The sequence below is a fragment of the Erythrolamprus reginae genome, chromosome Z (genome assembly GCF_031021105.1).
Source record: "Erythrolamprus reginae isolate rEryReg1 chromosome Z, rEryReg1.hap1, whole genome shotgun sequence".
Taxonomy (NCBI): Eukaryota; Metazoa; Chordata; class Lepidosauria; order Squamata; family Dipsadidae; genus Erythrolamprus; species Erythrolamprus reginae.
The window spans coordinates 24912610-25056788 of record NC_091963.1 but is presented as its reverse complement, the minus strand read 5'-3'; the positions used below and the strand labels follow the sequence as shown (position 1 = coordinate 25056788).

The 144179-nt window shown below is 39.3% G+C and overlaps 3 protein-coding genes across 7 annotated transcripts; 1 reads left to right on the top strand and 2 right to left on the bottom strand.

The window, feature by feature from the left end:
• Positions 1-25633: 25633 nt before the first annotated feature.
• On the bottom strand, positions 25634-98695 carry PRTFDC1 (phosphoribosyl transferase domain containing 1). 2 transcript variants are annotated; one of them, XM_070728235.1, is made up of 9 exons: positions 98613-98695; positions 86983-87089; positions 82564-82747; positions 57732-57797; positions 35338-35355; positions 34916-34998; positions 32194-32240; positions 30358-30434; positions 25634-28333 (listed from the first exon to the last, which is right to left on the bottom strand). In XM_070728235.1, exons 1-9 carry the CDS (start codon positions 98676-98678, stop codon positions 28286-28288), a joined length of 696 nt encoding a protein of 231 aa, XP_070584336.1. In that variant the 5' UTR covers positions 98679-98695; the 3' UTR covers positions 25634-28285. The 2 variants fall into 2 exon arrangements, with proteins under 2 accessions (XP_070584336.1, XP_070584337.1); XM_070728236.1 differs by lacking the exons at positions 57732-57797; positions 82564-82747; positions 86983-87089; positions 98613-98695 and adding an exon at positions 36008-36342.
• A 14577-nt stretch (positions 98696-113272) lies between these two features.
• ENKUR (enkurin, TRPC channel interacting protein) lies at positions 113273-126396 on the bottom strand. 2 transcript variants are annotated; one of them, XM_070728233.1, is made up of 7 exons: positions 126274-126376; positions 125749-125790; positions 124602-124694; positions 117859-118004; positions 116900-117117; positions 115893-116039; positions 113273-113628 (listed from the first exon to the last, which is right to left on the bottom strand). In XM_070728233.1, the coding sequence occupies exons 2-7, from the start codon at positions 125763-125765 to the stop codon at positions 113455-113457; spliced, it is 795 nt and encodes a 264-aa protein (XP_070584334.1). In that variant the 5' UTR covers positions 125766-125790; positions 126274-126376; the 3' UTR covers positions 113273-113454. The 2 variants fall into 2 exon arrangements, with proteins under 2 accessions (XP_070584334.1, XP_070584335.1); XM_070728234.1 differs by lacking the exon at positions 125749-125790 and having other exon boundaries at positions 126274-126396.
• Positions 126397-126533: 137 nt separating this feature from the next.
• Positions 126534-139975, top strand: THNSL1 (threonine synthase like 1). Of its 3 annotated transcripts, none has more exons than XM_070729802.1 (4): positions 126534-126623; positions 134607-134660; positions 136644-136764; positions 137584-139975. In XM_070729802.1, the coding sequence occupies exon 4, from the start codon at positions 137627-137629 to the stop codon at positions 139835-139837; it is 2211 nt and encodes a 736-aa protein (XP_070585903.1). In that variant the 5' UTR covers positions 126534-126623; positions 134607-134660; positions 136644-136764; positions 137584-137626; the 3' UTR covers positions 139838-139975. The 3 variants fall into 3 exon arrangements, 2 of the variants coding, with proteins under 2 accessions (XP_070585903.1, XP_070585904.1); XM_070729803.1 differs by lacking the exon at positions 126534-126623 and adding an exon at positions 129484-129755; XR_011556974.1 differs by lacking the exons at positions 136644-136764; positions 137584-139975 and adding an exon at positions 134803-135031 and having other exon boundaries at positions 126537-126623.
• Positions 139976-144179: the final 4204 nt, after the last annotated feature.

Here is a 144179-nt window from a genome sequence, read left to right as displayed (position 1 = left end):
ATAACCAACACTTTGAATTGTGACCGGAAACTGATCGGCAACCAATGCAGGCTGCGGAGTGTTGGTGTAACATGGGCATATTTAGGAAAGCCCATGATAGCTCTCGCAGCTGCATTCTGCATGATCTGAAGTTTCTGAACACTTTTCAAAGGTAGCCCCATGTAGAGAGCATTACAGTAATGGAGCCTTTATTATCAATATATATACTATACATATAGACATGGACATACACACCTCTGTTTAGTAACATCTGGCTTTGGTGTAACAAAATCTTGCAATGTTTTTAAGGCTATTATATTTTGTTTTGTTTTTTGTGTCAGTTTTCATAATGAATATTACTTTGTTATGTAACAAGATTCTTTACTCTCAGCTGCTGCAGACAAGCATGGCTAACTCTTTGGAAATTACGGCATGCAGTTTTATGATTCAAAACAATTATACCATTGATTGTCTTAAAGGCTGATTTCTTTTTTGAAGTCATTTGTTCCCTGTTTATTTGCTTGTTTTGAAAATAATAATAATATAATAATAATATGATCTGAAATTAAGGGGTGTAGACCTTTCTCCTCTGTCATGGTCAGATCATTTCCTGCTGAGGTTAGACTTTGGGGCACCCTCCCCACCGCAGGGAGTTGGACCCGGTTAAGTGGTTCCATCCCACATGCTTAATGGTGGCTGAAGGGTTCCAGAAGGAACTTGGGGGGCTACCTGACTCCCTTGTTCACAATCCAGCCGAATCCCTGGTGGCTGCCTGGAATAAGGCAGCATCGGGTGCATTGGATTGGATTGTGTCTTTGTGACCTCTCCATGGCAGTAGATCCAGGAAAGGGAAGGGGGAAAGAGCCTTCTCTGTGGGGGGGCCAGCCCTCTGGAATCAGCTCCCCCTGGAGATTCGCACTGCCCCTACCCTCCTTGCCTTAGGAGTCACCTAGGTCACTAGGCTCGGGACAATTAGGTTTCAGCCTCCTGGCCAACGAAATGAGATATATGTTGTATGATTGAACTGAAATGATTGTTTTTAAATATTGAATTTTTAGATTGTATTTTTAAATTTAATTACATTTGTTGTTGTACTGTATTGAAGGGCGACATACAAATCAAATCAAATCAATCAATCAATCAATCAATCAATCTCCCCCGGGTTACTGAGGAGCTACGGAAGATGAAGTGCCAGAAGACACATCTACAGCAATGCTGGAAATCCAGTAACTCTGGATCTGACCGAACACTTTTAAGAGCCTTTATTAGGTCTTATTTAGTGGCGATACATGTGGCAAAACATTTGTGTTTTTCCGCACTTATCACATCCGCTGAGTCACGCCCAGCCACACTATTTAGGGTAACTCGTTCCTTCCTTGATGTACAGAGAGTGGAGGAGCCCTTACAGGATAGAGCTGGGGAGTTTGTTCAGTTCTTGTTGAATAAAGTCACTCAGATTCGGACAGGCATGGACACTGGGCAATTTTGACCGAGTTAACAGGGACAGGTCTTAGTCCTATTGTATGGGATCAATTTGAGCCTGTGACCCCTAAGGAAATTGACAAGGCAGTAGGAGCAATGAGTTCCTCCACTGGTTTGTTGGACCCCTGTGCCTCTCCTGGTGGCACAAGGCTGACTACAGGCTATAATTAACTCATCCTTAAGAGAGGGGTCTTTCCCACAACTATTAAGGGAAGCAATTATGAGATCCCTCCTCAAAAAGTCTTCTCTGGATCCAGCAGATTTAAAGAACTTTTGGCCAGTCTCCAACTTACTCTTTGTGGGAAAGTTTGTGGAGAAAGTAGTATCACTCCAGCTCCTGGATTACCTAGACCTATTTCAATCTGGCTTCAGAACTAGTTATAGCATAGAAACAAACTAACTAACTAACTAACTAACTAACTAACTAACTAACTAACTAACTAACTAACTAACTAACTTACTTACTTACTTACTTACTTACTTACTTACTTACTTGTTTATTCGACTTCTATGCCACCCAATCCCGAAGAGCATCTTTGGTCATGCTGCTGGATGATCTCTGGAGAGCCCGAGATGGGTGTTACTCCTCTGTCCTGGTGCTACTTGACCTCTCAGTGGCCTTCTTCACCATTGACCATGGTATCCTTCTTGGATGACTGAGGGGACTGAGGGTGGAAGGCACTGTGCTACGGTGGTTCTCCTCCTATCTCTCTGGCTGGTCAAAGTTCGTGTTGGCTGGAGGACAGTGGTTGACCACTAGATCCCTCATTTGTGGGGTCCCTCAGGGATCGGTGCTCTCTCCCATTCTATTTAACATCTACATGAAACTGCTGGGTGAGATCATCCGACGACATGGGGTGAGTTACCAACAATATGCTGATGATACCCAGTTGTATATCTCTACCGTGTCAATCCAGTGAAGCGGTGGACATGATGTGACAGTGCCTGGAGGCTGTGAGGGTCTGGATGGGAGGAAGCAGGCTCAGACTCAACGCTGACAATAAATAAGTAAGTAAGTAAGTAAGTAAGTAAGTAAGTAAGTAAGTAAGTAAGTAAGTAAGTAAGTAAGTAAGTAAATAAATAAATGCTAAACAGAGTGATGGCATTTGGGGAAAAGAACTGTCCTTTTGTCTAGTTGCTAAACAACTAATTCCCACAATACTGTCAAATAATTTACTAAGACTGTAATTTACTGAGAATGTATTACTATTATTCTTGTCATCCTTCCTAATATCTATCTCTTCCCACTTATGACTATAAACATGTTGCTTGCATCTTTCAATTTATATTGTGTTATTTGTTTCCTCGTACTATTTGATAGCTTATTAGTAACCTTGAGTATATTTTTATTCTTAATGAATATATTTTATTCTCCTTATGTATTCCCAGAGCTTATACACGAAAGACAAATTCCTTGTGTGTCTAATTTCTCTTCCCTTCCCTTCCCTTCCATTCTATTCTTCAAACTGAAATTTACAAAGTAAATTAGCTTTATATATGAGTTGACACAAATTGTCTATGGTGTTTCTTCCATGTTAAATTGTTTGTACTGTACACGCAAGTAGAAACATAGAAACATAGAAGTCTGACGGCAGAAAAAGACCTCATGGTCCATCTAGTCTGCCGTTATACTATTTTCTGTATTTTATCTTAGGATGGATATATGTTTATCCCAGGCATGTTTAAATTCAGTTACTGTGGATTTATCTACCACGTCTGCTGGAAGTTTGTTCCAAGGATCTACTACTCTTTCAGTAAAATAATATTTTCTCATGTTGCTTTTGATCTTTCCCCCAACTAACTTCAGATTGTGTCCCCTTGTCCTTGTGTTCACTTTCCTATTAAAAACACTTCCCTCCTGGACCTTATTTAACCCTTTAATATATTAAAATGTTTCAATCATGTCCCCCTTTTCCTTCTGTCCTCCAGACTATACAGATTGAGTTCATTAAGTCTTTCCTGATAAGTCTTTTCAAAGTAATTCTTTGAAAATGCTGGTCCTCTTATTTATTTTATTTTTATGTTTTATTTATTTATTTTTTTCAAGCACATATTATTATACATACCTACAAACATGATCTGAATGCATGAAAAGAATACGGATAAAAATAAAAGGGTATAATAAATAAATGAATCAATAAATATGCATATAAGCTTCATCCCTAAGGAAAACCCAGAATAACTTTTCATCAGTTAGAAAGCCACGTATGATTTTTTTTTCTCTTCAGAACCAAAACAACACATTTTAAGGCTTCCCTTGCCATTGGACAATACTGCATGTTGCCTTTAAAAATGCCGTAGGGATGTCATTTGGAAACAGGTTGCAGAGAGAAAGATTTGTTCTGTCAAGCAACTCCATCTCTGTAAGTTGCTGGTTGATTAGATGCAGCTGTAGGGTGGAGGACTTGTGGAAGCTCCAGTTTTGATTGCCAAATACAATGGAAGAAGGATGGTTTCCAGCTGATTGTTGATTTTAACGTGACTGAGGTTTTGCAATGTGAATAATTTAGAGACTTTAATGCTGGGTAAGGGAAGATAAAATAAAAAAATAAGCATGGGGGAAACCAATTTGAGACCATCGAAAGACTGGCAAAGATAACAACAAAATATAGATCACAAATTACTTCTAAATACTGCAAAAGTACCGACAAGGAATACAACAAAGGAGGGTGAATAGATGTTCATATAAATGAAGTTTACTGGAATGTAGTGAGCAAATGTTGTTTTTAAACTATCAGGCAAAAATTAAAGTACAACTAATAGCTTTAAAATATACAGGCTATGAAAACCACCAGTGCTACCAGGCTGCAAAAAATAATAGATGCAAAAAAAATTAGAATTTTGTTTCCTCTTATCTCATGGTGGTCAGAATGTTTGAAATCCAGATCTGGTAGCTCTAGCCAAATGTTGATATTATGTCTAAATATATTCATTCCATTGTAAAGCAATGTGGGAGGGCTGCTTCAAAAAAATCTGGTAGTAAGTCACTTTGATGTAGATTGAGGATGAGACCGACCATTCATATGCTGATAATGTATCTCCCAGCATCTCTTAGCATCGGTCTTCTTTGCTGCAGCTGTAGAGTTGAAGGTCACCAACATCTGGAGTGCAAGGGATGTATGGAGCTGGGCAGATAACTGTATTTCTCAGTCCCCATGCTAGAATCGCATTTTTTAAGGAGCTAAACCTCCACTGAATGGAGAAACACTGTTTTTAAAAAATTATCTACTAATTTTAGAATATCTTCCATATTCAACGGTTTCTATACTCCATGTCAGTAAAATGCGACCTTATTACAAGGGTAGCCCAGAAAGTAATTCACCACATTTTTTTCTTCAACAATTATTTATTGAACACAATGAAACTTACACACAAGAAAGTATGATGTTTCTTCTACACGCCTTATTTTTCCACGTAATCTCCATCCTGTTCTATGGCCTTCCTCCAACGAGATACAAGAACGTGTATGCCCTGTTGGTACTACTACTTGTTCTGGTCACGAAGCCATTTCTGCACTGTGCGGAATCACCTCTAATGTCCTCACCCTCTGTGCTCAGCGACTAACCGTACTTCTGTCGACTGCAGATTCTCAATAAACTGTACACAAACATTTGTGAATGTTCCCAACAGTTTCTTTCTCCACTTAACTTACATAGAAACATAGAAGTCTGACAGCAGAAAAAGACCTCCTGGTCCATCTAGTCTGCCCTTATACTATTTTCTGTATTTTATCTTAGGATGGATATATGTTTATCCCAGGCATGTTTAAATTCAGTTACTGTGGATTTATCTACCACATCTGCTGGAAGTTTGTTCCAAGGATCTACTACTCTTACAGTAAAATAATATTTTCTCATGTTGCTTTTGATCTTTCCCCCAACTAACTTCAGATTGTGTCCCCTTGTTCTTGTGTTCACTTTCCTATTAAAAACACTTCCCTCCTGAACCTTATTTAACCCTTTAACATATTTAAATGTTTCGATCATGTCCCCCATTTCCCTTCTGTCCTCCAGACTATACAGATTGAGTTCATTAAGTCTTTCCTGACATCAACAGCAAAAAAATATATTGGACATAAAAATAACACCATCATTGAACATGTATTAAAATAATAGTAAAAATACTAATCAAATGCAAGAATATTTACCGGTACCTGATTCCTGAATTCCTACAAACCAGTGGTTTCATAAGATAGATCAATCAGAATAGAGCTGGAGCTGTGAGATGTTCTAGTCTAGGGTAGGCAAAGTTGGCTCTTCTACGACATGTGGACTTCAATTCCCAGAATTCCTGAGCTAGCATGATTGGCTCAGGAATTCTGGGAGTTGAAGTCCACAAGTCATAGAAGAGCCAACTTTGCCTACCCTTGTATCTAGTCCAACTCCCTGCTCAAGCAGGAGACCAGGTACCATTTCAGATGGCTGTTCAGGTGGCTGTCCAGTGGTTTCTTAAAAACCTCCAGTGATGCAGCACCTACTAGTTCTGAAGGCAAGCTGGTCGACTGGTTAATTGTCCTCACTTTTAGGAAGTTTCTCCTTAATTCCAGTTTGCTTCTCTCCTTGATTAATTTTCATCTATTGTTTCTTGTATTGCTTTCTGGAGCTTTGGAAAATAGGTTGCCCCATCCTCTTTTTTGTGACAGCCTTTCAAATACTGGAATAACTGCTATCATGTCACCCATAGTCCTTCTTTTCCCTCGTCAGATAATACAGTAATACAATATTCTGCAGCATATTTTTTAACCACCTTCTATCCAGTTTATTTGATATTTTTATCTAGATTATTATACTGAAGTGCAGGAAAGGAACTAGAAAATCTAAAATCTGTAATAAGGAAAATTAAATTCTGCAAGTGGCGTATGTTATATATATATTATGCTGCATATGCAATTTCTATAATTTAGTATAAAACATGGTTATTATTGTGCAAACAGCAATAAAATCACACCTTTAGATTCTATTAATTAATGACTTTAATCAGTTTAAGACCCACCTCTGTAAATTTTATATTGCAGTGTTTGAGGTTTATGAGATCTAAAGCCTCTTTCTATTCATTTTTAACTCCTAAGAACTAGAAACATGCTGTTTTCCAAATGAATGCTGGGACTTCTACATTCTGTAGTTCCGTCGTGATTCTACAGCTAGCCAGTAGATTGCCTGCTTATCAAATTGTGCATGGTAGGCTCTGTACAAAAATGTAGATGCACAAAGTAATTCAAATCCTTATTTTGCTTTAGGGTAACTACTTTGTGCAAAACAAGGACCTTAAAAAGAAAAGGAATGCAGAGCGAGGGTGGGTGGGGAAACCCCTTTAAGGAGCACAAAATTCAGTCCAGGATGGCAAATGAATAAATACTGCACAAGAAACAGCAGGCAGCCACCACTCACTGCCAGCTTGAGTCTTGGGCAGAAAAAGCATAAAGAGCCTCTATTATTCTTTCTCATAGAAAACTATGTTCTATTAGCACCTGGCATAGTGTTTTTGTGTACTTACTTTTTTGTACATGTTCAGTCCAGGGCAATCAAATCAAAAAATTAATCAAGGAAAGAAAAAAAATCTGCATTTATGAAGGCCATGTACAAATCAGTTAAAGACAGATAATTTTCCAGAATCATTATAATTATGATTACAGTCACGATTATAATTCACAGTTGCCCTACTAGTATACCTGCATGCTTATTTGTAGCCTATTGTAAGCCATAATTTCCTTTCTAGACATCCAGCAGAACTTGGTTGGACTTGGCAAACAAGAAAAGGGAAGCAATTTGCAGGGGACACTTATCAAATAGGACAATAAATAAATGCATCTGAGTCATATGATGGTGGTGTTACATGCTAGTTGCTTATATGAAAAAGCCATCACAACAGTAGTTACAAGCCAAACTTCATTTTCTGATCTGGTATTGGGTTACAGACAATGCAAATGCATTTTGCTGCTCAGATTTTAGATTTGGCTTTCTGTTTTATTTTGCTCCAAGGTGCCTTTAAACAAAAATTCTGCTTTTAGTTATTCATGTTGATTCACGCTGATAAAGTTATAAATTTTCATAACCTAAAGAAAATTTTGCAACAATTTGAGAGTTCCACACCTCCAGCCAATGGATGATAGTATATTGCTTAATTTGGCTTCGTATTGGGGTTTTTGTACCTATTGCACCATCTCTGATTAAACTATAGCTCAGCCAATATAAAGATGGTTCCTCTTTTGTTCCTCTGCTCTCTGCTAAGCCTGGAATATACAGTATGTGCTTCCCTTCATACACACAAACACACACACATGCACGCACACACACACACACACACAAACAGACGCGCGTGTATCTCGGATACAAGCAGGCTTTGTGTTTTCAAAAGTTTGGAGTGAGGAATTACCCCCCAGCTTCTTTGTTCTAGAAAGCTAGGTGTAATCTGATACTTCTCACCATTGCATTCAAAGGTGTCAGTTTCGTTTTGAGACACCGCAGAAAGAAAGCCATGTGAGTTTATACTAGCCCAAAATCAGAAGGTGTTTAGTAGCACCTTTAAAGGTTTATTTATTATAAGGAATAAGATTTTGCCGCTTCGTGGCTGTAAGAAGCCAGATTCTTTTCTCTTCTTTCTCCGACTTTTATATACAGTACTTAAAATTCAAAAGTTGGCACACAATGTCAAAAAATTATATTGTTCAATTGCAAATGCTGTTTTTCCCCCTTCTCAAAACCCAGTTAGTTTTTCCTTTTTTTAAAAAAACCCCCAACAATCTAAAAAAGTAGTGAGCTGGAGACAAGGAGAAAACCACATTGGTTGCTTTGAAGTACTGGAAAAAATAGCTATGCATGTAAATAAATAAGAAATAACCTTCATGAGGCTTATAGTTGATGAACATGTTATCTGGGGACTTTCAAAAAGATAAATATACGAGTCTTAAAAAAAAAGAATGTCCTTTTTGTTCAAAAAAAAAAAAAGCAAGCATTTTAAAAATGAAATAGTTCGTTTTAACTGCTTTACCATTGGAAAAAAGACTCCAATAAGGCTGCACAATATCACCATACCTGTTGAGATTATACATTAAACACACCATAAGGGTTAGAAACCTGGAAGAACCATAAAGTGGTCAGAATTAGTAGAACAAATGTAAAAAATATGCAGGTAATATTAGTTAGGTTAAAGAAATTGAAGACTTTAAGAACGATTATTTTAAGATTTTTAAAGCAAAACAAGAGATTGAAAAAAGTGGGGATTCTTTATCAAAAATCTAAGATTACGTCAACTGGAAAGTTAGAATAATTTAAACTAAAGAGTGAGACAACAGAAGTAGTTGATAATTACAATTTTCTAGAGTTGAGATCTTATAAAGATCCTAACTGTTCAAATAATAGTCAGAGAAGGATACCGGAAAAGCGCGATATTCTTCTCTGACTATTATTTGAACAGTTAGAATCTTTATAAGATCTCAACTCTAGAAAATTGTAATTATCAACTACTTCTACTGGAAAAGCGCGAGATATTTTTGTGAAGACAAAAAAGTTGGAATAGGCAACTCACTGCTATTCACTCTATGATGTACGGATGCGCGAGATGGACAACTGCAACAGCAATGGGAAAAGAATGGATTCCTTTGAGCTACAAGGCTGGGAAAACGTTATGTTCCTTAGAGAGAAAGAGAGAGCCGATTGTTCGATATTAGAGGACATCAAGGCAGAATACTCAATAGAAACAAGGATATTGAAATAATATTTTGGACACACGAGAAGATTAATATGTCTATGGAAAAGATGATAATGCTGAGCAAAAGGTAAGGAAGATCTGGAAGAGTAGGTAGAAGAAAAACCGAAGTCTACAGAAATGCCCCTGCAAGATTTAAGAAATACAATGAAATTCAGGACATTTTGGAGAATTTTCATCCATAGGGAGTTGGTTGCAACTCAATGGAGCATAGCAACAACAAATAATAAATAAATTCCTTAATAGTGACTATTCAGTGAATCTCTCCACAACAATCCTAGGCTGTCAGGAAAAAGAAAGTTTGGTTTGTTTCTTTGATTTTCCAAGCTATCCTAAGTGTTACCTGATTTTTGCTTGAAACATACAGAAGCACATCTGCTTCCCTTATTTCCAGCAACTTTAGGGTTGAAAATGGTCATTTTTGTGTGTGTGTGATCTTGAAGCATAGAGCCCACAAGGTAAAATATTGTACATCACTTGCCCGAAGAAATACCTAAATCACACTCAGCAAGTACAGTTAACACTGTAAAATGAACATGCCAGAAAGTTTCAAATTCTTAAACATGCAAACAACAGAAGGACATCTCACAGTGACAAAAAGAAATTTCTGTGCAAGTTCTAGATGTGCTCTAGGGCAAGTACTGTTCAGTAGGATAACTTTTTATTCTAATAAAAGATATTGATAAAATTGAACGGGTCCAAAAATGGTGGAAGGTCTGAAGTATAAAACTTATAGGATTCAATCTGTATAGTCTGGAGAACAGAAGGGAAAGGCTGGGCATGATCGAAATACAGTATTTAAATATGTTAAAGGGTTAAATAAAGTTCAGCAGTGGTGTTTTTAATAGGAAAGTGAACACAAGAACAAAGGGGCACAATCTGAGTTGGGGGAAAGATCAGAAGCAAGGTGAGAAAATATTATTTCACTGAAAGAGTAGTAGATGCTTGAAACAAACTTCCAGCAGATGTGGTTGGTAAATCCACAATAACGGAATTTAAACATGCCTGGGATAAACATATATCCATCCTAAGATAAAATACAAGAAATAAAATAAGGGCTGACTAGATGGACCATGAGGTCTTTTTCTGTCGTCAATCTTCTATGCTTCTATGTTTCTAATCTGATGGTGTCATAACTAACAGAAGACATCTCCTGGTCCCTCATTCACATTATCCTTTCCTCCCACCCTTTTCCCTCTTTTTTTCTTCTCACCACTGAAAGATCACCATAAATAGTCCTCGACTTACAACAGTTTGTTTAGTGACTGTGCAAAGTTACAACAGCATTGAAAAAATTGACTTATGACTAGATTGTTTCACACTTACGACCATTGCAGCATCCTCATGGTCACATAATCAAAAGTCAGACCCTTGGCAACTGACTCGTATTTATGATCTTTGCAGTGTCCCAAGATCATGTAATCGTCTTTTGCAATTTTCTCACAAGCAAAGACAATGGGTAAGCTAGATTGACTCAACAACCATGTTACTAACTTAATAACCGCAGTGATCTATCCATCCGCTGTTGCAAGAAAGGTCATAAAACAGGGACGTCTTACTTAACAACAGTTGTAAGCCAAGGACTACCTGTATTTAGGAAATATCTGGAAAGATTCAATTCCTTTCTGCCTCTTAATGCCTCAGCACAGGTGGAACACTTCCCTGATATGAGATTTCTCTGGTGATTTCTTTAGCAGTTTGTGTTTAATTTACAAAGGGCTGTCATGAATCTACATGAAGAAGCAGCTCCTGTTGCGAAACCCAGATTTCTACAACTTGACCAGTAAGCATCATATTAGCATTTCAGCCTCTCTCAGGAGGAATGAAATTTTGCAGCTGCAGGTTTAGGAGCTATTCTGAGCTGACCCCGAATAAGGCCTGTTGTAGAAGAAACTGTTGATTGAAGGAGCTTTTTAATGTCATATAACTTGCAAGTTTTGCAGGGTTGCCCTTGTCTCCTCCACCCATAGCCACTAAGATGTGAACTACTACTAACATGCTTCTATCTGGTTCAAATGAACTGAGCCATGGATTCTGTATTGCTTTCGCTGGGAAATTAGTTCACAATCTTGTAGTTTTTTCTCTTGGAAATTTTATTTCCATTTATTTCTCCTCCAAATCCCTTTGTTTTGTTTCTATTCAGCTATAATTGAATATTGTTTGTTTGATTTACATGCCACCCCTCTCTGTCATTATTTCAACTGAATATTCCAGCTACTGTATTTCCTAACACCTCCAGTAGCTCCACCTGAGCTTGTTGATCAAAAAAGTTGGCAGTTCGGCAGTTCGAATCCCTAGTATAGATCTCCTGCATGAGCACGGGGTTGGACTGGATGATCTCCAAGCTCCCTTCCAACTCTGTTACTGTTAAGTTCTTCTGTTCAGTTCTTTAACGTATCAGCCCAGTTGGGTGTTCGTTATTTTCATTTTATATAACTGAATGACACGGAAGATCCTTTATTGGACAGGACCAGTGAAGGAATGCAGAATTTTACTCACATGCTACGCTAAGCCATTGTTGCGTTTTCAACATCATTTGTCTCAGTTTACACAATATACCATGTTACAAGCTGTGTCCTGAAGCCAGAGTTTCAAAACACAGTATGTAAACCATTATATGATGCAGTATGTTCAGTGAATTCAGCCCCAAAGTTTATTATTTGACCTGCAAACAAACCTAATCAGATGCTGGTGTACTGCAAGCATGGTATGTTTGTGTGTATGCTTGCTTTTAGGAATGGGGTTTTTAGTGTTTTTTAAATTATTAGATTTGTTCTTACATTGTCTTTGTTATTGTTGTGAGCCGCCCCGAGTCTACGGAGAGGGGCGGCATACAAATCTAATAAATAATAATAAAATAATAATGGGAGTTTGCCCTTTATTTCTGAATCCCATTGGGAAGGAATGAAGATTGGTGATTGTATTGTAAAATGGAAATTGAATCCATGTGGTTACATGGATTGGGAAAAAAGAAGAAAGCAAACACGAGCAATAAACTGACTACAGGATGTATCTTCACCTTTTATTACCTTGTCACACAATTTACCTGTGCAGCAAGTGAGTATATTTGGCTATAAATCTATAAATGGCTACTAGATGCTTTCTTAATCCTTCCATCAAACTCTGGATTTGTTTGTTAAGTGAATCTGGTCTATTGAAATGAGGATCACAAAAGATTATCACATAACAACATTATTGATGTGAGTCAGTTACCAAGTATCCAAATGTAAATCACAGTCTTAACTATAAAAAATGGCCATAAGTCACTTTTTTCAGTGCCGATATAACTTTGAAAGGTCACTAAGTCAACTGTTGTAGGTCAAGAACTACTTCTATAGATCACTCAAAGTAATGTTAAATTATTTTATTAGAAGTATTCTAATTCTAATTGAGCACAATCTATGTTCCTATAATGCTTACACTTTCCCAAATTACTGCCTTTCTTCATTAAAGAGCAATGTTTTTCTGTCCACTTAAATTATTTATCTTAAAATTTAGAATCTAGAATCTACTTCTGAGCACCAGTGGTCTATTCTCAATGAGTTGAGCAGGAACAGTTTCATACCCCAAATCTGTCTAAGGTTAAATCATCCATTGAGTTACTATCTATCAAGAATAGTAGTAGTAGAGGAACTTATTTCCATGACCATTCAGCTTCTAGCAAAGCAGTGTTGTGTTCTATATGCTTTGCTGAAATGGAGACCACCCAGAGGTGGGTTCCTCTAGGTTCTCACCAGTTCTGTAGAACTGGTAGCAAACTTCTGGTGATGTCATGGAACCGGTTCTATCAGTATCTGTCTGTGGATGCTGCCATCTTTTTTGAAGATATTTTTTGCCTAATTTTTCCTTCTGTGCATACGCAGAAGTTGAGTTTCCAGCACTGCGCATGCGCCATCTTGTTTTTGGCTTTTTGGGGGGAATTTGTAACAAATTTTCAGCACTGTGAATGCATGCACACTTCACAACCCCACGGTACACAATGCACCTGCAGCCATGCTGCATTGGACGAGGCAAACTGGTGGCGAGGTAAGTTAGAACCCACTCCTGAGATCACCATATGATAAAGCAGCAGTCCCCAAACTATGGCCAGCGGCCCGCATGCGGCCCGCTAAGGCCATTTATCCGGCCCGCGGGTGAGTGACACAAAAACACACACAAAAACAACCCCCGCGCAGTCTTTTCCAACTAATATCAATCATTTAAAAAGTTGCAAAAGTTTTTTTCCCTAATGTTGTCATCCAGGTACATACTTTTCTTTTAATTAAATTCCTTCCTTAATGTTCCTTCAATAAGTACAACATCAATTATATTTCTAACTTATTTCTAAGCCAAAGTGCTTCCTTCTTTATACATTTTTCTATAAACCAAGAAAACCTTGTATAGCTATCAGATGTTAACAAAAGAAAATTAAAAACAAAACATAAACATATATGAATTTCAGACTTCTTTCCCCCCTCTAAATAGTATGTTCCCATTTTGTTTTTTACTTTAAAATAAGGTATGTGCAGTGTGCATAGGGATTTGTTCATAGGTTTTTTTTATAGTCCGGCCCTCCAACAATCCGAGGGACAGTGAACTGGCCCCTCGTGTAAAAAGTTTGGGGACTCCTGTGATAAAGTATATAAAGAGAGTTTTCCAAGGATTTTTCAAGAATTGTGTTATCTTATGGAATTATGCAAAGCAGCTCATTACATCTGAACATCCATATCTCAAATGATAAACTTCAAATGTGGAGAAGGACACAGTTGGCCTTCACAATTCCTTTGGTGTTTGAAGTTGGAATGTTTCTCTTAATTTTAGAAATATAAAGTTGTAAGGATTTTTATAGCTTTTAGATTAACTTGTTATTGGTGGATTTAATGCTTCTCTTAGTTTGTGTTATAAAATTATTCTACACAAATAAAATCCCTTTTAGGTTGAGCTCATGTCCCAATGGTAAATGCACACATGCATGTATGTATGTACTTATCCTTTACTTTTTTCCAGTATGATTTTTAACTGCTTTCTCAAGCCTTGATTTCCCTTGGATGGTCCCCATCCAAGAATTAACCCCAATTGCCCTTTTTAGTTTTCTAAATCAATGTAAGGTTGACTAAGCCCTGACATATTTATTCATATATATGACACATACAGGTGATGAAATTACCTCCTGGTACAGTGAATATAAGTTTGCGGTTAGTGCATTTTCATTAAAGTCATTGTTGCTTTTCCTGTTATATATTCTAAAGCAGTGTTTTTCAACCAGTGTGCTGCGAGACACGGTCAGGTGTGCTGCGAAGAAGGAAGCTCAGGTTCTGGTCTCACAACTTTTTCCTGAGAGAGAGAGAGAAAGAGAGTGAGAAAGAGAAAAAAAGAGTGAGAGAAAGAGAGAAAGAAAGCAAGAAAGAGAAAAGAGAGAAAGAGTGAGAAAGAAAGAGAGAGAGAAAGAGAGAGAGAAATCAAGAGAGTGAGAAAGCAAGCAAGAGAGAGATAGAAAGAAAGCAAGAGAAAGAGAGAGAAAAGGAGAGGAAGGGAGAGAGAGAGAAAAATGAGCAAAGAGGGGAGGAAAAAAGAGAAATGAGGAAATGATTGAGACAGAGAATGAGAGGAAAGAGAGAGAAACAAGAGAGAGAGAGAGAGAGAGAGAAGTGACTCTTGATTTAAAACATATGATAAAAAGCACCCAAAAAATAAGAGAGAAAACCCCCCAGCCCTCACCTGTTTTTGGAAATGGTTCAAGAGTATGTATATATATATACACACACACACACACACAAGAGGGGGAGGAGACAGGGATGGAAAAAGAGAGGAGAGTGTCTTAGAGTGTCGTTTTGTGTCCTTTTGGTTGGTGGTGTGCCCCAGGATTTTGTAAATGTAAAAAATGTGCCGCGGCTCAAAAAAGGTTGAAAATCACTGTTCTAAAGGAACCATATGTAGGAAAGGGAACATAATACCACTCTTTCTAGAGAAATATTTACTTAATTGTCTCTACTTGCTTGTCCTGTGCTCTCTCACAAACTCCATTTCTCAAAAGTTTAAAGACTGACTTCACACACTAGCTATACTAAGGTATTGTATGATCTGGTGGATTTTGGCTTGGCACAATATAAAAAGGCCACTGAATAACTTTGAAAGTGTATTGAAGGTGCCACATTCCCCTCGACACTCTTGATTTAGATATTCTGGAGAACAGGTAATTAAAAAAAATATAACTGCCACATCTTGGAGAGATCACTAGTACTGCTTTTCATTTTGTTTCCATACACAAAATTGACTTCAAGAGAACAAGGGAATATATTTTTTGCACAGCTATACCAAGGTTGAAACTTTGCTGTCTGAAAACCATTTGATTATAGCTCAAGACTTTTTGTATTATTAATTTTTATCTCTATGTTAATTTTTTTTAATATTGTTTAGAAAGATTGCCTGAGTTTCTCTAGAATGGAAAGGCTGTTTCTAAATAAAACAAATAGCTTTAAGATTTTGTTTCTTTTTTATGATACTCCATCCTAGCTTCCTAAAATAGCTGCTTTGTTCAGTTTAATGATTAGACAAGCTAAAGTATGCTTCGGTTCTGCAAAATAGTAGGATCAGCTTTGACCTTAAACTGAATGATAGGGAAAGAAGCGAAAAAACAAGGATCAAAGCATTTTGAAGCAACGATAGCTGAAGTAAAACTCCCGTTTTTCCACCCCCCAAAAAACAGGTTATAACCGCCAGCTCATGCCCCAGTACTGAACAGGTGGCCTATTCTGGTGAAAAATTTCCAGAATCCTCTCTTCTTAATGCCTGAAATAATGACTTCTTTTTATCTCAATTTGGGGCGTTTTTGCCCAATATGAACTGGGTCCATGTTAGATCACTGTGATAATATTTCCATGATGTGTAGGATCTCATCAACTAATATCATGACATACCAACATTTCTGCTTTTTAGTGGAAACGTTCCTCGAACTCCTTTTTCAGAAATAATAGCAGCAAAGAAAACACACATTCTCAATCAAGTTTAGGAGATTGGCTGTCTTTCTTCATGAAAATAAAGCCAAGTGGTTGGTAAATCCACAGTAACTGAATTTAAACATGCCTGGGATAAACATATATCCATCCTAAGATAAAATACAGGAAATAGTATAAGGGCAGACTAGGTGGACATGAAGTCTTTTTCTGCGGTCAATCTTCTGTTTCTATGTTTCTCAGTGCCTGCTCCATATTTAGATAAGTCCAAAGTGACATGCCTAGATGTCACATTTGGTTTTGTTTAGGATATCGCTCCTTCACATTACAAAGACATGTCGTTGACATTGATGATCAATGGTACTGACACAGCAATACTTTCAGCACAGTGGGATGTTATTGCTTTTAGCAGAAAAATGTACAGATTAAGATAGGTGAATTCAGATTAATTCATTTGGGATGCCTAAATGGATTTTCTGACCATAGTCTGTGTGTATATTACCCAAGCATTTTACATAGAAGCTAGCCCAAATCTAATGATCCTATTTTAATAATATATGTCATTTCCACACTGAGGAAAAATTGGACATGTTTATGAGTGTAGGGAATTATTTGCTATCTGTTCATAAATACACCAAAACTTTCTGTTTTGATTAATCTGGAAACTTTCTTTTAATAAAGGTAATCTAATTGTTTGCATTCTCTCCTCCTTCAACGTGTTCAGTTGGGAGGAAAGCTGGGTACATTTTCTAGCTGAACAGCATAAAACAGTATAATTTGGAAAGATGCAGTTTACTTCTATCCAGTTATAAGGAAGGCATCAGCATATTATTCAGTACAATCGCCTTATCTTGAATCTCTTTTCTCCTTCAAAGTACAGGGGAAATTGTCCTGTTTTAATGGTCACATTAATCCTGGATTAAACCAAAATATTCATTCACTCAGGCTCACTAGGGCATTGCTTCCAAGCAAAAACCCTTGAATATGACAAGAAATTTTATCCAGGCAGTTGAAGCAGAATTTAAAAGATTTGTATTTATTTATTTATCAAAATGTGTACAAGATAATAGGTATGATATAAATATGAACAAAAGCAAGTAAGTATAGGTACATTTGGACAGTGACGGTAAGCACAATTATGTGTTTATCCACGCCCCTTACAAACCTCTTAGGAATGGGGTGAGGTGGACTATAGACAGTCTTAAGGTTAAAGTTTTTGGGGTTTGGGGAAGAAACCAGAGTCAGGTAGTGCATTCCATGCACTGATCACTCTGTTGCTGAAATCGTATTTTCTGTAGTTGAGTTTCAAGCGGTTCACATTGAGTTTGAATCTATTTTGTGCGCGCGTGTTGTTGCGGTTGAAGCCAAAGTATTCATTGACCGGTAGGACATTGTGGTAGATGATTTTATGAACTATATTTAGATCAGATCGAAGATGATGTAGCTCTAGGTTTTCTAAGCCCCAAATTTCAAATCTGGTGGAATATGGTATTCTGTTGCAAGGAGAGGAGGACTCTTCTTGTGAAATATTTCTGGACTCTCTCAATTGTATTAATGTCCATTATGCAGTGCGGGTTCCAGACGGGTGAGCTGTATTTGAGGATTGGTGTAGCAAACGTTTTGCATGCTCTGGTTAGCAGTTTAATATTGCCAGAGAAGTTACGTAAGATTAGATTAACAACTCTTAGTGCTTTTTTGCCAATGTTGTTACAATGGGCACTTAGGTCATTAGATACGAGTTCTCCAAGGTCCTTAAAAGAGTGAGGGTCATCTACAAGTTTGTATTTCGTGTTCTAATTATTATTATTTTTTATTTATACTTTTTATTTATTATATTATTTATACCTGTTAAGGAACATGGGAGTACTCATACCAAACATCAAAATTCTTCTATAATGTTTATTTAGATGGAACTATTGTAACGCGGATTGCTCCTAGTGTTAATTAAACACTTACTTTCTGCAGGTTCTTCCTTTTTCCATTAAAGCAGGACAATTGATTATTTGTTCTTGAGTAACCTTTCTTTACTTTTGTTTATTGCTGGCTTTTTTTAGGGATTATAATTGCTATTGTTCCACCATTATTTTGTCCTCTTATATAATGGGACAGCTTTATTTTTCAGTATTTTTTTTTTAAAGGAAAGTTGGAATGAGGACTTTTCCTTCCAGCTTTCTCTCCCTCTCCTTTGCACAAACAGAAAACGACATCCAGGGCCAATTATGAGAATACATCCAAGAGAGAATTAATAGCCTCTTCAAGGAATGATTCTTCTGTCATGCTAAACTGAAAGCCCGTGAAAGGCATATCCCGATGGCAGAAATTTTAATTAAAGGCACAGATCAAAATCCCTTTAGTACTAGAATGTTGGGCAAGCTAGTTTTACAACTGTACAGTTTTACAACAATGTTTTAAGGGTTTAGAAGGCAAACACTAGCAATTGTAAATAGAGGATCTCCAAAATGTATCATTATGGCAGCTTAATTCAAATTAATTAATTTGGAGCACCCAGAATCCTAGACTATCAGTCTATAGCAGTGTTTTTCCACCAGTGTGCCATGGCACACTAGTGTGCCGTAAGACATGGTCAGGTGTGCCGCGAAGAAGGAAGCTCAGGTTCCGGTCTTGCAACTTTTTGCAGAGAGAAAGAGAGTGAGAGAGAAAGAAAAAGAAAGCAAGAGACAGAGAGTGAGAGAGAGAAAAGAGAGAGAGAGAAAGCAAGTGTCAGAGAGAAAGAAAGCAAGAGAGAGAGAAAGAAAGCAAGAGAGAGAGAGAAAGCAAGAGAGAGAGAGAAAAAAGAGAGGAAGGGAGAGAGAGAGAGAAATGAGCAAAAAGGGGAGGGGAAAAAAGAGAAATGAGAAAATGATTGAGACAGAGAATGAGAGGAAAGAGAAAGAAACAAAAGAGAGAGAGAAGTGACTCTTGATTTAAAGGACATGATAAAAAGCACCCAAAGAATAAGAGAGAAACCCCCCCAGCCCTCATCTGTTTTTGGAAATGATTCAAAAGTGTGCATACAAACAGGGGGTGGGGAGGAGAGTGTGCCCCAGGATTTTAAAATGTAAAAAATGTGCCGCGGCTCAAAAAAGGTTGAAAACCACTGGTCTATAGTATACATGTATCTGTAATTTCCCAAGCTAGTTGGCTTCTAGGATAAATCTGGGAAGCTGGTTATCACCCGTACAGCTTTTAGGAACTGTATAGTTGCAGGATCAAATACTGGTTATTGAAATGGATGTCCAAGTGCCGCCTCTATGTTGGATGAGGCAGGCAGGATTCCCTTGAGTACCATTTTCTGGGGGTCAAGGGAAAGGGAGGGTCTTGCCTTCTCTTTCTACTCAAGATCCCCACGTGCAATTGATGGGCCACTGTGTGACACAGAATGCTGGACTCGATGGGCTTTGGCCTGATTCAGCAGGGCTCTTCTTATGTTCTTATGGCCACTGTCTTCAAGTAGTATCTATGATCCCAGTAAGATCTCCTTGTATGGACTTGCTCCATGAGCCTTTCCTTAAGGATTGCAATTTTCAGAAAGCATGAAAGGGAGTTTTTTCAACTACAGCCTCCTTTTAATGGTACATTCCCCTGGGAATTTTTTAGACTTTATAAAATCTTGTGTTTGAATTAAATAACCTAAGATGGTAAATACAGTGTATCTAATATCCTTTCCAGGTGTGGGTTCGAGCTGGAACGCTAAATTGGGCTCGCCATCGCGGCTCATGAGTGCTTGCAGGGCCAGCGCGATTTTGCTTCTGCGTGCATGGAGCTGCAGGTGCGCCTCTTTCGGCATGCGCGGAAGCAAAAACACGGGTGCACCTGCGGCTCAGTGTGCGATTTTACTATCTCCACAGGTGTAGAAGCAAAATCGTGCTGGCCCCGCAAGCACTCACAAGCTGCGGTGGTGAGCCCAATTTAGTGTTCTGGCTAGCAGCCCACCCACTCCTTTCCTCCCAACAACAAACCTGTGCAATGAATAGGGCTGAGGTAGAGTTGACTGGCCTAGGTAGCATTCAGGGAAGACAGGACTAGAAGCGAGTATTCTGAGCAGAGTCAGGTTACAAGCGGTGTGCCACAAGGGTCTGTTCTGGGTCCTATTCTTTTTAATATGTTTGTGAGTGACATAGGGGAAGGTTTGGTAGGGAAGGTTTGCCTATTTGCTGATGACTCTAAAGTGTGCAATAGGGTTGATATTCCTGGAGGCGTCTGTAATATGGTAAATGATTTAGCTTTACTAGATAAATGGTCAAAGCAATGGAAACTGCAGTTTAATGTTTCCAAATGTAAAATAATGCACTTGGGGAAAAGGAATCCTCAATCTGAGTATTGTATTGGCAGTTCTGTGTTAGCAAATACTTCAAAAGAAAAGGATTTAGGGGTAGTGATTTCTGACAGTCTCAAAATGGGTGAACAGTGCAGTCAGGCGGTAGGGAAAGCAAGTAGGATGCTTGGCTGCATAGCTAGAGGTATAACAAGCAGGAAGAGGGAGATTATGATCCCGCTATATAGAATGCTGGTGAGACCACATTTGGAATACTGTGTTCAGTTCTGGAGACCTCACCTACAAAAAGATATTGACAAAATTGAACGGGTCCAAAGACGGGCTACAAGAATGGTGGAAGGTCTTAAGCATAAAACGTATCAGGAAAGACTTAATGAACTCAATCTGTATAGTCTGGAGGACAGAAGGAAAAGGGGGGACATGATCGAAACATTTAAATATATTAAAGGGTTAAACAAGGTCCAGGAGGGAAGTGTTTTTAAAAGGAAAGTGAACACAAGAACAAGGGGACACAATCTGAAGTTAGTTGGGGGAAAGATCAAAAGCAACATGAGAAAATATTATTTTACTGAAAGAGTAGTAGATCCTTGGAACAAACTTCCAGCAGACGTTGTAGATAAATCCACAGTAACTGAATTTAAACATGCCTGGGATAAACATATATCCATCCTAAGATAAAATACAGAAAATAGTATAAGGGCAGACTAGATGGACCAGGAGGTCTTTTTCTGCCGTCAGACTTCTATGTTTCTATGTTTCTATCCACAATATCCTGGTTTTTAGCCTGGTGCCTTAACCACCAGACCAAGCTAGCTCTCAGATGTAGCCGGATGGAACTTTGCATTGAGAATATTCTTAAAAACATACCTGTTTTATTAATGTTGTGGGTCTCAGCAGAAATTGTTTTTGTTTAGTGACTATTTATTTATTTTTTTATTTATTGAATTTGTGTGCCGCCCCTCTCCGCAGACTCGGGGCGGCTAACAACAATGATAAAAAAACAGCATGTAGAAATCCAATTAATAAAACAACTAAAAACCCATATAATAAAACCAAACATACACACAAACATACCATGCATAACTTGTAATGGCCTAGGGGGAAGGAATATCTTAACTCCCCCATGCCTGGCAGCATAAATGAGTCTTGAGTAGTTTAATCTCCGGGGGGAGTTGGTTCCAGAGGGCCGGGGCCGCCACAGAGAAGGCTCTTCCCCTGGGGCCTGCCAAATGACATTGTTTAGTCGATGGGACCCGGAGAAGGTCAACTCTGTGGGACCTTATCGGTAGCTGGGATTCGTGCGGTAGCAGGCGGTTCCGTAGGTAATCTGGTCCCATGCCATATAGGGCTTTAAAGGTTCCAGGATCATCTTTCAATACTACAGCATATATTCCTATGTATTGCTATTTTTTTTAGGATTTCCAGTTCTTCTACCTCACTGTAATATGCATTGCTTGTTTTTACCCGATTTATGAAGATTCAAATATAGATTACATGGCTCAGAATTAGCTGCAATTGGAATTGTTTACAGTGGGAACCCAGTGAAATAAACAAAACATATTAAGCCAGACCATTTAAATACACATATCAGACCAGTAGTTCCTGGAGTGTAACACTGTTGGCACTGAATAGTAATGGGAGTTCAAGATTTCAGAGTAGAGTTTTTCTTGCTATATGGGGAGAAGCTGGCATTGAATCTGGACCTTCTACATTATGAGATGCCCAAGTGCCTTGCAAACATCACTGCAGCCACAGTTCAAAGGATGCAGTTTTGCTTTGGGGAAATTTCTAAGACAGTTATGTACTTTTGTTTAGCTGAAGATGCTATTTCAGCACAATAGAACAGTTGAGCAGGAAGTTTCTTATTCCTATTTTTCCTTCTTGGTAATAATATATCATATGCCACTGTATGCTTCCTCTACCATACTACTATCTATCATCTACCTTTCTCCTTGTTCATATCAATCTGTATATGATGGAAGCCTGAGAGCCCTTGATAAGGATTGCAGTAAATAAACAGCTGTATATAGGAGTTTATGATGTTCCTACTAGAAATGAGTTGCATCAGTAATAGCCAGTATCAGAGAAACTCCAGTGCTAGCATTAGCAATATGAAAGTAACAACACTTAAGTATTGTTATCTGAATTAGACTAAAGTACTTCTACTTAATTATTATTATTATTATTATTTATTAGATTTGCATGCCGCACCTCTCCGGAGACTCGGGGCGGCTCACAACAATAGTAAAAACAATATTATGGTGGAACAAATCTAATATTAAAAAGAAGCATATAAAAATCCTATCATGTTTAAAAAACCAAACAACACATACATACCAAATATAAATATAAAAAACCTGGGTTAAGGTGTCTTAACTCCCCCATGCCTGGGGGTAAAGGTGGGTCTTGAGTAATTTATGAAAGACAAGAAGGGTGGGGGCAGTTCTAATCTCTGGGGGGAGTTGGTTCCAGAGGGCCGGGGCCACCACAGAGAAGGCTCTTCCCCTGGGGCCCGCCAAGAACTTAATTTGTTCCGTGACCAGGTTCTTAAGTAGAAAAAAAATTCAAAACTTTAAGGCTTAAAAAAAAAGAGGGACTCTGAGGCGGCGAAGAGGAGCACATGCCTCCAACGCACCCAACGCGAGGTTGCCTCCCATACACTGGCTGCTGCTGCTGCTGCTACCTGCTACCTCTTCCTTCCCATGCTGAAAGGCTCCCCTCTCCTCTCGCTCGCTTTGTAGCCGGTGCCTTTTCTTCGCTGTGGTTACTCCTCGGTTGCCCAGAGTGACGGGAGCGTTTCTTTTCTCTGGGCGCTGGCAGAAGTTTATTCCCTGTCCAAGCGCCCAGAGAAAGGAAAATGCTTCATTCACTCTGGACTGTCAAAACCTCCTCAAGCACCACTTAAAGGCTCCTCTGGCAGCCCAGAAAAGCCCAAGATGGCCAGGTTTAAAGGGGGAATGGCAGGAAACTGGCTGGGCTTGGGTTCTTAAGTACAGGTGTTCTTAAGTAGAGGTACCACTGTATAAGTGTCATCTCCATATGTATCTTATTTGTGCCTTAATTTTTTTTATTGTTTAGTGGAAAATGCATCATCTAAAATATCTCATCATTAATATAGACAAGGAAACAACATCTCTATCCCCTGAAAAAGGAGACAAATTGTATGCATTTTTAAAAGACTAGACAATGGCAAACATTTTCAATTTCAATCTTGTGCCTTAAGGTAGGCAAAGGATTGGACTGTCTGAGCTTTCTCTCACTTTCAGGTGTGCCAATTTATTAAGTATAGAAAACTATCTACCAAAATGATGACAATTCATACACCCTTACAAAGTGATTCTGGATGGCTTACAAGTTATAAAATTTGACTTTAATTAGGCATATTCATTGGAAAAAATACTTATGCTCAAACTTTTGAACGTGTTTAGCGCATATGAGGGCGTTCATTACCCAGGCACAAACCTTTCTTTTTTTTACTCGTGATTGTGGCGAAGAGATTGTTTATGTGTTGAGAATATGTTTTGCATGCCTTCTGATACTAAAAGCGGCGAAAATATGTTTTGCATGCCTTTTGAGATTGAATGCTTTCTTTTTAACCACACTTCAGATAGAAAAGGCTGTGATGTCTGAAGTTCCAAGGCTAAATCAGAGGAGCCATAAGTTCCCATAACTTCAAAAGAGCTTTCTTCTTTTAAGAAACCCACCTGTTTTCAGCCTAAAAATGCATACCCAATCAACCCGAGATAGCAGTAGCATTTTGTGAAAATAACAAATGTATGAAAAACTGAAAAAACATCTGAAGTCCCATTATTATTATTATTTGCTTTATTCTATTTTTGTAGGAAGTAGAAATACTAGTTAATACTTAGATGCAGGAAATTTTAAACTAGCCAGGAGCAAAGATTTACACTGTTTTTGCCAAAAAGCATTTATTTACTTGAAGTGAGAGACTCAAGCCGTTTGCAAATCTAAGCTAAAAGAAAAGAGAAATTTAAAAAATTGCAATATAGTAAAATATCCTAACTGTTTATTAGTTTAGTGGAAACTCCAGTCTAACCATAATAGATCTCATGCAATTTAGAACAAAACACCTTTTGCTTGTAACGTTTTAATGTTTTTTAACCATTCCTGCCTCCAGGAAGCTTTTGAGAGCATTTGTATATAGTCTATGACCTTTCTTCTTTTACCTGCAGAGGTAAAAGTGCAAAATTCCCATGGGGGTGGTTGTGTAAAAACCAAGAAGCCCACTAAGGTAACTGTGCTTCAAATACAGTACTTTACACATCATTAAGTTTCATTTTAAAACGATTCCCCTTTTTTCAGAAGAAAGTACATTTAAACAGTAAAAATCCTAGCTGTTCCAATATGTATTCCCAATGATGGGTAGCCTGATTATGAAAAACAAGCACAAGAAAAGAAAATCAATTTTTTAAAAAATGAAATGCTTTTTAACAATATCTTTGGGTAGTTATTATGGAAATATTCATGCTTTGTAGTCTTTATGCATCTTCTTCTTCATTATTTATTAATAGATTTGTATCCCGCCCCTCTCGGGAGACTCGGAGTTTAAGTTAAGTCGGTGTGGATGGTGTACAACTTCTATCATGCCCAGTTAGAGATTATGGGCTAAGAAGTCCATTTGGAAAGAATAGCTGGAATGGTCTGGTATTATTCCAACTAAAAGATTGGAAGCCTGTTAATTTTGGATGTTATTACCTATGAGGATAAACTTGAAACCAAGCATCTCCAATCTTTTGACTTGCCTGGGCTCCACTGAGTGAAGAGGAATTGTCTCAAGCATCATATAAAATATAGTTAATATATATCAATTACAAATTTCCTTTATTTTTTAAAATATTTAATGATTTGGTGGGGTCACATTAATTGTCCGGGGCACATACAGACTGTGGTTTGGAGATACCAGCTTTAGCCCTATAACCCCCGAACCTATCTTTTCTGTGCTAAAACAAATTAAGTTAGAAATTATAATCCCCAATATAAAATAATGATGGGCTTGAATTTACAAGATCTGTTTTTTTAACTGTGTGAAGTGCACCAGCTAGAGTCAAATATAAATTAATAGTTCAGGAATTGGGATATGGAAGCATCGTCAGGCTACAAATTTGTTTTTAATATTAGAGACTTACAAACGAATATAGTCATATTTCTCTTCCTACCCTAAGCATTCTTACTAAGCATAGAAGAAGAAAAGGCTAGTTTTCAACCACTGAAAACGAGGGGAAAAAAGATTTACAGAAAACACAATTTTCCAGCATATTTAATCAAGCTCTACTGTATCAAATGATATTTTTAGTTCCATGGTAAGATCTGTTAAGAAAGTTACATTTCTGGCCTTACATACAGAGAAAATGCATGGGGAAAAAAACATTCACAAGAATGAGATGAAAGGAAAACAAGTTATCGCGTTGTAAGAGTTCAATACCCGTTAATGCCTAGTTTTTTAAATACAGTAAACTATTTGCTTTACAAAGGAATTATAGCTCAAAGGAAGGCACCAAGAGGCTTAACAATTGTATTAGAGTCACAACTGAACAATAGGCATGTCCCATCAGCCCAAATATTATAGGACCAATACTTTGACCATAAATTGATTGGGATGCTTTGAACTATAACTTAAATTAGGGTTATAAACGAAATAATCTGGACCAGAATTCAAAGATGACATAAATGATTATTATAGGATAGCTGAGGATTCGATACACTGCTTTCCTCTAATCTTACATCTCTAGATGTGTTAGCATGATTATTTATTTATTAAAATTATATCCTGCCCACCTGACTCTCAAGTAATTTTGGGGCAGCTTACAGTATCATAATAGCAATATAAAACAATTAGGTCAAAAGCTTAAAACTTTGAGCATTAAATGTTTAAAAATTTAATTAATTCAATCAATTAAGAACAAACTGGATAAAAAGGACTGATGTGTTAAATAGGATGGAGGTAGGATCTTCTCCTAATCTATCAGGCCCTTCCAGAACGCAATGGCCACATTGGAGTCTCCAGCAAATTGACAGAGCCTGGTTCTTCGAATTTCTGAGATGAATTCTGGGATTTGTAGTTTTATTTTATTTATTTTATTCATTCGATTTTTATGCCGCCCTTCTCCTTAGACTCAGGGCGGCTTACAACATGTTAGCAAGAGCACTTTTGAACAGAGCCAGCATATTGCTCCCACAATCCGGGTCCTCATTTTACCCACCTCGGAAGGAGGGAAGGCTGAGTCAACCTTGAGCCAGTGATGAGATTTGAACCGCTGCCCTACAGTTCAACAGTCAGCTTCAGTGGCCTGCAGTGCAACACTCTACCTGCTGCGCCACCCTGGCTCTCAATACAACACATCTGGATACTGCTTATTTAAAAAAGACTCGATATATAATTAGCCACTGCAGATATATTTTACAAAAGCAGTAACAATGCAATCAATTTTAACATTTATTGTATGCAAATTCTTATTTTCCATGATCTACTGTGCTAATACACTTGTTTATATTATTCCAATGATTTCAAAATAGTCCTTGTATCCCTGAACAGGAGTTGTAGCTCTAAACAAAGTGGCATTGGAACAAATTTTGTGAAGATGTAAGAAGCAGAAGACAAAGAAATGAAAAAGACAGCATGACACTAGGATCAGGCGAAGCGTGGGCAATTGTCCCTACCCTCTAGGTACTGAATTTTGATTCCCATCAACCTTAGAAACCAAGAAGCTGCTGAGACAAATAAAAGATGACAAATTGCCATCTTCTGAATTCCTCTAGGTCAGAATGTAAGACTAGGACTACTTTCATTTCAAATCCTAAATTAATTTTGAAGCATACTAGAGGGTTATAATATGGTGTACATAATACTGGATTCTGAAGAAGATGATTATGGTTTGCTTAATTATGGCACTTCCTCACTGCCATGGTATGGTTTAAAACTATGGTAGAAGCCATGGTATGGTTTAAAACTATGTTTCGCTAAACATCTATAGTGACATGGTGCACATATAATACTAAAACAAAAGCAATGATGTATAAAACTCAATGTTTAAACCACAATGCAGGCTCTGATTGTTTTATGAATTTTTTAATTTAAAATTGTAATTAGATTGGTGGGAATTGGATTTGTTACTATGTACTGTTTTTATTATTGTTGTGAGCCGCCCCGAGTTTGCGGAGAGGGGCGGCATATAAATCCAATAAATCTAATCTAATCTAATCTTTGTTTCTATGAATTCAAATATTGGCTAAAGCTATTCCTGACCAGCCTAATTTATCTCAAGGGTTCTACCATTGAGTTAAGAGAAAATAATTTAGAGGTCTTTGATTCTTCGAATGTTATGATTTTTATGACTGAATCATAAAAAGGAGATGGTAACAATTATGCATGTTAAAAGATGAGCTTAAGGCACTACAACCCTGCTTGAAAAAAAAAACAAAAAGAGAAGAGCTAACAAACTGCGCCATTAAAATGTAATAATTGTTATAATAGCTCCACAGAGCTTACTGATCATTGTGCAGTTGTGTTTAACACACATTTTTAAAGGCACTTGCTACACAGGGTAAGGAAACTTGATGGTTAAAAACAATGGAAGTTTAACTCCAACAAATCTGGCATAATGAGGTTGGGTAAAGCTGGGTGCAAAAAATTAAAAATCAAGTTTCCTTTTCACCTCTAATTTCTATTCTTTTGGATGCAGAATATTGTATGATGTCTGCCTTTGACTCATCCTGGTTACCCTAGGAAGTCTGAAGGAAATAAAGGAGTTCAACTGTGTCAAAGTCCAAGGTGGTCATTCCTGGGGATGCTGTTGTCATATATAGTCCAGTCTGAATGAGATGAGTTGGTCTGTTCTTATGGAGAGGATCAGGAGGACTACCAATGTTCCAGACAAAGACGATTAGTTATTCTTCAGATTCTGTATTTTGCTTTGCCTTGGTTATTGATAACACATAAGTGCTGAAACAATAGAAGTTTTAACATCATCATTCACTGAAGGCAAATGCTACTTATACAATAAACTCTGCACTACATTCCTTATAAAATGCAAAGTATAGGAAGTTAAATTTATTTTATTATTTTATTTATTTATTGGATTTGTATGCCGCCCCTCTCCTTAGATTCGGGGCAGCTAACAACAGTAACAAAAACAGCATGTAAATCCAATACTAAAACAACTAAAAAACCCTTATTGTAAAACCAAACATCCATACATACAAACATACCATACATGAATTGTAAAGGCCTAGGGGGAAAGAATATCTCAGTTCCCCCATGCCTGACGGCAGAGGTGGGTTTTAAGGAGCTTACAAAAGGCAAGGAGGGTGGGGGCAATTCTAATCTCCGGGGGGAGTTGGTTTCAGAGGGCCGGGGCCGCCACAGAGAAGGCTTTTCCTCTGGGCCCCGCCAAGTGACATTGTTTTGTTGACGGGACCCGGAGGAGGCCCACTCTGTGGGACCTAACCGGTCGCTGGGATTCGTGCGGCAGAAGACGGTCTCGTAGATACCCTGGTCCTGTGCCATGAAGAGCTTTATAGGTGATGACCATCACTTTGAATTGTGACCGGAAACTGATCGGCAACCAATGCAGACTGCGGAGTGTTGGCATTACATGGGCATTTTTGGGAAAGCCCATGATTACTCTCGCAGCTGCATTCTGCACGATCTGAAGTTTCCGAACACTTTTCAAAGGTAGCCCCATGTAAATGCAATTGGGTCACTGGCTTGCTTAGTGTATTATTGTTTACATTGGTGTGCATAGCTACTTTTTGCTTTTGAGTAGCATGCCTCAGACCCTTCTCTGATACCAAAAATTAGGTAAACCACTTATATATAGCTAAATAGAATAGAATAGAATAGAATAGAATTTTATTGGCCAAGTGTGATTGGACACACAAGGAATTTGTCTTGGTGCATATACTCTCAGCGTACATAAAAGAAAAAGATACATTTGTCAAGAATCATGTGGTGCAACACTTAATGATTGTCATAGGGGTCAACTAAGCAATGAAGAAACAATCAATATTAATACAAATCTTAGGATACAAGCAACAAGTTACAGTCATACAGCCCTAAGTGGGAAGAAAAGGATCATAGGAATGATGAGAAAAACTAGTAGAATAGAAGTGCAGATTTAGTAAAAAGTCTGACAGTGTTGAGAGAATTATTTGTTTAGTAGAGTGATGGCTTTTGGGAAAAAACTGTTCTTGTGTCTAGTTGCCTTGGTGTGCAGTGCTCTGTAGGGACATTTTGAGGGCAGGAGTTGAAACAGCTTATGTCCAGGATGTGAGGGGTCAGTAAATATTTCCCCCGCCCTCTTTTTGACTCGTGCAGTATACAGGTCCTCAATGGGAGGCAGGTTGGCAGCAACTGTTTTTTCTGCAGTTCTATAAATATGTTTACTCTTCAAGAATGTAATAATTTATTGTACTGCCACATTAAAAATTTACGGAGTTAAGAGTTTCTAGTGGCTATATTCAATTCTATATCCTCCAACTTATGACTGTATCACTGTAATGTGTTGCTTGTATCCTTAAGCTTTTCATTAATATTGTTTCCTCATTGCTTGTTTGATCCCTATGACAATCATTAAATGTTGCACCTCATGATTCTAGACAGATGTATCTTTTTCTTTTATGTACACTGAGAGCATATGCACCAAAGACAAATTCCTTGTGTGTGCAATCACACATGGGCAATAAAGAATTTTGTTCTGTTCTATTCTATTTAAGGCTTTGATAGGCCTCAATGAGTCCTGAATCTCATATTTGCATTGACTAGTACAAATTCTCTAGGATTTCAGATAGCAAATTTTGTCAATCTACTTGAAGATGTCAAAAACTGAATATTTGCAGTCAGACTATACATTCCACCAATACTAATTTGTCCCCTGCTCTTCTTACATCCCGTCAAAGAAGCACTTCGCAAATTACTATGCTTTTTAAAATAACTTATTTCAGGAATTTGAGAATGTTGAAACTTACATTCAAGTCTCTGAAGTACTCGTTGTAGTCTAAGGCATAACCCACCACAAATAAATCTGGAATTTCAAATCCATAATCTAACAGGAGGAAGAAAAAGAAAAAAGGATATATTGTTAAAATGATAAACTGAGGTTATTTTTCTTTCTTTCTTTAAATCATAGTCCAGTAACCTGAAAAACATCGTTATTAGTCAAATTCCAGCTATGTCTGGTGTAAGAAGGGTTGCAGGAGAATGCTTTACAGTGGATCCCTTAAAATGACAGTTGACTAGAAGTGTCCAATTAGATCACATAAGCTGTCCAAAAGTGATCCTTTTTTATTTTGACTTGGAAAAGGAAAGAAAATCTGAAATATTTTAAACTTTATGTTATCCAATCAGATTTCTTATTTTATACTTTTCTATTATCTTTTGGAAAACAGCAGCTAAAGCTTATGGGTATCCATTCTTAAGCATTTGTGAAATTGCCTGCTATGACATTGTAACATGAACTCAACCATTTCATACTTGCATCATGATATAGTTTGCATTACAAGTAGAGTTTTGCCACTTGTTAGAGAAATCAAATTCTATTACATTGTCCAGTTGGTTGTTTCTTAAGAGGCCTCCCGATTATGGTAATGTTTGACACCTCAAATCTGTTTCATGTACCTTGCCAAACCATTTTGTGATCTTGGTTTCTGATTTAGAGAACAAACTGTGCATTACTGTATTGCCAGCTAATTGCAATTTAACGAACTAGGGCTAAACAAACTATGGCTTTACGAGTATGTGATATGATTAATACACTGATGAACTATGAAGGTTAATGATGACAATTTTTTAATGCCTTATATAATATATGTCTAGAAAGTGGTAATGAACATGAATGAACATTTAATGGTCTTGGAAATGACAGACTGTGATGCTACTCTGTTTTCCCGAAAATAAGACGTACCCCGAAAGGCATGTCAGAGGTTTTGCAGAATTTGCTAATATAAGGCACCCCCCCGAAAATAAGGCGTAGTCAAGTTTACATATGGTACGGTGGAAAAACATACGGTACCATTCAAAGCTGTTCATAGCGGTACCGTAATAATGTGGCGTCCCCTGCTGGCCCCTTCCTTCGCTTTGTACCGTCCAGTACAGCAGACACAGTCTGCTGCTGTCTCACCGCCATTACAGTCTCCACTACAGTGCGTAGACTGTAGTTCCTCTGGTGGCTGGAAGTTGCAATAGCGGGAGTATACTGTTGTACCATATAAGTGCCGTCGTTTGTATGTGTGGGTGCCATACTGACAGGTACCGTACCATAATCAGTGTACCGTACGGTACACTTTCTTTGTGGGTGTCAGCTTTTCTGCCTGTGAATTTGTCTTATTTGAGAAATATAAGGCACCCCCCCGAAAATAAGATGTAGCACAACTTTTGGAGCAAAAATTAATATAAGACAGTGTCTTATTTTCGGGGAAACATGGTAGGCAATTCGAGACAAACAGGAACTATAGTTCACACATGCAGCTAAAGACAAAGCAGAAAGTTTTGATGGCTAAATCAAGAACAAGCAAGTACGCTTCCTCTTTCATAACTCTTGCTTTTTAGTTTCTGTCAACAGGTGCAGTTAAACTGACCAGGAAATTATTTCATATACATTAAAAAAAAATCTAATTAATTAGAGATGAACAAGTCAAGGATCGTAATACATGCAGAAAAAGGGGAAGAAACTATTTAAACTGAGTATAGGGCACTTAATGACATTTAGGAAGTGCATCCTAAAGTCTAGGTATCTTGTTTAGTTTGAGAACGGAAGTTTTCTTGAATATCCTTGAATATGAAGTAACTCATAGAAGGGGACTTACAGTCAGGCCTGAATCCATCTGGTAGAGCTGTTCTTTTCACCAACAAGCTGCAATTAAACGAAGAACAAAACGTTTCCATGATTTAAAAAAGTTTCAAATAATTTGCTCTATACAAGTAAAGATTCACTAAAGTGAACCATGGCACATATTATGAATGGCCACCCTGCCTTATTTCAAACTGAAGTATGGACATAATAATGTCTCTTTGAATGAGCAGTGACCCTCTTCAAATGCTAATTACCTCTTTGCACAGTTGGAACTTTGATCTTGTTTTCCCTTCCAGCTGAAGTTAGAATCACAGAAACAGAATAGGATAGGATACAATAGAATTCTTTATTGGCCAAGTGTGATTGGACATACAAGAAATGTGTTTGGTGCATATGCTCTCAGTGTACGTAAAAGGAAATATAAATTTGTCAAGAATCATGAGGTACAACACTTAATGATTATCATAGGGTTCAAATAAACAACGAAGAAACAATCAATATTAATAAAAATCTTAGGATACAAGCAACAAATTACAATTATACAGTCCTGAGTGGGAGGAAAAGGATGATAGGAATGATGAGAAAAAACTAGTAGAAATAGAAGTGCAGACTTAGTAAAAAGTTTGACAGTGTTGAGGGAATTATTTGTTTAGTAGAGTGATGGCGTTCGGGAAAAAACTGTTCTTGTGTCTAGTTGTCTTGGTGTGCAGTGCTCTGTAGCGACGTGTTGAGGGAAGGAGTTGAAACAGTTTGTGTCCAGGATGTGAGGGGTCAGTAAATATAAATACGAAGCTCTCTGTTCAGTGCAAAGATCCAAATTAAAATATCCCAAATAAATGTGTATTCAGCTTCTACATGAAGATAACCGCCAAAGAAAACGCACCATTTTCTGAATAATCTGCTTTGTCATGAAACTATTGTTAACATTGAAAAGTTTCCTCTAATGGTTGACTGGAATTTGCCTTCTTGTTACTAAAGGCTATTATTTTAGGCCCTGCATTCTGGGGTAAAAATGGCTTACTCTGTGTGATACCTTTTCAAGCAAGTGAAGAATATTATCATGTTTTCCCTTCTCCTACTTCCCTTGGTGTCTTCTTGAGAAATCTAGTTTCCAGCCCACTAATAGTTCTCCCAGCCTTACTCTGTTTTCATTCTACTGGACATTCTATATCTTGATATTTGAGATGCTGAAAAATTTAATCAAGACGAAATCTCAATCAATATTTTCTTTGTTTTACAAAGCATCAGAGACCATCATAGATATCTCATATTAAAAGTTGTTGGTGTTACACTTGTTCAAACCTGCTTCCAAAACTCCTTTAAAAATTGTGTAATGGAAAACAATAACCACCTGAAATTTAATCATGCAAGCTGCACCAACTTTATTTAATTTTAATTATATTCAAATGTAAAATTAAATCAAACTTAATCCAAGCCATAACAGTTTATTGCCTTGATTTCCATTTCTGGTTCTTAAAGTACACCACTGAGATGCCAAATATTCTTAAGATTCTTGTCCGGAAAAAAAATCTGCTTTACACGGAAATGCAGACATAGAAATTAATTATTTAACACTTACTTAGAATTGAGACTGATTAAAAATAATTTCACTTAGTTCTAAATAGACAAAAATATTGTATCCTTTCTCTTCACCTTCTAAATATAATCAATTTGATATTTTGTTTTCTTTCTAGTTTTGATTATATAAAATGACCCAAGTGTTGGTCTTTCAGTGCTAATAAAGAGCTTTAACTCACACACCATAATATTTTAATACAAGAGCGAAGAGAGAGACAAGCTATGCCTGCTTCCTTCTCCTAAACTCTAATATGGTTGTTCAACTTTTGGATTAGCACTAAAAGCTAAACAAATTTGTAGGGTTTCCTGCCTAAGCAAGGGGTTGGACTAGAAGACATCCAAGGTCCCTTCCAACTCTGTTATACTATTCTAATTAATGAACCAAAATTAATGGTGGCAAAATGGTTAATAAATTTATTTATTTATTTATTTATTTATTATTTAGATTTGTATACCGCCCCTCTCCGCGAACTCGGGGCGGCTCACAACAAAAAATATAAACAATCGTACAAATCCAAATAAATTCAATAAATTTAAGTATTTAAAATAGTTTTAAAAAGAACCCCACTATATTAACAAGCACACACACAAACATACCATACATAAATTGTACGTGGCCGGGGGAGGTGTTTCAGTTCCCCCATGCCTGACGACAAAGGTGGGTTTTAAGAGCTTTACGGAAGGCAGGGAGAGTAGGGGCAGTTCTAATCTCCGGGGGGCGTTGGTTCCAGAGGGCTGGGGCCGCCACAGAGAAGGTTCTTCCCCTGGGGCCCGCCAACCGACATTGTTTAGTTGACGGGACCCGGAGAAGGCCCACTCTGTGAGACCTAATCGGTCGCTGGGATTCGTGCGGCAGAAGGCGGTCTCGGAGATATTCTGGTCCGATGCCATGAAGGGCTTTAAAGGTCATAACCAACACTTTGAATTGTGACCGGAAATTGATCGGCAGCCAATGCAGACTGCGGAGTGATGGTGAAACATGGGCATACCTAGGTAAGCCCATGACTGCTCTCGCAGCTGCATTCTGCACGATCTGAAGTTTCCGAACACTTTTCAAATGAGATTGAATTTAGCAAAAAATTCGAAATTAAGGAAATTTTAACTTGGCACCAGATTGAATTATACGTGAACACATTCTTTCACAAATGGGCACTTACCTTGCTACCTTAACCATGCTGGGTTTGTATTTTTTAATACTGTCAAGGAGTGCTTTCATAGTCCTTCCAGTTCCAATGATATCCTTTGTAAAATGTACAAGGCATGTTAGCAAAACAGTATAAAACGCTGTATATTAATATTCTAAAAGTTAAATTACGTTAACATATTGTTAATTTAAAAAAAAATAATTCAGTGATATTTTGTTTATTATAAAAACAAAGACCCACTCTTCCAATACCTTTTTACATTCAGAATTTTAAATAGATTGACAAATATTCTACATGTACTTTGCTAAATCATCATTTTTGTTATTGTTTGGCATTTAGCCAGCCATTCAAAAATTACTGGTATTTCTCTAATTAAAATATAATAAGAAATCCATGCAAACTGTTCTTTGACATAGGCAAATATATGAACTTACTTCCACAATAAGCACATTCTGCAAAATAAGGGAAAAGAAACATTTAGTTAAAGTAATTGAGATTACAATTCATTTGTTTAGCATTTCAACCACATACCGTATTTTTCGCTCTATAAGACGCACCTGCTGATAAGACGCACCTAGATTTTAGAGGAGGAAAATAGAACAAAAATATTTTGAGCCAAAAAGTAGCTATCACACATGAGCAAGTTCTTGCATCCATAATTCTATCCTTGCTCATGTGTGATAGTTACTTTTTGGCTCAAAATATTTTTGTTCTATTTTCCTCCCTCCCACTTTCCTTTCTATCTCTCCCTCCCTCTTTTCTTTCTATCTTTCCCTCCCTCTTTCCTCCCTCCCTTTTTCCTTTCTATCTCTCCCTCCCTCTTTCCTTTCTATCTTTCTTTCCCCCTGCCTTTCTCCAAGCCCTTCCTTTTCCCTCTCCCTAACTACCCCCTTCTCCCTCCTTTCTATCTCTCCCTCCCCCTTTCTCTCTCCCTTCCTTCATCTTTCATTCCCCCTCTCTCCATCCCTCTTCCTTTCTCTCTTCCTTCCTCCCTCTTTTTTGTTCTTTCTCTCTCCCTCCTTCCCTCCCTCTATGTCTTTCCCTCCTCCTTCTTCCCCCCTCTCTTTCTCTTGCTTTCTTTCCCTGTCTTTCTCTCTTGCTTACTTTCTCGCTTTCTTTCTCATTCTTTCTCCCCTCCTTTCTCTCTCTCTCTCTTTCTCTCTCGTTCACCACGCCGGCAACAGAGAGAAAAAGAGAGAGAGAGAGAGGGAGAGAGAGTGGAGGGCGCCGTTGTCTTCGCCTCTTCCCGACAGCTCTGCAGCGAAGAGGAAACAGTCGCGCACCGCCCCCCGGGAGCCCAGCCGATTTTTGGAGCCTTTTTGTTTTCAGCTGGGCTCCCAGGAGGCAGAGCGTGGCCGGGTACCGTGTCTTCGCCTCCGCGCGCTGCATCCGCCCGGCCGAGAACAAAACGGCTCCAAAAGTCGGCCGGGCTCCCGGGAGGTGGTGCGCGACTGTTTCCTCTTCGCTGCAGAGCCACACGGAGGCGAAGACACGGTGCCCGGCCACGCTCCGCCTCCTGGGAGCCCAGCTGAAAAAAAATCGGCTCCAAAAATCGGCTGGGCTCCCGGGAGGCGGAGCGTGGCCGGGCACCGTGTCTTCGCCTCCGTGTGGCTCTGCAGCGAAGAGGAAACAGTCGCGCACCACCTCCCGGGAGCCCGGCCGACTTTTGGAGCCGTTTTGTTCTCGGCCGGGCGGAGGCAGCGCGCGGAGGCGAAGACACGGTACCCGGCCACGCTCTGCCTCCTGGGAGCCCAGCTGAAAACAAAACGGCTCCAAAAGTCGGCTGGGCTCCCGGGAGGGGGTGCGCGACTCTTCAGGGTTGGGAAGAGGAGAGGCGGCGACAGAGGCGGGACACTTTTGGTGAGTATATCGCCGCCCCCCCTCTGCTCCAGCGCCTCCCCCCCCCCTCCCTGCCTGCAGCTTCGCTCCATAAGACGCCGCTGATTTTTCATCCTACTTTGGGAGGAAAAAAACTGCGTCTTATGGAGCGAAAAATACGGTAATTGCTTTCTGGTTTTCTACCCTTTCATCATGGCTAGCCCTCTGTTTACAGCAATGCCTATTCTACTTCTAGCCCACTTTCTTTGCATACGAGTTATAAAACTCTGTAGAAACCTAAGATTGTGCAAAATATTAAAATGTTAACTAGATGATTATTTTACAGGTGGACAACAATGAAGATCAAATCAGCTAAACTCAATAGCAATTAATAAATAAGTTACTACATCACAGGATGCAAATGAAACTGTCATTGAGTTATTTTCTTAATAACGCTTTGTTATCATAAACTAATCTCCTAAAAATTGATAAAATTTTAATCAAAGCAGCTGAGGAAGACATTTACTTCTAATTTGATATGTGAATCAGGTATTTGAGAAGCTGAAGCTGATGAGCCTTTCTCCATTGTTAAACTGAAATGTTCTCTCCCTATCCTTGAATATAGAATATAGAAGTATTTACTGTCTTCTTAGCTTTTGATCCTTATCCTGATTCTTTTGCCTGTTTCAAGTTATTGTAACTGCTTGACTTCTATCCAAAGCCTAACAGGTTGCTTATATCTTGTCTGTCCCGACTGCACTGGAATAAGAGGGATAAGACTACTTCAATACCGCTATAGCTAAAGATAACTTAAGCCTCTCTTGTTGATAGTCTAGAGATGAGATAAAGAAGCATGGTTAAAAAAAGAAAGAATATTTTGCCATTGGATTTTTGTGCATTGATTAGGCACATAAGAGGAAAAAATGTCTGAAGATTTTATTAAAACAATTCAATCTGTTTTACATCCCATGTAAGCTTTCCCCACCCCCCAAACCAAAGGAGAAGAATTATTAATGGAAAAAAATGCTTGCTCCCTAGCCTCAAGAAAATAATTGAATAATACCATTCAGTAAACCAGCTCCAGAGTAACTTGTAGTTTACAGATTTCAAATCTATAACCTCTTGCAATGTAATGGCATCATTTCCACTAGCTAAGCTATCAGCCTACCTACAATTGTTTGTGCCCCTCGTTTTTGGAAGGAAAGGTCCAGGGGTGGGCTACAAGCCAGAACGCTAAATTGTACTCGCTGCCGTGACTCGTAAGTTCTTGCGGGACCACCGCAATTTTGCTGCTGCACCTGTGGAGGAAGCAAAATCGCGGACGGAACCGCAGGTGCGCCTGTTTTGGTGAGGTTTTTTGCTTCCGCGCATGCTGAAACACATGCGCACCTGCGGCTCCGTGCACGATTTTGCTTTCTCCACAGGTGCAGCAGCAAAATAGCGCTGGCCCCGCAAGATGTTACAAGCCGCGGCGGTGAGCGCAATTTAGCATTCTGGCTCATAGCCCACCGCTGGAAAGGTCCGAATACTAACCTATATCATTAGCAGAAATATCTCCATATCTCATTGTTATAGACATTCTGGAAATTAATCTCAAATTAATTTGGGATTGTCTGAAAAATACAGTGTACAAAATACAGCACAAATACATTTCATTGTTTAAAAAGAAGCTAATACAGTGACTAGAAAAAACTCCTTCCGTATCAGACAGCAAATTACCAAGAAGTTAAATATCTGTGGAGATTCTCGGTTATCCAGTTCATAGTTATCCCAAAGGTGCTTTTAAAAAAAGAATTTCTGGTTTTTCTTTAAAGATGTTTTGCTTCTTATCCAAGAAGTTTCTTCAGCTCTCAGTTCTGAAGAAGCTTCTTGGATAAGAAGCAAAATGTCTTCAAAACCAGAAAGTGTAGTTGCCTCTTGAAAAAACATCTTAAGAGGTTAAAGAGGTTAAATCAGCAGCATAATAAATACAGCAAGTAAGTAAGTAAGTAAGTAAGTAGGTAGGTAGGTAGGTAGGCAGGCAGGCAGGCAGGCAGGCAGGCAGGCAGGCAGGCAGGCAGGCAGGCAGGCAGGCAAGCAAGCAAGCAAGCAAGCAAGCAAGCAAGCAAGCAAGCAAGCAAGCAAGCAAGCAAGCAAGCAAGTAAATAATCCATTTTGAAAATCAATTTGCAGATCATATGCTGGCCATTTCTTTGAAGTAACTATGAGACATCACATTGTTGTTAAATCCTAACCCATGGCCAATGGCAGAGTTTTGTTTTTAAATAGGCCACTAGCAGCAAAATTCTATACCCTTTTTGCCAAGAAGAGCTCCAAATTTCAAACATTCTTACGGAGGTAAAAATCAATTTATTTATTTATTTGTCTGTTTATTGCCGTAATTGGATTTGTATGCCAACCCTCTCCGTGGACTCGGGGCGGCTCACAACAAACATAGAATACATAGTAAAACAATTTGATCCAATTAATTACGATTAAAAAGACTTAAAAAGATCCCAAAAAACTTAAAAGACATTCATTACAAAGAAAAAGAAAACTACAGTCAGTTTTCTCCTAGTTCAAAGCCACTTGTAAGGTCAGTATTTGTAAAGCTCTAGCAACAAAATCTCTGAAACTGGAACAGCCAGTCCAATTGTGACAGCACAATAGAACTTAGCAATTTACATGTTGCTAACAATGAGCAGAAAGTAGACCTTCCATTCTGAAGGTTGAGATGTGGATTCGGTTATGCACAAACCTATTTTTCCTTTTTCTAAAAGCCCCCACTTTTATTCTGCTTCAAAAATAAACTCAATCATCTTCTTTTCTAAACCAAAACGTGCAACTATGGGAATGGTATTGGCAAGCAAAGTAGCTGCTTGCTGAACATGGAACTGGGAATTTCAATACCAGCAGCGAATCATAGTTGCCAGCCTCTTTGTCTTGGAGAACTGTAAAGAAGCAGAAAAATTTGGGTTTTCTAACAAGTGTGTAAGTTGGCAGCTTTTCCGGGGTTTTTTTTGTTGAGGTTTAGATTGGAAGCTTCCCTTGCAAAGGGAAAGGACGTTTTGGCCAAGAAGTGATTTTTATCACTTGATCATTCATGTGTCCTTACTGCAATTATTCAGAAAAGCAGACTTTGTCCCTACTTTCCTGATTTCTTTGCAAAGAAAGTCAACAACTACACTTCAGGTAAGAAAACAGACTGAAGTTGGTGTTTACAATTCAGCAGAACTTGGATCTTCTTTGAAGAATCATTTCATGTCATTGTTGGACAAAGTGCCTAAATTAGTAGACCAGCCAAATGCTGTAGACATAGTGTATATTTAGATTTAAATAAAGCATTTTACAAAGTAGACCACAATCTATTTCTTGGTAAGTAGGAGTAGCTAGTACCTCCAGAATATAGGCTCAAGATCCAAGACCTAGAATTCTATTTAACAAAATGAAATTTAATATTGAGAAAAACAAGGTGACTCTAAAGTGTGCAATAGGGTTGATATTCCTGGAGGCGTCTGTAATATGGTAAATGATTTAGCTTTACTAGATAAATGGTCAAAGCAATGGAAACTGCAGTTTAATGTTTCCAAATGTAAAATAATGCACTTGGGGAAAAGGAATCCTCAATCTGAGTATTGTATTGGCAGTTCTGTGTTAGCAAATACTTCAGAAGAAAAGGATTTAGGGGTAGTGATTTCTGACAGTCTCAAAATGGGTGAACAGTGCAGTCAGGCGGTAGGGAAAGCAAGTAGGATGCTTGGCTGCATAGCTAGAGGTATAACAAGCAGGAAGAGGGAGATTGTGATCCCGCTATATAGAATGCTGGTGAGACCACATTTGGAATACTGTGTTCAGTTCTGGAGACCTCACCTACAAAAAAGATATTGACAAAATTGAACGGGTCCAAAGACGGGCTACAAGAATGGTGGAAGGTCTTAAGCATAAAACGTATCAGGAAAGACTTAATGAACTCAATCTGTATAGTCTGGAGGACAGAAGGAAAAGGGGGGACATGATCGAAACATTTAAATATATTAAAGGGTTAAATAAGGTCCAGGAGGGAAGTGTTTTTAATAGGAAAGTGAACACAAGAACAAGGGGACACAATCTGAAGTTAGTTGGGGGAAAGATCAAAAGCAACATGAGAAAATATTATTTTACTGAAAGAGTAGTAGATCCTTGGAACAAACTTCCAGCAGACGTGGTAGATAAATCCACAGTAACTGAATTTAAACATGCCTGGGATAAACATATATCCATCCTAAGATAAAATACAGAAAATAGTATAAGGGCAGACTAGATGGACCAAGAGGTCTTTTTCTGCCGTCAGACTTCTATGTTTCTATGTTTCTAAGGTTTTACACTTAGGGAAAACCAAAGGTACAAATACAGATTAGATAAAACATGGCTCAGAAACAGTAACTCTGAAAGTGACCTTGGAATCCTAGTGGACCACATTACATCAATACTCTGTGAGCTGCATTGGCTCCCAGTCAGTCAGTGTTGGTTATCACCTATAAAGCCTTACATGGCTTAGGTCCAGATTGTCTTTGGGACCGCCTCCTGCCACACAACTCCCAGAGACCAATAAGGACCCACAGGGTTGGCCTTCTCCCGTTGGCCAGATAGTGTCAGCTGGCAGGGCCACGGAGAAGAGCCTTCTCTGTGGCAGCTCCGGGTCTCTGTAATCAACAACCCCTGGAGATCCACCTTACTGGCCTTCCAGAAGTCCTTGAAGACCTGGCTTGGTCGGCAGGCCTGGGATGGCTGTTGTTAAACTTGATACCATCTTGATCCAGTCATTAAGGATTTAGATTATTTTATTCTGTTTTTATATCTTGTACGACACTCAGAATCTAGGAGGACTCGAGCAGCCTAGAAGTACAAACAAATAAACAAAATAATAACAACGACAACAACTTAAACATGAGCCAGCAACGTGTGGCAGCAGCCAATAAAGCTAATACAATCCTTGGTTGTATAAACAAAGGCATAGAATCAAAATCCCATGAAGTATTAATACCACTTTAATAAAGCCTTAGTAAGACAACACCTGGAATACTATATCCAGTTTTGGTCACCACATTACAAAAAAAATATTGAGACTTTGGAAAAAATGTTGCGAAGAGCAACTAGGATTAAAGGCCTTGAAACTAGTACATATTAAGAACGGTTTCAGGAAATGGTTATGGCCAATAGAGAAAAGAAGGACTAGGCCTTTTATTTTATGTATCCCTTCCCCTATTTATCTTCAATAAAGATTTTAAAAAGGAAGGAAAGAAAGGACTAGGAGTGACATGACAGCAGTATTCAAGTATTTTAGGGGCTGTCACAAAGAAGAGAGGGTCAACTTATTTTCCAAAGCACAAGAAGGCAAGACAAGAAACAATGGATGGAAACTAATCAAGTAGAGAAGCAATCTGGAATTAAGGAGAAACTTCCTACTGGTGAGAACAATTAACCAGTGGAACAGCTTTCCTTCAGAAGTTATAGTTGCTTTATCACTGGAGATTTTAAGAAGAGTCTGGGCAGTTACCTATCTGAAATAGGATATCCTGTTTGAGCAGGGGGTTGGACTAGAAGACCTCTAAGGTCCCTGCCAGTTCTATTCTGATTGAAACATCATATGTAAATATAAGGAGAGTTATGACCAATGGGACATGGCATATTGTTAGTATATATCACACAATGGCCAAGTAGATATATCTAGAAATCTCAGAAGTTAAAAGCAGCAGCCTGATTTTCCATGAACTGATAGACAATCTCTGGATATGTCTTGTCTCCCTTTAAATCCATTCATGTCTGATGGTAAAACAGCCCATAAGTGAGTCTAGTCTTGTGTAAAATACAATTTTGAGTAAAGTGTGTAAAGGAGACCCAAGTAAAAGCATTGCAAACAATAGGTCCAAAACCGAGACCATAAAATCTTTTTTCTGTGATGAACCATTGAATTTATTTTTATTTCTGTGTGAATTTAAGAGGACACTAATTTATAGTAAACTAGAAAACAATTTTAAAAATGTCCAGCAGCCAGACAAACACACATCACCTACAACAGAAAACAAAACTAATTGAGTATCTATGGAAATTTTCAATCATCCAGGTCATGGTTGTCCCAATGGTGCTTTTTTTCAAAAAGCAACTGGATTTTCTTGGGTTTTTTTCTTTGAAAATATTTTGCTTCTCCTCCAAGAAGATGTTTCTTCTGAACTAACTAACTGTGGTTCCACATTCTGCAATGGACCATGACCATGATCTCAAAGGACAAGAAGAAGAGCCATAGTCCAGGCAAACACCATGAAAAATGTATTTCACCTACAGAAGGTCAGAAACATTACAGAAAGGGTGTGCATACACACATACACACACACGGGCGCTCACCCATCCATACACAACAGTTTTCTGCAAAGTAAAAAGAAGGTAGAAACTCTTTCAGACTCCCAAGTTTTTGTTGCAATGAAGCTAATATAGGTCTGACATACTCTATACAAGGCCTGGAGAAAAGCCAATTTCCTAAAGATTTCTAGGACTTGGGTGGATGGGAGTTAGATAGATGGCAATACTTCCTGCAAAAGTCAACCATGGATAGAGGTAAAGGCAGGCGGAACTGAAGTCTAACCAGGATAGAGTTTGTCTCACTACCAGGTCTTTTAGCACCTTATGCTATTCTAGTTTCTCTCTGCTTTGTATTTATGTTTAGGCTACCCCATTGCTGTGAATGTAATGAAATCACAGCCATATACAACAAGACCAATGTCCCCACGCGGACTCCAAGATGCAGAATTTCCATTGTAATTTAAAGCTGTCACTAAATCCCAATTATTTTTGCTTTTATGAGGCAAACTTAACAGAAGGTTCCCACAGAGTTGGCCTTCTCAGGGTCCCGTCGACTAAACAATGTCATCTGGCGGGTCCCAGGGGAAGAGCCTTCTCTGTTGCGGCCCCGACTCTTTGGAACCAGTTCCCCCCTGAGATTAGAACTGCCCCACCCTTCTTGCCTTCCGTAAACTCCTTAAAAGTCATCTCTGCCGTCAGGCATGGGAGAATTGAGGAATTCCCTCCCCTTCCCCTCCGGGCCTATACAATTTATGTATGGTATGTCTGGTTTAATAATGGGATTTTTAAATGTTTTTTAAATCTATTAGATATATTCATGAATTGTTTTATTGTATGCTGTGAGCCGCCCAGAGTCTACGGAGAGGGGCGGCATACAAATCTAATAATTTTATTTATTTATTTATTTATTTATTTATTCATTCATTCATTCATTTGTCCAATACACAAATACATAGGAAGAAAAATAGACATGTAGTAATATATATAAGGGTAAAGTGAACTTAGAGGAGAGGATATATGAAACAAAGAAAATATATATGATAAGTGAGAGAAAGGAAAGACAATTGGACAGGGGACGAAAGGCACACCAGTGCACTTATGTACGCCCCTTACTGGCCTCTTAGGAACCTGGAGTGGTCAATCGTGGAGAATCTAAGGGAGAAATGTTGAGGGTTAGGGGTTGACACAATTGAGTCCGGCAATGAGTTCCACGCTTCAATAACTTGATTGTTGAAATCATATTTTTTACAGTCAAGTTTGGAGCGGTTCGTATTAAGTTTGAATCTGTTGCGTGCTCTTGTGCTGTTGCGGTTGAAGCTGAAGTAGTTATTGACCGGTAGGACGTTGCAGCATATGATCTTGTGGGAAATACTCAAATCGTGTTTTAGGCGCTGTAGTTCTAGGCTTTCTAGGACCAGGATTGTTAGTCTATTTTCGTAGGATATTCTGTTTCGAGTGGAGGAGTGAAGGGCTCTTCTGGTGAAATATCTTTGGACATTTTCAAGGGTGTTGATGTCTGAGATGTGGTATGGGTTCCAGACAGATGAGCAGTAGTCTAGGATGGGTCTGGCAAAAGTTTTGTAGGCTCTTGTGAGTAGTGTGAGATTGCCTGAGCAGAAGCTGCGTAGGATCAGGTTAACAACTCTAGAAGCGTTTTTGGCGATATTGTTGCAGTGGGCTTTAGCACTTAGGTCAATCTCTCTTGCGTGTGCATTCCGTTGCGAGATTTTGCTTTCTGTGCAGGCACAGAAAAATGTAAAGTTTGAAGTATTTTAGCAGTAATGCTTCAATTACTGTGCTTGATACAGAACATTTTTTCTACACACACACACACACACACACAGAATCAACTGTGGGGCTTGAGCCAATGCATGTCTTCAGGAGAATTTCTGAATGAAAACAGCACAGAAGAAAGGGCTTACCGTACATTCTTTTCCATTCCCATTTTCAAAGGCAAATTTGCACTTTGCTTCAGGTAAAGAAAAGAGACCTGTGCTGACCAGAGTGGATCAGAGATAAATGACTTTAATTGGTCTCCTAGGTTTTGGACAATAATGACAACCACACTGGGAGGGAAAATGATCCGAGATGGTTCAGATTGTGCCACATATAATGGCAGGGTCAGGATCTTCTGTTTTTAAAGAGGGAATTTCTAAAAAAACCAATTTTAGGCCCATTCAGGAATTTGTTTCTGAATTTCCTACCTAAAATGGCAGGAAGCTGCACTGCCTATTGTTTTGGGATTTGTTGGAGGGGCCTCCAGGGGCTGTAAAAGAAGAACTCAAGGGCCAAATACCTCAGGTTATACTTCTCTGAAGGTAGATAAAACTCATCAATAACATAACAATTTAAACATAACAACATAATGGAAGCTCATCTGTTTGGAACCCATATCGCATCTCAGACATTAACACCCTTGAAAATGTCCAAAGATACTTCACCAGAAGAGCCCTTCACTCCTCCACTCGAAATAGAATACCCTACGAGACTAGACTTTCAATCCTGGGCCTAGAAAGCTTAGAACTAAGACGCCTTAAACAAGATCTAAGTATTGCCCACAAGATCATATGCTGCAACGTCCTGCCTGTCGGTGACTACTTCAGCTTCAACCACAACAACACAAGAGCACACAACAGATTTAAACTTAATATTAACCGCTCCAAACTTGACTGTAAAAAATATGACTTCAGTAACCGAGTTGTCGAAGCGTGGAACTCATTACCGGACTCCATAGTGTCATCCCCAAACCCCCAACACTTTACCCTTGGATTATCTACGGATGACCTATCCAGATTCCTAAGAGGTCAGTAAGGGGCGAGTACAAGTGCACTAGAGTGCCTTCCATCCCCTGTCCTATTGCTCTCCTATATCTCCTATACCTTTCTTCTATTCCTGTATCTCTTCTTCTATTCTTTCATTGATATGTTCTATTACTATATCTTCTTTTCTATTCTTTCTTAGATATATTTTACTATGAGTATCTCCTCTATAACCTTCATCATGTATGTTACTATGTATATATAGATATATTCACACTAAAACCCTCATTGTGTACTGGACAAAATAAATAAATAAAAAATAAATAAATAGTGATAGGCCAAGATCCATTCCTGACCCACTTCTTCCACTATTTAATATCCTGCTATTTCATGAAAGCGATTTGCAAACTCAGGGGAAACAACGAAGAGTTTTCTTTCAGCACAATCTAAAAATGATATGTTTTTATTTATTTATTATTTAGATTTGTATGCCGTCCCTCTCCGCAGACTCGGCAGACTTTTACTTCCCTGTTCCCCCAAAAGTGGCTGTTGTAGTAAATAGCTCTGGAAAGTACTCAGAAGAGGAACATGGGGTTTGGTTTCCAAACCTGGTCTGCTTTGGATCTGAACCCTAACCACCAATTTGCAAAAAAAATGGTCTTGATTACCTTTGAAGGCTGAAGGATTGAAGGATAGCTTTTTTTTTTCTCCCATAAAATCAACCATTCAAGCATAAGGAGAGTTAATATTTAGTTTCTCTGTTTAATGCCTCTCAAAAAGTGGCACGCAAGCCTACTTCTGCAAAATAAAAATTTAAAAATGTACCCTGAAAAATGTGTACACATCTTCTAATCTTAAATAGCTTGATATGGACCATCTGCAAGAAGCCACAAAAGTAAAATATGTAGTGTTTATGGACCATTTTGTTTTTGACAGATAAGGCTGCTGTAGGCTTAACTGAAAATATTTATTGATTCACTTCTGTAATCTTCGTGAGGAATGCATAATATTATTAGAAGGGAAAGCAGAAGCCATAACATATTAGTGATAAAGGACAAATCCATCCCTGACCAATGAAAACACCTGGGTGTCTGGATGGTAAAATATTTACTGCTTTCCTATTTTTGTGCTGTTCGGTGGAATCTTATTTTGTGGTTTTGCACAAAAATGTACATGGATGCGCATCCTACAAAGTTACAGGATGAACCAAGGATGGTTTTCAAACTTTTATACAGCATATTTTTCCATTAAAATGTATTTTATAGCTTTGAGTTAATGTGCAGTTCCCCAGTCTATTTCAACAGGGCAGAGTGATTCAATTTTGTATGCCAACTTACAGGGGCCAATTCCTTATCCCAGTGAACACATTACAGAATTTTACTTTTTTGTTTTGCAAGATTTTCTCCCTTCAATTATCTGGTAAAAATTAGGCAGATAGGTGAAGAACAGTTGAGATATATATTTCTTAATTAGACTATGGAAAAGGCCTCAGATTTATGACCATGTTCATCACTCTTGACAATGAAACTCTGACCAGTCATTGACTTCAGATGAAAGAAAAATCAATTATTATTATTATTATTATTATTATTATTATTATTATTATTATTATTAATTAGATTTGTATGCCGCCCCTCTCCGTAGACTCGGGGCGGCTCACAACAGTGATAAAGAACAATATGTATTGAAAAATCTAATAATTTTAAATCTAAAATAGCAATTGTACATTTAAAAAATCTAAAAACAAGGAACCCCCAATATAAAAAAACATACATACAGTCATATCATGCACTAACACTACATAGGCAGGGGGAGATGTCTCAGTTCCCCCACGCTTGACGACAGAGGTGGTTTTTTTTCAATTAAACATGGAAATCTTGATTCTAGAATTAAATAAACAGATGCACAAATTCTTTCCCGTGATCAATTCTGAATTTAACCAATCAATATTTTTGATGAGAAAATTAATGACTTACACAGGATTATAGGTTTAAGGTGTGATTTTTACTTGGCAATAAGCACTATTAACTGCAAATGGAAGAAAAATGTTTAGGCTCGCTCTGTAAATCAGTTAAACTAATAAAAGATAGCAATCTTATATATTTATCAGTAGCCAACCTTCTGAACAAAATGTAATAGGTTGACACTCAAATAATGCACTTGTAAGACTGCAATTCTTTAAACACTTGTCTGAAAATAATAATAAAGCCAATTCTAAATGTAGAGGATCATGTAGTAATCAATGGTAAATGTATATCTGTTTTTAAAAGTCAGAAAAGAACATTTCAATCTCAATTTGCTTCTTGAATAGTCAATTAAGCTACTTAAAAATTGTTTTGGATATGTTAACAGAACAGAAAATATAAAAAAATTATATATAGACTTTTCTCTTATAGATAATTTTTAGTGGCAATTTCGGTGTACAAGATGCAACGGAGTATAAGACACACCTTAGTTTTGGGGGAGGAAAACAAGGAAAAATCTGCCTCTTCCTTCCAGTAATTTGCCAAACAGCAAACAGCACAGATGATATACACTGTTCGCTGTGTATTTCTATGCATATTTGCCTGACCCATAGAAATAACAAAGAATTGGAGAAATGTACATTATCTCGGTATATTAATCCCAGAAAGTTTTCTTAAATGTAATCACACTAACTCCTCCCAATTATTTAAAAAGACCTACCCCAAACATGGCTAAGTGAGGGTTTAACTCAGTGCCTTATCTTAATACACTGCTACATTTCAGATTATACAGTGGTACCTCTACTTAAGAACTAATTCGTTCCCCGAGCAGGTTATTAAGTAGAAAAGTTTGTAAGTAGAAGTAATTTTTCCCATAGGAATCAATGTAAAAGCAAATAATGCGTGCAAACCCATTAGGAAAGAAATAAAAGCTTGGAATTTGGGTGGGAGGAGGAGGAGGAAAATAGGAGGAGGACAGTCGCTGTCGAAGGAAGAAGGTGAGGTGAGTGGAATCAAAAAAATCCTAAGGCTTAAAAAAAAAAGAGACTCTGAGACGGCGAGAAGCACGTGCCTCCCATATACCCGGCGCGAGGCTGCCTCCCATACACTGCGCCAGAGTGAGAAACCCAGGGGGAATGGCAGGAAACTGGCCGGGCCTTCATGCCGCTCTCAAATTTCCTGGGAAATTTTTCCAGGCTCAGGTTCTTAAGAAGAAAATGGTTCTTAAGAAGAGGCAAAAAAATCTTTTACACCCGGTTCTTATCTAGAAAACTTCTTAAGTAGAGGTGTTCTTAAGTAGAGGTACCACTGTACTTTTATAGATTTTTAAAATTGATGTGACTTTCTGGAAGTATTCTCTGCTATTTAAAAGAAGATACAATAGCACTGGGCCTTTTCAGATCAAGCTTTTATTTTAAAAATCTTCTTAGAAACATAGAAACATAGAAGACTGATGGCAGAAAAAGACTTCATGATCCATCTAGTCTGCCCTTATACTATTTTTTGTATTTTATCTTAGGATGGATATATGTTTATCCCAGGCATGTTTAAATTCAGTTAGTGTGGATTTACCAACCATGTCTGCTGGAAGTTTGTTCCAAGGATCTACTACTCTTTCATTAAAATAATATTTTCTCATGTTGCTTTTCATCTTTCCCCCAACTAACTTCAGATTGTGTCCCCTTGTCCTTGTGTTCACTTTCCTATTAAAAACACTTCCCTCCCTTCTTCATTTTGTTAAGTTATTAATAACGTTTCAGTACAGTCTGATTCCTCCAGCAATTTGCCTCCATGCAGCTTTAGTTTCACTTTCATTTTAGCACTTATTGGCAACTTCAGACAATTAGCTGAGTGTGAGAGGCAGATAATAAGCTTGTGCTAAGCTGCTATTTGATGCAAGGGTGGAAGGCAGAGTGGGGGTGGTTGGATGGGGCTACCCAAGTTTTGGTGTATAAGACCACCCACGTTTTCACCCTCTTTTGGGGTGGTGGTGTAAAAGGGTGCATCTTATACTCCAAAAATACGGTAAATTATAAATTGGTCTCATATTTTCTTCAGTAATTAAACGTCTGAGTGATATTTTGGTGAAGGAAAATGAACTATAATGCAATCAATTATCTCATTAAAAGAAATTAAAATGAAATTAATTATTTAACCAGTTAAAAATCTTATCACAGAATAATTGTATTTTTGGGACAAATTATTTTTGCTATTACCTTTCTTAAATTTACTCTGAGGTTTGATGTGATCTGCCTTTATTATTTTTACTTTAACTTTAAGTGCAATTTATTTCCAGGCAACAAATGTACACAATAGTCTTTCCTTCTATTTTTGCCGTAACTACTACTCTGTGAGGTGGGTGTCCTGAGAGATAGCTTCTGGCCCAAAATCTTTCAGTCAGATTTCATGCTTCTGAAAGAATTTGAATTCATGGTCTCTTGGTAATTAGGCCAAAGTCACATATCCTAAGGGGAGGAGGACCCTAGAACTCACAGTCTCCTAGTTTCTAGCCTGATCTTTTAACCACTAGACCAAATTTGGTTATGATCCCAATATTCTGAGGCCTGGAATAAATCTTTCATTTTCTGAATGGTTTAGCACCGGAGCACATCTATAACAGAACATAAGGGTACACAAAATAACATGGTATATGATGGAATAGTTGCATCATCACATCTCCCATGGGAACATCTCAAACTTGTACTTTAACAAAGTTTCCATCCCCCACTCTACTCTCCACTGCCAAATCATTATATTCAAATATAGTGGAAAAAAGAAATGCAGCTTGTTTTCCAGGTGCCAGAAATGGAATTGTTATAATAACTAAAACCATTTAAAAGTTCTGTAGTTTACTGCCTATTTTAATGACTCAGAAAATCTAAAACAGTATCTATCTATCTATCTATCTATCTATCTATCTATCTATCTATCTATCTATCTATCTATCTATCTATTTGATTTTTATGCCGCCCTTCTCCTTAGAATCAGGGCAGCTTACAACATGTTAGCAATAGCACTTTTTAACAGAGCTAGGCTATTGCCCCCACAATCCGGGTCCTCATTTTACCCACCTCGGAAGGATGGAAGGCTGACTCAACCTTGAGCCGGTGATGAGATTTGAACCGCTGACCTTCAGATCTACAGTCAGCTTCAGTGGCCTGCAGTACAGCACTCTACCTGCTGTGCCACCCCAGCTCTTCCATTATTTATTATTTGGTTTAGCACAAAGCACAGAAGAGACTCAATGAATAAATTACGATTTTTTTTTAGTACAGTAATTCCTCGTTTTTCGCAGGGGATGCGTTCAAAGACCACCCGTGAAAAATGAATTTCCGTGAAGTAGAGGAAATATATTTTTTAATGTATTTAATGAGTATTTGGACTTTTAAAACCCACCCTTTGCATTAAACAGTCACTCTATAATGTTTCTCAGCTGGAACCACATGTGATATCCTACCAGTTTCTTTAATAGAGTACAGTAGTACTGTAGAAGAATTTTATGAATTTTAATGGATTTAAAATTTTTAATCGATTTAATGGATTCAAGCCCGCTTTGAAAACCCGTGAAGTAACGAATCCGCAAAAGATGAACCGTGAAGTAGCGAGGGATTACTGTAACTATTTTTTGAAATCATAGGTTGTTGATTAATTTCAATTTAAATTAAATTTAAGGCATTTATTATTACCTAAGAAGCCCTATAGGGCACATAGAGTCAGGTGACTTATGGAACCGGCTTTGCCCCATTGCATTAGCTTGTCCTACTCAATCAAGTAGGGAAAGCATGTTACAGACTTGTCAGTCAAAAAATTCAATTGGCAGAGTCAAGGAAGAAAGACATATCTGCTATTGTCTCTGGTTTGTGTAACATCTTGCTATCAGAAGTGAGGAAAGTTCCTGATCGATCGGCCTTCCGCAAAGGAGTCAAAACTTGGCTGTGAAGGCCTTGTGTGGAGGGCACATGAGAACCTAACCACCTGTATTAACAACTCAACTCCCAATTAATTAATTAATTAATTAATTAATTAATTAATTAATTAAATGCCGCCCATTCTAAGAGGGCTCAAGGCAGCTCCCAACAATCACAAATACTAAAACAATAAGAAGTACAACAGTAATAAAATAACAATACTGTAAATACATAAAAATCTAAAAAGCCATACATATATACAGACATTCCTAATTTCAGGCCTGCAAGAAAAGCCAGGTCTTAATGGCTTTCTGGAAGACCAGTAGGGTGGAGATGGTATGGATCTCTGGAGGCAGTTAATTCCAAAAGGTTGGAGTCACCACAAAGAAGGCTCTTCCCTGAGGCCCCGTTAGCCGACATTGTTTGGCGGACGGAACCCGGAAAAGACCGACCCCATTCCTATCTTGGAACTTTTGATTTTTTAAAATAATTTTTTTACTGTTGTTTTACGTTTTGATTTTTTAAAATCCTAACATATTTAATTTTAAATGTTTTATTATATTCATTAAATTGTATGTTTGCCCATAACCCCTCCAAGAGAGAAGTGTACAGTTAAGAAGTTTGATTGATTAATTAATTCTCTCTCTCCCCCACATCTCACACACACACACACATACTCAGTGTGTGTGTGTAGGTTGTTGAATTTGTTGAAGCCAATCTATAGATCTAGCAGACAGGAACAGTTCGAGATAGAAAACAAACTGGATATAGGCCACAAAAACCATGGCTACTTCCTCTCTAAGCCTGAGCTGGTAAATACATAGCCCTAAGCTATAAATCACAGTTTAGAAATTACAATGGCTGTATAGCCATGCCCCATTCATCCAACAACATGGGCTGTAGCTTAGCACAATGTATCAGCCCAGCAAGTTACTTTGGTTGTTGCTAACTTGTCCAACAAACCATCAGTTGGCAAGATGTGTAAAGGGAGAACTACTGCCAAGACCAACGTAATGATACATTGTGAAGCCCAAAAGACAATAGCTGCTTTCAGATATCACAATAAGTTATTGTTCATAATTACCGAGACAAGTTACACAAGGTTTAGGCTCGCGTGCATCCTTCTCCAATCATGTTCAAACAACTGTTTCCATTTCTGATAAACTGTAATTAATCATATTGTTGAAATCTGAAATTATATTTAGGCCCAGGAGATATGAAGCTAACTTGTTTTAGATAAAGCTAAACCATAGTTTAGCTACTTGAATGTCAGTATAAACCATAGTTAAGTTGCAGGGGGTCTATCTATGAGGCGGGGTGGCGCAGCAGGTAGAGTGCTGTACTGCAGGCCACTGAAGCTGACTTGTAGATCTGAAGGTCAGCGGTTCAAATCTCATCACCGGCTCAAGGTTGACTCAGCCTTCCATCCTTCCGAGGTAGGCAAAATGAGGACCCGGATTGTGGGGGAAATAGCCTGGCTCTGTTAAAAAGTGCTATTGCTAACATGTTGTAAGCCGCCCTGAGTCTAAGGAGAAGGGCAGCATAAAAATTGAATGAATGAATGAATAAATAAATAAATAAATGAATAAATAAATAAATAAATAAATGAAATCCTCAGCCTACCAGTTGGCTGAACTGTTCCTGAAACACATCTACCGCCTGCACAGAGTACCAAGAAAAATTATCTCAGAAAGAGGGGTCCAGTTCACGGTAAGTTCTAGAGGGAGTTCCTACTGTCCATTGGGTCTTCCCAAGACCTTAGCTTGGCCTTTCATCCAAGCACCAATGGGGGGACAGAGAGCTGAACGCCATGGTAGAGCAGTACCTGAGATGATATGTCAACTATCAGCAGTCCAATTGGGCGGACCTTCTGTCTTTCGCTGAGGTCACATATAATAATGCTGTTCATAGTAGCACAGGACTAACCCCTTTCAAGGTAGTGAGCGGCATGGACTACCCAAGGGAACCCCCTTCCTTAGTCAGCTTGACTGATTGGATGTTGACGCTGAAAACAATCTTGTAGAATGTCAAAAAGGCACTAGATAAAGCAGCACAAATGTATAAGCCCTTCATGGCATCGGACCAGAATACCTCCGGGACCGCCTTCTGCCGCACGAATCCCAGCGACCAGTTAGGTCCCACAGAGTTGGTCTTCTCCGGGTCCCGTCGACTAAACAATGTCGTTTGGCGGGACCCAGGAGAAGAGCCTTCTCTGTGGCGGCCCCGACCCTCTGGAACCAGCTCCCCCCAGAGATTAGAACTGCCCCCACCCTCCTTGCCTTTCATAAAGTTCTTAAGATCCATCTCTGCCGTCAGGCATGGGGGAACTGAGACATCTCCCCCGGGCCTATACAGTTTATACATGGTATGTTTGTGTGTATGTTTGCTTTTAATAATGGGGGTTTTAGTGTTTTTTTAATTATTAGATTTGTTCTTACATTATTTTTGTTATTGTTGTGAGCTGTCCCGTGTCTACGGAGAGGGGCAGCATACAAATCTAATAAATAATAATAATAATAATAATAATAATAATAATAATAATAAGAAGAAGAAGAAGAAGAAACAGGCAGGCAAACATCAATTCCAATGGGGAGAAAGTTTACATCTCCACAAAATATTTAAAGTTAAAACTCCCTAGCAAGAAACTGGGGACAAAGTTTATGGGACCCATCAGCTTGTACCCATCATAAGAATTCGGCCATCCCAAACATAGTGTCTTACAGCTTTTGGAATTTCCTGCCAGCGGAACAAAAGCAATTATGGAAACCAAGTTCAATACATCTGGTAGATTTACAGTATAGGGGAAAAAAAAATAAAATAATATATAATTTATCATGGCATTCAATCACACATATAATTGTATTTTTAGCTGGATTCATAGTGGATGTGCTATAGCAGAGGTCCCCAACCTTTTTTGCACCAGGGACCGGCTTTAAGCTAGACCAGTTTTCCATGGCCCGGTGGGGGAGGGGGGCTTTGGTCATATGGGGGTGGGGTTATGGAGGGGTGGAGCCAGGGCCACCATCAGGAATTTTGGGGCCCCATACAGCCTAAGTGTCTGGGGGCCCCCCTCCCCGCCATTTTAAAACTACTTTATTTTGCGACATACCAATTATGTATGAAATTTACCTTCTTTGGGGAGGGGTGAAAGGGGAGAGTAAGAGAGGAAGGAGTGAAAGAAGGGAATGAGGGAGGAAAGAAGGGAGGAAGGAAAAGGAAAGCAAGAAATGGAGGGAGGAAAGGAAGGAAAGAAAGAAAGAAAGAAAGAAAGGGGGAAGGGACAGGAACAGAGGAAGGAAGCAAGGAAACTTATGAAAGGGGAGAGTAAGAGAGGAAAGACTGAAGGAAGGGAGGGAGGGAAGAAGGTAGGAAGGAGAAAGAAAAGAAGAAATAGAGGAAGGGAAGGTAAAAGAGAGAAAGAAAAAGAGCAAGAAAGAAAGCAAGCAAGAAAGAAAGAGAATGAAAGAGAAATAAAAATAGAGAGGGGGAATGAAAGAAATGGAAGGAGGGAAGGAAGGAGAGAAAGCAAGAGAAAGAAAGAAAGCGAGAGAAAAAAGAATGAAAGAGAGCAAGAGAGCAAAAGAAAGAGAGAAAGAAAGAAAGAAAGAAAGAAAGGCAACTTCAAAGAAAGGCTCACTGAGCATCTCCCACTCTCTTTCTATCCCTCTTTCTTTCTCTCTCTTCCTTTCTATCTCCCTTCTTCCTTTATCTCCTCTCTCTCTCTCCCTCTCTCTTTCTCTCCCCCTCTCTCCCCCCTCTTTCCCCCTCTCCCTCTCTCTTTCTCTCTCCCTCTCTCTTTCTCCCTCTCTTTCTCCCTCTCCCCCCTCTCCATCTCTCTTTCTCCCTCTCCCTCTCTTTCTCTCTCTCTCCCCCCTCTCTCCCTCTCTCTTTCTCTCCCTCTCTTGCTATCTCTTTCTCTCCCCCCCCCTCTCTCTCCCTCTCTCTTTCTCTCTCTCCCTCTCTTGCTATCTCTTTCTCTCTCTTTCTCCCCCCCTCTCCCTCTCTCTTTCTCCCTCTCTTTCTCTTTCTCTCCCCCTCTCTCTTTCTCTCTCCCTCTCTTGCTATCTCTTTCTCTCCCCCCTCTCTCTCTCTTTCTCTCTCTCCCTCTCTTGCTATCTCTTTCTCCCCCTCTCTCTCTTTCTCCCTCTCCCTCTCTTTCTCTCTCTCTCCCCCCTCTCTCCCTCTCTCTTTCTCTCTCTCCCTCTCTTGCTATCTCTTTCTCTCCCCCCTCTCCCTATCTCTTTCTCTCTCTCTCCCTCTCTTGCTATCTCTTTCTCTCTCTTTCTCCCCCCTCTCTCCCTCTCTCTTTCTCCCTCTCCCTCCACTCACCCATCCCGGGGGTCTTTTTCGGACTTCCCAATCCAAGTCACGCAGCCTTGCGGAGCTCCTGGTGGTCTCTCATCCCCGAATCAGCCAGGTAAACACGGCCCCCTCTTCCCTGGCCCGAAACCAGCGAAGGTTGGGGGAATTTCTGCGCAACCCCGGCCACTTTCGGGGTTAAATTCCTCTCCCCGCCCTCTCCGCACCTCCGAAGGGAGCAGGGCAGCGTTGCTGGGCTGGCCAATTCTGGGCAGGGGGCGAATTCCTCCCGGGGGGGTGGAGGTGTGGATGTGTGCGTGCGCCCGGAAGGCGTCCGAACTTTGCCTGGCGGAGCTCTGCAAACACGAGGCAGGGAGGGAGGGAGGCCGTTGCCCGGCCAGCGGGCACCAAACAGGGCAGGGCTCCATGGGAGGGGAGGGGGCACCTCGCGGCTGGGGGCTGCCTGGCTTTGTGATTTTGGCTGGGGGGGGGGGAGTTAGGAAGGTCCTACTTCTCCCCCCCCCCAGCCAAAAACTCAAAGCCTATCTGCTGGATACGGGCGATGAGTGGGACAGAGCGGCGCGGAAGCCTCTTGCAGCAGCTGCCACAGCCACCGGCTTCGGCGCCGCTCGTCCCGCTCATCGCCCGTATCCAGCAGATAGGCTCTGAGTTTTTGGCTGGGGGGGGAGAAGTAGGACCTTCCTAACTCCCCCCCAGCCAAAATCACAAAGCCAAGCAGCCCCCAGCCGCCAAAGAAGCCTCCTGATTCTCCCCGCCCTTCCCGACGCCCCACCCTGTCCCGCATAATGTCCTCTGCCGGGAGGGCAGCGGCGCCGCGGACCGGCTGGAAAACCCCAACGGCCCGGTCCCGGTCCGCGGACCGGCGGTTGGGGACCTCTGTGCTATAGGAATGGTGGGTCTTGCAGGAATCTCAGGCTTTAGAAGGATATTTGACTTAGAGCACTACAAAACTGATCGAGTACCGGTAATTTTTTACAGATGTTTCTTGCTTAATGACAGCAATCGGGGACCAGCAATTCTTCTGAGTGATGCAAATCTAAAGTACAATGTCATGTGATGTATGATAGCTCCAATGGTGGTCCGGGAAAAACTTCTTATGATTATTAAGTACAATGTCACACTATTTGTGATCTCCTGCCAGCATCCTCATTGACTTGGCTTGTAGAAGCTGGTAGTGAAGACCAGAAATCATTATCATGTGACTGTGAGATGCTGAAAATGCCATGAATGCATGCTGGTTGCCATGTGCCTGAATTGTGATGATGTGGTTACAGGGATACTGCAATGTCCATAATTACAAGGAATGTCTATAAGTGTCCTCATTGTAATCTTGAATAGTCACCTAATGAATAGTCACTGAACAAAGATTATATACTACATTTATAAATAATCATGTATACATTCTTAAATTCATTACTGTGTTTCCCTAAAAATAAGGCCACTTCCAAAATAAGCCCTCCCCCTGAAAAATAAACCCTCCCCCATAAAATAAGCCCTCACCCCAAAATACTATTTCCCCTGGTATTTGTTAGGGAGACAGAGCTGGACATCAGGTAAGAGGTCAAGAGAAGCTCCATCTTGCTCTCCATGTGCCCCAAAATAATAAGACCTTCCTGAAAATAAGGCGAAGAGCTTATTTTGGGGTTCAAAAATATAACACAGGGTCTTATTTGGGGGGGGGGAATAAGGTATTAAATAAGCATTTTTTAAAAAAACCCAAAAGTCCTTTAAGATGTCTACAGACCTTTCCAGCCAGTTTTGAAAAGTCATCTCCTCCTATGATCCGAGTATCTTCCATAGATTGGTCATTCTGCAAAAACAGACATTATATAGCGGTTTTACTTTCAACATCAGTATGAACAAAAAAGAACTGGGATAGTAGAAATATATCTTGTGATTTGCTAGTTTGCACTGACCGCTTTATCAATTATTCTCTCTTTTTTATTATTTTGAAAAACTAAATGCAAAAATTATGTTTTATCATATTTAGCTTTCAACTACTTTAATACATTGGATGTAATCTAGAACTCATCAAATCTTTTTACTGAGAGATCCAAGGGAGCCATTTCCATGGAAAATGTTTAAGATCAGGAGGATAATTTTTTCATCCAATATTCATTCTTCCAGAAGATTGCAAATGAAGGAAGAATTATAAATGAATTGAAAAGTAACAGTATAGTCCTGTGCATATCCATTCTAAAATAGCCCCATAAATTCAGATAGGATAAATCAGTCAATCAAAGATAGCAAGAATTCAAATTCTCTCCCATAGAAATGGAGTTATAAAAGACTATGATTCTGTAAAACAGAAATCAAAGCTAGCTACTTTTGAACATTTTTAATTAGAATTTTTCAGCATAACAAAATATATAACGTTAAGAAAGATAAGAAACAAGAAATAAAAATAGAAGAATTTTTTAAAAATGAAATGAGATATATATATTTCATATATATATATTTGATTTATATGCCGCCCCCTCCAACTCGGACAAATTATGCCTCCTGATCTTCTCTATATTTCTATGACTGACATACGACAATTCCAATTTCTTCACGATATTTTCCCCAACTTGTTTGTCCCCTTACAAATACCAAATTCCAATTCATTTTCCTTTTTTGTTTACAAAGCTACATTTTATGAAAATCACTGACAAATCACATTTAAAAATAAAACTATTGATGCAAGTTTTATTCACTCAATGCAATAAAATCCAGTAGCCTTTTTGGGTAGCAATCAAAAAATGCAAGATGGTGGGATTGAATCTTTATCACTTTTGGATATGTCCTATGGCTGTACAAAAGAGGCAGGGCTTTGATTGGGATAGCGCATTATCATTTTGCAGATTTTGATATCCCTTTCTTGGTTCACAGGAAAATATAACCTGCTTAAATCAATTACATATTTTACACCCTACAAAAGTGATTTAGAGCAGTGTTTCCCAACCTTGGCAGCTTGAATATATTTGGACTTCAACTCCCAGAATTCCCCAGCCAGCGAATGCTGGCTGGGGAATTCTGGGAGTTGAAGTCCAGATATCTTCAAGTTGCCAAGGTTGGGAAACACTGATTTAGAGGACAACTTTAAATTATTTAAGCCTTGTTATTTCTCTAATTTCTCTTAAGCTTCTATTTCACCTCCCTTCTCAAAAAAACCCAACACCCCTCTCTTTAATGCTTAATAAAGAACAAGAGAGTGGTCATTCCGTTATGTTCCAAGGAGTAAAATAAACACGGAACTCTTTTTCCAAATTGCTGGACAGCTCATAGACATGTTTTCCTTTCAAAACGAGGTTGAGCAAGCAGCTTGTATCACTAATGTTATCTCTACTTCAGTCCATTATCCTCCTGATGCTCATTAAGTGTTACTTACTTTACCGGGCAATTTTCAAGACACTTAACAATCTTTGGATCCTGGATGCATCATATAGCTCAGTGATTTTCAACCTTTTTTGAGCCGCGGCACATTTTTTACATTTACGAAACCCTGGGGCACATTGAGCGGTGGGGAGGCGCTAAAAAAGTTTGGACAAAACAATTCTCTCTCTCTCTCTTCCTCCCCTTCACTCTATTTCTTTCTCCCTCCCTCTTCCTCTCCCTTCCCTCCTCTTTATCTGTCTATCTCTCTATCCCTCTTTCTTTCTCTTCCTTCCTTCCTCTCTTTTTTGCTCTCTTTCTCTCTCCCTCCCTACCTCCCTCTATGTCTTTCTCTCTCCTTCCCTCCCTCTCTTTCTCTTTCTCTCTCTTGCTTTCTTTCTCTCTCTTGCTCTCTCTCTCTTTCTTTCTCTTGTTTTTCTCTCTCTCTTGCTTTCTCTTTCTCTTGCTTTCTTTCTCTCTGAGCTTCGCAGCACACCTGACCATGTCTCGCGGCACACTAGTGTGCCATGGCACACTGGTTGAAAAACACTGATATAGCTCTCCACTACAAATCAAAAGACCTTACCATCAAAACCCATCTCTTAATCTGTACAGAAAACTTCAGAGAAGCTGCAGAGAACATAACTGCGAAGCGATTAAGTCCGACCTTGATGACAAGAGGAACTTGGGCAAAGGAACAGAGGAGCGAGTTCAAAGGCACTGATTATCTTTGAGCAGCCTGGGCTCACATAATCTGTGACTGATCAAGACACAGGAACAGGCAATTTCGGGGGGCCTACTGAACTTTAACCTCCATCAAACCAAACACTGTATCAAACAGCAAGACCTTGAATGTTCTATGCCATTTAAAAAATATATATCTAGAAACCACTAGGTTTCCTATCTTTGGAAGATACTTTAAAAATGTTGTCAGCTAGCAATCAATTCACAATGACCTTTAAGTATGTGAGATAAGAATGCCTAGCTTCCTGCCACTGCTAGCTAACAATTCTAAGAGTTTTATTTATTTTTCAATTGTATATCTTTTTTTTCCAGGAATACAAGAAATTAAGAGATGCGAGCTCCACGGTTCATCGCAAAGCAGCGTTTTGGAATTCAAATCCAAAAAACTGCATGGCTTATATGACAATCATAACAATACATCTTTCAACATTTCTCCTTGAATCTAGTAACTTATCCAGCTATAAAGACGGGCTGGAGTATCTCTCTCTCTCTCTCTTTCTTTCTCCTACTGAATTGAGTGGTTTAAGTTCCTAATATGTAAGCCATGATTCAAACTATAGTTTAAAACTTTTAACAGCTTGTTGGAAGAATGGCTAATATTACGTTTATCTTTCTTTGGTTTGAGATCTCTTTCCAATTACTTATTGGGGTTCTGTCTAGACCTTTATCAGGCTTTCTACCTGGATATTATTGTATGCACAATAATACAATATAGCAAAAGTGGTAGTGTTTGACGTATGACATAATTGGTACCAGAATTTCCACTGCTGAGCAATGTGGCTATTGAATCATACCTGACTTTACAAATTTTGCCATGATTGCCAAATGAATTACGGTACTGCTGTTGTTAAATGAATTACAAAGCCGTTAAGCAAATCCACCTTTCCTCATTGACTTCGTTGGAAGCCCCCTGGGAAGATTGCAAATGGCAATCATGTAATCCCCAAAACACTGTAACTGTTATAAATACATCCAGGTGCCAAGTGCCCAAATTCTGATCACAGGGCCCCAGGGGATACTGTGCATACTACAATTTGTCTTATTTAGTGCAGTGTATCTTCAAAGAGTTGCTAAAAGAATGGTTGTAAGCAGAGATGGGCTGCTGTCCGGAGCGGGGGGGGGGGGGGGGGACGACGACGGGGCGACGATGCACTGGGGTAGCAAAAATGGAGCTCCACCCTAGAGCACCCATTTTGCAGTGAAAGATGTTTAAAGAAAATGCATAAGCCATGCCCACAGTGTGGTAGTAAAAACTTTGGTAGCCCTTCACTGGTTGTAAGCCAAGGACTATGCCTCAGTCAGCGGTCTCTAACCTTTACAGCTTGGTGGCCTGATGGGAGAGAGAGGGGACCCAGCCCAGTAGAACATGCAACAGCTTAGTAGTGGACTGCAGGCTGGGCGGTGGGGGACCCTTGCTCTAAGAATAGAATAGAATAGAATTTTATTGGCCAAGTGTGATTGGACACACAAGGAATTTGTCTTGGTGCATATGTTCTCAGCGTATATAAAAGAAAAAGATACATTTGTCAAGAATCATGTGGTACAAGACTTAATGATTGTCATAGGGGTCAAATAAGCAACGAAGAAACAATAAATATTAATAAAAATCTTAGGATACAAGCAACAAATTACAGTCATACAGTCCTAAGTGAGAGGAAAAGGATGATAGGAATGATGAGAAAAAACTAGTAGAATAGAAGTGCAGATTTAGTAGAAAGTCTGACACTGTTGAGGGAATTATTTGTTTAGCAGAGTGATGGCGTTCGGGAAAAAACTGTTCTTGTGTCTAGTTGTCTTGGTGTGCAGTGCTGTGTAGCGACGTTTTGAGGGTAAGAGTTGAAGTTTGTGTCCAGGATGCGAAGGGTCAGTAAATATTTTCCCTGCCCCCTTTTTGACTTGTGCAGTATACAGGTCCTCAATGGAAGGCAGGCTGGCAGCAATAGAATAGAATAGAATAGATTTTTTTATTGGCCAAGTGTGACTGGACACACAAGGAATTTGCCTTGGTGCATATGCTCTCAGCGTACATAAAATAAAATATACATTTGTCAAGAATCATGTGGTACATGATTGTCATAGGGGTCAAATAAGCAATTGTTTTTTAAGTTGCCTACTTCCATCCTATATGAATCATCTCAATGTCAAAGGACATGAACAGCAGCATTGATAGTGTAAGTTGTTTGTCCCCGTGAAATAATTCCTCATACATAACTGCACATGCAAGATTTTTCTTTCTTGGCTTAGCATAGGCTTGCTTTTCCATGTATGATATTTTGAGTAGAGAAAAAAATTCTGCATCATGTTCCAAAATCCACAGCTGAACAATTAAGATCCTTCCAAAATGTCACTAGCGTTGCTCAACTGGTCCTTACAGACCAGTCTAACTTTTATCTGCAAATTATGATTCTGTAACCACTTGGTCAGGGTTTCTATAGCAACATTTAAGTTGCCAATTCTTCCAGTATTAGGTCATCTCCACTGAATTGGGTGGGGCAGCTATTATCTTTTTTTTTCTTTCTTTCTTTCCTGGAGACCAGAGGGATCTTGAATCCATCAGGCTAATGTGGGTGATCTCGAGAAAAGAAAGGGGCTCTTGTAACCAGGATTCCTGATGACAACATTGTAAAAAGCAGCACACATCTGTGGTTTTGGGTAGCTGAGCAGAAAATGGTCTCTTTTTAAAGTGTTCTGGCAGAACAAAAGCTACCTTATCATGATACAAACCAACAGCAATAAATTTCTAACCCTTTACCTCATTAAACTGTGATGGGCTTTTTATTGAAAGACTAAGGACATTTACTGAATGTCCTTTGGCTATCAGCTCAAGGCTTGGCACCTGCTTCGCTCTCTCTTTCTTCTCCCTTTTCCTTTTCTTTCCTTTTCTTCTTCCTTCCTTCCAGAAACAAACCCAAGCAAGACAGCTAATTAGAGTTCATAGAAAAAGCATAAGAGAAGTTTTAAAAATATCAGTGGTTCCAGGGTATTTGAAGAATCTGTCTTTTAATCATCTTGTTTCATTCAGGGTTACTGCTATCCTGAAGGCACCCACAGAGTTGGAACGCAAAATTCAATCAGTTCTCATTTTAACATAAACTGACCCAATTTTCACTTCCTAAGATAATATATAGACTGGCCTGCAGACATATTTTCATTTTTGCACACCTCCAATTTTTTCTTTTTGAGTTGCCTGATCAAGAAATGTTGCAAACATCACCTATATAAAATTTGCACACGAAAATTTAGATTGTTTGTACTTATGTAAAAAAAATAAGCATGACATTTTACACCTGTTTTAAATTTTCTGTTGCTTTATTCAATTTTATTTTGCATGCCAGGTTTTTTCTCCCCGCACTTCGACTCCCATAATCCCTCAAGCTGCTTAACCATGTTGACTAGGAACTTTGAAAATTAAAAGATGATACATTTTGGCTGGAACTCAACAAAGTTAAAAAGCTGTTGTCCCCTGCTTTGAGTGTGGCAGAATGAAAATACATTATTTTATTGATCATAAGCCTTCTGTATTTAGGGGGGCATTTTAACCTTAGGTAAGATTGCCAGTTGCCAATACAATTCATTCCAAAGCTTGGTCTCTAAATTCAAGAATGGTAAGAGTTATTTTTATTTCTTCCAGACCTGTAATCCCTGCCATTTTTTAAAAGATCTGTCACATTTAAAACCTACACACAGGTAATCCTTTACAGCATTTAAAACCTACATATAGCCAATGTTAAGTGAGTTGATTTTATGGCCATTTTGCCACCGTTGTTAGTGAATCACTTATAGTTGTTAAGTGATTTTTGCAGTCATTATGCAAATCTGGCTTTTCCCACCGACTTTGCCCATCAGAAGCCTGCTGGGAAAATTGCAGATGGTAATAATATGATCTGGGGAAATGCTGCAAACATTGTAAATACATGTCAGTGGCCAAAACCTGAATTTTGATCACACCATCATGGGGACGCTACTATTAATGTGAAGACCAATCATAAGTCACTTTTTAAAGTGCCACTATAACTTGAATGGTTGCTAAATGAATGGTTATAAATCGAGGACTACTTATAATGCAGAAAGCAAACCAAAAGAGAAAACTACATACACACTGTGTTTTAGCCCAAAATAAATCCTGGAAGTTATGAATTGTAACTTTGGAATTATCTGCACTATTTAGTGCAAATGTCCCATTCTTCAAATACTCATTTTTTTATGAGAAGGTTCATCGCCAACCATGGCATTGTTTAAATCATTTTAGGCTTATTTTATATAGTGATCATAGGATATTCTGCAGACGGATGGTGACTCATATTTATGACAGCAATACGCCCCATCTCTTGCCTGGTCTTGTAGAAAGCTCCGAAGCATATTTATTGTTCTCAAGAGCCTTAGAAATATTGATAAAAGTGTGAACACACTTTCTTCTATTTTTAACATGTTGGGAAGAATTTACTTCAAATTCCGGATATATATATTTATATATATTTATATATATAAATAAACATGGAACATGTATACTCATAATGCTTACAGCAGGAAATCTCTTTTCCTTGTATTAGTTCCTAAGAAAAGATCCAATATAATGGACAATATGCCATGATTAATTGGTGTTTTCAAAGGATACAGCTCTTTTTTTAATTTGGAAAGCACAACAATGAAACAGCAGTTCTCAGGATGCCCAGCAGAAACCTAAGTTCAACAGAACTCTAAAATTGTTTAATCTTTTGTCTGGCCTATATCTTGATGGTTTTATTGTTTCTAGATGCTTTATTTAATGAGGAATTAATTAATGGCCTTTAAACAATTTTATTCTACTACGTAAATTGGCCCATTGCAAATTGAAAGCCTGGATCTCGCGATATGTCACACGCTGGTCATCCCTACCTCTATTTTATCAAAGAGAAAAAAAGTTGTGATATACAATCACATAACAACAATGAGACAACGCAAGTTTGACACTCCTGTTATAGATTGTTCTTGCATAGCATCTTCAAACTTCAGTAGCAGTGGATCCACCAGTTTCTCTTCAGGAAATAAAAAATCAAATATTAACTATAATTTAAGATTGTCAATCTTAGAAGAGGAGTGCTAAGTAATCTGCAAAATCTATATCTTTGAATATTTAATAGGCTACTCCAAAATGATGGACAGACATTGCTTCTTTTCTTTCAAAGAGCAGAAATAGAATGTAGATATGAAAATAGCAGAGACACAATTACACATTAGGCAAAACTTCCAAACTGTAGGAGACGTAGACAACAAAGGAAGATGGGCTCTAGCTTAATGAGATGTTCAAGAAAAAGCAGGATAACCATTTCAAGGAAGGTGCAGTTGCAAAGATTTATTCATTGCGGTGACATTTGAACCGAGCAACTGCCAGTGCCTCTCTCCACCAATGACATTCTGTGCTTTACAGCAACTAGGAGAAGATTTATGCTATGTGACTGGAATGAGAATGAATATAACACAACCCTTCCCCCCACACACATGGCTCGCCAAACAGGACTAGCAAACCACAAATAGTTATGCACATCTTTTGGTTTATACGCCAACCTGGAGCCACAATGTAGTTCAGAATAATCCTCAATAAAAAGGCAGAAGAGTAAAATAGGACTGGTAAGCCTCTCAAATATATTTAAGTCTAGTTGTACCTGACTGAAAATAATCTGCCGAAAGATAATTGGAAGAAAAATTATATTGTCCCAGTTTATTTATAGTCAGTTTATTTAACTCAATGTCCTCTGGATCAGTGATTTTTAACCTTTTTTGAGTCATGGCACATTTTTTACATTTACAAAACCCTGGGGCACATTGAGGGGGGTGGGGGGGCTAAAAAAAGTTTGGACAATTTTTTTCTCTCTCTCTTCCTTCCTTTCGCTCTATTTCTCTCTCCCTCCCTCTTTCTCCCCCTTCTTCTTTTTTATCTCCATCCCTCTTTCTTTCTCTCTTCCTTCCTCTCTTTTTTGCTCTTTCTCCCTCCCTCCCTCTGTCTTTCTCTCTCCCACCATCCCTCCCTCTCTCTCTTTCTTTCTCTTTCTTTCTCTCTCTCTCTTGCTTTCTTTCTCTCTCTCTCTCTTTCTCTCTCTCTCTCTTGTTTTCTTTTTCTCTCTCTTGCTTTCTTTCCTTTTCTCTCTCTCTTGCTTTCTTTCTCTCTCTCTCTCTCTTGTTTTCTTTCTTGCTTGCTTTCTCTCTCTCTTTCTTTCTCTCTTTCTTTCTCTGAGCTTCGCGGCACACCTGACCATGTCTCACGGCACACTAGTGTGCCGTGGCACACTGGTTGAAAAACACTGCTCTAGATAATTCATATGACATGCATATAAATATTTTTATCACCCAATTCCCTTCTGAAAAAAACATAATCATGCAAAAAAGAATAAGAAAAAAATAAAAAAAATTAAGACAAGAAAGGGAAATTTATAGCTAAACATAGCTTATACCAATTTCTGCTGGACCTTTTTTGGTTTGAGTGCCAAAAGGGGGGACAAGGGAGCATGTGCATGCGTGACCACACCCATAATTCCATGCACCCTCCTGTGAATGTTCGTATGACCCTGCCACTCCCGGCACATGATCGCACACCTGTTCTCACTCTCCCTAGGCTTCACAACCTTTCTAGGAGTCTTGGGAGGGCAAAAACTGTGAGCCGCCCTAAGTTTTTGGAGAAGCTGGCATACAAATCTTAATAATAATAATAATAATAATAATAATAATAATAATAATAATAATAATAATAATAAAAGATGAAACAATCGATCACATACTCAGCTGCTGCAAAAAGTTCGCACAGACTGACTACAAGCATAGACATGATGCTGTGGCACAGATGATCCACTGGAACTTGTGCCGGAACTACCATTTACCAGTGGCAAAGAACTGGTGGGATCATAAGCCCGAAAAAGAGGTCAAAAATGAGCAAGCAAAACTACTGTGGGACTTTCGACTTCAGACTGACCGAATTCTGAAGCATAACACACCAGACATCCTGATTGTGGAGAAAAAGAAAGTATGGATCATTGACAATGCAATCCCAGGAGACAGCAGAATTGAGGAGAAGCAGCTAGAGAAATTAGTGAAATATGAAGATCTAAAAATCAAGCTGCAACGACTCTGGTATAAGCCAGTGAAAGTGGTCCCAGTGGTACTTGGCACGCTGAGCGCAGTACCAAAGGATCTCAGCGGACATTTGAAAACCATCAGAATTGACAAAATCTCCATCTGTCAATTTCAAAAGGCCGCTTTACTGGGATCGGCAAACATAATTCGCCGCTACATCACGCAGTCGTAGGTGCTTGGGAAGCGCCCGACTGGTGATAAAATATGAAATCTAGCATAGTGATCTCATTTGCTGTGTTGTACTGACATAATAATAATAATAATAACAACAATAATAATAACAATAATAAATAAATAAATAAATAAAGGCCTTTCCCCCACCTAGAGGCCTTCCAGAGGCAGAAAATAGCCTTATTTGCCAAGCTCCGGTTGAACTGGAAGGCCGGGTCACTCTCCCCAGGCTTCATAGCCTTTCTAGGAGCCTGGGGAATGTGAACACTCCTCCAGGGGGCCTCCTGTTTCAAAGGGGCCTTTTATGAATTGGGAAAAGCCATTTTCGCCCTTCCCAGTCTCCTAGAAAGGCTATGAAACCCGGGATAAACAAAAAAAATGGAACTTCTGGTTCAACTGGAAGTCAGCAAACGGAATGTATCCGGCCTCCGGAGGACTGGGGAAGGACATTTTCACCTAGGCTCCTAGAAAGGCTCTGGAATCTCTTTTAGTAATTTATGTTGTGATATGTAATTTGTGTTCACTCTAAAGGCCTCATATATTTCTCTTATTATTTCTTGCTTATCCCATTGCATTATTAGTGCTAGTAGTTCCACTATCTTTTCATCTACATTTTCATGTTCATATTTTGAAATCTTAAGTAACAGTAGGCCTTCTCTAATTCTTATAATGTAATAGAGTTCATTATTAATTAGAGTTCATTGTTAATTATTGTTAAATTTTGTTCTATAATTCCTACTTTTCCCCTGTCTATTTGATTTTTGTTTCAACTATTTTTATTTTACATTCATTTTCTATTATGGGGTGGGGTTTTCTTTTGGATTTTTCCAATCCTGTTATTCATATTTTTTATATCCCCTTTCATTTCACTCATCTCCATTTTAATTTCTTCATGATACGTTTTTGTTTCTTTATGATTATTTGTAATAGTCTCTTGTGTTTTTGTTATAAATTCTTGTGTTTGAGCAATGGTTTCTTGTATATTTTGTAACATTAGTTGCATACTTTGTATATTAATAATTGAACCTGTTTTTTCAGCTCCCAACATACTATCAATCGTTCTTTGCACAGAAGGAGTAGGAGAAGCTATAGTTGGATTTAATGCTATTTTCTTCTCTGCTTTTGTTGCATTATTTGTAGGCATCATTCTCAACTTTTGCACCATACTATCCATGTAACCAGTTTCTATAAGTTAATATCTTCTGTAATGTAGTAAATCAGTATTCAACTAGATATATAGCACAAATAAAACAATACAGTATATGCGAAAGAAAGGCAAGTCTAGTAAAGATATCTTACTTAATCAACTTATTTTAAAAGCCATGTTTTCTTTGACACCAATGTTTAATTTTGCAGTTTGACATATAATTATGATTTTTATATAGCTCTAAAATACTTCTTCCAGCATCCTCCCTGCTTTAGATTCATTCCAAATCACTGCACTACTTTTATTTTTAATTTGATTCATTCCACTGGAGCTTTAACCCCTTTAGCCTTAAATCCAAAACGTCTTTTTATTTTTACCAAAAATCATTCTACATTTTCTGTGCAGCTTTTAACTAGTCCTTGTGTTTTTTTATTACATTATTAGGCTATATTTTCTCTCTAGATATACCGTACAATATAGGAAAATTATGATACAATTCTAATACAGACACATGATGCAGTATATTTTTTATTGTTATGGTTTACACTATTTTCTTCTATGCTTTTTTCTCATTCAAAATCTTTGTTACTTTATATTCTGCCAGATTTTCTATTAAGGTAATGTCACATATGCTTACTCTAGTCTGTATTTTTTATCTTCCTATATATTCTTTTGATTCATTGTGCTCAGAAATTAATCTACCTTTTAATATTTTTATAAGATTCATATCATCTCTTCTTGTAGTCTTGTAGTTTACTTTCACTCAAGTTTCTTTTATTCTTTATTTTTCCTCCTATGGATCTTTTCTCTAAGATCCATCTTGACACTTTCAAAAAATGATCTGCCTGAAATTCATTACTTTTGCAGAATTAACCAATTTTCTCATTCTTCCCTCATAACGTTACTTATTTCACTAATTAAATAAGGGAAAGAAGCACCAAGCAACCTCTGATGTTAATTGTTATTCAGACTGTATGTGTGTGTGTATGTGTGCATGTATGTATGTAGGTATGTATGTATTCGATTTTTATGCCGCCCTTCTCCTTAGACTCAGGGCGGCTAACAACATGTTATCAATAGCACTTTTTAACAGAGCCAGCATATTGCCCCCACAATCCGCGTCCTCATTTTACCCACCTCGGAAGGACGGAAGGCTGAGTCAACCTTGAGCTGGTGGTGAGATTTGAACCACTTTTTGTAATTGTATTATATTATTTTGTAAGCCGCCCTGGGTCCTTCAGGATTGGGCGGCATAGAAGTAGAATGAATGAATGAATGAATGAATGAATGAATGAATGAGTGAATGAATGAATGAATGAACGAATGAATGAACAAACAAACAAACAAACAGACACACACACACAATATATCTGTATTGATCTTAAAAATAGTATACTAACATATTATTACTGAAATGCTTCTTCCAATGGTAATAACAAGTATCTTGTAAGTATAAATAACAAGTACATATGGAGAGATTAATGGCACATGTACATCAGTGGAGAGAGTTGCTCCTGGTTCAGACTGGTTCTTAGAATCGGTAGCGCTGGTGGTGGGGAGGCTCCGCTCAAGGCTTCTGCATGTGCAGAAGCATCGCATGAAAACCCAGCTAATACTAAACATTTTTGCCATCACACTAGGATACCCACACTGGGGTCTGGGTAACTACATTTAAAATGGCCTGCCACAAACTTCTGGAAACAAAGAAACAACACAATATATTCTGTTTCTCTTGTAGAAACATAGAAGACTGACGGCAGGAAAAGACCTCATGATCCATCTAATTTGCCCTTATACTATTTTTTGTATTTTATCTTAGGATGGATATATGTTTATCCCAGGCATGTTTAAATTCAGTTACTGTGGATTTACCAACCACGTCTGATGGAAGTTTGTTCCAAGGATCTACTACTCTTTCAGTAAAATAATATTTTCTCATGTTGCTTTTGATCTTTCCCCCAACTAACTTCAGATTGTGTCCCCTTGTTCTTGTGTTCACTTTCCTATTAAAAACACTTCCCTCCTGGACCTTATTTAACCCTTTGACATATTTAAATGTTTCGATCATATCCCTTCTGTCCTCCAGACTATACAGATTGAGTTCATTAAGTCTTTCCTGATATGTTTTATGCTTAAGATCTTCCACCATTCTTGTAGCCCGTCTTTGGACCCGTTCAATTTTGTCAATATCTTTTTGTAGGCGAGGTCTCCAGAACTGAACACAGTATTCCACTTATTAACCTTCGACCCACGGTGTCAATATATAGGCACTTAAAAATGGAGGAGTGAAGAAGAAAGACTACTTTAAATACCATTTAACCAGTAGCCAGGAAGACTTGACTTCCAAATTTAGTTAGATGAATGAAAAAAAAAAATCAGCAGGGGTAGCTGCCAGGAAAAACAAGCTCCTATCCCTATGCTGTGAACCATGCAGATCTAATAAATTAACACTCCCTGAAAAGTATCAACGTTTCTTAAGCTCTGGTCAATAAAACGATCGCTTTATACTGCAATAAAAATATATGAGGAACCTGTGCTGTTTATGAAAATATTTTCTGCTTCCTAACCATTCTACATATGGCTTTGGTCAGAGAGCATGCTTAATTCCACCAGACACTAATCTACTCATCTCTCTTTATTAAGAGGTTATGGCAGCATAGTGACAGTAGCTGGTCAAGAGCCATGCTTTGGAGCAATAAAATATCCCCCTCCCACTTCCAGTAATCTTATCTTGTATTCCATAAAATCTTTTTATAAAGAGAAGTCTAGCAAGGCTTCATTAATTTTTTTTTTTATAGGTCATACAGGATTTGGTGTGAAAACTACCCTACAGTTGAATGAGTTTTGATATTTGGAAGATTGGATGAGAATAGGCTGATCCAATATAACTACAGAGCTGTTTTAATTTTTATTTTTTTTAAAACTTTTTAATCTCACTGTTGACTAGGTTTTGGATGGTAAATGTTATTATTAGAGTTCAAAATAAAAACCATAAAAGACTATCTATAGATAGACTTCTATATTATATACATCATATATCCCAGAAAATTGTTAAGTGTATAAATCTGCTGGTATACCACCTTTTCTTGCGTACAGTGGTAGCTCTACCTTTTCTAGATAAGAACCAGGTGTTCAAGATTTTTTTGTCTTTTCTCAAGAACCATTTTCCACATACAAACCCAAGCCTCCAAAACTGTAACCGGAAAAGGCAGGGAGAAGTGTCCATGGGGCCTCTCTAGGAATCTCCTGGGAGGAAACAGGGCCGGAAAAGGTGGGGAGAAGCCTCTGTGGGGCCTCTCTAGGAATCTCCCAGGAGGAAATAGGGCTGGAAAAGGCAGAGAGAAGCCTCTGTGGAGCCTCTCTAGGAATCTCCTGGTAGGAAACACGGCCTCCACCTCCAATTTTCCCCAATTGCACACATTTTTTGCTTTTACATCGATTCCTGTGGGAAAAATTGCTTCTTCTTACAAACTTTTCTACTTAAGAACCTAATCACAGAACAAATTAAGTTTGTAAGTAGAGGTACCACTGTATTAGATGAGTCAAAATCTTTGACTCATAGTATGCATGAAACTGTTAGCTACTCTTGAGAAATGTAAACAATAAGAATGCAAAAATGCTGCCTGCTTTTATCCTCAAAAGAGATATAATCAATATTGAATGGACATATTAATAGAGAAGGCAGTGAAAGAGAATATGGATCAATATTTCTGCCTTTTCTAACTCATCCAAAGCCAATTTTATATAGGGATATTTTGATATCTAGTTAAAAATCCCACAATGGCACTAAAAGAATGTATTGTTAACACAATATATTCAGGTCACCTTTTCACTGAGTTAATTTTCTTATGTGAACCAGACCAAAGCATAAGAAATTAAATTGTTTATATTTTCTTAAGAAACCAGAGAGGTTATTGCAAAATTATTTTTAACATAGAAATGAAGACTAGACACTTCAGAGCACCTTATCTATCCTGGGGAAGAAAAATAAGTATTGAAATTATTAGCATTTACAATTATTAGTGTATTAGTGTAACAAGCAGGAAGAGGGAGATTGTGATCCCCTTATATAGAGCGCTGGTGAGACCACATTTGGAATACTGTGTTCAGTTCTGGAGACCTCACCTACAAAAAGATATTGACAAAATTGAACGGGTCCAAAGACTGGCTACAAGAATGGTGGAAGGTCTTAAGCATGAAATGTATCAGGAAAGACTTAATGAACTCAATCTGTATAGTCTGGAGGACAGAAGGAAAAGGGGGGACATGATCGAAACATTTAAATAGGGTTCAGGAGGGAAGTGTTTTTAATAGGAAAGTGAACACCAGAACAAGGGGACACAATCTGAAGTTAGTTGGGGGAAAGATCAAAGGCAACATGAGAAAATATTATTTCACTGAAAGAGTAGTAGATCCTTGGAACAAACTTCCAGCAGACGTGGTTGGTAAATCCACAGTAACCGAATTTAAACATGCCTGGGATAAACATATATCCATTGTAAGATAAAATACAGGAAATAGTACAAGGGCAGACTAGATGGACCATGAGGTCTTTTTCTGCCGTCAGACTTCTATGTTTCTATGTTTCTACTCTTTGCCTCTGAAGGAGCCCAAAGCAAGATAAAAAATAACAATAAACCAATCCTAAATAAAGATCAACAGATAAAGCATAGTGTAAAGTTTTATAGGCTTCTATAAAGTGGAATATAAAATAAAACTGTCCTTACACTTATGATTGTGCCGGCCTTTTTGGCTCTGATGCAAGCAGCTGGCAAGCAGGAAAATAAAGCCCTGCTATTGGTTCAAAGTTTGACAGCTCCACTATGAAAGGAACTGTCAAGCCACTTGTTTCCCTATTCTGCCTACTGGTCCTGAAATAAAGTTAGTTGTCATTAGTTACTTCTGAATCTGTCTCCATTCCTGTCAGCTGACCCACCAGTTCAACAAAAACATTCATTTTAAAAGGCAAACGTAACCTAGTGTAGTTATTATCTTTCAAATGTCCAAGCTAACATAGTTTCAGTTCTTTGAAACACAACAGTAGGAACACAACCCTCGCTACAAGAGGAGGTTCCATAACCAGAGGGGATCTCAGAATCCCAGAGGAGTTCCTACTCCTACCGCCACATTGCTAGCCAGACTCTGAATAATGCTTCCCCAGTTAATCTCAATGTATGTTACCAGCCCTGGGAGAAGTCTTTTAGGCACACAGGACGCCTGCCATTTAAGGCAATTTATTTATTTTTTTTTTTATTTATTTAATTTTGTCCAATACACAGTAATACACAATAAAGGTAGTAGGGGACACCTTCAAGGGGGAAAAAAGAAAAGAAAATTAGAGAAGGAATAGAAGAGAGAGTATAGGATAAATATATCAAAGAGAGAATACAGTGATACCTCGTCTTACAAACGCCTCGTCATGCAAACTTTTCGAGATACAAACCTGGGGCTTAAGATTTTTTTGCCTCTTCTTACAAACTATTTTCACCTTACAAACCCACCGCCACCGCTGGGATGCCCCGCCTCCGGACTTCCGTTGCCACCGAAGCACCCATTTTTGCGCTGCTGGGATTCCCCCGAGGCTCCCCTCCATGGGAAACCCCACCTCCGGACTTCCGTGTTTTTGTGATGCTGCAGGGAAATCCCAGCAGCGCAAAAATGGGCACTTCGCTGGCCACGGAAGTCCGGAGATGGGGTTTCCCAGCGAGGGGAGCCTCAGGGAAATCGCAGCATCGCAAAAACACAGAAGTCCGGATGTGGGGTTTCCCATGGAGGGGAGCCTCAGGGAAATCCCAGCAGTGCAAAAACAGGTGCTTCGGCTGGCAAAAGGGGTGAATTTTGGGCTTGCACACATTAATCGCTTTTCCATTGATTCCTATGGGAAACATTGTTTCGTCTTACAAACTTTTCACCTTAAGAACCTCGTCCTGGAACCAATTAAGTTTGTAAGACAAGGTATCACTGTAGAAGAAAGATATAGGGATAGAAGAGAAGACATATGGGATATAGGAGAGACAATAGGACAGGGGTCGGAAGGCACTCTAGTGCACTTATGCACGCCCCTTATTGACCTCTTAAGAATCTGAAGAGGTCAACCATGGACAGTCTAAGGGTAAAATGTTGGGAGTTAGGGGATGATACTACGGAGTCCGGTAACGAGTTCCACCCTTCAACAACTCTATTACTAAAGTCGTATTTTTGACAGTCAAGTTTGGAACGGTTAATATTAATAATTAATATGGAATAATTAATAATGGAATAAGGCTTGAGAGTAAGTATCCCTTAGCTACCTATGTACAAATCTTGATGACTATCTAGCATAGTCAAGGGTAGAGATTTCTGTAAGCGTAGGCGAGAGAAGATTTCATTTTCTGCGTGACTTTCTTTCTGCTCAAGGGTTGATAAATCTACCATGACCTTTCCTTGCAAGTGGTTTTGGGCTATAATTTCCAGCTATGTCTGGCAGGGAGCTTTAACTTGGAAACTGAAAACGACCCCAAAAACAAAGCAAAAACCAGTACTAAAATTCTGTTCCAGTATCAAAATATTTTTACTTGGTGTGTTAACCTTTAAGAATTAATTTTGCAAAAATGGCTTTAAAATATAAGGTCATATCTTGGGAATGGTCCACTTTCCAGGAATTCACAAATCACCACAAATAATTTCTGGAGTCAATAAAAAGCTATTGGAAAAACAAAGTTACCACACAATCACAATTCTTTTGCATGCACACACCCTTTCTGTTCTAAGATATCCAGATTGCCATAGCTTGCAGCTTACCCTCCAACTCGTTTTGCATAAACTATCTTACAGTGTAATCCTATCTGTTATTTTCTCAGAATCTCTACAGAATCAATGTGCATAGGATTGCATTCCATTAGGCTATACTAGAGGGAAAAGCAGGAATTAGAGCTATTCCCTCTACTCAGCTGAGCAAACATTAATTTTGATTTCCTCTTCTTTTTGAGCTGTTTCTATCCAACTAGTCCTCATAAGACCTCTGGCAACTTCTGGCTGCATTATACCTTCTCATTACAGTTATCTGTATTAGCATTAAGAACCAGCATTTTAAAATAACTCCTTCTTTCTCCACCCTCCCTTTGTTGTGTATGTTAGGTTATCTCTTTTCATCTTGCCAGACTGAGGATTGAAGGTAAGGCGATCAAGATTATAAATGTTATTCATTATTAAAAGTCTGCTAAACATTCTCTGGGAATTGGAAATTCTGAATACTCATAGCCATTCAGAAGGTGGTCCAGCTGTTTTCCATAACGTAATCTTCCAAACGGAAGCAGTTTGCGCTTCCCCGGAGTTCCGTAGACCGGTTTCTTTCTGGAACAGTAGGCTTTGCACATCTTCAGTATTGATCTATGTACAAATACTACATGTAGCCCAGAAAAGGCCAGAAAAGAGATGAAAATGGGATTCTTATGCAAACAAATTAAAGAACAATTATGAGAACCTGCAATAAAAGGCTAGGCTCAAATCGCAGATTTCAGCACCCTACTGTCAATCAGGAAACTTACATATTTGCCTTGAAAGTGTGTGTGTGTATATATAATACATACATACAAACATACATACATACAATAGAATAAAATATTACAACTTGCAGATGTTCTACTTTACCCTTAATCAGGAGATTCTATACCATCTGGACAAACGACTATCCAATCTCTTCTTAAAAGCCTCCAGTGATGGAGACCTACAACTTCTGGAGACAAGTACAGTGTTCCCTCGACTTTCGCGGGGCATGCGTTCCGAGACCTCCCGCGAAAGTCGAATTTCCGCAAAGTAGAGATGTGGAAGTAAATACACTATTTTTGGCTATGAACAGTATCTCAAGCCTTCCCTTAACACTTTAAACCCCTAAATTACAATTTCCCATTCCCTTAGCAACCATTTAGATTATTACTCACCATGTTTATTTATTAAAGTTTACTTAAAAATATTTATTAAAGGCGGATGAAAGTTTGGCGATGACATATGGCGTCATTGGGTGGGAAAAACCGTGGTATAGGAAAAAAACGCACGAAGTATTTTTTAATTAATATTTTTGAAAAACCGTGGTATAGACTTTTTGCAAAGTTCAAACCCGCGAAAATCGAGGGAACACTGTAGTTCCATTGATTAATTGTTCTGTCAGGAACTTAATTCTAGGTTGTATCTCTCCTTGATAGCTTTCTATCCATTACTCATTATCTTGCCTTCAAGTGCTCAATATTGGAGAACAGATTGAGCCCCTTTTCTTTGGTACAATATTGGAGAATGCTGTCACCTCTAGTTCTTTTCTTCATTAGACATAACCAGTTCCTGAAACCGTTCATCATATTTTTTCAGCTCTAGGCCTCTATAATCATCTTTGTTGCTCAACTGGTCTTGGAATATCCTTGGAATGCAATCCAATTTCATTTTTAACCAACATAAAACCTAGAAAATATGACATTCACAACTACAGGATAACACATCAGTGTGTTTAAAAAACTGTTAAGGATGGTAACTTTGGAGTTAAGAGAGCAAGAAACAAAAGATGTAAGCCTGCTGAAAACTCAGATCTGTGCTGTGCTATATAATATACTAAAAGAATAATATGAAAAAGCAAATGTTGAAAAATAGAGATTAATGAAAGTTATAACATTTTGCCAGAAGCTGTGTTGACACTGACTGTTTCTAGCTGGCAATTAAAATCTAGTGGTTTTTTTAGGCAACTGAACCATATCTAGCAACTTTAGACATTATTGGGCAGCTGAAATCAGAAATTACAACAAAAAGTAGATGTGAAGCTGATCAGGACATCTGATAACCTGGCAAGTGGAGAACAAGGGCCAAGGGCTCTAAATGAACAGAGTTTGCTGACCAACTCAGGGAAACAAAACATTTTGGGAAGAGTTGTTACGCATTCCTCAAAGCACAGTTGAGGAGACAATGTTAGAAACATAGAAACATAGAAGTCTGACGGCAGAAAAAGACCTCCTGGTCCATCTAGTCTGCCCTTATACTATTTTCTGTATTTTATCTTAGGATGGATATATGTTTATCCCAGGCATGTTTAAATTCAGTTACTGTGGATTTATCTACCACGTCTGCTGGAAGTTTGTTCCAAGGATCTACTACTCTTTCAGTAAAATAATATTTTCTCATGTTGCTTTTAATCTTTCCCCCAACTAACTTCAGATTGTGTCCCCTTGTTCTTGTGTTCACTTTCCTATTAAAAACACTTCCCTCCTGGACCTTATTTAACCCTTTAATATATTTAAATGTTTCGATCATCTCCCCCCTTTTCCTTCTGTTCTCCAGACTATACAGATTGAGTTCATTAAGTCTTTCCTGATACGTTTTATGCTTAAGACCTTCCACCATTCTTGTAGCCCGTCTTTGGACCCGTTCAATTTTGTCAATATCTTTTTGTAGGTGAGGTCTCCAGAACTGAACACAGTATTCCAAATGTGGTCTCACCAGCATTCTATATAGCGGGATCATAATCTCCCTCTTCCTGCTTGTTATACCTCTAGCTATGCAGCCAAGCATCCTACTTGCTTTCCCTACCGCCTGACTGCACTGTTCACCCATTTTTAGAATGTTGTGTTAGAATGAAAGCCCTTCTGTGCTTAGATGCTTATACTAGATAAAAATGCTGATCACAAGGTTACTGATAATCCTTAAAATCAATAAAATCAATATTTATTAGTTTTTAAATTATATTAAACAATATTAATTATGGACTGATTAAATTAACATATCAAATTTTATCAATCAATAACACTGTTTCAACTGATTGCTTTCTACATTGGTGTACTGCTTGTAGATAGTAGAAATTCTTGTTAGGTTTCATGTTTAAAACATGTACAACTGGTATTTTAGGAGTTAAGCATAAGTTATACTTTAATACGGACTTTCCTGCATCTGAATGGTGAAGAAATGAACTGAATTCATATACAGTGATCCCTCGTTTATCGCGGGTGTTACGTTCCAGGACCACCCATGATAAACGAAAATCCGCAAAGTAGGATTTTTCTTTCTCTCTCCCCCATACATTCTCCCTCACCCCCCCTCTCTTTACCTCTCGTCTCTCTGCCTCTGTGTCTCTCTCTCTCGGGGAATCCTTGCGAGGGGCTCCCGGAAGCTCTGCTCTGAACCCAGCAACAAAGCGTGACTTTGGCAGGGACAAGGCAGGCGTTCCGCTGAGTTAGCCAGTTCCAGCAGAGGCGGCAACTGCTGAGGTAGCTCCAGCAGCTTCCCTTCGAGGAGCAGCCGCGCTGGGAATATCACATCCACACCCCAGGCCGCTGTCACTGTCTCCGCCAGGACCGACTCAGCGGAGAGCCTGCCTTGTTCCTGCCAAAGTGACGCTTTGCTGCTGGGTGTAGAATGGAGCCTCCTAAACCCCTCGCGAGGATTCCCCGAGAGAGACAGATGGAGGCAGAGAGACGAGAGGTAAAGAGAGACAGTGGAAGTGAGGGACAATGTGTGCATGCGGGGAATCCTCCTCGCGAGGGGCTCCCAGATGCTCTGCTCCGCACCAGGTTAAGCCCAAGCAGCAACCCGCGATGCACTGAAGCCGCGAAAGGTGAACCACGAAGTGGTGAGGAATCACTGTATAGGACTTAATAGTTTAGTTATCTATGTTGTGGAATTGACAATACAGGCAGTAAATCGAATTTTAGAAATTTCAAGTTAATAGATTCTTTTTCAAATTAATATGTTGTACTGACATTATAAAGAATGATACAGAAAACAAACACTCACTTGTGTACAGCTAATAAACAAAAACTATATATTGGTACTAGAGTCTTGTAAGCTGGCAAATATTATATATTAATTTACAGCCTGGAATGGAAATATGAGGGAAACCAGCATGTGTAGAATCCACCACCATAAGGGACACTGGGTGTACTTAACCAGGGTGTATATGCTTCATTCCAAGAGCCAGTTTGATGTGGTGACTAAAGCAGAGGTCTTCAAACTGGCTGGCTGGAGAATTCTGGGAGTTGAAGTCCATAAATCTTAAAAGTTGCCAAGTTTGGGGACTCCTGGGTTAAAGCATGAGACTAACAACCAGGAAATTAAGAGTTCTCGTCCTGCTTTAGGCATAGATCCAGCTGGGTGACTTTAGCCTAGTTACTTTCTCTTAGTCTTAGGAAGCAAGCAACGGGAAACCGCTTCTAAATATCCTTGCCAAGAAAAGTGCAGGGATTTGTCCATGTAATTTCTGAAAATCGGACAGAACCGATTAGAAGAAAAAATGTGTGCTTCATTCAGACTCTATATTGTTCTACTTTTGGACGTATTATCCAAAGACTTAGCTGTCTGGAGAAAAATCTACGTTCCAATTCTGAGGAAAATTGAAAGAAAGAGCAGAAGACGACAACCAGCAGTAAGAGTTTTAACTATGGCAATGAGTATACTATTGGAAGACCTAAAACACCAAGAGAGGGACAGATTGTCATGCAAAAAATGTATGTAGTTGCTAGGACTTGACAAGGACTTGATGGCATGCAATGAAAAAATTGGTTGTCGTCTTCTGCTCTTTCTTTCAATTCAATCCAGAACTGAACACAGTATTCCAAATGTCGTCTCACCAGCGCTCTATATAAGGGGATCACAATCTCCCTCTTCCAAGGCTTGTGTTTCACCCTCCCGAGTCTCCAAAGGCTACCCTGGAGCTGGGTAAGAGTAAAACACCTTCCCCCATCACCCTGGAGTCTTTCTGGGAGACAAAAAACACCCTCCCAGAGCCTCTGTGAGAGCTAAAAATCAGCTGGCCAGCATACATATGTACATTACAGCTGAGCAAGGGCAATGGCTTGCATGCCAGCAGATATGGCTCCGCGTGCCACCTGTGACACCCATTCCATAGGTTCGGCATCACTGCACTAGGGATTCAAACCGCAGAACTGCTGATCTTCTGATCAACAGACTCAGTGTCTTAGCCACTGAGCTACTACGCCGCTTAATTTGCTTTAAAAGGACAGGTAATTTAAATTATTTTTTGGTTATCCACTTACTCTCCAGTTATTTATCCTCAATTTCTACTACCATATTAACAAATGTGTAACAACTTACAATACACACTTGGACTTCACCCAAGGTTTTCGAGGAATAGGTGTCAACTCAGTTTGTACACCTGAATGGTAAAATAGCACGCTTTTAAACAGTCCCAGTTTTTCTATTATTTTTCAGATACGAATTCAAGCGTACATTTTAATTTTTGTGATAATGTTTTCTGTGCTTCAGCTGAGAAGCCCCCTCCCCTTTTCCCCTTTCAATATTGTAGTGGGACAAACTAACCTTTTAGCCATGAATGCTGAGCATCGAGCAAAAACAACCATCAGAATCCCACTACTGTTTACAAGACTTGGACATGGTTCTTGGAGACAAATAGTTGGAGAAAGAAAAGAGCACAGCTGCATGAAATGAACAAAAAAACAGCAGGACCCCCTTAAGAAAGAGAAAGGGGAAACGGTTAGTAGAGGGATCCCGAGAAATAGAAAAATCAATCAAGTGAAGAATATTGCTCTCTGGATTAGGAAGGAAGAGTAAGATATTAAGAACCGAAAAGGGATAAATTTAAGAGGACATCTGAAACGATGAAAGTTAGAAAGCATGCGATCCACACTTGCAGAATTAAAGTATTAAAATCAAATGAATGTTTATTCACAAATTGCTTGTCGCGTCAGCTGCATACGTAAATGCTAGTGGTGCAAAAGTGGAATCCAAACACATGTGAACTGATCCAGAAGTGCAGATACTAATTTTTATAGGACAGGGATGAATTTGGTATGCAATATCTGCATCCCAGGTACTGTAGTTAGAAATGATCTGAAAACACAAGGTCAAGAAGGTCTACTGGACAACCCAACATCTTCAAAATATTCTTTGAACTCAACTCATGCCTGTAGGTCAAAGAGATGTGAACAACCTTGGCTACTGATAGTTCAGCTTCCTATTTCAGATATCATACATATTCATAACTCAAAGTGAAGGAAGTATCTACAGTAAACAATGGCAATCATCCAAAGAACTATTTGAATTCACTCCTGAGGCCTTGGGCAAGCAGAGAAGAATTTTTCGCTTTTTTTTCGCTTTCAACAGCTGTGTGACCACATGCCTTATTTAAAAAAAGTGCCTTTGGAATCCCCCCAGTTTCTATATTCCTTTGCTGTATCGCATTATGAGAAGGAGAGGTCACTGCAACTTGGGAAGGCAAAGTAAATTTTGGATCAATCCTAACTCCCCACACTTTAAAAAAAAAGAATGCGGGGTTGCTCAGTTTTGAATTTTAGCTAACTGATCTGAAACCCACTTTAAAACATATTTAAAGTATAACTTTAAGTAGGCATTGATGTAGGTTAAAATTTCTAAGTACCTCCAGGAAGCCTCCTGGCAGTAAATAAACCAACAAATGGATCAATGTCTCTTTTTTTACATCACCAAGAAAAAGGGGAAATCTGAAGCTAGCTGGGATAAAGAATTCATTATACTAGTAAAGTCAATGCAGGATCTTAAATTAAACATCTTTCCCAAAGATTCAGTATATTTTATTCAGGTAAGGGAAAAAAACCCTATTAAAATACAGTTTACTATATTGATATTGCCATATCAATCTACCCATAAACACACAACAGCATAAACTTAACTGTGAAACTTGCTTAAAAAAAGGATGAATTTTAACAGGACTGTTTCATTTTCTCGTTCCCAATGTAAGTCCCCAATTCAATTCCCCAAAACTTTTGGAGACTCTTTCAAACAAATTTAACATAAGAAAAAGTATAAGAAAAAGAGGGAACTAGTTATTTCAGTTCTGCTAAAGAAACTACGGTAATTCACCAATTTTGTCAATTGTGCACACAATCTTGTTTTAATTAAGCTTTGAATCTTTATTTATACAGTAACAATACCCAGAATTCTCAGCTAGCTTAGCAACAGACCATTTTAACTAGGAATTCCAGAAATTCTAGGCAAAATATGTCTGTGGAGCATTAGATGGAGAAAAACTGCAATAATCAAAACATATTCCATTAAAGATGTATTGATTTTGTTAAAAAAAATTACGTACTTGATAACTTTTCACTCTAACAAAGTCAACTTTCATGGAGATGAACCTTTCTGAATTTCTACTGAGATTCTTAATATGCTCCACAAGATCAGCACAGAATTTGTAGCCACCTTTAAGTACACAGAGAACCACGATGTCGTTGTATCCAATGTCTTGCATGATATCTTTGGCCAAACGTTCTATCCTAAAGTAAGAATTAAAAATAAATATAAGGCAAGATTTGATCTCTCTCCTGCTGGCTTGTCTTTTTGGTGCAACACAGTTATAATCAATTTCATACAGAATTACATTTATTTTTGATTCTCCTGCAGGGCATAAAAAGGGGCCATTTGCAGGACCATCTTTCCTTGAAGATATCTCCACCTGTTCCACTAGATCGCATAAAATAAGTGTACGCTAGGACTCTTCCCTTAAATGTTGCTATCTAATGGCACCCAGGAATTGTGCGTTTTCTGTGGCAGCCTCTACTCTGACGAACACCTTTTACTTTGTGATCCAGTAAGCCTCAACTCTGAACCTTTGTGAATGTTGTTAAGAGACATCTTTTCCCAAGTTCTAGGATAAGTGAAATCAGAATTTGAAGAGTTCTGTTGACTGAATCCAGGAAAACTGGCCGCAGTGTAAAATTTCTTTATTTTTTTTTAATTATTTTATGATTTGTATGGTCTTTGGTTTTATACAACTGTTGTGAGGCACTCAGCACTGTGATTAGCCATATGCATCAATCAATCAATCAATCAAATTTGGCTGCAGCGTAGTGCATTGTGCATTCAATGTTATGCAGTGGAAATTGTAATCATCAATATTTCTCTCTCTCTCTCTCTCTCTCACACACACACACACAAACACACACACACTGTTAATAGTGGACATCACTGGAGAAAGTGAACCAAAATGTTTACATTTCCAAGGGAATGGAAGATTTGGGGTTAGCTTTAATAGAAACAAGTATAATATGCTAGTTCTGGTGGTGTAATTCTAGGGGGTTTCCAACACCTTCCAAAATCTGGCCCATTTTGATAACTGAGCAAGATCAGATTTACCATTTAAACAGGAGATCTTTAAGAAACCTCTAGGGATGTAGGCTAGACTAGGAAATTAAAAGGAAAACATGAACGAATTAATTCTACATTAGGTTTTTAAAAAAATAGCATGGCAGTGCCTGTGAAATTACCAGGAGCACAGCTCAACTCAAAAGAGACTTCACCTTCAAAACATATAAACATATTTATATTTGGATGAGCACTACCTATCAAATTCTGGTGTAACTGCCTGATAACACTTTTACCCAAAAGAATCAGAATTTTTATATACATTATTACCACTCAGAAGCATACTTCATATGCAGCACAATTTAGGATTCTTTTGACAAGATGAAGCACAAATTTCATAGCTTATTACATCAAACCTTCAATGTACGTATGTTGAATATCCAGCAAGGAGCATAACAACCCTAAGTCAATGCTGTTTTAATATAGCAGAAGAATGTTACTTAAGAAAGTCTCTCTTTCCATCATTTTTCTCTGCACCTTGAGTTGCATCTTAGACATTTAGCCTCTAGGCTATTATTAACATTCAAAATGTCTCACACAATAAGAATTTATAGTATACTCTGGAGGATAAGTGATCAAGGCGTACTCCCCATTCACCAAGAACAAAAGTATATTTTGACAGAGTTTATTTTAAACTGTAAATTATTATTTGAAACAGGCAAATTTCCTAGCATCTCTCACCATCAACTATGTTGGCTAGAGTTGCTAAGAGTTGTGGCCCACCCATCTTAAGGCATGAAATATAAAACAGACATTTTCCCACTTAATTTTCTACTTGAAGGCAGCCATCTAGAATAGTGCCGAATGGATAGATCTGAAGATTTATAGTTTTAGTTTTCACATCCAAAATATAACATATAACATCACTGGATTTCCTTGAGTAAGAGCTGCTTTTCAAAATAAGAAATTTGAAATATTTCATAAATAAATATGTCACATTCAATTGATTCAAACATGCTAGTAAGTGTAACTAAGCTAGGTTTTGAATTAAAATTGGACCAAACTAAGCCACTGTAGTTCATTCCATCAATCATGGTTATATTCAAACATAGTTTGGAACAAGTTGTAAGTCTAATGCCTCTATTAATTGGCAAAAGGAAAAAACCTTGCCTGGAGCAAATTAATGTATCAGAAATTAAAAATACATCTGTTTTGAAATAGATATATAATCTACTTTATAATAACAACATTTAATGTGGTATCTGAATTTCTCTGGAAATTACTTAACCCTATAGGGAAAATATATCCTTACACTGGCATTGCTCCACTAAGATCAGGAGGAAGTAGCAGCAGATACTAAGAGAATGACCCTCGACATTCTATGAATGGACATATGCCCTAAGCCCGCTGACTCAGATCTATGACTTTTATGGCAAGAACAAACATTCTTGAGGGTACACAAGAACAAAATCAAATTAAGAGATGGAGGAAGGACACCACTGAACAAAGAATACTATTAAAGGAGAATATGGATGAAGGATGTGACCTCCGTTATATTACCCTGCAGTGGTGAGATTCAAATTTTTTTTACTACCAGTTCTGTAGGCGAGGATTGGTGGCAGGGGAATGGATATTGTAAAATCTCCATTTCCACCTCACCCCAGGGGAAGGATACTGCAAAATCCCCATTTCCTTCTGATCAGCTGGGACTCAGGAGCAGAGAATAGATGGGGACTGAAATACCAGTCAGAGGTGGTATTTACCAGTTCTCCAAACTACTCAAAATTCCAGCTACCAGTTCTTGAAAATTGGTCAGAACCTGTTGAATCCTACATGTGGGATAGGTTGATAGTTGAGTGCCTAAATATAAAGCTAATATTTATTTATTTATTTATTTAATTTTTATGCCGCCCTTCTCCTTAGACTCAGGGCGGCTTACAACATGTTAGCAATAGCACTTTTTAGCACAGCCAGCATATTGCCCCCACAATCCGGGTCCTCATTTTACCCAACTTGGAAGGATGGAAGGCTGAGTCAACCTTGAGCCGGTGATGAGATTTGAACTGCTGACCTTCAGATCTACAGTCAGCTTCAGTGGCCTGCAGTACAGCACTCTACCTGCTGCACCACCCCAGCTCATTAAATATACTCAAGGGGAAGCACTTAGCAGATAATATGACCCTTGAAGAGTGTTCGGAGACTGCAGATAGTCCAGAATGCAGCCGCATGAGCTATTATTTATTTATTTATTTATTTTTATTATTATTATTATTATTATTATTAATTATATTTGTATGCCGCCCTTCTCCGAAGACTTGGGGCGACTCACAGAATACAAATGTACCTCAGTATGCCATATAACACAACACTGTTCGCTGCACTGGCTAACGGTTAGTCTCCGGTCACTATTCAAGGTGTTGGTTATCACCTATAAAGCCCTACATGGCTTAGGGCAGAGGTCCTCAAACTTGGCCACTTTAAGACTTGTGGGCTTCAACCCCCAGAATTCTCCAGCCAGCTATGAATTCTGGGAGTTGAAGTCCACAAGTCTTAAAGTGACCAAGTTTGGGGACCCCTGGCTTAGGGCCTGATTATTTACAGGATTGTCTCCTGCCACATACCTCCCAGAGGCCTATTTGATCGCATAGAATCGGCCTCCTCCTCCAGGTCCCATCGACTAAACAATGTAGGTTGGTGGCCCCGCGGGAGAGGGCCTTTTTTGTTGCTTCCCCGGGTCTATGGAACCAGCTCCCTCCCGATGTTCGCACTGCTCCCATTTTACTGGCTTTTTGTAAAGCAGTTAAAACCTGACTTTGTTGACAGGCCTGGGGGCCGTGAATTTTAACACCAGACGTGCCCAAATTATGTTTGTTGGTATGGATGTTGTTAGATTGTTTTGGGGGAGGATTTATAATTTGGGTTTGTTACGGTTTGGGAGTTTTAATAATTGTTGTTCGACTTCATTTTTATTATTGTATTGTTTTTTATTTTAAGTCGCCCTGAATCCTATGGGATTGGGTGGCACAAAAGTGGAATACTGTAAATTAAATTAAATTACATTAAATATCATACTATGTAATTATGGAAAGACCAAAAGTCTGGCTGGCATATTGGCTACTACCTGAAACATGTATTGAAAATGACTTATTTTTGTCCAGCAACAAAGCCAAGAAGATGGCTTCATGTTGGGCAATTTAAAGTTTGAACTAGACATGGAAGAAGAAATTTCTCTGGAATTCAGTCACTCTTCTATGGAAATTCTGAATGATAGAAATGAAGAGAGACTGATAAAGATACTTCTTCAAAAAAGACAAATATGAAAATGGACAAGCAATACTAAACTTAAGATTAACTATTGAAGGACTGTATATGTAGAAAATATAAATCACAGGTTTTAAATCCACCAACGTTTTGTTTTATTTTTTACCTGTCAACAATGATCCCATGGGGTATGAGCACATAGTCAAGATCTCCGCAATAATGTTGTGGATAAGCAAACAGATCCAAGCTATATCCTGGCCAATCATCTGAAATCTGCAAGCAGATATAGGTTGGTTAAAATAAACATTTCTGTATCGTATTGCAAATGTGTTACCATATTTATCTAATATGGTAGATATTTCTTTGACATTGTTTTTACTATTGTTGTGAGCCGCCCCGAGTCTTCGGAGAGGGGCGGCATACAAATCTAATAAATAATAATAATAATAATAATAATAATAATTTTAAATTTGGAGAAAAAAGTAACGAGAATAGAAATTAACAAAAATCTTGCTGCTGGCATATTGGTTTTCACCTGCCAGTGAATTCACTGGTTAGAATTAATTTCTGGGAATTTGTGCAACTATTATGAGGTGACCAGGGCAGAGGAAATGTATCTAAATGGATTGATGAAAAAATCAAGCCACACAAGGAAAAATATGGGCTTCAAATTCTTGTACATCAAGAGATAAGGATGGCTTAGGTTGGTTTTATGTGGAAATCCAGTTGCTATGGCTTATTACTGGTAATAAGCTATACAAAAGAAATCATGGCTGAACACAATGATTGACAACAATTGTGCTAGCGTCTATTAAGACCTGCTCTCTTCTCACAAAATGGCCTCTATCTCCTCAAAATTTGATTCTAACTCATTTCGTAACTGTCAAATTGAACCAGACAGACAAATCTTACATAATTTTGGCATTCTTAGATTTTGATGATTCCAAAATTTTCAGAAGATGGTATCCAGGGTCAGAATATCTTGGCCTCATTTCAGTACAACATATTGGGATCACATTAGTCTTGATAGTTGATGATTCTTTAAATATTTCACAAAAATACCGAATACCATTTCTAACCTTCCGAGTGTTGATATGTGCCTAAAAGTATTGTAAACTATAACGGGGACTTCCAAACTTGGATAAATTTTCTCTGAACAGCTTTCATTAAAGATGTTGGCAAGAAACATCTTCCAGTCCATCTGGACAAGAATTCAAGGTTAGCATGCCACTTCGTCTGGAATTCTGAGAATGTGAAAAACAACCCACAAAAGTTTATGGCATAGTTTTTCATGATTCGCGGTTTTTTAGACAGCTCTCCAAATCAAAATCTTGGCTGGTCATATCTGCAAAGGATTGCAGCATATTGATAGTACAGCAACAAATGTGGCTAAAAAATCCCGTCCCCTGACACCATAAGATCACATTATGAATATATTGCTGGCAAAAGAGCCAATTTTCTGCATTTTTTTTTCAAAGTAGGTTTTAATGAGAATGGGAATATTAAGGCTTATGGAGTCAAATCATTTCCCTTCAAATAAAAAAATATGACTTCCATATAGGGGTTGGTTCCTCCCGATTCAGACCGGATCACCCAAACTGGTAGCGACCTGCTGGTGACATCACAAGTGTCAAAAATCTGGTACAGTCGGTGCTGATCCATGGGTGCCACCATCTTTTCAGGATAATTTTTTTCTGGAAGATTTTTCTTCTGCTGCTGCTTGAAAGGGTCCTCCTGCCTGCCCCTGGGTTTATACAGTAATACCTCATCTTACAAACTTAATTGGTTCCCGGAGGAGGTTCGTAAGGCGAAAAGTTCGTAAGACGAAACATTGTTTCCCATAGGAAACAATGTAAAATGAATTAATGCGTGCAAGAAAAAAACCCCGCAAAAAACGCCGCCGCCCGGCTGTCACCTTTTGAAACAGCCGGCGCTTCTCAGCGTTCTCCCAATGCCGAACCCAAAAGTTTGGCAAAGGTTCGGGTTTGGGTGGCCGCTGAGAAGCCCCGCCGTCTGGCTGTCACCTTTTGAAACAGCCGAGGGGCTTCTTGGCGCCCTCCCGAACCCGAACGCGAAACCCGAACTTTTGCCGAACTTCTGGCTTCAGCATTCGGGAGGCCACCGAGAAGCCCGGCCGCCTGGCTGTCGCCTTTTGAAACAGCCGGGGGGGGGGGCCTTCTCGGCAGCCTCCCGAACGCTGAACTCGGAAGTTTGGCAAAAGTTCGGGTTCGGGAGGACGCCGAGAAGCCCCCCGGCTGTTTCAAAAGGTGACAGCCAGGCGGCAGGGCTTCTCGGTGGCCATCCGAACCCGAACTTTTGCCGAACTTCCGGGTTCGGCATTCGGGCGTCGGGTTCGTAAGACGGAAAAAGTTCAGAAGAAGAGGCAAAAAATTTCCGAACCCTGGGTTCGTATCTTGGATTGTTCGTGTGGTGAGAGGTTCGTATCACAAGGTACCACTCTACTTACTTTTAATCCTTTGCCCGAAGTACAGCTGATCAGCTCCTCAGCTGTGTTTTGGGCTGATTACAGCTACTTAGCGCGCACAGAAGCAGAATTGCATGCAGGAATTGCATGCAGAATTACGCAAAATGTCGCAATGCGAACTGGTGGCGAAAGTCAGTGGAACGCACTGCTGCTTCCATGTCTAGCCTACAGATCACAGGTCTTTAATCAAAGTTTTATCTAGTCCTGGTCCAACCTTACCTAACCCAATGGTCAGTGGTTGAAATGTTACTGGATTAATCCCATCAGAAGTCTTACAGATGGTCTGAAAATTGCATTGTGATATCTGACCATTTGGGGCAATTTTTCAAAGAAGATTTCCGGGTGGAATGTAAGCATTTTGCTTCCCCCAGACCTCTATCATTAAATCTCAATCCTAAAAAGGAAGAATTCTGGTCCTCTTCCACTCGGAAAACTCCTACAACCTTTTACAAAGTCAATTGGCCTTGATCCTTCAAAACTGCCTACACTTTTTCTAAAGAAAGCCAGGCTTTACTGCTAAAAGAAGCACAGAGATAGCATTCCAAGTACAAGAAATTTTGCATCTTTATTAAGACAAGCTGTTTTTTTAAATGTTAACATTATGTGTAACATCCTGATTTAGTCATACTTAAATTTACTGATTTAATGAATCCATTCTAAATATGATTAATTCAAGAGTCAACCTTATATATTTTAATCCCCTTGTAATATTAATATAGGAGTGACATTCCTGTGTTTTCTTTTAGATTTCAGTATAAGGAGAACTTATATTCTTAAAGATGTTCATAGTATATTAAATACAGTACACACACACACACAAACACACACTGCTCAAAAAAATAAAGGGAACATTTAAACAACAGAATATAATTCCAAGTATTCAATGAGAATATTTCTTATTTCATTCGATCACATCCTAGATCTGAACGAATGAAATATTCTCATTGAATACTTGGAGTTATATTCTGTTGTTTAAATGTTCCCTTTATTTTTTTGAGCAGTGTGTGTTTGTGTGTGTGTGTGTGTATTTAATATACTATGAACATCTTTAAGAATATAAGTTCTCCTCATTTGAGTGTCCCTTTTACTTTTTTGAGCAGTATATATATATATATACTGCTATATATATATATTAAATTAGATTTTATTAGAATTCTTTATTGGCCAAGTGTGATTGGACACAAAAGTAATTTGTCTTGGTGCATATGCTCTCAGTTCCGATATGTGGCACAACACTTAATGATTGTCATAAAGGTCAAATAAGCAATGAAGAAACAATCAATATTAATTAAAATATTAGGATACAAGCAACAAGTTACAGTCATACAGTCCTAAGTGGGAGAAAAGGGTGATAGGAATGATGAGGAAAAAAAACTAGTAGAAATAGAAGTGCAGACTTAGTAAAAAGTTTGACAGTGTTGAGGGAATTATTTGTTTAGTAGAGTGCTGGCGTTCAGGAATCCCTGCGTGTAGCTGTCTTGGTGTGCAGTGCTCTGTAGCGACGTTTTGAGGGTAGGAGTTGATTTTACAGGTAGTCCTTGACTTACAACCATTTGTTTAGTGACCATTTGAAGTTACACCAGCACTGAAAAAAGTGACTTACAATAGTTTTTCACATTTAAAACCATTGTTGTTGTTGTTGTTGTTGTTATTATTATTATTATTATTTATTAGATTTGTATGCCGCCCCTCTCCGTAGTCACTCATGCCCTCATCACCTCGAGGTTCGACTATTGTAACGCTCTCTACATGGGGCTACCTTTGAAAAGTGTTCGGAAACTTCAGATCGTGCAGAATGCAGCTGCGAGAGCAATCATGGGCTTTCCTAAGTATGCCCATGTTACTCCAACACTCCGCAGTCTGCATTGGTTGCCGATCAGTTTCCAGTCACAATTCAAAGTGTTGGTTATGACCTATAAAGCCCTTCATGGCACCGGACCAGGATATCTGTGAGACCGCCTTCTGCTGCACGAATCCCAGCGGCCGGTTAGGTTCCACAGAATTGGCCTTCTCCAGGTCCCGTTGACTAAACAATGTCGTCTGGCGGGACACAGGGGAAGTCTTTTCTGTGGCGGCCCCGACTCTCTGGAACCAACTCCCCCCAGATATCAGAGTTGCCCCCCCCCTCCTTGTCTTTGGCAAGCTCCTTAAAACCCACCTCTGTCATCAGGCATGGGGGAATTGAAATTTTCCCTTTCCTCTAGGCTTATAGAATTTATACATGGTATGTTTGTATGTATGATTGGTTATTTAAATTGGGGGGTTTTAGATTATTTTTAATATTAGATTTGTTTACATTGTCTTTTTTATTGTTGTTAGCCACCCCGAGTCTTCGGAGAGGGGCGGCATACAAATCTAATAAATTAATAAATAAATTAAATAAATTAAAATCTAGAATAACAGTTTTACATTAAAAAGTCTAAAAAGAAAAAAAACCCCAATCGATAAAATACATACACACAGTCATATCATCCACAGAATTACATAGGCAAAGGGGGGATGTTTCAGTTCCCCCAAGCCTGACGATGGAGGTGGGTTTTAAGGAGTTTACGAAAGACAAGGAGGGTGGGGGCAGTCCTAATCTCTGGGGGGGAGTTGATTCCAGAGGGTCGGAGCCGCCACAGAGAAGGCTCTTCCCCTGGGTCCCGCTAGACGACATTGTTTAGTCGACGGGACCCGGAGAAAACCAACTCCGTGGGACCTAACCGGCCGCTGGGATTCGTGCGGCAGAAGGCGGTCTCGCAGATATCCTGTCCGGTGCCATGAAGGGCTTTATAGGTCATAACCAACACTTTGAATTGTGACCGGAAACTGATCGGCAACCAATGCAGTCTGTGGAGTGTTGGAGTAACATGGGCATACTTAGGAAAGCCCATGATTGCTCTCGCAGCTGCATTCTGCACGATCTGAAGTTTCCGAACATTTTTCAAAGGTAGCCCCATGTAGAGAGCGTTACAATAGTCGAACCTCGAGGTGATGAGGGCATGAGTGACTGTGAGCAGTGACCCCTGGTCCAGATAGGGCCGCAACTGGTGCACCAGGTGAACCTGGGCAACCCCCCCCCTCGCCACAGCTGAAAGATATTTCTCTAATGTGAGCTGTGGATCGAGGAGGACGCCCAAGTTGCAGAGGGGGTCAATAATTCCCCTCCCAGGGTAATGGACGGACAGATGGAATTGTCCTTGGGAGGCATTCCCTGTGGTCACATGATCAAAATTCAAATGCGTGGCAACTGGCATGCATTTATTACAGTTGCAATGTCATGTAATCTTCTGACAAACAAAATAAATTGGGAAGCCAGATTCACTTAACAGCTGTTTCTGTCTTAAGAATACTGCAGCTACTGGTACTATATATTCTCTAATAAATATAGATCATGTTATTTTTTTTAAAGATACTTTTGCTCTGGTATAGAAATCTATTATATAACTTACCATAAGAATATTCATTTATCTTACTAAGCTAAATATGCTTGAGAAAATTGTTAATGATGTGATCAGGGGAGTAACACAGAAAAATAATAGCCCTTATTTCCTAAATGAAATTCCTACAGCAATTAAAGAGATTTTTAGCTTGCTTCTGGAATGATTCCCTCGCTTTCTTCCTATTAGGTGATGTTCTCCTTAAAATTAATATACACCTGTGAATCAGAACATAAAAATTGAAGGTAGCTGCCCAAAATTAGAACCAACAGAACACAAACCGTAAGGAAATTCCACTGAGTTCCTACAAGTATGACAAGGTCTGAAGCTTGCAAGGCTACAATGCAAATAAACACAGATTATATTTCAAAGCAAACTACCTTGTGTTTAAATCATGGTTTATTTCATAAACCAGTCATAATTTTATCTTCTCAATATGGTGGCAAGAGCTGACATGCTTATCTATCCTCCTACCAAAGATGTGGACTAGAAATTTGTCAATATTTTTGGTGGGAAATTTTCCACTTTAAGTGTTTGTTTGTTTCCTAATTGGATGAATATGGCTTTCCAGATGATTGTTCTAAAAAAAAGAGAGAAGGAGCAATTTCATGATTTTTTTTCTGGTTGTTTCCAATCAACAGGCTAGAGAAGCTACAAAAAACTGAAACAAAGTGAGAAGTTGCTGGGTTAAAAGGTGTATCTACCTAAAGACACTAGTAAACATTGTAAATAGTCATCAACATACAATTATTCATTTGGTGACCAAAATTACAATGGCAGTTAAAACTATTGCAGTATCTTTGTGATCATACAATCGAATCAGATGATTGACAACTGTCATACATTTATGACAACTGCAGTGTCCTGGGGTCATGTAAATTATCTATTCTGACTAGCAATTTGGGAAGCCAGATTCACGAAATAATTGTGTTAGGAACTTAATAAGTGCAGTGATTTATTAAACAATCCTGGCCAAAAAAACCCCGATTGTAAAATGGGGCAAAATTAACAAATGTTTTACTTAGCAGTGGAAAGAAATTCTGGGCTCAATTGTGATTATAAATCAAGAATTATCTATATTTGAATCTGGGGCTTCCTAGTGCTATTACTATCCCCCCAGAATTACTAGACTACCAGAATTGCTAGAAGGCTACAACATACAGTACTTCTCAAGTGTATATTTTGAGAAAAAAACCCTTAGATTTAAAGACGAATTATCATCCTCTACCTTATATTTTAATGCCAGCAACAACATATTACCAAAGCTAATCTAGAGCAGGGGTGGCCAATTAATTTTGCCGTGGCGCCGCATGAGAAATTGGGATGGTTTTAGAGGGGCGGACTAATATAATTAACTCAGTTCTACCCAATACTGTAAAGACCCAGACCCTGGCCTGACCTAAACACCCAGACCCACTCTACAGACCCCTAATTGTTTGTTTTACGGCAACATGGTGCACCACAGTCACTGCGCTGGAGTGTTTGCGTGGTTTCTGTGCTCGGCCGCTCTAGGTAGGAGGTTGGGGTCTGTTCCAGTGTGAGGATGAAATAGCTCACCGCGTCTGCCGGGACTCCTCCGGTTCCTGCTTTCCTCACGATTCATCAGGAAAGCAGGAACCGTAGGAGTCCAGGCAGACACGATGAGCTCTTTCATCCTTGCACAGGAGCGGACCCCGACCTCTGCGGACCATTCACAGATAGTGGGCGGGCCGTTCACAGACAGCGGGTGGGCCAGATACAGCCTATGGGCCGCCCCTTGCCCAGGTCTGGTCTAGAGAATAGTCACCCAGAAGCGACTCCTGCTCTATACAGTGAGGCTTATTAAGAAGTGCACATACGTTGGATCTGTTCTGCCAACAAATCAGTCAGGCAATTAAAAATTTCAATCAAAATACAAGTATTTAATAAAAATTTTGTATAATGTAAGGTTAAAGTATATACACTTCATAGCAAGAGGTTTGCACAGCACAATTAGTCCTAAGCAGTATACACCGGACCAGAATATCTCCGGGACCGCCTTCTACCGCACGAATCCCAGCGACCAGTTAGGTCCCACAGAGTTGGCCTTCTCCGGGTCCCGTCAACTAAACAATGTCGTTTGGCAAGACCCAGGGGAAGCGCCTTCTCTGTGGCGGCCCCAACCCTTTGGAACCAATTCCCCCCGGATATCAGAGTTGCCCCCACCCTCCTAGCCTTTCGTAAGCTCCTTAAAACCCACCTCTGTCGTCAGGCATGGGGGAATTGATACTTTCCCTCCCCCTAGGCTTATAAAAATTTATGCATGGTATGCTAGTATGTATGATTGGTTTTAAAATTGGGGTTTTAAATTAACTTAAACTTAAATATTAGATTTGTTTACATTGTACTATTATTGCTGTGAGCCGCCCCGAGTCTGCGGAGAGGGGCGGCATACAAATCTGATAAATAAATAAATAGTCCTTGACTTACGATTACCATAATTAAGCCCAAAATTTCTGTTCTTAAGTGAGACAGTTGTTAAGTGAGTTTTGCCTCATTTTATGACCTTTACTGTCACTGTTAAGTGAATCACTGTAGGTTATATCTGACTAGCTTTGCAGGTCAGCAGCTCAAATATCATCGCCGAGTCAAGGTTGACTCAGTCTTCCATCCTTCCGAGGTGAGTAAAATGAGGACCCGGATTGTGGGAGCAATATGTTGGCTCTGTTAAAAAGTGCTATTGCTAAGAAGTTGTAAGGTGCCCTGAGTCTAAGGAGAAGGGCAGCATTAAAAAAAAAAAACACAAATAAAAATAAATAAATAAATAATTTGGTAACATGGTTGTTAAGGTTGGAAGGTTGCAAAAGATGATCAAATGACTCCATGACATGGCAACCATCATAAATAGTTGGTAAGCATTCAAATTTGTTCAGATGACCAAGGGAATACTGCAATGATTATAAATGTGAAAAACAATAAGTCACTAAGTTTTACTGCCTCTGTAACTTCAAACAATCACTAAATAAATGGCTGTAGGTAGAGGACTATCTGTATCTTAGAAGAGACTTTTTTTTTCAAAACAAAACAAGATTTTTCTGAAATAAAAAATCAGAATATTTTTCCCTTTTCTACAATTCTTCTCATCTTTGATGATTTAAATCACGTGACAGTGCAATTTCATACCTATTAGCCATATTAAAAGAAGTTCAATCCTTGAATTAGAATTTTGTCCATAATTTCCACTGCTAAGCAAGAGAGTTAAGTGAGTTGCACCTAATTTACAACCTTTCCCATGGTTGTTAAATGAATCATAGTTGTTAAGTGAGTCAAATGATTATGAAAATCTGGCTTCTCCTATTCATTTTGCTAGTTGGAAACAGGCTGGGAAGCTTTCAAACGGCTATTATTATTATTATTATTATTATTATTATTATTATTATTATTTATTAGATTTGTATGCCACCCCTCTCCGTAGACTCGGGGCGGCTCACAGCAATAATTAAAACAATGTACAACAAATCTAATATTTTAAAATATCTAAAAAACCCTTATTTAAAAAGCCAAACATACACACAAACATACCATGCATAAACTATATAGGCCTGGGGGAGAAGTCTCAATTCCCCATACCTGACGGCAAAGGTGGGTTTTAAGGAGTTTACGAAAGGCAAGGAGGGTGGGGGCAATCCTAATCTCCGGGGGGAGCTGGTTCCAGAGGGTTGGGGCCACCACAGAGAAGGCTCTTCCCCTGGGTCCCGCCAGATGACATTGTTTAGTCGACGAGATTCAGAGAAGGCCAACTCTGTGGGACCTAACTGGTCGCTGGGATTCGTGCGGCAGAAGGCGGTCCCGGAGATATTCTGGTCCGATGCCATGAAGGGCTTTATAGGTCATAACCAACACTTTGAATTGTGACTGGAAACTGATCGGCAACCAATGCAGACTGCGAAGTGTTGGTGTAACATGGGCATACCTAGGGAAGCCCATGATTGCTCTCGCAGCTGTATTCTGCACGATCAGAAGTTTCTGAACACTTTTCAAAGATAGCCCCATGTAGAGAGCGTTACCGTAGTCAAACCTCGAGGTGATGAGGGCAGGAGTGACTGTGAGCAATGACTCCCTGTCCAAGTAGGGCCGCAACTGGTGCATCAGGCGACCCTGGTCAAACGCCCCCCTCGCCACAGCTGAAAGATGTAATGTAAGCTGTCGATCGAGGAGGACGCCCAAGTTGCGGACCCTCTCTGAGGGGGTTAGTAATTCCCCCCCAGGGTAATGAACGGACAGATGGAATTGTCCTTGGGAGGCAAAACCCACAGCCACTCCATCTTATCAGGGTTGAGTTTGAGTCTGTTGACACCCATCCAGACCCTAACAGCCTCTAGACACCGGCACATCACTTCCACTTCCACATAACCTTGGGATCCTGCAAAATAACAAATGCATGCTGCTTGCTAAGTGCCCAAATTTTGATCACATGATCATGGCGATACAGATATAAATGCAAGGAGTGGTCACAAGTCACTTTTTTCAGGATGGCTGTAACTTCAAACAGTTGCTAAATGAATGACAATAAGACAAGGACTACATGTAAAGATATTATTTGAGTCAAATTTTACTTCTTCTGTCTACACTGCAGTTTTCTGAGCAGCATTATAAAAGTATATTATTTTAGGAAGTTTTTAAACAATTAATATCCCTTATATTCCTTGCTATTCTCTCCTCTAAATACAACCCAGCCCAAATCTGCATTGGTAATATGCTCCATTCATGTGGATGGACAAATAAGTGTTTATTTATAAACAAACACATATGCGATTTAGTGTGTTCAGGAGGCAGCCATACTTATTATTTAAGAAGTCAAAAGTATCGCTGAGTATTGACTATTGAAACACTTATGATACTAAAGCTATAATGCCCCCTTGTAAGCATCTTCTTAAGAACCTCCAAATCATCTCCCCAAAGAACAGTACAATCTTCCACCCACCTCTTCATAAGGATTGTTTTATTCAGGTCAAACAATGTAATGAATTAGTGAGCGGGGAAACACACCTAGGAATAGTTCCACCTCTTTTTTTTTTCATAAGCCTTTTACCAATTACGCAACAGGACAACACTGTACCACGTGTAACTTTCCCAGGCCATGGTGGTGGTGGGGTGGAAGGGAAGCTACTCTCTACCACAGGGGTGGGCAAAGTTGGCTCTTCTATGACATGTGGACTTCAACTCCCAGAATTCTTAAGCCAATCATGGTAGCTCAGGAATTCTGGGAGTTGAAGTCCACATGTCATAGAAGAGCCAACTTTGCCTACCCCTGCTCTACCAGAACTGATGCGATTAAAGTGATTTAGTGTGATGCATGAATGCAGATCCTGAATGGGTGGCTTTTAAGGGACGGAAGAAGGGAGGGGGCGGGTGGGTGACGTGTCTCTTGCTATCGTTGCATTCACTTATGGAGAGAATCGGCGAAAGATTTTCCCGCCTACGAGGCGATCGATTAGGAAGCTCGCTTCAGGCTGAACTGTGGCTAAAAGCCTGCAATCCCGGGCTACTTATATTTCTCCCGAGAAAGAAAAACAAACCCCATCGCCTTCCATTGCTTGGGTGGCGAGCAATGCAACGGTTAAAAACATGCCCCCGCTCGTGGCCAGGAACTTATTCCCTTTCTGTTCAAACGTGCTTTCATTCTGGGTATCCTAACGATGAAATACTGAAGGGGGGAAAAATATCCCCCGGGTCATCTAAACTACCGACCGAGGCGGGAGGCTGAAGGCGGGGAAAGGAGGGATGGGAGTGGGGGGTCAGGTGAGCGAAGCGTGGTCGGGTGCTGAAGGGACTGGGGGGGCGGGGGGGACCGGGTTGGCTATCGCGCCTGCAGCAGCTTATTGCGGCAGGCCGATCCGGGAGTAGGAGGAGAGGGGAGTTTTCATTTACCACGACCCCTCGGCCGCTGCTTCTCGGCGCCTCTGCCACGCTAGTCTTGCCGCTCAGCCCCGCCATCTTCACAAGGGGCTGGACAAAGCCTTGAGGAGGGAGAAGCGGCGGCGGCGAGGAGGAGGGTGGGGTGCGGGGAGGAAAACGTGAACGCTGAGCCCGGCCTCTTTTCTCGCCCCGATCGGATGTGGTGAGCCGGAGGAGGAGAAAGCAGCAGCTGCGCCGCGGTCAGGCTGAGGGAAGAAGAAGCTGCTGCTGCCGCCAAGCAAACTGACCCGGGGAGGGAAATCTGTGCAGCGGCTGCTAGTTGCATTTTCTGCCTCTTCTCGGACCCCGGGCCGAGGCCGGCCTTGGTTTGCCTCATCTTTCATCGGGGCCCTGAGGTAGAGGCAGGTTCGCTTCATCGGGGGCATGAGGTAAAGGCAGAGCCGGCTTCTGCGGGAAAGGTTTCTAATCACGTTTAAATTTAGCAATAGCAATATCATTTAGATTTATATACAGTGATGGGCTACCAAAATTTTTACTACCACACTGTGGGCGTGGCTTATGCATTTTGTTTCAACGTCTTTCAGTGCAAATTGGGTGCTCTGGGGTGGAGCTCCATTTTAGCTACCCCACTGCGTTCCCTACCATCTGGGCAGTAACCTACCCCTAATTATCTACTATATAAAGTGTATGTACGCACATGCACACACAGCTCTTCTAAAATTATAAACATTCAATCTCATTTACTACAATAGGAAAAACACCCAGAGCCCAGAAGGGAAAAAAAGAGAAAAAATCCACAAAATTTTGCTACCCGTACTGTGTACCTGACCATACCCGTAGGAGCCCATCACTGCTTATATACCGCTTCGCAGAGCTTTACAGCCCTCTAAGCGGTTTATAGAAAGTAAGCATATTGCCCCCAACAGGTGTGGGTTGGCCACTACCACCCACTGCTACTGGTGCAATATGCACACAACCTTTTCCTGCATGTGTGTGTCCCAGCAAGAGTTTGCATCTGTGCATGGGCAGGAAGAAAAATCTTGGGAAGGGACATGCGCATGAAAGATTTTGGCAAATTTTTTTGCTTCCGTGCAGCATGGAAACAACCCCCCCCCCACATACACACCAAAATCTCACATGAAAACGTCCCCGCGCAGGACTTTGTTTCCTGTGCAGGCACAGAAGCAAAACCTCGCTGGGACACACAGGAGAAGAGAAGCTCCGCTACCGGTGCGGTGTCCTTATCTGTAACTGGTAGCAACCCAGTACTTGCCCCCAACAATCTAGGTCCTCATTTTACCGGCCTTGGAAGAATGGAAGGCTGAGTCAACTTGAGCCTACTGAGATTCGATCTGCCAAACTGCTGGAAGCTGGTGATCAGCAGAAGTAGCTTGAAGTACTGTACTCTAACCACTGCGCCACAGAGGCATTAAATTTGCCTGGCTTCCTATTCCGCGGTCTGCCTTGTTCTTCTCGCCTTCCTAGAAATTGATTGGCATATGGAATGGCAAAGACTGGCTCATTGAATAAGCCACAGGTGGAATGGATCTTAGATCTGGTTATTGTACACCCAGCTTCACTGGACAAATTGCACTTCACTACAGGGTCAAGTTATAACATTGTTTAATTGGCTTTGACTTATAGCATATAGCAAGCCACAGTCTAGCTTTAGCCTAGCTCAGTGATGGTGAACCTATGGCACGTGAGCCATTGCCCTAGTACAGTTCCAACATGCAGGTGTGTGCTAGCTAGCTGATTTTTGACTCACACAGAGGCTCTGGGAGGGGGATTTTGGCTTCCAGAGAGCCTCCAGGGGGATGGGGGAGGGCGTTTTTACCCTTTCCTCCAGGGAAGCCTTTGGAGCTTGAGGAGGGTGAAATACAAGCCCACTAGACCCACCAAAAGTTGAGAAACAGGCATTTTCTGGCCACCTGCTGGTTGGGGGAAGCTGTTTTCACCCTCCTCAAGCATTGAAGTATGGGTATGGACACTTGCGCATGCGTGATAGCACACATAAACGCTCTTTTGGCACCTGAGGGGAAAAAGGTTTGCCATCACTGGCCTAGCGGCAGTTGTGATGGTGAACCTATGGCATGCATGCCACAGGTGGTACACAGAGCCATATCTGAGGGCAGATGAGGTGTTGCCCTATAGCAGTTCCAGCACGCACATGCGCACTGGCAAATTGATTTTCGGCTTTCTGGACGGCGAGGAACGCAGTTTTCACCTTCCCCAGTCTCAGGATGGCAAAAAACTGACCCAGTGGGCCAACTGGAAGTTCGGAGGTTTCAGTGAGGCCTGTCTGTATGTGTGAGTTAGGGTGGGGCCTGTGTGCGCATGTGGTGGGGGAAGGGCGTTACATTATGGGTGAGGGCAAGCGCTTGCACACTATTGCACATGCCCTTTTGGCACCCAAACAAAAAAAAAGGTTCGCCATCACTGTCCTAGAGCCTTACACTATTGGATTAGCTAGCATTGCTAATGGCCTGTCTTAAAGTGATATGAATCAAAATAAGCCAAACAAGAGAGGGCATTAAATTCTTAAAACTTTACAACTGTCTAGCATTAGGCATACAAATCTAATGAATAATAATAATTCCCTTAAAGAAAATAAAATATAAGACCCTCTGATGAGTCTCAAATAAAAGTTTACTCACTTTTATTCTCTTGCTACAATAATACAAATGAGCCAGTTCTAATCCCTGGCAGTTCTATACGTAAATATAAATGGAGTGACATTCTTTGAATTCTCATAATGTATTTTGTCCAACTTCCTGGAGAGGGAATTGAATAAGAATGTTTGCCTTGTGTCTGTAGCTCAAATGGTTTTCATTATGACATTTTTTTCCTCTATAATCAGCAATACTAATGACCTTCATGAAAGAATACACATCTGTTTTAAATGGAATGACAGCAGCTTTGATAGATGCTTCATTGTGCCTGAAATAGACAAAATAAGCCTTTGAAATTATAATCAATATAATAATCGATACAATAAAAGAAGGTATTCCATAAGAATGTATTGATGACTAAGTGCCATCAAATCAGTATCGACTCTCAGCAATCACATAGATTTTTTTTCAGAATGATCTCCCAATTTAGCCCTTCATATATTCCAACAATTTTACTGAGTCCATCTAGCTTGCTGCTAGCCGTTGCCTTTTTTAATCATTTCTCAGTATCATAGATTTTTCAAGAAAGTTAGCTTTTCACACAATGTGTCCAAAACATGATCATTTGAGCCTGGTTATATGTTCCTTGAATAAAACTCTGGATTGTTTTGTCCCAGGATCCATTGTACAGTGGTATCTCTACCTAAGAGCCACCCCGAGTTTTCAGAGAAGGGCGGCATACAAATCTAATAAATTGAAATTGAATTGAAGAATGCCTCTACTTATGAACTTTTCTAGATAAGAACCGGGTGTTCAATATTTTTTTTGCCTTTTCTCAAGAATGATTTTCCACTTACAAATCCGACCCTCTGAAACTAATGGGAAAAGGCAGGGAGAAGCCTCCGTGGGGCCTCTCTAGGAATCTCCTGGGAAGAAACAGGGCCAGAAAAGACATGGAGAAGCCTCTGTGGGGCCTCTCTAGGAATCTCCTGGGAGGAAACAGGGCCGGGAAAGGCAGGGAGAAGCCTCTGTGGGGTTTCTGTAGGAATCTCCTAGGAGGAAACAGGGCTGGGAAAGGCAGAGAGAAGCCTCCTCGGGGCCTCTCTAGGAATCTCCTGGGAGGAAACAGGGTCTCCACCTCCTTGTGGTTTCCTCAATCGCACACATTATGTGTTTTTACATTGATTCCTATGGGAAAAATGGCTTCTTACAAACTTTTCTACTTAACAACCTGGTCATGGAACAAATTAAGTTCATAAGTAGAGGTACCACTGTACTTTGATAGATTTCTGCTGTGCATTTCAAAGCCCTTTATGTAGAATTATTCAGATTCGTTTTTGATTCAGACTCACCATATCTGAAGCCGGTGATTGATGTACAGTGTTCCCTCAATTTTTGCGGGTTCAAACTTTGCGAATGGCCTATACCACGGTTTTTCAAAAAATATTAATTTTTAAAATACTATGCATTTTTTTTGAACACCACAGGTTTTCCCGATTTGCCCCTCCCCCAGGGGCGAGCACAGAAGCCAAGCCATGGCTTTTCTTTTCTTGGAGAAGCCTGGAAGCTTCAGAAGGAGAGGCAACAGTGGCGGGGGGGGGGGGGAGAGAGGAACCCCGAGCTGCCCTCCTCCACCTCCAAGCTGCAGCTTTTCAAACATGTTCTGCAACTCCTGCCGGAGGAAGGGACGTCCTGCAAGCCTCTTTCCAGCCGGGTAAAGGAGACCGGTTCTGGGGGCTGGTCTAGACGGGGCTGCCGAGCTCTTGAGAGGACCAGAGAAACAGAACCTCCTTCATGGGCCACAGTGGCTCAGCTGGCGGGAAGAGGAATGCGGTGTGGGGGGGAGCCGCTGGGATGGCTGCTGCCGCCCAGAGGCGAAGGGCAATAGCTGCTGTGCCTCTCGCTTCCCCGGACAGCTTCGGGTGGCCCTGGTCTGCGCGTGGCAAGCGGGGTCTTGCTCCTGCCTCCTCCTTGCCAGCCCCCACCTTTCTTCCTCTCCTCCCCCTCTTCCTCACCGCTCTTCTTCATGATCACTAGGTAGGTTGTTGTGTAGCAGAGCACGGCCATACTCATGAGTCCGGCCGCCAGGGGACAGGCTTGGCTTCGTCCTCCTGTGCCTCCTTCACCCAGGTCAGCTTCTGCCGGATGGCCCATGTCCTCTTAGGAGGGGGCGGCATTGGCGTCAGAACACACATTTCCCCTTCTCTCCTGGTTTAAGGCACAGGTTAAAATGGAGCGCTGGGCGAGGGGCAGGTGGTGGAGAGGCAAGCAACATCGGTGTATGTGGGGGGTGCTATGCTTTTTTATGTTTTTTAAAGTTATATTTATGTTGTAAATATAGCGTCTCTACTTCGGGGGGTTTCGTTTTTCATGGGTGGTCTTGGAACGCATCCCCCACAAAAAAACGAGAGATCACTGTACACACATGCTAGAATCCATAAATGTGTCTTCCATGACTTTAGTTTAGGTGAGTCTAGTCACCATAGTTTATAAACTTGGGTTTATGATAAAGTGACCAGATTATAAATTGGGTAAAGTGAGACACCATGGCCGGGGGGGGGGGGGGGCACACACTAAAAAATTTCTGCAGAAGTTTACCTCAGCGCTAGGTTTTGCAAAATGACATCTCACATTCAATCCTGCACGCTGTCCTGAATTCTTCCTTCTCCACCCCGAAACGATCTAACAGATTTGCTGGAATTGTTTCTCTCGAACCCCTCACCTACAGGGTAAAACCACCGTTTTCTCGGGGAGCGAAATCCACAGCACGGGTTGCTTTTCACACAAACCTCGATTGGCTAATTTCATATGTGTTTAGCTACATGCTGTGCGAATCTAGACCAGCTGGGGGTGGGGTGGGGTCGGTTGCTGCAAAAGTAAGGTGACCAGATTTGGCGAAGCGGAACACCATTAGCGGGAGGTGGGGAGCGTAGGCAGAGGAAATGGGAAAGGACCGCAATGTCCAGAGGCCCAGTGGGCAGTAGGTGTGTGCATGTGGAATATAGAAAGCCGGTGGGTGGGTGTGTAACTTCTCCAATGAATTAGGTGGTTTTTTTCAAATCTGAGCTGAGTGGGGAGTGAGGTGATCTGGGGCAGGGAGACCCCCCCATTCCCTCTGCCTTTGCACCCCTGGGACATGCAACCAATTGCACAGGGGGCAGGGGGGCAGTTTGATTCTTCCTTTCTCAGGGCTGCAGGATTTTTTATTCCTTGCAAGAAAGTCATTGGATTCGGGAAAAGGACAAAAGGCTGTCGCTTTGCGCGTGATCCGCAAAGATAATGCTGACGCGGGGTTTGGGGGCAGCTTGTCAGAAGTTTCAGCCTGCTGGAGTTCTGAAAGTTTCGTGCCACTTGTACTGGTGCAAAGAAAGGGAAGGATGAACCATCGCGCTCTCTCTAGGGCACATGCGCTGTTGGGCATGCACAAAGGGTCGATCAACGTCAATCAAAAAAATCGAGACTTTAAAAACAGCGCGGGATGCGGGACAAATAGGTCAAAAGCGGAGCTGTCCCGCCAAAAGCGGGATGTCTGGTCACCTTAGTTTATGATTGAATAGCTTGCATGAAACTGGCCAATTGAAGTTCACTGAACAAAATATGATTAAATAAAGGATGATCTTTCTCTCTCTCTCTCTCTATCTATCTATCTATCTATCTAACTACAGTATCTATAATCTCTACCTACCTACCTACCTACCTACCTATCTATCTATCTATCTATCTGATTTATATGCCACCCCTCTCTTCTTGATGGGGAATAAGAGTAGGCCACTGTGCTTTTTGTGTCTTCATTGTGGCCTTTCCAAAATGTTTCCTGCTTCTAGGGTGGCATCACATCGCCTCCATTGTCTAGGACAGTGATGGCGAACCTATGGCACAGGTGCCACAGGGGGCACACGGAGCCATATCTGCAGGCATGAGCTGTTGCCAGAGCTCAGCTCCAACATGCATGTGTGTGCTAGCCAACTGATTTTTGGCTTACATACAGGCTCGGGGGGGGGGGCATCTTTGGCTTCCAGAGAGCCTCTGGGGGGATAGGGGAGGGCATTTTTACCCTATCCCAGCTTCAGTGAAGCCTTTGGAGTCTGGGGAGGGTGAAACACGAGCCTACTGGGCCCACCAGAAGTTGAGAAACAGTCCGTTTCCTGGCTCCAGAGGGAGTCCGGGGGGAGGGGGGGGAGCTGCTTTCACCCTTCCCAGACTTTGGGTGTTGGCACTCATGCATGTGTGATAGCACATACACACGTTCTTTCGGCACCCAAGGAAAAAAAGGTTGGCCATCACTGGTCTAGGAGGAAGGCCTCATGGTGTAGCATGTGGAGTTGAAGTGGGAAAGGAGGCCCATGGCCTGGGGGGACCGAATGGAATGGGTAAATATGTTTATGTTTATGTTTATTTAGATTTGTATGCCGCCCCTCTCCGCAGACTCACCCATTGGTGGGTTGTAAATCCCATAGCTACTGATTCATGTGTGACTCTTCTGCACAGAATTGGGTAGACAGACCCTCCTGCCGCTGCTAGTTTACTGAACCAGGCCGAACTGGGAGCAATCCACCAATCTAAGGCCTGCAGCTAGGAGTGGGAAGCAGAGCATGGGATACCTCAGGAGGTAGGGGAGGCCTTGAGATGCCCCTGGCAAGCCATGTGTAAAGTGCAGTACAGGATTGGGCCTGTGCTAGGCATCCTAGGACCTCCCCCACACCTGAGGCATTCTGTGCTCTGCTTAACAACCCACAAAATGACTTAATGACTGCCTCGGGAAGAGTAGGGGTGGGGGCCATTAAGTAAGGCAATCATGAGCATCTCAATAACTATCAAACTTGTGACTATAATTGACAGACTTTGTTATGGTTGTAAGTATCTATTTGCATGTACTTTCTGGTGAGTAAAGGTTTAGAATGGAATGGAATAGAATAGAATAGAAGCTGGAAGGGACCTTGGAGAGGCCATTTTCATGACTCAGTTCTAAAAGTCACAAGACCTGGTCTGGGACTTTGGGATTCCTGGTCTAGAGCACTTCTCCTATGTGAAAATACAGCATTCAAAGTTTTGGGACACAATAGAGTTTTATGGAAGCAAGCGTGGCATATGAGATAATTTTATACTTTTCTCTGCAGCATTGGAAATTCGGAGACATGCAGTGACATTGAATGAGAACTAATAAAAGGAACTTATAGTTTAGAAATTGTCAAGGTTCCAAAGCATCTAAAATTAAATCAGAGTCCAAGGCAAATTCTTCCTCAGGTTTCCAATTTATTAACACAGCCATGGCACATCTGAGTGAATCCCGAATCTGAAGCGCTTTGGTGATCGCCCCCCAGTTGAAAGTTCAAACCCTGTCCCCACTCCCCCAAGTCCATCACTTTGACCAATGTCCAACTGGCAAATCCACCCATCTCCTTCCCTGGAAGTGTATGAGTACAAAGACAGAAGATGACCTTGACTTTATAGAAATAATTTGTTATGACTACATGCAGACAGCCCTTGTAAAAATCCCCCCTCCCAGATTCCCACAGTAAAACATGCATAATAAAATGGCATAAAGTGTGGCAGGTCAAAGACCCCAACTATATTGGCTTCAGCCTGATATTTATCATATTTCAACTTTTTTTGGAGGTGGGGGGGATCAAACCCAGTCAGGATACTACTGTATCCTATGTGAGTTATTTTATAAAATGCACATTTAATGTGCAAAATGTATTGATGTCGTCCTTTCCAAACTTCAAATATTAATACAGCAAAGCATTAATATTCAAGGGTAGTACCCGTAGCATATGCTTGCCTCAAAGACTCAGCTAAGCATATTTAAAAGCAAATGATTCATTAGATCAGTTATATTTCTGGGACTGAATCAGAGTTGTTACTCTGGAAGTAGTAGACCCAATGATCTATCCTAATAATGAACAAGAACTAGTACCGGTATATGAAACTGAAGCAACTTTTCAAAAGTAGTAATTAAATATTGTATTCTTGGAGTAACATATAATCTAAGAGCAGCCTTTGCTAGATTTCTGACAAATATACCAGACATTGACCTGAAAATAGTGCGATGCTTAATTCATGCTTAAACATGAATAATAGCATAATTTGATTTGGTTGCTGGTTTTATTGGCTTAAAAGTATAAAAATTCTAAATATTGAATGAATATTACGACTAGAACAGTGTTTCAGCATCAAAACATTATGCAATTATAAACCATTGGCCATTATGAAATTAAACATCTGACATTTATAGGCCAGTGTTGGTTATTAAATCGAAATTTGCTATGAAAGAACATTTGTTTATAAAGTCTGTGATATTGAATGAAACATTGACTGAAAATTGGGATTATATCAGTGTTTCAGCATCAAAACATGCAATTAGAAATCATTGGCTATTATGATATTAAAAACCTGACATTTCTAAACCAGTGTTGGTTATAAAATAAAAATTATCTGACACTTAAATTAGCATTTGCTATGAAAGAATATTTTATTTAAACCTGTTATTTTGAGTGAAACATTGACTGAAAATTGGGACTGAAGCAATGTTTCAGCATTAAAATATGTTGCAATTATAAATCATTGACCATTATGAAATTAAAAATCTGATATTTATAGGCTATTAAATTGTATTTAAAAATATATAAAATGTTGGTTATAAAATCCAACTTCTCTGCCGTTTAAATCATTCTTTAGGAAAGAATCTATTTGTAAAACCAATTTTAGTTTTAGTTTTAGATAGTTTTATCTAAAACATCATGCTATTTGGTAGACAACTCAGCCCACATAATGCTTCCTTTGGTGCTTTGGGACCAGGTGGCCATATGTTTGCTATCTGTTCTCTCCTTCTGCTCATCAATCAGGAGACAACAGGAGCCTTTCCTTGAACCATGGGGAACCATTGCTTGAATCTTTCCTGATTCGTCCATTGCTACTATTGCTACTATAAACAAACCCTAGATATGTCCAAGGACATTTTTCCCTACCAGAGAATTATTGCAGTGAAAACAGGATATTGCCAGAAAAATTTAGACGTGGTTATCTTAATTAAACTGTTGAATTACTTTGAAAGAAAACAGAACAAATTCGTGGAGATAAGCTATTGCTCTCAACCATGACAGCTGTATATCATCACCAGAATCAAAGGTTAGGTTAGGGTTGCCTTAAATAGAACAGGTAAATGGAAAATGTCCACTATGTCCTAATATCCATAGCTGCATTTCCTTTATTGCCCCTTTTTTCATTGTTTTGTAGGAACTTTTGATCTAGCTTTTATATGAATTGGTGACTATGAATTATAGTTATGTGTTATATTTGTAGTTACAGGAAGTCGAAGCTAATTTAGAAAATGCTTGTTCCCGAATTGTGATGAAGATGGTTTCCTCGGGATAAGGCTATTGCACGAATACAGTGGTCCCTCGATTTTCGCAGGTTCGAACTTCGCGGAAAGTCTATACCACGGTTTTTCAAAAATATTAATTAAAAAACACTTTGCGGGTTTTTTCCCTATACCATGGTTTTTCCCACCCGATGACATCATATGTCATCGCCAAACTTTCGTCTGCCTTTAATAAATATTTTTTTTAATAAACTTTAATAAATAAACATGGTGAGTAATAATCTGAATGGTTGCCAAGGGAATGGAAAATTGCAATTTAGGGGCTTAAAGTGTTACGGGAAGGCTTGTGATACTGTTCATAGCCAAAAATAGTGCATTTACTTCCGCATCTCTACTTCGCGGAAATTCAACTTTCGCGGGCGGTCTCGGAATGCATCCCCCGCGAAAAGCGAGGGAACACTGTAGATTGACCTTGCAGATTTCTCAAATGCAAGAAATCTGACTACGTAATTTGTAATTGAGTGAGTGGGTGGATTCAAGCTTTCAAGAAGTTTTGAGGTCTCTACTGTGGCCACTACATCCTGCAGACTTGATTTAAACGATTCCTGGCTCCTGTGTGGATCTATCAATGGCCTGATGAGTTAGATCAAGAAAAAGGTGAGAGGTGTAGACTTGAAGAAAGTTGCAGCATTCTTCCTCCTCAAGAAGCTGTTCTGGATCTGACCATATTGTATTGCTGTGTAACCAGCTCTATAACCTTCATTTTTGAGGCAAGTTCTTAAGGTAGTAGGAGTGGTTCTGTAGAGGAAATCTCACCACAGGGGGTCAATGCTTCCCAACATACTTTTTAATGTCAGTGTGAAAAACAATTTTAGGTGAAGATCATTGTGGAGAAAATTTGTGTCATCACTAAGAATCTAACCAACCAGAAGGTACACAATTAATGAAGTCACATTATAAATTCAGTGTCAGCGTTCCAAATAGCATCCAAAAATTAAATCAAAGTCCGAGGCATGGCCTTCCTCGAAGTTCTGAATTATTAACAGAGCCATGTTATCAGATCTTGGAAAAACCCAAATCTGAAGTCCCAGGGGTTTCTCTACCCACTTTAAAGTTCATCCCTTATTCCCTCTCCTACAAATTCATCACATGGTCCAGTCTGGTTCTGCCAATGTGTCCGATTGTTATCAGTTGCATAAATTGTTATCAGTGTAATGGGTTTCTGTTCAATTTCTAATTATATCATTAATAACCTTCCTTTTTTGAATTAACTGATATATATACTGTATATATATATCGCAACCCCTCTTTTCTTCTGATCTGCAAGTGGAATATATAATTTTCCTAATTCGGGGTTTTCTATTAGCCTTTGATTCTATTTGCTTATATGTAATTCTTGCAAAGCAATCAGGTTATTTTGTAGTTTATTTAATTTTGCAAATATTAATCTTTTGGGGGGATTGTTAAGTCTGTTTACATTGATTGATATTATTTTAATTCTTCTGACATTGTTATTTATGGTATCTTTTTTGATATTTTATTTCCCTTAATCTTTTTCCTTTTGTTCTTTCTTGTTTCTTGTTGCTTTCCTTTTGTCATTCTTTTTCTTCAATTGATTCTTCTTCCTCTTGGCTTGCTTCTTCCAGCTCCTCTTTGCTTCCTTTACTTTCTCTACTCATTTGTTCACAAGAATTTCTTGCTTGTTCCACAGAGTCTATTTACATTTTGGTTTTTTTTGCCATGTTACTATCATACTTTTTGGTGCCAGCCATTTAACCATAACATTCTATTTAATTAGAATCTTTGTTAAGAATTGATATTGTCTTCTATTTTTATCTATCTATCTATCTATCTATCTATCTATCTATCTATCTATCCATCCATCCATCCATCCATCCATCCATCTATCTATCTATCATCTATCTATCATCTATCTATCTACCTACCTACCTACCTACCTAGATAAAATATACTCTATATATCTATATATACTCCATCTTCTGTTCTACTCTCTCCATCTTATACTCTATTTTCTTGATGTTTTTGGCTCATTTTCTAATAGTGTTTGTTGAATATTAACAATTATATCATCAATTCCTTTAACCTTAGCATATACTTTACTTTGCCCATCTCTGTTTTTAGTTCTTCATGCCATTTTTTTAGCTTTTTCTCTATTGTTCTCTAATGCTATCAGCTCTTGCATCTGAAGTAGTGTTTCTTCAATAGAAACACTAGGCTCTTTTATATACACTAGGCTCTTTTTATATATATTGTCTTAGATATTTAGCTCTTTATTATTTGATTTGTTCGAAGGAAGATACAGAAGAAAAAATATATCTCAGTCCCAGAGCCCTAATTCAGTTTCTTTCTGCTTTCAAAAGTTTCCCCCACCCCCAGCACAGTCACTTCCTGTCAGAATCAACAATGGCGCTAATTTTTCTCTGTCTCTTAGCTTCACAATCTTTTACCAGTTCCTTGTCCCCTAAAAGTCTTTCAATGAATAGCTCACCTTTTTTCCCCCTGGAACAAGTCCGCTGGTTTCTTCAATTTCGTCTTATTATAACACTTTAATTTAAAAGGCTCACTGAGTATTCTTTCTCTCTTTTCTGCGCTATTATTGAATTCATGCTCAGTTTTGTGGGTCTCTGAACTTTCCATCTCTTCTCTGTTCGCATTAAAAGTAATATTTTTATATTCTAGTGGGACTCTCACCCTCCACTCAGCTCCTTGAAGCTCTTTTATCCAATTTCTTTTTTCCAATTTGCTTCTTTAAACACTCTTCTACTTTCTCTTTTGTGGCCATCCCTGCTTCGGCTGGCATGCTGGTTCTTCCTCCTGAAGTTACGGTTTATCTTTATCTTATAAGGCAGTGTCTGTCTGCCTCTAGGGTTTTGGAGTTTCCCCTATTCAAAAACTGGTCCCTCTAGGTCAGTCAAACTGTAAAACGGTTCTTCGAGATGGAAAAAGGAGGTTCGGGAGCAGAGCTCTACTCTCCTGCCTCCTGTCGCAGTCTCATTGCCACCGGAAGTCTGTAAAATTTTTAAATTTCTTATACAGTGGAACCTCGACATACGAGCAGCTCTACTTACGAGCTACTCGAGATAAGAGCTGGGAGGGGAGCGACATTTTTGTTCGCCTCCCGAGCTCACATTCGGGATACGAGCGCCAAGGAGCTGTCTCCTGAAGCCGAACACTAACTTCCGCTTTCGGCTTCAGGAGACAGCTCCTTGGCGCTCGTATCCCGCGTGTTTTAAAAGGTTGCAGCCGGCCTGGGGGGCTCAGGGGGGTGGTGGCAAGCCCCCCAGGCCGGCTGCAACCTTTTAAAACACGCGCGCCGCTTCGCAGCTCTCTGCTGAATCCGGAACGCTAACTTCCGCGTTCGGATTCAGCAGACAGCTGCGAAGCAGCGCGCGTGTTTTAAAACGTGGCAGCCGGCCTGGGGTGCTCGGGGGGAAGCTTCCCCCCGAGCCCCCCAGGCCGGCTGCCACGTTTTAAAACACGCGCGCTGCTTCGCAGCTGTCTCTGAACGCTAACTTCCGCGTTCGGCGGCAGCGGTTTTTTTGGTTGTTGCACGGATTAATTGACTTTACATTGTTTCCTATGGGAAACAATGTTTCGTCATACGAGCGTTCCGACTTACGAGCCTCCTTCCGGAACCAATTAGTCTCGTAAGTCGGGGTTCTACTGTAGTCCTATTATTTGCAATACAATCTCCCTATAGAAATCAGTTTGGTTTTATCATTGGCTCATTTCTGGATGCAAATAGAGTTCTTTATGAAAGCTTTAGGTGACAGATGGATAATATGGTTGTCTGGTGATCCTCCAGTTTCAGATAGTTACTAATATTCTGCTTGTACTTTCCATTAGATGTTTTAGTTTAATTATTTGATTTTTGGTTTACTATATTTTATTATATCTGTATTGTACATTTAACCCCCAAAATATGTTTCCAAAATACAGATAATATACACTCACATACACATTAAACTTGAGTAAATTTGGCCTTTTCTATTGCTATGCCAGTTCTGTAAGCCCTAGGATCTGTATTTTAAAAATTTAATAATTTTTGAAATTTTCATGGATGATTTTGATTTTTACAGGTAGTCTTCAGTTTAGAACAATTGGTACCAGAATTTTCAAGAGGATAGCTAAGGACTTGTGCCCAATTTTACAATCTTTTAGCCATTTTTGTTAAGAAAATATCTGCATTTGTTAACGTAACTTTTAAGTGAATTTGGCTTCCCCCTATTGATTTTTCTTATCAGAACCCAGCTGTGAAGATGGCAAATGGCAGTCACATGACTTCAAGATGCTACATAAACACTAGTTGCCTTGTCCCCAAATTTTAATCAAGTAACCATGCATGGGTTGCTGCAGTCAGTTTAAGGACTGACTACAAATAATTTTTTTGAATGCTGTTGTAACTTGCCAAACTAATGGTTATAAGTTGAGGACTGCTTATAATTTTAACTATTAATTTTACTTATTTTTAGTTTTGTAATTTGCAGTAAAAGCCAACACAAAAAATGAGTTTAGTAGTCTGCATACTAAGTTAAATAAAACAAATGCTAATGATTTGAAAACCAAATAACTCACCGAATAACTTGGCGCGTTAATGAATATTTATCACTATTAACTGTGTGGTAAATCATTCCTATCTCCTATTATTCTTCATCTCTGAATCATAAAAAGACTGGAAACCTTGAAAGACTTCAAAAATCGCATAGTTGGTCAAATACTCTGGAGAAAAATATGCCTTTATTGAAAATAAATAAATAATCATCTAAAAAGAAACAATGTAAAATATGATAAATTTTAACACAGATTTTAAAACCTCAAATATTTTTCTACTTATATATGCGATTTATATCTCTACTGAAAGTAAACTATCTCACAGAAAAATGAATCTCAAAAGGCATCCTCATTTGTTTGCTATGTAAATAACTTTGTGTTTCTCAATTATATGAATGTCATGTTCCAACTGTTTGATGTCTTCTTCCAGCTTTTCTTTGTAACGCTTCTTCGGTATTGTATCTAATTCTACTGAAAGGTTTTGGAATGCCTGATGCACCTCCTCCCAGTTTGTTTTGAGACCCTACATGGAAAAGAAGAAACGAAGAATTAGAATGCGCTAAAGCAGTATTTCTCATAATGGGCCACTTTAAAATATGTGGATTTTGACCCCTAAAATTCTGGGAGGGAAATCTTAAAATGGGCCATTTTGGGAAACACTGCAGTAAAGTCTCTAAAAATGCACAAAGGCTGGGAAGCCTGTACTATTCATTTCTCCGTTAAATGCTAAAAACAGCACCTTTTCCCAGGTTTCCATGTGCTCTGAAAAAAAGAGTTTGGTAATGTTCTGTCTGGGTGCCCCCAGACTTCAACACCAACTGGAAAAATCAGCCAGACACGCTGGTAAAAGCAAAAGCACTTTATAGTTTGAAAAATAAACACAGAGAAAAACCTGTTCTTCCCAACAGGCAGGCTATGAGACTTCACAGCAGAGTCCTGATGGCCAGACAATACAGCAGACTTCTTGCTGGCACACCCACCACTGTAGAGAATAAGACCCACACCTTTCCCCCCCAAGGTTTCAGTATTCAAAGTCACAAACCAGAATTCCAAGACGCCAAAGATCACAGCCAGGTCCCAGGACTCCCAAAGATAATACTCCACAAGCCAGGAAGGGTGGGTCTGCCTTTTCAGCCTTTCCAGAGAGCACCACACCCAAACCCAGCTGTTGCCTCTTTAGTGCTGAAAGTACCTGGCTAATTGTCCCCTTCGTTGTGTTGTTCTTCTCTGCCGGAGATCGATTATTGCTTGTGCATTTTCATCTAAGGAATCCAGGCTGCTTGCTGGGGAGAGCTCCCTCTCGGGGGACTCTGGCTGTCCTCCCTCTCCCTCAGCCTGAGATTCCTCCTCCCCGTCTGCCTGAACCTCCTGTTCCTCATCCTCCCCCTCTGAGCAGGAAGCCGGCAGAGGATCAGCCGTTCCCTGAGAGGCCTCAGACGGAATCACAACAGGTAATAAGAGTTGTATTAATGCAGTGTTTCCGAACCTTGGCAACTTTAAGATACATGGACCTCAACTCTCAGAATTCCCCTGCCAGCAGGGGAAAATCATTCCTGATTGAGGAATTCAGGAATTGAAGTCTACTATCTTAAAGTTGCCAAGTTGGGAGGCATTGCATTAATAAAAAAAGAAAGAAAAATCTTAACGAAGTTGTACATTTTTTTACAGAAGCCTAAATACAGCCTACTTTAATAAGTAGCACAGAAATACAGTGATACCTTGTCTTACGAACTTAATTGGTTCCGGGAGGAGGTTCATAAGGTGAAAAGTTCGTAAGACGAAACAATGTTTCCCATAGGAATCAATGGAAAACCGATTAATGCGTGCAAGCCCAAAATTTACCCCTTTTTCAAGCCAAAACGCCCGTTTTTGTGCTGATGGGATCACAAAAATGGGCGCTCTGCTGGGTGCCGCCGCCCGGCTGTCACCTTCCAAAATAGCCAAGGGCTTCTTGGCGTTCTCCCAAACGCCAAATCCAAAAAGTTAGGCAAAAGTTCAAGTTCGGGAGAACGCCGAGAAGCGCCGCCGCCTGGCTGTCACCTACCCAGAAGAGCCGTGGAACTATCGGCTGGTTGGGAGGTGCAAACGGAGGTGGGGAATCCCAATAGGGAATTCCAGGGGCGGAGCTTTAACGTCATGGTGACGTCCTTCCTGGAGTCCCTGTTTCGGCCAGCCAGGAATTCCCTATTGTCTCAGGGGCTGCCACAAAGGAGAGTCAAACTATTATCTAAAGCACTTGAGGGTAGAACAAGAAGCAATGGGTGGAAACTAATCAAGGAGAGAAGCAACCTAAAATTAAGGAGAAATTTCCTGACAGTTAGAACAATTAATCAGTGGAACAACTTGCCTCCAGAAGTTGTGAATGCTCCAACACTGGACATTTTTAAGATGATGTTGCATCACCATTTGTCTGAAATAGTGTAGGATTTCTTGCCTAAGCAGGGGTTTGGACTAGAAGACCTCCAAGATCCCTTCTAATTCTGTTGTTGTTATTGGTTTTTTAAAAATTATTATTATTATTATTATTATTATTATTATTATTATTATTAAATGATTTTTAAAAAAATAGATTGCTGATTATTTGTAAAATTGTGCAAAACCAGCAGCCTACAAAATGTGCATAAAATGAATAGTAGTTTAAAGGCAAACTCTTCCTTTTTCCAAATTGACATGGTAATAGTCTTACCTGCTTGGCATTTATCAGAACCTAACAAACAAAAACAATTCTAGAGCTCCATCTAGCGAAACTGTACCCATCTCAGTTGCAGTATTTCTCAAGTCATGTACCTCTAAAAGACTTTCTCTCTCTTCCTCTGTGAGCCGTTTCATGGCGTTTTGTCTGAGAGTCTCCCTGACATAGTGATCATATTGTTCCTGAGCTTTTCTTGTATCTTCAGTTCTCTTTATTACATATTTTGGAATCACCCCATAATCCTATAAGAAAAGTATGTTTTTACAATTGTTCATAGAAAGCAGGGTTTTCATATGTTAAACTCTTCCATTTTAAACTAAGAATGCCAATTCTATCCATTTCAGTAAACATGTGAACATCAAACTTAAGCTTTCAAAACTACATAAGCCTATGTAGTCAGAATAGTAGAGTGGGCATTCCCTAAAAACAATTCAGTTAACATTATTTATATCGGACTAGTTGGTCATGATAGAAATCAAAATAATTTCAGTGGTTCCTGGTGAATTGCACAGTGCAATCCTCTGCATACTTGTTGAGAAGTTATTTATTTATTTATTCAATTTTTATGCCGCCCTTCTCCTTAGACTCAGGGCAGCTTACAACATGTTAGCAATAGCACTTTTTAACAGAGCCAGCTTATTGCCCCCACAATCTGGGTCCTCATTTTACCCACCTCGGAAGGATGGAAGGCTGACTCAACCTTGAGCCGGTTAACTGATTTCATCAAGTTTCAGAATAAACATGGAGAAAATTTCACAGTCAAAATCCATTTCAGGGTATACCAACATATCATCTATACAGGTAGTCCTTGATTTACCACAATAGGGACTAGAATTGTTATTATTAACTAAGGCAAGAATTAATTGAATCATGTCTGATTTAACATCTGTTTTTGCCAGTTACCAAATGGATCACTACAATTTGGATCATCTGACTCTGGGAATGATGTGATAATCCTAAATGCATGGCCCAGTTGGAAGTCACTTTTTTTCAGTGCTGTTGTAAACTTCAAATGGTCACTACACCAATTATTGTAAGTTGAGGACTACCTGTATTTTTCAGCTCCATTTTATTTTTTGATAACTGTATCTGACAAACCTACCTTTTTCTTGAGATATTTTGGAACAAGACCTGAAGTTTCCAGAAGAAATCTGTCTCCTTTACTTCTGTCTACATAAACTGGCAATGGTTTCTTGGGTACTGCCACGATAGCATTACTTGCATTTGTGTTTATGAAATTTCTTGTACACTGAACGCCCATTATCGGATGATCTGTTCTTTTGGGCACACCTAGTTCCACTTTTTTATTGCGCTTTTTTTCTTTTCAGGAAAAATAACAACCCACAAAATTAAATTTAGACATTTTCCAATATTATATATATATTTTTAAATTTTCCATTTAAAAAGACTAATTAAAATGAAACTTATAAATTTGAATATTAATAAATGGCACATAAATGTTCTAAGTATGTCTTTTTTAATCTACAATGCTATTTTCCTCTGCTGCTCCTTATTTTGCAACCATGTACAGTATATTTCTTTGAAAAGGAGTCCAGTTGCTCAGAAACACAAGGAAACAGTCATTTCATTTTTTCGGTCTTTTGTAACTGGTCACACCCATTATGGCAGCTATATTTTTCTTACAAAACACAACAACCTTCAGAATTGATCCCGGCATTCTAAATTTTACTGAAAAAGGCTGCTTACTCTTGACATGGTACAATACCTCTAGAATTGAATTTTCACTTCTAACATATTATAAGACAAGGCTTTTGGAATTTTTCCTGGAAAGCATTTAGAGGAGATTGCTTATTTTCCCCTTTTCCACTTTGTGAAGAAGACTGGCTGACTACTACACCACATTGTTTTGATGTCCAAACTGTGCTTCAGAATAAACTGGAATGTGAATACAGCAGCTGTTTGGAACATACACTACATTACTGTAGTCATATCATTAGCTTACAGATTTTCCCTTCAATATTCATAAGAAATGGAACACACCTGTCCTACATATTAAATGATAAAACACAAAATTCAAATATTCTTATGAAGAGAACATACTTGCTGGTATCTTTTGTTCTTTTGAATGTTTCTGAAGGAAGTTTTTAGGACAGGGCACTTGGACTTTTGGGGGTCCAATTGTTTTCCATGGTGATTTACTTTGCGCAACTGCACGTTTCACATATGGTCTAAATCCTGATATAAAACTTTAGAGACAGAGAAAATGGACAAAAATGTTAAAGTCAGCAGAAAATAGAGATTCCATTATTCCATAGATAACTGTATTGCTGAATATTGCACTTTTAAATATCTATATTCTTAAAACCAAATTTTAAAGGTTTAAATTGTTTCCAATAAACAATGTGGTTCTGAATTTATTTTTGTTTAAAAACAATGATTATGAATTTTATAATTCACATATATTAAATGGCAGAGGAAAAATAAGAAAAATGGGCATTGATTTGTTTTATTAATCTCAATTTTTATTTATAACTAATTTCTCTCCCAGTTTGCAATACCCTTAATCAGATTCAAGAAGTGGAGAGGTCATTAATTAGTTTTTAATATTGATTTCCCTTTAATAAAAAAACACACCCAACAGGTAGTTTACTCTCAGTAACCTTAGAAACCTCATCTACCTTCAGGATTCCAGAGTCACATCAACACTATAGGAATTATTGCCTATCCCTCCTTTTTAACAAATTCCAGCATCACAATTTTATAAAACAGAAATACTACTCTCTTGGGACAGAAATTGAATCCATATATTTAAACACAGCCTACTACAGCTGGCTGAATTCATATCTATAATTTGCTAAGATATAAAATATGGTTTACAAACAATAACTGGGTTAAATATCACAGTCATATTGCCTATGGAAAGAAGTTCCAGTAACTTGGTTGGCTTGATGTATGCCCAAGCCAAGCAAATCACATTACGCTACATATATACAGTCTTTATATCAGAGGTGTCAAATTCGATTTCATTAAGACTGCATCAAAGTTGTATATGACCTTGGGGGCTGGGGTGGTTGTGGCCAGGGAGGTTGTGCCTTGATATCACACATGTTGGAGGCACTTATGGACGGTGGCCCAAGTGCTTGACCAGCAAAAATGGACTGCCAAGCTCAGTTTTCACTTGCGGAGGGTTGAAGGAGGCTGTCGCAGCTGGAAACAGCCTGGGAGGGTTGTGTACTGTCTTCCTGAGCTCCATTTTCACTGGCAGAGGCACTCCAGTCCAGACTGGTCCTTTCCTGTTTCCATGGTGGCCTCATGGGCTTAATCCTTTAGTTTGACATCCCTGCTCTATATTCTCTGTTATTATAAATTATCCAGAGAACATCACTCACTGGAGATACTTATTTACTTATTTAGTGTATGGCATAGAACATAGTTCTCCAAAAGGGGACAGGGGAAGGGGATGGTTCTGTACGAGTGATGGCAAGCATGTGAACAAGTGCAACTATTTGCATGAAGGGCACGTACACATACTTGCCTCTCATACAAATGGAGCATGCATGACTGCTTGCCTGCTATTTGCACAAGCGCATTCACACATACACGCCCACCATTGCCACGGCTCAATTGCAAACAGCTCACAGTTCAATAGTGGGCTGCAGCCCAGATGTTGGGGACCCTAGTACACAGCACATGAACAACAATATTAAAATTATATAGAAGGAGTACATAATGCTATAGTAGGCATGTGATGGAGATATGTAATCAATTTTGTAAGCTTTAAGGAAATTTTATATATATACATGTATGTGCCGCTAGGTCTTAATGGCTTTCCTGAAGACTGGTAAGGTGTAGATAGTGCGGATCTCTATAAACACACACACACACACACACAATTTTCAAATTCAGCAAAATCAATAAATATTACAGCAGCACGAAGCTTACAACTTCAGCCTGATGATGGTGAATGTGATTTCACCGAAACATTGCATAGACATGCAAAATATTACACGGGGCAAAACCCGAACTCAGAACAATCTACATATATATATATCTCCTAATTCCAGGCCTGCTGGAAAAACTAGGTCTTAACGGCTTTCCTGAAGACTGGTAAGGTGTAGATAGTGCAGATCTCTATACATACACATACACATAAACACAAACACACACACAATTTTCAAATTCAGCAAAATCAAGTGACGTAAATGTATATGTACACACACACACACACACACATATATACAGTAATACCTTGTCTTACGAACCTAATTGGTTCCCGGGGGAGGTTCGTAAGACGAAATGTTCGTAAGACGAAACATTTTTTCCCATAGGAAACAATGTAAGATCAATTAATCCGTGCAACAACCCCCCCCCCCCCGCAAAAAACCAACGATGCCCGGCTGTCACCTTTTGAAACAGCCGGGGGACTTCTCAGCGTCCTCCTGAACCCAAACGCCAAACCCGAACTTCCGGGTTCGGCATTCGGGAGGCCGCCGAGAAGCTCCACAGCTATTTTAAAAGGTGACAGCTGGGCTTCTTAGCAGCCTCCCGAACCTGAACTTTTGCCGAACATCCGGGTTCGGTATTTGGGAGGCAGCGGAGAAGCCCCACCGCCCGGCTGTCGTCAGGGGGCTTCTCAGCGGCCTCCCGAATGCCAAACCCAGAAGTTCAGGTTTGGCATTCAGGTTCAGGAGGACACTGAGAACCCCCCCGGCTGTTTCAAAAAGCGACAGCTGGGCGGCAGGGCTTCTCGGCAGCGGCGGGTTCGTAAGAAGGAAAAAGTTCGTAAGAAGAGGCAAAAAATTTCTGAACCCCGGGTTCATATCTCGGGTTGTTCGTAAGACGAGGGGTTCGTATCATGAGGTACCACTGTATATCACCCCTAATCCTCAATCATTAACTAATCAGCATACCTCAGTTAAATCAACGACCCCAGGTGTTACCCCACTGACTCACCAGGAAGTTTCTACACAGCAGGAAATTGCTGAGCCATCAAACCAAACCCGGCTACCAGTATTTATAGAAGGAAGGCAGCTCAGGTCTCGCTGTGTTCGCCCTATAACAAGGACAGAAGCACCAGCCTGAAGATGACGAGTGGGACCTCGTCGAAACATCGCCAGAAATTTCTAAATCCTGCACGGGAAGAAACCCGAATATATCAAGACCGTCATATATATGTGTATATATATATGTCATATATATATATGTCACATGATTTTGCTGAATTTGAAAATTGTGTGTGTGTTTGTGTTTGTGTGTGTATATAGAGATCCGCACTATCTACACCTTACCAGTCTTCAGGAAAGCCATTAAGACCTAGCTTTTCCAGCAGGCCTGGAAGTAGGATTGACTCTCCGAGTCTGCGGAGAGGGGCGGCATACAAATAAAATCAATCAATCAATCAATCAATCAATCAATCAATAAATAAATAAATAAATAAGACTGCAAGTTTGTATGGTTTTTTACGATATCATTGTATTTTATTGCATTGTTGATTTTATTATTATATTTTTATTGCTTTTTTATTGCTGTTGCATTTATGATTACTGTTAGCCGCTCTGAGTTCCTTTTAGAGTGAGCAGCATATAAGTGCTATACACATACAACACACTACAAACTTCAGAAGAGAAGGATTTAGGGGTAGTGATTTCTGACAGTCTCAAAATGGGTGAGCAGTGTGGTCGGGCGGTAGGAAAGGCAAGTAGGATGCTTGGCTGCATAGCTAGAGGTATAACAAGCAGGAAGAGGGAGATTGTGATCCCCTTATATAGAGCGCTGGTGAGACCACATTTGGAGTACTGTGTTCAGTTCTGGAGACCTCACCTACAAAAAGATATTGACAAAATTGAACGGGTCCAAAGACGGGCTACAAGAATGGTGGAAGGTCTTAAGTATAAAGCGTATCAGGAAAGACTTAATGAACTCAATCTGTATAGTCTGGAAGACAGAAGGAAAAGGGGGGACATGATCGAAACATTTAAATATGTTAAAGGGTTAAATAGGGTTCAGGAGGGAAGTGTTTTTAATAGGAAAGTGAACACAAGAACAAGGGAACACAATCTGAAGTTAGTTGGAAAGATCAAAGGCAACATGAGAAAATATTATTTTACTGAAAGAGTAGTAGATCCTTGGAACAAACTTCCAGCAGACGTGGTTGGTAAATCCACAGTAACCGAATTTAAACATGCCTGGGATAAACATATATCCATTGTAAGATAAAATACAGGAAATAGTATAAGGGCAGACTAGATGGACCATGAGGTCTTTTTCTGCCGTCAGTCTTCTATGTTTCTATGTTTCTATAGGTTACATTTTAAAATAAGTTGGTTCATAAGAATAGAAGTATTCAATATATTAATATTTAGGCCACTTATCTGATTAAGCACAGTATCTGTCAATTGGAGAAAGACTGCTTTTCTGCCTGTATAAGATCTCAAATGGCAACTAGTCACCATATGATCCAGTATTTGTGGGGAGCAACACATTCAGGGGAAGATATTCTGCCCCTATTAAACAGAAAGTCTTGGCAGATGCTGTGCAGGTGTGGATCCTACTCAGATTTCCCAGCATTTTCCACTAATTTTTGTATTGGGTCAAATATATTTCTTCTGGAAGATATGGGTACATATAGAAAAATGATTTTCCTTCATTGGCCAATTGGCTCTTTATATACAGAGGCAGTCTGATCTAGTAATCAAGACACCAGGCTAGAAAATGTAAGTCAGTGAATTCAAATCCTGCCTTAGCCATGAAAGCCAGTGGAGTAACTTTGGGCCAGTCACTCTCTTTCAGCTCAACCCACCTCACAGGATTATAGAAACATAGAAGACTGATGGCAGAAAAAGACCTCATGTTCTATCGAGTCTGCCCTTATACTATTTTCTGTATTTTATCTTAGGATGGATATATGTTTATCCCAGACATGTTTAAATTCAGTTACTGTGGATTTATCTACCACGTCTTCTGGAAGTTTGTTCCAAGAATCTACTACTCTTTCAGTAAAATAATATTTTCTCATGTTGCTTTTGATCTTTCCCCCAACCAACTTCAGATTGTGTTAGTTTGGGGAACGATCAAAAGCAACATGAGAAAATATTATTTTACTGAAAGAGTAGTAGATCCTTGGAACAGGATTGTTGAATATAGGAGTAAGAAGGTGTGTTGGATATATTTGCCACCCTGTGTTAATTGTAAATATAGTAAACGTGGGGTACAGTGTTGAGATATAAATGACACTGCTAGTTCATGTTCTCTTTATGGCAACCACAATAATGTCTGATTTATAATACCCTTGCCATTTACCTAATTCAAGCTGATGGTCAGTAAATGGCTATAGGAGTAACAGGAAATTGCCACTCATGTTTCTTGAAGCTATTTATAATTCCTACCATTGTTTGTTGCCTATAACCCCCTGATGGTATGTTGAAAGCTTTATCCCACTCATAACAGAACATGGAATCAGAATTGTTGCTATCCCTTCTATTGTTTCCAACTGTCCATTTGTCTTCAGAATTAGTACTGCCAGGGTAGAGAAACTTGATCTGACTCCGAGATTCATCACATGAGAGATCAACCAGTTTCATCATTAGCAGTACAGCAGAAGCTTGTAGAAAAATCAAATTGAATGACACATTGACAGGAATTCTCCATATCTGGAGCAATACTTGCTCAAGCTGCTGACAGAACTATTTAGTATAAGAGACCTGATAGACAGGTTGACTCCTGGAATTTATTCCTGAAGAAAACCAAAAGGAAACAAAATAGCACAGCTTTTTATGAAAGTTGCAATCTGCTGGAGTTGTTTATTACTTCACAGTAACATTGCAAAATAAATATTGTATTAAACCCATATTACCAAATTTCAGATCTCTATGAAATAGAGAAACAAGAGGAAAAAAATGCTGAAATCTGCATATTGTATAAACATAATGCCTACATGGCATTGGACCAGAGTACCTCTGGAACCGCCTGCTACCACACGAATCCCAGCGACCGATAAGGTCCCACAGAGTTGGCCTTCTCCGGATCCCGTCGACTAAACAATGTCGTTTGGCGGGCCCCAGGGGAAGAGCCTTCTCTGTGGCGGCCCCGGCTCTCTGGAATCAACTCCCCCCGGAGATTAGAACTACCCCCACCCTCCTTGTCTTTCGTAAATTACTCAAGACCCACATATATTGCCAGGCATGGGGGAATTGAGACACCTCCCCCAGGCTTTTATATTTTATGTTTGGTATGTATGTGTTGTTTGGTTTTAAATGATGGGGTTTTATATGTTTTTTTTTCTCTCTTAATATTAGATTTGTTCCACTGTAACATTGTTTTTATTATTGTTGTGAGCGGCGCTGAGTCTTCAGGGAGGGGCTGCATACAAATATAATAATAATAATAATAATAATAATAATTATTATTATTATTAATTATTTTTGAATCTGGAAGTAAGCACTCCAAAAGGTGTCTGAAGAATAATAATAATAATAATAATAATAATAATAATAATAATTCTTCAGACACCTTTTGGAGTGCTTATTTCCAGATTCAAAAATAATTTATTTGAAGTGTACAAACAGTAGCCATGCTCTATTTTCCCCCAATAAGTATATAAAATTGATTTAAAAGGGGAAGGTGAAAACGGTCTTCCTACTTTTGCAGATAAAAGAGACACGTACCGGTAGGTATTGGTAAATTACCAGTACTAATCTATTAAGTGGTGAAATGTTTTATATTCAGTTTCTTCCCATATAAAAAGTAATACTTAACCCATGTTTTAAAAAAAGAAGCATACCAGTGATTGTTAAATGCAAAACGTATCAGAACAGCAGCCAAGGGAAAGATTTTAGTTTCCATACCTAGGTTTCTCTCTTCTCTGTGTCTTCTCCACAATCTGAGGTAGAAGATTATAAATGCTCTCTTCCATGACCGTAGCTGTCATCGTAACAGGCCTACAAATAAATTATTTAAATTGCTTAGCTATTAAGGAAACTACCTGTCATATTTTCTCTCATACTCATGTCATTCTTTATTACTCTCCCCATGCATACTCAAACATTCTGACTTTCCTTCAGATTTTCTCTTTCGTATTTTTCATTTTCTGTCCTTCACCATCATGCACGTTTTTCCTAGTCAGCAGAAAATCACAATCACTTTAAATCACCTCAAGCTTAATATTACATATAATTTGTATATGAATATATACATACGTTTTGCCAACCAATGGCTCTCCATATAGTTAAATAGTTGTGACAGCTTACTAAGTTATTAAACAGAAAGCCATACTCTTGATACTGTTTGAGAAGTGTAAGGAAGATTTATTTTATTTTTATTTTATTTATTAGATTTGCATGCTGCCCCTTTCCGTAGACTCGGGGCGGCTCACAACACAATAAAACAGTTCATGGCAAATCTACTAATTTACAATTTAAAATTTACAATAGTTAAGAAACCCCATTTTAAGCAGACATACCTACAAACATACCATACATAAATTATATAGGCCCGGGGGAGATATCTCAATTCCCCCATGCCTGGCAACAAAGGTGGGTTTTGAGGAGTTTACGAAAGGCAAGGAGGGTAGGGGCAGTTCTAATCTCTGGGGGTGAGCTGGTTCCAGAGAGTCAGGGCCGCCACAGAGAAGGCTCTTCCCCTGGGGCCCGCCAACTGACATTGTTTAGTTGACGGGACCCGGAGAAGGCCAACTCTGTGGGACCTAATCGGTCGCTGGGATTCGTGCAGCAGAAGGCGGTCTCGGAGATATTTACCCAGCATACCCAAGATGAAACCTCTTTGGGATACATTTGACTAACTATATTATCTTGCCAAGTATCAAACTTCATTTTTCTATACATCTGATGCAAAACATTCAGTTTATATTCATGAATAAGGATCACCTGAATAAGCACTAAAAATCTATGGAGGTGGAGGGACACAAACCAATGGTTTCTAGTTCAAAGTATCTCAAGACCTCTCTTAGGTCCAAGGTTTTGGAAAGCTACTCACCAGTTCCAAACACACATCCCAAGATACTGTCGTCTGAGTCTACTAGAATAATGTTTTATATATTCAAATCAAGAAAAGGCGGCAATGTTGCATTCAAATTATACTACTGAACTGAGGCAGGAGTCTGAGGTTATGGCTATGAAATTCAGAGAGGATCTTAGAAAAATCATTCCCAGCATTCATATACCATGTTAAGATGTGGTTCTTTCTTTGAACCAAAGCAGTTTGTGTTTTAATCACAACTGGCTAGCTTCACTTCACTTCACACCAGGTAGCATGGTTTAACAAACCATGATTAGATAAATAAGATACAACCCAAAACAACCAATCATTTAATGGCATGTTATATGAATCCAGCTATGCCCTCTCTCATCTTTACAAGATTGTTAGGGTAGAAAAGAAGCGGGAGAGGAAAGGTAGAAATCTCACTACACCATCTGAAGGAAAGCTTAAGCACGAAGATGTAATAAATTAATTCCAAAAATTAATACAAGCTGCTTCACTACTTCCAGATTACCTGCTTACCTGTTCCAAAAATATTTTTCTCCAATCTAATTCCCCCCACCTCTCTTCCCACCAGCCTCTTCTAAGGCTTTTCTCCGAAGGTATTCGAATTCTCAGCAACGAGACCACTGTTTGGTTGCCCCTAGAAACAACTGCTTGGTAACATTTGTATAGAAGGGGGACCGGCTTTATGTCATCACTTCCGGAATCATAAAGAACAATGGGTAGCCGAATGGGGCGGAGAGCGGAGCTCGATGGAACGGTGCGCAAGCGCGATAAGAGGGTTAGAGGGAAGAACGCCTACGATAATAGATAGGAAGCAGTTCGGTGGATCGGACGAGGTCGGAGTGGAAGTGTGCGCATGCGCGATAGTACGTATCTTTATTTGAGTTGGTTCTTGCAGGGGAGGGCAGAGTGTTCATGGAAAAATTCTGCATTGGAAAATATTCTGGCTTTCTGAATTTGGGAGACATGCAGATCTTTCCTTGTTCGTGTGTAGAATTCATAGCCATTTGACCGAGTGGGAATCCTGCAGGGAAAAACGCTTTGGCGGCCCTTTAGAATAGATGGTGCGAAAATTCATTTCCCAACAGCTTCAGCCACATTAGAGAATAGGGAGGGATGCTGGGAGTTGTAGTTCAAAAATAAATGGAGATTGGCGAGTTTCGTGTGTGGAAACATGCATGAAAGAAGAAATCTTTTTTTTTTGGTTTGATTTCTAATCTACTATATAAAATTGGATTGGTCCGAATTTGTAAAGTACCAGCAGGGAAGTTAGTATATTACAACAGCCAAAGAGCTGTCTGAATGCTTCAAAAGGATCATAAGAAATTGTCCATCAGATAGACGTTCCTAAAATCAAATAACTCCAGCAAATATGCTAATGGTTAAAGATGACGGGAATTATAATCAGAATATTCTTAAAATCACAGTTTCTTCATCTCCTACTTAAGGAATCTAGTACTTTAAACTTGTGAGAAATCATTCTATTGTAGAGATTGAATCCTAATTCTAGATGCTCATCGTTTGCCTATAAATGAATTATTCTAGAACAAAATGCATCAGAATTGTATTTGGAATTTCTACCCTCATTAATATTTATGTTGCCATGTCCTTTACTGAAACTTGCTTATTTTGCAGTTTGGAAAAACTTTGGAGTGATATCCTATATTATTGTCTACCAAACGGGGAAATTACTATAAAGCCACCAATAGGTACAGATTGGATTGATATATTTCTAAGCCATAATGTTGTTTGCTTGGATTAGTACATTCAATTCACATGATTTTTTCATTTATTACTTCCTTGTTTAAGCCTTCAAGTTTAGCACATTTATGGTAAAGATCTCATAAATAGGCTTTCTACTTAGGTGGTTATAGATAAGCTTCCCTTCCCTTCTGAGCAATCATTTTTAATTTATAATTGAAAACCCAATTTGGGAGATTATTACTTTGCCCAATCAAAGGAAATCTATCAATATTATCTGTGTCTAGCTTGGATGTTATGTATATACCAATATATCTACCTTTATAAAGACATTTGGTGAAATTAGATTTATTGTTTTATTTTATATCAGTGGGATTATATCAGAGAATTCTCTCTCTCTCTTTCTCTCTCTCTCTCTCTCTCTCTCTCTCTCTCTCTGTGTGTGTGTGTGTGTGTGTGTGTGTGTGTGTGTGTGTGTAGGGGATTTAAAGTCCTTGTGCATGCATAGCGGAGGTGGATGTACACACATTTGCCAACCGGCAGGGAAAGTAAGTGAATACCATCCCTGAGTAAAGAATTTATATATTAGGCTTATACAATATGATACTATAAATGTTGGATCCATTGTAATCTGAACATATTGTAACTAAGAGGGTTGCATTCCAAAAAGAGGCGAAATTGGATCTTCCCTAACTTCCATGGTTATGTTAATCAAATGGGAAATTGCCAATAGTTGCTTGCAAGAGAAGGCAAATTCATCCCATAGTTTCTATTGTACATAAATTCAGACATCATTTATAAAATACTAACATTTATACTGCTTTTAGTTTTAACCTTGAGGATTAATAATAATAATAATAATAATAATAATAATAATAATAATAATAATTTATTAGATTTGTATGCCGCCTCTCTCCGAAGACTCGGGGCGGCTCACAACAAGCGATAAAACAATATTGTACAGGCACAAATCTAATATTAAGAAAAAACTAAAAACCCTATCAATTTAAAAAACAAACAGCACATACATACCAAACATAAATTATAATAAGCCTGGGGGAAAGGTGTCTCAAATCCCCCATGCCTGGTGGTATAGATGGGTCTTAAGTAGTTTACGGAAGACAAGGAGGGTGGGAGCAGTTCTAATCTCCGGGGGGAGTTGATTCCAGAGGGCCGGGGCCGCCACAGAGAAGGCTCTTCCCCTGGGGCCCGCCAGACGACATTGTTTAGTCGACGGGACCCGGAGAAGGCCAACTCTGTGGGACCTTATCGGCCGTTGGGATTCGTGCGGTAGTAGGCGGTTCCGGAGGTATTAAACTAGATGAAGAGTTTCCTTCACTATCTACTATATTTTTCGGTGGCGTATAAGACACGTTTTTCCTCCCTAAAAGAGGCTGATAAAGAGGCTCCAAATTATCAGTGTCTTATACTCTGAATGTAGCTTCCCCCCCACCCCGCTAGCCCTAACTAGCTGCTAACTATCTTCCCAGCTCTTACCTTGTACGCTCTTTCATTGTTTCTGAGAAGAATGTTTTCCAAGCCCTGTCTTTGCAGGGTTTTATCCATTACTCTAACTTGCTCTGATAAGTTTCTTTCCAGCCCTAACCAGGTGCTAACGATGTTCCTAGCTCTTATGGGCTTGTAAGCTCTTTCATTGTTACTCTCTGCGAAGAATGTTTTCCAAACCCCTGTCTTTAATTTTTTTTCCCATTCTCTATTTCCTCCAAATGTTTCCAGCCCTAACCAGGTGCTAACAATGTTCCCAGTTTTTACCGGCTTGCAAGCTCTTTCATTGTTACTCTCTGCCAAGAATGTATTACAAACCCTGTCTTTGTAGGGTTTTTTTTTCATTGCTTTACTTGCTCCAGATGTTTCTTTCCCGCCCTAACCAGGTGCTATTAATGTACCCGAGCTTTTTCATTGTTATTCTCTGTGAAGAATGTTTCCCAAGCCCTAAGTCTTTGCAGATTTTTTATCTCCATGGGTCTAACTTGCTCCAAATGTTTCTTTCCAGCCCATACCAGGTGCTAATGATGTTCCCAGCCCTTACCTGCTTGTAAGCTCTTTCATTGTTACTCTCTACAAAGAAGAATGTTTTCCAAGCCCTAAGTCTTTGCAGGGTTTTTTCCATTGCTCTACTTGCTGTTTCTTTCCAGGTGCTAATGATGTTCCCACCTCTTACTGGCTTGCAAGCTCTTTCATTGTTACCTGAATAATTTTTTTTAAGCCCTTAACCAGGGGATAAAATAATGTGCTGAAGCTGACCAGACTAAGGACGTTAGCCAGCTTAATACCTGGTAAGCTGATCCCCCCCCCAAATTTTCCTCCCCAAAAACTATTTTCCTCCCCCCAAAACATAGTATTTCAGTTAATCAAGGCATCTGAAATAAAATATCTATTCTTTATTTAGGTATGTATTATTATTCAAAAAGCTGCTTATGACTTAAAATAATGTAAAGCTGTTCTTTTTTTAATGGTATTAAATTCCAATCTAATTTTGTACACCCAATAAATTTGAGATTTTTTTATTGCTATCACACACATTGTTAGAGAATCTAAATTACAAATGGGTTAAGCAGTAGAAATGACATTAAGAAATAAATAGCAATGTCATTTACACATATACTACTACTACTACTACTACTACTACTACTACTACTACTACTACTACTACAATCAGGCGGGGTTTCCTCTCAGAGCCTCTGTGTGAACCAAAAATCAGCTGGCTGGCACACTGAGCAATCATTTTTAATTTATAAATGAAAACCCAATTTGGGAGATTATTACTTTGCCCAATCAAAGGAAGTCTATCAATATTATCTGTGTCTAGCTGGATGTTATGTATATACCAATATATCTACCTTTATCTCCATGGGTCTAACTTGCTCCAAATGTTTCTTTCCAGCCCTAACCAGATGCTAATGATGTTCCCAGCCCTTACCTGCTTGTAAGCTGTTTCATTGTTACTCTCTACAAAGAAGAATGTTTTCCAAGCCCTAAGTCTTTGCAGGGTTTTTTCCAGTGCTCTACTTGCTGTTTCTTTCCAGGTGCTAGTGATGTTCCCACCTCTTACTGGCTTGCAAGCTCTTTCACGTTGGAGCTGAGCTAGGGCAAAGGCTTGCATGCCAGTAGATATGGCTCCGCGTGCCATCTGTAGCACCTGTGCCATAGGTTCGTTATCACTGGTATATTCTAACCATTGCTCCACCATGGTTCTTGGTGAATCTAAAATGGGGTAATCAAATTACGATGTCACCGTAGCATCACATGACATATTGCAACTTTCCCCCCCCTTTCACTAAACCAGGTGTGGGTGCGGCCAATGCATAATACATCTGGCTCGCAGGCTGTGAGTTTGACACCCCTGATCTAAAGTTATAATTATAATACTTTATATACATTATATATCACATATATTATATACATTACATAATACATTATAATTCAAATGCGATGTTGTAATTCTTGGATAGAAGATCACTAGAAAATCTTGCGCTATTGGAAAATGTTCTGTCAGGCTCTCTGGTAGACTCCTCCCAAAAATTCATAGGTACAAATTTCAGGCACACCCACGTTTGAAAATTCAAAACAATGTTCTTTATAATGAAAATTCGCTTAACCTAAGCCCTCTTTTGGTATAGCAAAGAGCACTGGTCTCCAAACAAACTGGTAATTTGTACAAGTCCCTTATCAGTTCTGTGATACTTAGCTTGCAGCTGTGAGGCAATTCACAGTCATTCTTCTTTCACAAAGTGAAACACACTTTGCTCTGGTTTAGTTTCAAAGCGGGGGAAAATCAGCACACAAAAGGTCAAAGTCAGTAAAGCAGTCATGAAACACAATGATCAGATAATCCTCCACAATGGCCAAACCCACAGGCTGCTATTTATAGCAGCCTCACTAATTCCCACAGCCCCACCCAACCACAGGTGGCCTCATTTTCTTTGATAATAATCTCTCAGTTGTTGCCTATGCATTGCTCTCCGCATGCGTGGCTGTATCATTAACTCTTGTTCTGAATCCAAGGAGGAGCTAGATAATTGATCTCCTTCTGAGCTGTCTGCCACACTCTCCTCCTCCCTGTCACTCATGTCTTCTTGGTCAGAGGAGCCTTCCTCAGCAGATTCCACCAGGGGCAATACAGGCCTGCAGCATGTGGATATCTCCCCCACATCCACAGTCCTTGGGGCAGGAGCTGGGCCAGAGCTAACCACAACAGAAAAGCTGAGAAATAAAAAAACCATCCCAGAAGAAAACAGTAGCAATCACTTCTACATTTGTATTGTATATCATCAAATTGGAGTGCAACTGAGAAAAAATATATGTTATTCCCTCACATCCCATTACTATGGAATGAAATCATTTTAGTAACCACTTTGACCAAAATATCCTCCAAATGTCATTTCCATTCGTGACGTTAGCTTAAAATCATCTTCAATTGTTCCAAATGAAAACAGTGCTTTCCCTCTTCTGACACAAATCCTTGCAGTGTGAACAACTTATGACATTTTGGTAATGAAGGTGATAATATAGTATGGATTGGGAGTTTCCCTGCTACCGTGATTACCTACATTTTCTATAGGCACACTGTCTTCTATTACGGTTCTATTCATTTTGACTAGGGGTGTAAGAGAAACCACACACCTAGCTTGTGAAGTTCTTTGTTTTGGCAAATGAATATGTCTCCTGGAAGATAATCAGAGGTGGTGTTCAGCTGGTTTGATCTACCCCACCCACCCACCTGGCGTTATACTATCCTATTTAGGCACGTTTTGAAACCACGAATGTGCTGAAGAGTACATGCATGGCTCTATGTTGGTTGAGGCAAACAGGATTCCCTTGGGTACCATTTGTTGAGGGTCAAGGGAAAGGGAGGCTTTGCCTTCTCTTTCTCTCAAGATCTCCATGTACAATTGGTGGGCCACTGTTTGGCACAGAATGCTGGACTCGATGGGCTTTGGCCTGATTCAGCATGGCTCTTCTTATGTTCTTATGTTCATGCATGGAATGGGTGCGTGTGAGCAAAGAGCTCACATTTGCGCTGCCATTTGTAAACTAGTAGGGTAAGTAAATGGATACTATCTCTGAAGACAATGCTTCCTACATACCTTTGGGTTTTCCAAAGATTAATATATCCAAGTCAATTAAAAAAATCAAATTTGACAGATCGTAAAGATTAGGAGGGGCACTACATGAAGAAAGAAGCAATTCTGATCTAAGCCTCCTTTTTCTTCCCTCAGGTGTAATGATGTGTTGGAAGACAGATTTCTTTCCAAAAAATTATACACACATAAAAATATTGATCCATCTCCTGAGTCAACAGAGAGTTTGAACACTTGACTAGTGAAGATTAGACCTTATAATTGTTGGGATGGATTTAAAATAGGACTCCGGCAGGCAGGAACCAAAGTGAAAACAAAGTTTATTTTATAAACACAGATAAGTACATTGTGCCAACAGCACTTTATCAAGCAACTTCTAACGGAACATGGCTGCAAGCACAGAAGAGAGTTAGATTAGAATGTGCCTGCTCACACAGGCAGGCGGATATGACATGTAGAAAAGGATAAGGATAAGGATTGTGGGAGTGATGTAAGAGGGGGTGTGATCAGAGAAAAGAGAAAAAAACATTAACTCTGTAACTAAGGAAAGTCTCTGTTGGCTGGCAATTCTCAGCGTGACAATAATTAGGATCTGATGTGATCTTGCCGTAAGACTATCATCACTGCACTGGTGAATCTGGTGACAAAATTCTTGACTTGCTGATTGGGAAGAATATAAGAGAAATGGAAGGGAATGATGTTGAATCACATTCAAATTACATTTGAATTAATAGCTTCTTTTTTGTTGTTGTTAGTTTTACCATAGGACTATTGATCCCAAAGAATGAATCAAGAACAAATACATTTTGCAGATGTTAGCTGGTGTGAGATATGAGGGGAAGAGTGTGAAGGAGTTTTACCTGTATATATTTTTGTACAGAAATACAGTGTCCTTGGAATATCAGTAATTCTGAAGCAAAAGGAAAAAAAATCTGGTTGGTTGGTTGGTTGGTGGGACATATATATTCAGCAATCATTGATCATCATAGTGATTGAGTTATGCCAAGCTAAAATCAAAGTAGCTTGCTACATTATGGGCTAGTGAAATGGACAAGCTTGATTAGGATAAAAATATGAGATAGAAACTATTTTCTATAACAAGTTAAACCTTTATTTTAGTGGGGTTATTGAAAAGACTAGTACAGTGATACCCTGTCTTACCAACTTAATTGGTTCCGGGACGAGGTTTGTAAGGTGAAAAGTTCATAAGATGAAACAATGTTTCCCATAGGAATCAATAGAAAAATGATTAATGCGTGCAAACCCAAAATTCACCCCTTTGGCCAGCCGAAGCGCCCGTTTTTGTGCTGCTGGGATTCCCCTGAGGCTCCCCTCCATGGGAAACTCCCACCCTCCTCGCCTTTCATAAGCTCCTTAAAACCCACCTTTATCATCAGGCATGAGGGAACTGAGATATTTCCTTCCCCCTAGGCCTATACAATTTATGCATGGCATGCTTGTGTGTATGTTTGGTTTTCTAAATAAGGGTTTTTAAAATTATTTTAAATATTAGATTTGTTACATGTTGTTTCATTATTGTTGTTAGCCGCCCTGAGTCTACAGAGAGGGGCGGCATACAAATCTAATCAATAAATAAATAAAATAAACACTCCAGGACTTCAGGTCGCTTCCCTGAAGGCTCCGGAGTGTGAAAAACAACACAACTGGCACACTGGAAGTCCATTTTTCTTAACTTTTGGTTTGCCCATTTGGCTGTTTTTTCACTGTCCCAGGCTTCAATGAAGCCTATGCATATGTGCAGGGGGGGGATTGTGGGTATGCGCAGAAGCAGAGGGATGTGCGCATCCATGGGGAGAGGGAACGAGTATGGGCAAGTGTGTGTGTGTGCTGTAGATGCTATTGATTTTATCAGGAACCTAATTTTGCATGTATATACCCTTTGTAATGTCAGAATGGGCATTAAATTACATGGAGGTTTGATCTGACTTATACTTAATAATTTGTCCATGATTTCTGAAGCAGTAAATAATTTCAAAACACTTTCATGAAGAAACTAATTTTTTTTTCTTTCTCTTTTTATTTCAGTGACTTTTACAGTGCGAAAAAAATCCCTACCCAGTACAGGGGGAAATTCTAATGGTAATGGTGTTGAAGAATCCATAAACCTATTTTAGTTTTATGTAACAGGGAAGTGTAGCATGTTCAACTGTTTTATTGTTTATTTTTTAGGAAAGTGCTTCCCCTAGATTTTAAAGGGATGGTGTTTTTCTGTTCCTTCCAGAACTGGTGCAGATCGACTGCTGGTGGAAAGCAGATGGCTCGCCACAAGATGCCTCTGTCTCTCCACAACTAATACCGGTGTGAGAAAAGTCACTGCTGTAAATATTTCTCTGGTGGCTGAGAAGGAAAAACTGAGATTGCATCTTCCCTTTCAAATATTTCTCTCTCCTTGTCCTTCGGAAAGAAAAAGTGATCAATCCAGCGCAAAAATAAATTTTATCAAATTTTAAGATCTGTAACCTTCTCATTGTATTTACTGCAAAAACCAGCATGCTTTCCTCTCAAGAAACAATGTCTATATATGCTCGGGGGTCTCTTTAAGACTTGTGGACTTCAACTCCCAGAATTCTCCACTGAGCAATGCTTAGAATATCAGTAAATTCTGAAGCAGCAGAAAAAAAAATCTGGTTGGTTGGTTGGTGGGACATACATATTCAGCAATAAACCATCATTAATAATCATAGTGATTGAGCTATGCTAGCTGGAGAATTCTAGCAGTTGAAGTTTACAAGATATACACCTTGCAGATTATTTATTTATTTATTTATTTAGTTAGTTAGTTAGTTAGTTAGTTAGTTAGTTAGTTAGTTAGTTAGTTAGTTAGTCAGTCAGTTAGTTAGTTAGTTAGAAACATAGAAACATAGAAGACTGACGGCAGAAAAAGACCTCATGGTCCATCTAGTCTGCCCTTATACTATTTATTTATTATTTATTTATTATTTAGATTTGTATGCCGCCCCTCTCCGCAGACTCGGGGCGGCTCACAACAAAGTGAAACAATTTACAACAAATCTAAAATACAGTTTAAAAATATTTTTAAAAACCCTATTTTTATTTATTTATTATTTAGATTTATTTCCTGTATTTTATCTTACAATGGATATATGTTTATCCCAGGCATGTTTAAATTCAGTTACTGTGGATTTACCAACCACGTCTGCTGGAAGTTTGTTCCAAGGATCTACTACTCTTTCAGTAAAATAATTTTTTCTCATGTTGCCTTTGATCATTCCCCCAACTAACTTCAGATTGTGTCCCTTTGTTCTTGTGTTCACTTTCCTATTAAAAACACTTCCCTCCTGAACCTTATTTAACCCTTTAACATATTTAAATGTTTCGATCATGTCCCCCCTTTTCCTTTTGTCCTCCAGACTATACAGATTGAGTTCATTAAGTCTTTCCTGATACGTTTTATGCTTAAGACCTTCCACCATTCTTGTAGCCCATCTTTGGACCCGTTCAATTTTGTCAATATCTTTTTGTAGTTAGTTAGTTAGTTAGTTAGTCCAATACATAATACACATTGAAGAGAATAGATATGTAGTAATATAAATAAAGAAAAGAATAGAAGAAAAGATATAAAGGTATAGGTGAACATATTTGAAAGGAAGAAAAGATAAATGAGATAAGGAGAGACAATTGGACAGGGGACGGAAGGCACACTGGTGCACTTATGCACGCCCCTTACTGACCTCTAAGGAACCTGGAGAGGTCAATCGTGGATAGTCTAAGGGGAAAATGTTGGGGGTTAGGGGTTCAACAGAATTGCAGAGTCATGTTTTTAAAAAGGTAGCAAGGTGTTATTCCTAAATTTATTCCCTTTAATTTTGAAAACAAAGAAAGTAATATGAGGTTATTTAACTTCCTGAATGTTGCTTAATAGCCTGTGCTGTTTGTTTTGCAATTCATGCTGATGCAGTTGTTGATTTCCCTGAGCAAACAAACGAATGCACTCTTGGCAACACAGACATTTATCAGAGCTAGAAAGACCTGCTCCATGTTTGTTAATTCATGCTCTCTGGAGAGCAGTTGCTGATGTGGCATTTATTCTGGTTCATCTAGATGAAGTGTGAAGCAGTCAACAGGTAACTGGTTCCTGCATAAAAAGCAATTCACAGATACCAGTTGGGGGTGTGTGAGATTGCCATCTATCTACAAAGAAGATTACTAGAAAAACCCAGTGGTAAGTTGGGGCGACGCAGTCATTTAAGCAAAATTATTCTTTGCCTTGCAGATTAATTTTAAAACTTAAAAATTATATGAAGGGAGTTTGTATTAATATATCAAGTGCATTCTACTTTCACTAGAATCACTGAAATATTAAGTGCAACATTCCGTGAAAGTGGGATTTGATTTTGGGGGGTTTTGTTTTAAAGAAAAATGTTTCTATATAATTCTTTCTTTATTGTGATTGATGGTGCTGTTATATAGGTTTGCCAATCTATGACAGTTAACTTTTAAGTTGACCTTTCCCTATGTTCAAGAGCAATAGTTTACTGTGCCATATAGGTGATGGTATATAATACAGTTTCTAAAAGTTAGCTCGCAGAGCTGGCTTAGAAGTCACTGGGGAATTTTTATTATTTTGAGAACATTATTTACTGATGTCAGTATTGCTTTTGAACATTCATCCTAACACTTAAAATATTACTGCTAGTTTTGTTCTGTTCTGCTGGTAGATTTTAGCCAAGGTAGTAGTTAAACTATGCCACATATACACATTTTTACAAAGTTCTTTTTATTTGAGACTGTCATAAGTGGCATTTCAAAGTAGAAATGTTGCAGCATATGAATGTTTGTCTTGTTGGGCAGATTTCAAAAGAGAAAGCTGTCAACTGATTGACCTCTTTGTCATTCCAATGAAATTTGAACTGATCATGTTTCAAACTATGTGTGATCTTGTTCAAAATCAGGATTTTCTAAAGTAGGAAGTGAGCTGTCAGAAATGTCTAGCAATCATTTTAAATGTAACTCAAGTATGTGTTTATTCTTTCCTTTAAAGCATCCTCCCCCCCTTTTGGTGGAATTAGAACTTGAAAAAAAAGATGTTACGTCTAAGTTGGAACAATCATCCAAAGTTACTATGTCACTGCATGGTTTCTGATCTGTATTTGAAGTTGTTTCTCTCAAGAAGCTTCACCATGACGTGGAAAGCATGGGCCACCATGCAGTCTCTTGTTGGAAATAAGAATATTGTCTTGATGGGGCCTCCAGGTGCTGGAAAAACAACTGTAGGAAAAATACTGGGTCAGAAGCTGGACTCTTGTTTCATAGATGTGGACGATGATGTTCTTGAACCAACCTGGAATATGACTGTGGCAGAAAAATTGAAGAGCCTTGGGAACGAACGGTTTATAGAAGAAGAGGGGAAAGCCCTGCTAAACTTTTCAACATCTGGGAGCGTGGTGTCCCTTTCCGGATCTAACCCAATGAATGCTGCTAGCATGGAGCATGTGAAGAAAAATGGAATAGTGGTGTATCTGGATGTACCCGCAAAAAGCATAATGGGTCGTTTGACGTCAATGAAGGTAGATCGTATTGTGGGACAGGGTCAAGAGGCATCGTTAGGAGACATTATTAACTTCAGGAAGCAATTTTATAAAAAGTGGTACGATGTCCGCGTTCTCTGCGAAAATGGGATTACAGCAGAGAATGTCGCCGACAAAGTGCTTCACGCTGTTAAGAGGCATCAGAATTCTCAGCTGGAATGCTTCATCTCCACCCGTGCCATTAAGGAAGACAAGTCAAGGAGTTTTGTAAAATATTTCAGCGACGTTCTTATTGAAGGCCTGGCTCCAGACGGCGGGCTCTTTGTTCCTGAATTGGGACTCCCAAAATTCACCGGCGGAGAATGGCAACATTTATTAGGAGCAACTTACACCGAAAGAGCTCAGGTTATACTAGAAAGGTGTATACATCCTGATGATATTCCTGCTTCCAAATTGTGGGAAATGATTCAGATGGCATATGGACAAAATTTCATGTGTTCTAAAATCGCCCCAGTTAGACATCTGCAAGGGAATCAGTTTCTTTTGGAGCTGTTTCATGGGCCAACGGCTTCATTTAAAGACTTGGCTTTACAGCTACTGCCCCATCTGTTTGCATACTGCATCCCCCAAAGCTGCAATTACTTGGTCTTGGTAGCAACTTCTGGTGACACAGGAAGTGCAGTTCTAAATGGTTTTGGTCAACTTAAAGAGTCTGATAAGCAAAGAATTGCCGTGATCACATTCTTTCCTGATGATGGAGTTAGCCAGATACAGAAACTCCACATGGTCAGCTGCCAAGAAGTCAATGCAAAAGCCGTAGGGGTCCAGGCTGATTTCGATTTTTGCCAGTCTGCCATCAAACAAATGTTTACCAATTCAGATTTTACTGGCTTTCTCACAGTGGAATATGGAACAACATTAAGTGCTGCGAATTCTATCAACTGGGCACGCTTGCTTCCCCAAGTAGTTTATCATGCATCGGCTTATCTGAGCCTTATTGAACAAGGCGTCATTTCATTTGGGAGCCCCATAGATGTCTCCATCCCCACAGGCAACTTCGGCAACATACTAGCTGCCATATATGCAAAAAACATGGGGATCCCTATACGGAAATGTATCTGTGCTTCCAATCAAAACAATGCCTTGACTTCCTTTTTAAAAACCGGCGTGTACGATTTACAAGGGAGGCAATTAATGCCAAGCTTGTCACCAGCGATAGACATTCTGAAGTCTTCCAACCTTGAACGTTATTTACACCTGATTGCTAATGGTGATGGACAGCTAGTGACACAGTTGCTTCTCAGCCTAGAAAACCAGCAGCGCTTTCAGTTGCCAGAAAATCTCCTGCAAAAGCTTCAACAGGACTTGGTGGCTGATTGGTGTTCCGAGGAAGACTGCCTGGGTGCCATACACTCTGTGTTCAACACCGCAGGGTACATTCTGGACCCACACACAGCTGTTGCCAAAGTGGTTGCAGATCGGCTTCAAGACAAAACCTGCCCCGTTATCATTTCCTCCACTGCTAATTATTCTAAGTTTGCACCTGCTATTCTGCAGGCACTGAGGATTGGGGAAATAAAGCAGACTCCATTAAGCCAGCTTCAGTTGTTAAACTCATATAACCCTTTACCTCCAGTCCATGGGGGCCTATTAGAGATGCTGAGAAAGAATGAAAAACCGAAGTATGAGGTTTGTGCTGCTAACGTCAATGTCCTTATGGAACAGGTGGAAGGCTTAATACAAAATCACTTCCTGAAGGTTTTCTAACAGTACGGTGCTGACCAAGTGTCCTGTTTTTTAAAATTAAAACCACTCTCTATGTTTTAATAAATGCTTAGTAGACAGAGTTAACTTTAGTGAATATTTACAGAGACAAATGCCAAATACAATAGAAAAAAACAAGTACCGTATATACTCGAGTATAAGCCGAGTTTTTTAGCCCCAAAAATGGGCTGAAAAACACAGCCTCGGCTTATACTCGGGTCATTGACAAAGTCACCACACGAGGGCGCCATTGCTTGAGCCAGAGCGAGGAGGCACCAGCTTTTGTCCCCTCTAGCACGCCGTAGTTCCTCTCCCTAGCTCAAGCAAAGAAGGCAGCCATTTGCAATGGTGAGTCGGATTAAAAAGGCCCCCTGCTGTCAGATTCTCCTCCCCCTCCTTTGAAAGGATTTAAACTGTTTAAAAAATGGTATTTTGTGGTAGTTGCTGTCCTTGCTTGGATAGGATCTAATAATGTGTTATGAGGCAGAGCTAGACAGGAATTCTTTTTCTATCTGTCTATCTTTCTATCTATTTTTCTATCTATCTATTTTTCTATCTATCTATCTATCTATCTGTATCTATTTCTTTCTATCTATCTATCTATCTATCTATCTATCTATCTATCTATCTATCTATCTATCTATTTTTCTATCGGTCTGTCTATCTTTCTATCTATATCTATCTGTCTATCTATCTATCTATCATCTATCTATCTATCTGTATCTATTTCTATCTATCTATTTTTCTATCTAACTATTTTTCTTTCTATCTATCTATCTATCTGTATCTATTTCTATCTATCTATCTATCTGTATCTATTTCTATCTATCTATCTATCTATCTATCTATCTATCTATCTATCTATCTATCTATCTATCTATCTATTTTTGTATCTGTCTGTCTGTCTGTCTATCTATCTTTCTATCTATCTATATCTATCTATCTATCTATTTCTATCTATCTATCTATCTATCTATCTATCTATCTATTTTTCTGTCTGTCTGTCTATCTATCTTTCTATCTATATCTATCTATCTATCTATCTATCTATCTATCTATCTATCTATCTATCTATCTATTTGGTTTTCTATGCTGATAACCTCACAGCAGCTAATGCTGAAGCTCTTCTTTGGATACACTTATTTATTTGTTTGTTTGTTTGTTTATTTATTTAATTGGATTTGTATGCAATCCCTCTCCAAGGACTCAGGGTGGCTCACAGCATATATAAAAACAGAACAATAATGTAAATCCAATTAATGATGAGAAGGAATCCAGTTTTGAAGGATTTTAACTCTTAGGTTTTAGCTTTGTTCCTGATCGAGCTACTTTTTTTACTTTTTAATTTATTGTTAATATTGTTAATTTGTTTACCCTCTTTTAAATTTACAGAGCTAGTTTACTGGTTTTCTTTAAAATAAATATTCTAAAACATGTCTCAATTAATGTAATTTTATTGTTTTCCATTTTTATAAGTTACCAGTAGCCACTGCATTTTCTAACCTCGGCTTATACTCGGGTCAATACGTTTTCCCAGTTTTTGTGGCAAAAATTGGTGCCTCGGCTTATACTCGGGTCGGCTTATACTCGAGTATATACGGTATAACTAAAAAAGAGAGAGAGAGAGAAGACGTCATACTCCCAAAGGAAAAACTGTTAAGAAGAAAATGAAATCTGAATGGAAAATATTGTTCAGGGCCTGCCGAGAGGATTACTACATAGAACACATTTGAGAATTATGAAGGGGAGTTGGGTGATTAATAATAGAGGATGATAGAGTCATAACTACTTTCTCTTGGTTACCATGTCATCTTTCAGGTCTTAGCATGGATATTTCACCATTGTACCTCTACATCTGTAGCATAGCGTTTTTGAATCTTAACAAGTTTTAAGACAAATGGACAGCATTCCCTAGAATTCCTAGCCAGCATGCTGACTGGGAAATTCTGGGAATTGAAGTCCATCCAAATTAAAGTTGATGAGGTTGAGAAATACTGCTGGGTTCATGGATTGCATTTTGCCATACTTTGTTTTAGATTAGATTAGATTAGATTTATTGGATTTATATGCTGCCCCTCTCCGCAGACTCGGGGCAGCTCACAACAATGGCAAAAAAAATACATAGTGACAAATCTAATATTTACCAATCTAATTACAGTTTGAGGTTAAAAAATTCATAAAAGCAACCCCAATAAATATAAAAAACAAGTACACAATCAATGAAACACCAAAACAACATGGGCAAGGGGGAGATGTTTCAATTCCCCCATGCCTGATGGCAGAGGTGGGTTTTAAGGAGTTTTCGAAAGAGGAGGAGGGTGGGGGCAATCCTAATCTCAGGGGGGAGCTGGTTCCAGAGGGTCGGAGCCACCACAGAGAAGGTTCTTCCCCTGGGTCCCGCCAGACGACATTGTTTAGTCGATGGGACCCAAAGAAGGCCAACTCTGTGGGACCTAACCGGTCGCTGGGATTCGTGCGGCAGAAGGCAGTACTGAAGATATTCTGGTCCAGTGCCATGAAGGGCTTTATAGGTCATAACCAACACTTTGAATTGTGACCGGAAACTGATCAGCAACCAATGCAGACTGCGGAGTGTTGGAGTAATATGGGCATACTTAGAGAAGCCCATAATTGCTCTCGCAGCTGCATTCTGCATGATCTGACTCTAGCTTACAGGGAATATCATAATGGTGTAGTTCAATACAAAAAAAGTAGGTCTTTCAAGTAACAGCGGTTGAATTCACGTGTCCTGCTAATGTAAAAAGAGGCTTGATTTTGCTAGAGTATAGCAGAGCTACATGAGAATGTAGTGTGTTCTTGCATGAACTCCGAACCCTAAAAATTGGGCAACGGAGGATGCTCTTGCATGTTGTCTGGAACTTCTGAAATCACGTGAAAAAAATAATCCACTGCGTGATTTTGAGAGGATCCAGATATTACATGACTTCCAAGGAATCCAGACAACATGAACAAGCAGACTACATTCTCCTGTAGTCTATGCAGCCTCTAATAATTGCAGGAAGTTTTTGTATGAATCAACTCCCCCCCGGAGATTAGAACGGCCCCCACCCTCCTTGTCTTTCGCAAGTTACTCAAGACCCACCTATATCGCCAGGCATGGGGGAATTAAGACATCTCCCCCAGGCTTTTTATATTTTATGTATGTGTTGTATGTTTTTTAAATTGTTGGGGGTTTTTAATGTAATTTTATTATTAGATTTTTTCCATTGTTATACTGTTTTGAGTATTGTTGTGAGCCGCCCCGAGTCTTCGGAGAGGGGCGGCATACAAATCTAATAAATTGAATTGAATTGAATTGAATTTCAGAACTCCCGATGATCTGGTTTGATCTCCTGTGGCCTCAACACTCCTTAGAAGTCACATGGCCCCCCGAGCCTCTAAAAATGCAGGAGGATGGGACTTGCTTTCCTGGTTTTCTCAGAGCTATATAAGAAAATTCTTCATAGTTTCCATAGCGAAGGCCTCATGTGACTTAAAGTTGTCTCTGATAAGCATTTTTTCCTGAGGGATGGGGCAGAATATTCACCTGACAGAGTATTGTACCTTTTCAAAATATACTGAATACTTGGGAAGTATTTTTTTAAAAAATCCTTTGAAATGTTGGTCAAGCCACTTGATCCCTTTGCTTCCCTTTTCTTTTTCTTTTTTTTACCACATCATTAAGACTTTATGATTCCGCTCTTATTTCTCCCTTTTTTACTTTTTTATTTAAAACAAGACACACATAGAAAACACACATACAAAAAAACACAGTTGGGATATTTACATCCCAGTTTTTATCAGAAGCTCAGAGTTATATACAGTGTTCCCTTGATTTTCGCGGGGAATGCGTTCCGAGACCGCCCGCAAAAGTCGAATTTCCGCGAAGTAGAGATGCGGAAGTAAATACACTACTTTTGGCTACGAACAGTATCACAAGCCTTCCCTTAACACTTTAAACCCTTAAATTACAATTTTCCATTCCCTTAGCAACCATTTAGATTATTACTCACCATGTTTATTTATTAAAGTTTATTAAAAAAATATTTATTAAAGGCGGACGAAAGTTTGGCGATGACATATGATGTCATTGGGCAGGAAAAACCGTGGTATAGGGAAAAAAACGCGAAGTATTTTTTAATTAATATTTTTGAAAAACTGGTATAGACTTTGCGAAGTTTGAACCTGCGGAAAATTGAGGGAACACTGTACATTTTTACATTGCTTTATTAACATTTTTGCTTGCATATTTTTGTTTGCATTTCGTAAAAAGAAACAAAGAAAAAACCCAAAATGAAGTAGGAAAAAAATCCATTATTAATCTTTTTAAGCCTTTTGTTTTACT

Excerpts from the sequence above, each read along its gene's own strand:
- PRTFDC1 (XM_070728235.1), bottom strand. The coding sequence starts at position 98,678 with ATGGCGGGGCTGAGCGGCAAGACTAGCGTGGCAGAGGCGCCGAGAAGC. Across the intron at positions 87,090-98,612 it reads GCAGCGGCCGAGGGGTCGTG|ATTTCAGATGATTGGCCAGG; the intron begins GTAAATGAAAAC and ends ATCTGCTTGCAG. Across the intron at positions 28,334-30,357 it reads AGTACTTCAGAGACTTGAAT|CACTTATGTGTTATCAATAA; the intron begins GTAAGTTTCAAC and ends CTATTGTTTCAG.
- ENKUR (XM_070728233.1), bottom strand. Across the intron at positions 118,005-124,601 it reads CAGAGAAGAGAGAAACCTAG|TTTTATATCAGGATTTAGAC; the intron begins GTATGGAAACTA and ends CTGTCTCTAAAG. Across the intron at positions 113,629-115,892 it reads AGAGAGAAAGTCTTTTAGAG|GGTCTCAAAACAAACTGGGA; the intron begins GTACATGACTTG and ends TTTTCCATGTAG.
- THNSL1 (XM_070729802.1), top strand. The coding sequence starts at position 137,627 with ATGTTACGTCTAAGTTGGAACAATCATCCAAAGTTACTATGTCACTGC.